Here is a 126,169-nt window from a genome sequence, read left to right as displayed (position 1 = left end):
TCGCGGCGGTGATGTCACAGCTGCGTTAGCGATGCTACTGGTGACACTTTGGAGCAGATATCCTAGTGAAAAATACGTTCTTGGACGTAATTTCGGTATGCCTGTTACACAGATGCATCGGATATATGACTTAATTATAATAAGCAACCAAAGCCAGTGTCGATGCAGTATATTATCTATATGACCTTGCAAATAAAGTATCAAGTGATGCCCGTGCAAGTCAACGTGCTGATATAGATCACATCCATGACTCGCTAGAAGAATCGTAATAGGAGGTACGAGGGCTAAGATTCTTAGTGGTGGACAATGTCAACTCATTGGAGGTAAACTATAATAACATCACAAAATGGATAAAATCTACTACCGTCCCAACTTTTAGTGGAAAGATAACACTGCTGTTGATGCATTAGAGAGCCCAGCAAAGGTCATATGCGCTCGAGTATGGTTGGCTAAACAGACGCTGTGGCACATATATCTACTCGTACCAAGGAAAGTTTCCCGTAGATGGTTTGATTTGAGGAGTCCAAATGAAGTTTTTCAGGATGATAGTTTGTTTCTTCGACACGATAAGGGTCGTTAGTGCACATACACGTACGCCTTAATCATTGCAAATGTTGTCAGAAGATAAAAGGAAACAGGGCTGTTGCCATCTGATGATGCAGTGAATGTCCCATATGCGTTTAAATGCATTTTACACACGCAGACCGCTAATATAGCCAAGCCTGCTTAAAGTGGACTTTGACAATGGGCATCTCAGAACCGTTACTATAATGTTAACAGAACATTATGTTGGACACGCTATTGTACGTAACAGTTGAGCTATTGTGGAGCGATTGGACCGTACACATGCGGAACGGTTATTCAGACATCAGTGCGCGCAAAAATTATTGGTAAAGCTTTTTACCGAATATCACGAGTACGACTTCTTTCTGTCATACAAGCGCTGATTAATAAAACCATACGTGAATTTGGATTAAAAGCTGCCGAGGTGATTCGACATAAGGTTGTCACCAATACCTACACAATAATTTCACAACCACCACTAGCAGAACTTCTTGGAAAGAACTCTTTCTATGCATCGGTTGCGTTTGAAGGCGAGCAACGGCATGCTCTTCACTCGGCATGATTCTTTGATGTACACATAATCTCAGACCGGATTGATACTGCGCGGCAAGTAGCACGTTACATTTTGGCGCCTGTTTGCCAACCACGGCAGATGCGTAAAGCATATATGCGAGGAGAATAGCCAGTCATTAACGCGGACACAGACCTACCGCTGAGTTTTATTATCGATTCACGATTGCGTGTGTCCGTGCGGGTAAGTAGTAATTCCATTAGGAAATATCCACCGTTTCTTGTCAAGCGGGAAAGAACTTACTTTAGTGCAAAGATACACACCCGTCCGATATTTCTTTTACGGATCAGATTTTGGTGTGTGTGCGAATTCACATTTAATGCGAACACATTCCATATGTATCCATGCCGAAATTATTCTTGCACAATCACGTGTAATACATTTTTCGCCATTTTGATGTCTTTTGGAGGCAAGACCGCTCTGCGGTTCGACCAAAATCTCAATCAAAAGAACATTTTAGTAGCACTCATCTTTAAACTTGCTAAATTCCATTTCTTGGTTTATAATAAACAGTGGATGATTTGTCGAATAATCACTGTTATCAAATTCATTTACCAGCTATACCTCACTAAAAACCCGTATACCTATCGGGATGGTAATATGAATCAAGAACGAATCTTATCCGTTTACAGCTTTTTAATATTGACGCCGTACCGCGGATTGATCTTCTTGTAATTAAACTCGTACACGAGTATGGATAAGTCAGGACTGACGCAACAATATAGGTAGACTTTGTTAGGTTCAGTTTGGATTGTGTTTACTGTGAATAGTAATGAATCAGCTATCAAAGATCTTTCTCGACACGAAAGTCTTGTCAGCAAAAAGCCTCCGAAGCTTATACTGTTCACTGTAACGGACAAGGTCGACGCGAATACGCGTCCGAAGATTCTTCATAGTCTTGCTGAACAATGCTTTGTTCGTAGGTTGGAAGAAATCTTTGAGACTCGTTTGAAGACTATATGCTCTGACAAAACATATGGAACCAGTGAAATATGCATACAAATATGACCATGTTTGCAAACTACGAATGTGTACTACATACATGTTGTTTCTTCTCCTGTTTGGATCTGGCTTAATGCATTCTGTATAGCTGCAGCCAGTATCATTTTTAATATCAAAATGATACCGGTACAACCAATCCCATGGCACCGACAGCATTTCCGGTGCTAGCGGAAAACCTTTGTAAATGTTGTAAAGCTCGTCTCCAGGTCGTCTACAAAAAGTAACCGATATCACTAGTATTTTCGTACATATAAATATTTACACTCTCGCGAATGACCCACTGAAACCAGACAACAGGTATGGACTACATCATCGCCTTTCCCAAATACTTCTTGTCATAAGTATACATGATGTAACTGTCTGGAACAGAGGCATCGTATCCGTCCACATCTGACTTAATGGTGTGAGAGTAGTGGTTACTCGATACTGAGATGCAAACACGATTACTGCCTTCAATAAACGGATACCCATCAATGTGAGAAACTCTGGTGTTTACTTTCGTCTTTGACACAAGTGCGTTCGAAGCCATTCCCGTTGAAGAAACGTAAAGTACGTGGTCGAGCTTGAACAGAGGCAAGGCTGTATTATGAAACATCTCAACACGTAAACATACTATGAAACTAAACGTACAAGCAAGGGTAGGAGGGTTGGAGTCTTTATATATACAATATACCCACTATTAGTTTATAGTGAACAGACATAGTCATACTCAGACTTTCAAAAATTAAATACAAAAGTGGCAATTATCTTTCGAAGAGATTGGAGTTGTTTACAAACAATGGTTAACAAATATCCCACGGCTGCACAGTTCTTCTCAGAGAACTTCTCCTCACAGACGATGCCTCGACATAAACCTGAAAGACTGGATTAAACAGCTCGATAGAACCGATGGTCAATGGATCCAGTTTTACATACATTATGTCTAGTATTCTTAAGAACAGGTGACAATGGGTCAATGCATCTCGATACATAGATTAGGACCAGATCGCAACGGAAGGAGAAGCTCCACCAAGATGCATGAAGGCGTGTATTATAATTTAGTCATGGCGTTCAACCTCTTTTCCAAGTTCTTACCATGCCCATTCACAGAAGGCGATAAGGACTATACATGTGGCTGATAAAATGAAGTCCATATATTGGTGCTTGCCTAACTCAGATACAATTTGAATGATAGTTCGACTGCTGCTGTCTGAAGCATGTATTCTTACAGAAAAGAATGACATTTTGGATTCAGCATTGTGCGATTTTCTATTGTCTTTGCTTGCCAGTACCGCATTTCCCCTCCTTCCCCATCAGTGGCTTTTTATGATGTGTTTAAAATAAAGCATCAGACAGAGTTGGAATTTAAAATAAAGCAGCAGAAAGAAAACATTTTTATTCAACAACAACAGCAACACGAGGAAACAAGAGGCAAGACCAAGTGAAAGACAACCTTTAAACAACGAAATATAGCAAGAACGTAATGACAAAACAATTTGTGGGCTTAAAAATATCTGGCGGAGTTAAAATGTACGACAGAAATGTATTCGACTTATTTAGCCTAACCGACGAGAACGAAACCTATATGTGTGTGTTTGTGTGTCCGTGTGTTTCTTCGTGTGTTATCTTATCCATACAAATACCGACTAAAAGATTGTTTTATTTGGTATGTTCTCGTGCAAACAGAATCAAGAGGAAATATCAAAACACATCACCAAGTTTTTCACTGACATGGGTTTTTCGTATTCACTTTCTTATGATCTTCTCTCCTTAATTTTACTTTCTCATGTTTTCCTCTCCTTTTTTAATTTCTTTACTGATATGAGTTCTGTTTATCAGCCTCTGACAAACGCTTTTTATCCGCATTATATTTTGCCTCTGAGCACCAATGTCCATTTTCTTGACATTTGTTCAGCTTTGTCTCTCTTTCCTCCTGTGTTGGTGGCTCCTTGTCTTTGTCGTCGTGGACATTGTGGAAACCAGTGTCCTTGTTCCTAACAGATATAACAAATATCTCGACTTTAATCTGTAGTGGAGGAGACGAAGTCGTGGCGAACGTGTAGTTTCGAATAACTGTCTGTAAATCGATCAAGATAAGCATAATCTGGAGGAAGTATTCAATAAGATCAGAACAATCCGAATGCACGATACTATTCGGAATACGACTGACAATATATTGTAAAATATTACTTAGTACAATCCAAATATCATCATTAACAGAACCAAAATCATTCACATTAACGTGTGACACATGCATTGTAAAATGAGACATATTCACATTAAGGTGAGTGTTACGTTTTAGGCTCTTCATAACAGCAAGAAGAAAAGAGTGAAGACAACAAGCTTTGTACAATTTAGCAAATAATTTACTTCCCTAGAAAAAACAAGGTAAAAATGAGAAAAAGAACTTACGGTTCTGCGAATCAAATCCAAAAACAATCAGAAAGTTCAAAAATGGAAGTCCTAGTAATAAAAAGTCCTAAATGAAACTAAGTTCGAATCCCAATTAAATCCAAAATGGAAGCGATGACGTATGCTGTGATTAGGGTCGTACTGATGTGTCAATAGTTCTTTGTATATATTCCAGTGTTTGAATTCTGTGTAAATTTCTATACGTGTCCTTGTCCAGGGAAAAATAGTCTCTAGGAATCCAAATAATTTGAAGAAAAAATAATTAGCCAAAAAACTGGTCACAATATAAAACACTTTAACTTCTTAAGTGTTATGGCAAGAATGACTATTCTTTCTCAAAACGCCAATAATAAATCTGGCTACGGTGCAAAACAGATGCCTGGATGTTGTTCAGTCCACTGGAGAAAAAAAAAACACAGAGTTTGAAACAATTGCGACATGTTATTTGTAACGGACCTCAAGTATGCCCTCGATTTCACTTATTGAATTTTACTGTCAGAAAGAATTTAATTTGTTTACTTCAACTCTCACTGACCATGACTCAAAGTCAGGAACTAAGGCAGCGTTACATAAAAGGTTTCTATTGGTAGTGTTTACTAAAAATCAGTCAGATCAAACTGAATTTTTTTTGGAAAATGTCAAAATCCAATGATTAAAGGTACGCTACAATAGCATGTAATGGAATTAAAAAAATTAAAACTAACAAGCAAACAATTAAATTAAATCAAATATAAATTAAATCAAATATGTATAACAGTGAGACACATACATTTTGTAAAGGTTCCATGGGTTATTCAGCTATGCATTTGAGTAGAATGAATAACAGAAATGGCTTCAGATTATTATTCTCCCCTTTTCGATACCGAATTTAAGGTTCGCTACTACAGTCCCGACGGCATCCAAACAACAGGAAGCTTTCTACCAATGGTACAAAACTCTATTCTTCAGACCCTTTCGATTTTCATGAAGAAATGCGTTTCGATCTATCTACTGAACTGCAATAATGCATTTACAGGGCTAGTCAAGATTCAAATGAAACGTAAAGAAGAATGCCATCCTATATTATATAGACCTTTCAATCATTGAACTCTATCAAAATAATTGATTATTATTAACACGCTCTCAAGCTTGCCAAGCCACGACGTGTATCATTGTTATACCGAAATTCGTGGGACGAAATCAATGACAGTAATGAAGACTTTGTGGATCACCAACTTCTGTTAAAACAAAAATTACTCTGTAAAATGAGACGATTTCAATTAATTTTGGACAAAGGTGTGTGTGTGTGTGTGTGTGTGTGCGCGCGTACGTACGTGCGTGCGTGCGTGTGTGTGTGTGTGTGTGAGAGAGAGAGAGAGACTGCTCTGATTTTGTTTACCACTAGATTCATTGTGCTTAATACATTTACAGCACGTGCAAGGAAATGACCACCAAAACTGTATCTATACACGAAAATGTTACATTTTTAAATGTGTTGATGATTGTGGTGAATACGTTTTGCCTACCTTTGTGTGAAAAAGACATGCTCTTTATATTTACCAATTCGCATGTATAGCCGCTTGAATGTATCAACAGATTAACGACTGGAATGATGTACGTATGTATGGCCGGGTGGATACATCAACAGATTAACGACTAGAATGATGTACGTATGTATGGCCGGATGGATACATCAACAGGTTAACGACTGGAATGATGTACGTAAGTACAACCGGTTGGATACATCAACAGATTAACGACTGGAATGTTGTACGTAAGTATAGCCGATTGGATACGTCAACAGATTAACGACTAGAATGATGTACGTATGTATAGCCGGGTGGATACATCAACAGATTAACGACTGGAATGAGTTTCGTATGTATAGCCTGTTGGATACATCAACATATTACCGACTGGAATGATGTACTTTGTATATCCGGTTGGATACATCAACATATTAATGATATAAGTAACTGGAAACGTATTTGCTTACATGCTTGGATTCATCAGGTGGCTGATTTTGACCACAAAATATCACTAATCAAAGATTTAAATTTAATTTCGAACCAGTTTTAGAAAGTCAGAACCTTAAGTGGAATTCTAGTCTATTTTAGAAACAGTGCTAAAAGAACCCGAATTAGAGTATAAAACACTTTGAGCCCACGAGAGTAGCAGTAATATAAATATAGAAAAATGAGTTCCGAAATTGCAAATCCTTCCCTTAGATTACGACCGTGACACAGATAGAGAAATGTTGTCAACCTTTTTTAAAACAATAAATGTGCATAAATGTATTATGTTGTTGATGAAATCTTAAAATTCCAAACACATTCGTTACATCTACTTTCTACGTTCTCAGAGTGATCGACGAAAAGTTAGATCGTCAATGTTCGGAGGTACTCTATCTTCTCACTTTCGTTAACACGCTGTTTGCTAACCTTGATAGTCCAAGAAAAATCGAATTTGTCCAACGCTTGATCGAGCACAAGTCATAATTGTTCGATCGTCATCCGGGTCGCATCGTGTGGTGTTACAAAAAGTGTTACAAAAAGTGGCAATCGGTTTATAAGTTTCTGAAAGAATAAAAAATGCATATTAGTCCCAATTAACATTTTGTACTGTTGTTTAAATGTCCAAGAGACAAACCAAACTTTCAGGCACGCAGTTTGAAACTCACTGGTTAATTACGAGTACGATGATACCGCTCATTTGCAACATACCGATTATTTACTCTTCCATTGACAATCTGTCACTCCTGATTATTTGAGATTTAGTCCGAAGCAGTGTCAGCAAGGAGGTCCCGTACTTTACACATCACGTTCATTGTCTTCTTCCGTCTAGAATACAATAATTAATCATTCGCTTCTTTTTTTCTAAGTGAATTCAAGATGACTTCCTTAAAGTCCCATAATCTGGCTGAATTGATTTATGCGCTGTATACCTTCAGTTGCGAAATACATTAACAAGATGGTCCACATTTGTGAGATGCTAGTCTTAAAAGGAATGTTATAATGGTTTACGTTTACAGAACGTCAATTACTACAAGACATTATTCGCATACTGCATCAAACAATTTTTGAAAGACAAATGTAGCATATCTTATCCAAAGAAATATGCTCAAACCAAAACCAAACCATTCTGATACCAAGTCGAAGTGAATTTTTAAGAGGTGCGTTTTTTCGTCCTGAAAGAATGAGGCGCATAGCCGATAGAACGCGAACGTGTTAAAGAAAAACCCAGCTCAATGATGTTTCTCTTACCACATCTTTTCCTCCGTTCATGACGATTCCTGCCAAACCTTATTTAAGACAATTGCTTCCCATTTCTAAAGAAAGTTTGCCTTCTTCAACGTCTTTTTCTACCGTTCTAGCTGCTGCAGATGAGGCCATAGAACTGACATCTTCTAAGAAAAAAGTACTAGATGGAACAGGCATGTTTCACAGTTGACTGGTTTTGTTCAAACAAAAATTAAGAAAAGTTTAGCTGTTTAGACCACTAAAAGTACCTAACGCCAAGTTGAAACAACATCCCTACAATAGACAGATGGATTTCATTATACAAAAAGTGTCGGTTGAGATTCAATGTAGCCATTTCTTCCTGAGACAAAGATTTCTTCATATCACACCATCATCATCAAAATCCAAAGAAATCTTCTTCCAAAACATGGCAATCTATTCATTAAGCTAGACATCGGGATATTTTGTCAGTACTGACCTAAATCCAATGCTCCGATGCGAAAACAAATCGTTCTAAAAGGACATAATAAATCACTGATGCAGTGCGTGAATGTCGTATTGTTTTGTAAGTAACGGTGCCTTGGACAAAGATACAGAAAGAGTAATTATGACTAGATCATCGGGTTCGGTATCAAAGGGCGAAACAGGAAATCCCAATCAGTCTAACGAAAAATATGATTGTTCGGCGGGGAGAACTTCTACCTATGCTAAAAGGACCTTTGTTAAAGGTGACTAATTCATTGTTAGTGTCGATTGCTGGAGCTCTTTTCAGGAGGGCGATGAAATGATGAAAAAATAAATTAAAATTATGCTTTTCTGACAAAAAATTGCTCTTTTGTCTTTGGATATGATGGAAGGATGAATATGAGCCTTAGTTCCTTACAAACGATGTATGGAATTCCATAACTTGTACTAACAAAGGACACCACATTACCCTGCTAATCCTAATCTAACTGAGATGTCCCACTAATTAAAAGAATGACAGTTATTGACAGATCAAACATATTTCAAAGAAACAGAAAAATTGCAACGACTGCTACATTTTAGCCAGGAAATTTTAAACGAGACGGCTAAACCTACTCTGAGAGATTTGAACAAAAGCCAAAAACAAAAAGCAATAAAGACACTGACAAAAACAGATTCAATGACAACAAGACAATTGTTTCAAATTTTAGTCTGCTCCATTTCTCTCCTCCTCCTCCTCATCTTGCTGTGACAACATTGTTGGCACATTCCCTTACTCCCTTACGCGAAGAAATGAAAGGATCGGATCAAAAAATGATGTAACGACTTAATTCAGCAGACGCAAAAACATCTGACGACAGAAGTGAAAAAATAAATCAAGAACAAAATGACCATGGAAACAATGACTACTCCTCCATCTATTGCTCATCAGACACGTCAAGCATTCCGATCCAGACCAAAAGAAGTATTGAACTGTGGGTGTCAAGCTGAGGAGCAGTAACAACAGCAAGCACTTGGAGATGCATTTAACAAGTATTGACTACAGTCCTGCAGATGCCGCTGGCTACAGAGGAATTCGAAAATTGTATCTTGCCACTAAGCCCAAACCCAGAAGCTTACGTCAGCATGATGTTGTTGTTGTTGTAGGGTTTAACGCCATTTTTAAGCACACGATAGGCTATACATGGCGGCCAGTATTAATGGTGGAGGAAGAACCCGGGAAATCCCCTGGAAAGAACCACCGACCCTCGAGAAGCTACTGGCAAGCTTTCTCACATATCCACATTGGCCGAATCCGAGACTCGAACCCATGCAGACAGAGGTGAGATGGCAGTGATCTGTAACGGAGAGCGCTTTAGACCACTCGGCCACTCGGGGCCCCTCAGCATGATATACGACAAGAGTAACACTAATAACTGACACACACGTTGCTCATTCTGCGACCGTTTTCCAGGACTCAACCGAATTTAGCTGGAATCGATTATCAATGGCAAGCAGATTTAGCGGACAATTCTCATTTAGCGTCGTATAATCAAGGCTGTAAATACTTGTTTTGTGTGTTCTACGTGTTTACAATATGGGATATTGGTATGCATCCCACATGCACTGTATTATGGGATATCGGTACGCATCCCACACGTAATGCATTCAGGTATTCCGCCTACAATCCTTCACAAGATTGTGTATTGTATGAGCTATTGTGGAATGTTCGACAAACTTAAAATAAGACATAAGCAAAGGAAACAAAGACTGTGTACATATGACAAAATCGTTGAGTGCTCGCTACAAGGTCAAGTCAATACCAAAACCTATCATTTAAACAGAATAGGTTTGAAATCTGGGTGTTGAAAATTTAAGTCGCACGAATTACACGCAGCACCTCTTAATTCCCCACGAAAAATGTCAAAGGTCACGAACAATGGGGTTCCAGAGGTAACATTTTATTTCACAAAATGACAGTGAGCTGCATGTTTTAATCTCAGTTCTTTATCCAAACTTGTCATCACCGATTGCACTTCGTCCTGTTCTTTAAACATTTGCACACACACCAAAACCAACCCACACCAACAAATAAAACTGACATTTTTACCGCAGTAGATGACTGGTTCCTTGGTATATATGGAACGGGAACCAATCACTTGATAGTCATATATGCACAGAGTTAATTGAAAAATCTTCGTGGTGCTTGAAAGTTTCAAATATGGCAGACATGTAGCTATTCTCTAATTGAATGCTTTAAAATCGACACATAGCACAAAATGTCGTAGCATTTAGTTTTGAAACTCCGTAAATTCTACAATACCACATATACGGTCAAATTAATATTCAACGTTATATTGTTTCATGTTCGAATCAAACCTCAAAGTTATTTTTTAATTAAATTTCGTTGCAAATCATTGTACTGACAGAAATTATATATGTCCTTGATGCCGATCAGATTCAAGGATAATGATAAAGCTGTTCCGAAAAGGGTCTATTCAGATTGTGTACAGGAAAAGGAATACCGTTTTGAACCCGATCTGACTGGTATTTGACTTAATGCTAACCCCAGCATACATTTTCTTTCAATAGGTGCCGGGTGTACCAAAACAGAGTATAGAACATTTTTTCATCATTTTATTTACGTCGACTAAGACAAGTGTTGTTTAAAAGTTCCTGTAACTGATGACTTTAGATATACTAATGTTGCCCTGGTAGTTACCAAGTACGTCATTTCCTTTAGGTCCTATTCGGAACCTTTTCGCATGTATTCTTCAGATGAAATAATAAATGCCCTATTTAAGTCATGCTTTACAAATTCCTGATACGTGACATGACAGAGGTCTTAATGTTGAAGTGTGGTACAGCAGTTTTTATCATACCTTTGGCCTTTCCCAGAAACAATTAAGCTATCGTATTTAAGTAATTTTTGATGACTGTTGTTGCTGGCTACTGCCAGTTTCGTGCGATCTGACTTATTGTTTTTCGTTACTGTATAAAGACAAGATTCAGCTGTCATTATCTCTTTGGGTGGAGATTTTACAACTACTCTTTTCATAGGGATTTCTTTTCCACATTTTTACATGCTATGATAGTATACGTTTCTTCAGCTGTTTCCCCTGACTCGTTCAATGACCTTGGAAATATTGCATGAGCGTCCCATCTGGACTAATCATCGGATATCGTTGATACCTACTATACAGAAACTAGGGCACGTACTTCAGACATAATGTCTGTTCTTACACATTATGTCAGGAAATGCGAGCTGATGTGAGATCTCCTCACTCCCTATGGCGGTTTGGTTATCGTTATCTAGATGATCGACCGCAGTGTTATTGCCAGGATCAAGTAAACAATAAAATAAAAAATAAAATTAATGGATTTAATAACATAGTTCTGAGCAGTTATTTAGCATAGAAAAACACCAGCCCGTGTATGTAATATATAACAATTTAATAAATTACATAAACAAAAATGAAATTGATCATTACATACGAATGATTCACTTCCTCTGAGAAGTAGAGTTATAAAGTAAATTATGCTTAATTCAATTAGCCGTTCTATTACACCGATACAAATAATTTCATCATATATTCAAGTGACTGAACGAACTCAAATTGCTGGCATGTCAGCATCACCTGGTTGCTTCTGGTCTTTCCAAATCACTGTTAGTGATAGGTGGCGTTGCCGTATTCATTTTCCTTCCATCTCTCTTCCTCGAATCTCCGGTTCTTCGACCGTCTTGTATGTATATTGTATTCTTTTCTTCTGGCAAAACAGGTATGGAGCTATATTTTCTTTCAAATAAAAATAGTACATGCAACCTAAATACGTGTCAGGCTTCTCCTTCTCCTGGGATCAAACAATATCCCCACTCTTCTTACGTCATATAATGTTTTTTTCGCAATTCGACAGAATTGAGCTAATATGCCCAGTTCGCCACACTCATACTTTTATCAGAAAATTAATGTATTTTATAGCGGCTGCTCGCTTCCCACTGGAACATGACATAATTAGACATCCTAGTTAATCAGTACACCCCACTTTGATTATTAATTACTAACTGAACTGTCAGTCGACATACCTTTCTCAGTTGAAAAGAATTCACAAATTAATTGCACAAAGTAATTAATAGACCTCACTCTTGGTCCTAACTACGTAACTTTGCTAACTAGCAATTCATTGACAGAGATTTCCAGACATAAAAAAATCAATTATCACCATACATGATATAAATCATTTATGACAGGTAATTTACTTGTCACAGTTCGTAATAGAAGAAAGGCAGGAGATCTTTAGGACGGATGATTCCAATAAACTTCGAGATAAATAAATTAAATCTCACTATGCGTATCAGAGTAATGCATGAAATTCATACACTACATCAGTTTATATTAGATATAAAAGCACTAAATCTGAACTCATTCACATCATACACGAGGAGCATAACATTTAAGACATGTATTTAAGCAATTAACTTCTGAACTGAAAGAAAATTGAAACATGAATTTAAAACAATAACATCAATCAATAATTAAAGATGGACATCAGTGAACATACTGTGTGCAATTGAGACAGTACCTTTGTACCTTCTCGAACCTCGCTCACTTATCATCAGAGAATTATCTTTGTCTCTTCTTTGGTTTCGGGTCTCTAAAATTTCCAGACACCCTGTCCCTTGGACGATTTCTTTAACGCAAGACCTAATTTCCACTGATCTTTTATCCATCTTTCACTTTTAGCAGAAAACTCGAACTGACTAATATCGAAGCGGTTTGGGATAACTTTAAAACTTTGACTTTCGTCTTTGGAAACACACCCCAACCCCGTTGGGCTTAGCCAATCAGGATTACTTTCTCTTAAGGCCAACATTTTTTATACTCCCATCGAAGTCAGAATAATCCTCTCTAGTCCGCCAAGATTTCCGAATATATTTGCTCTGGCTTGTCTCAACTCTGCCATTCTCCACTATATGACATTACACTGATATATTTGTCGGATCGTTATTGAACGTACTCTAATTAAAATTAAATTGATGCCGAATACAGATCATATCACATCCTTCACAATCAGAGATTTATTGTAAGCATAGCCCATACGTCAATCAGTATAGTTACGTGTCATGCTCACTACGCAACAATGTACGGCGGAAATATTTCTACAAAATGTTGTACCATTACATATCAGTTTTTGACATATAAACATTTTAAATGTAATTGTTCATTATGAAGACATAGTATGGGTTTGTTTTACATTTTTTTTTTGGTTTTTGGGTGGGTTAACACCATTCTTTCAACGCATGTCAAGCTAAATATGGCGGCTGTTTTTACTGGTGGAGGAATATCCCGCAGAATCACCGGAAAAAACTATCGACCCAAGCAAAGCTACTGGCAAGCTTTATCAGATACCCACATTGCCCGAGTAGGAGGTTTGAACCCACAGAGACAGAGCAGAGATGGCAGTGATCGGTAAAGGCGAGCCCTTTGGATCACTCGCCCGCACGGGGCCCCTTATAGATAGTAATGTTTGTACTAATGGCTATTAATGGTGATAATGAAGATATGAATAACAAAATAGTTCAACGCATTCGCGACTTCGCGGTCTATCATTGTTTTGTAAATAACTGAGGTAGTCCGCATGGCAGCTAATAGCAACAACGAGCATACATTCGGGGCTTGATCCGTAGGATTGACGAAGAAATTACGAATAACACCTAGCTTAATAAAGACAAAAACATCACAACAATGGTCGATTTTAACAAAAATCAAAAGAAATATATTAAATCCCATTTTATAAGGTTCAAGGAAATGAGAAAAATGTGTCATTTCAAAAAAATTCAATTAAATTTTCTACAGCAATATGTGGCGTTCTTTTTTGTTGTTGTTTTGATTTGTTTTGTTTAAATTAAGTTATTCCTCTTTTATGAAAAGAGTGCCTGACGGTAGTATTGTTGATAGTCTCGTTCCGTCTTAGAATACGAGATATGTATATTCTTAATTTTTCGAGAGTAAATTATGACACAATGTAAAGGAAAAGCTTAACGTCAGAGGCATCCAAATACATTATACTGCAGTTTTACTGACAAAAAATCGTATGTTCCATCGGGTGATAAATAAAACCGTACCTATAGACTCATTTGAAATGAAATTTATGAAACTACGAATTATTTAATATTTTGCTCGCCAGAGCTATTAAAAATTATTCAACTCATCCGATACTTTTTATTTAAAAAGAGCACTCGTGTAGGATCCAATACATTCTATAATTTGTCTGCTATGTTAAATGGGTGTTTCCTATCTTGCTTTCATTTTGTTTTTTAATTTCTAAGGTGATTCATGCTTCTACCCTATTGCACGAAAGAATGCAGAATGCAAAAAGCCTATGAAGAAAGATCCTGATCAATACAACTTGATTGCAAAAGGCCTATTCAGAAACATCCAGGTCAATACGACTAGATGGCAGAAGACCTATGCAGAAAGATTCAGGTAGATCAATACAACTAGATGGTAGAAGGCCTATGCGGAAAGATTCAGGTCAATACAACTAGATGGTAGAAGGCCTATGCGGAAAGATTCAGATCAATACAACTAGATGGTAGAAGGCCTATGCAGAAACATCCAGGTAGGTCAATACAACTAGATGGCAGAAGGCCTGTGCAGAAAGATTCAGGTCGATACAACTAGATGGTAGAAGGCCTATGCAAAAAGATCCTGATCAAATACTACTAGACGAGGAAATACAATCATCCAAATGGAAAACGCCCATTTTTAAACAAAACTTTTACTACTAAATATTTGTTTTGTTTCAATACTGACGTTACTGCTCAATATAACTGCAGAACTGAATAACTTTACGACTTGTGTAATATTTATTGCAACGAGTATCGTACCGTAGCGAAAAATGCCGCATGTGGACTTTTAATAGGATAGAAGATGTTATACTCGGTGTGTGCGTGTTTCTCTTTTAATAATAAATCTCTCGCATACTGGGGAAGAATAACAATATGTCAATATAACTTATCTACCTAATTTGCTTGTATGAGAGGGTGAGGAAAATGTTTTCCTTAATACGGACAAAAAATTATTTTGGTCGGACGGTAAACTTGGCGCCGCAAAGTGTCAAAAGATTAAATAAATCAGAATGTGAATTTTGTTTGAAAATTCACAATAAAGAACTTAAATATACAGTACATACATATACAGTATGTACATTTCAAGCAACACATAAAAAGAAAGTGGCCTTAGCAATGTGTTTTTTAATATTTTCCCTCAACACGTACGCAGAGAGCACACACACACACACGCACACACACACACACAAAACCGACACACATTAATGCAATTTTGAATTTCAAGTCACGGCATAAATTCTACAAGAAATATTAAATTAATTCAGTTTAGAAATTTTATTTTCTTGTTTTCGTTGCTTACTGAAATAATAAAGGTCACAACAAAAAAAATCACTATATAAAAAAGAAATCATTTATTAATTCAAATTTTTAAAAAAATGTAATTTATATTTTTATAGCGTCAGAATTAGTAGAAATTCCATACTACCGTACTTCAGTACTTCACACTGCAGAAAAATAGTAGCGATTCCTCATATATTTTACACTAAGTAAGCAGCTTTAGAGTTGAGAAAAATTGCGTTATATTTGCACATTAATCTATACCATAATGGTACGCAGGTTATGACCTCTAAAATCAGCTTGCGTGACCTTCATATAACAAACAAATCATATCTAGAAATGGTCTTTATTTTTTTTAAATCGTACCTTTCTGTAACTCCTGAGCACAAAGGGGAGACTATGGTTAAAAGCTACTACACCATAGAACTTCCAAATTCTGACTTCCTCTAGCAGTTCGAACCTGGTACCTCCTCGCATCCCAGTGATGTAACTGTCGTAATCGTTAAGAGTGGAACCTTTGTAAGGGATGCCAGAAACTATTTCTCCTTATTCTTTCTTTCAATCTGAGAACAGTTTCGATCTATGAACAGTTCCACAAATAAACATTTGCATTATAAGAACTTACATAATTAAGACGTGATGAGATATTTGTACGTAATAATTGGTGAACATTAGGACAAATTCTTCCATACTTATAAATGAAGTGTACCCAGTGTGTAGTAAAGCTCATTCCGAATAGAAAATTGAAAAAGTGCTACTTGACGATGTTAAGTTAGTTTACGATCTACTAAAATATGCAAGTACAGAGAGATACCTTTTTTAAAAATAGGTTAGCCTGTTCTTGGGGAGGCGAAAATGCCGTAAAGATCTTTTAAGTTTCATAAAATTGCCTCTAATGTCCAGATTAGATTACAGACGTGCTTTCTTCTTAGGTAAAAGACACTGCCCAGCAATCTAGTAACAACATTGTTTATAAATTTCGCTCCACCACCCATTGTGAAAACAGAGAACTACTTACCGCAAACGACAGGAAACTGTCCTACCATACAGCTTTATAAACAGTATCTCTTATGATTTGTTAAAGGCAGACTAAATATCCTATCCTTACTGGTATTGTTTCAGTCGTATTTTATATTTTATTGTCATTTTGTTAAACAACATGGAATATGACATGATTGGTCTAACTCATCAAGACCCTTTCCAAAAATGTACAAAACGATCCAAATATGACATTAAGTTTACAAAAGTGCGAGTGAATCCGAACGGCAATAGTAAGGATTTTGAATATTGAATGACATAAAAAAATTTCAAAGAAATATACAGTAAACATATTTAAGCAAATAAGCGGTAATGAGAGAAACAGGGAGAGAGTGCAGGAGAGCAAGAGTCATACACAGACAGACGACATTGCACTCAATAAGTCATTTGTCTCCATTTCATTTATTTTATAAATTAAATTGTAAGTATTAAAAACATTTTGTTTATTGGTTATATTTCTGAATATGTAGGGGTATGACATAAAATATTTGTTTTATTAGAGTGATTTTACCTTTCAATAATGAATCCCAGGTTACACAAGGAGTGTATTGATAGATAGAGCGAATAATGCTGCGATCTTCGAGTATTGGATAAGGGGCAATAGAGCTGAGATATCTGGCTATTAAACAAGGGACAGTATAGATGGGGTCTTTGCGTATTAGGAAATGTGCAAAAAATATCAGGAAATTTTATGAAGTCTGGAGGAAGATAGTTCCAAAACCCAATGGTAGATGGGGGAAAAGACATATGAAAATATAAGGTCTGGTACGGATTTATTGGTGTGATATTTTGAGAACTATGAAGACAGGAATTCGATTAGTCAAATATATCATGCGTCATCTCTTCTCGTCGGCATCCAACAGAGAATGTCTGCCATTTCGGGTTGATGTACATGCTAATCAAAGAAATATGTTGTTTCAGAAACTCGCCAGTGTATTATTAATACTGATATAACTACTCTATGACTGGAAATAACTCGCATGCAAATGACTTAAAAAATGTCTCTATTTAAACAGATTCTCAGAAATTCACTTACCAAAACTAGACTATTCCCTAATATAATTACTAAATTCGTATTTTCTGGTCATCGCATGTACACGTAGCTCTCTCTCTCTCTCTCTCTCTCTCAAGTAAAGAACTTTTCTAGACTAATGATTCACATCTATGTCGATAAGATTAAAGTGTAAACATTCACACCTCCATCAATAAGAGTCAAAAGGTGGATATTCACACCTCCATCGATAAGATTAAAGTGTAAACAGCCACACCTCCATCGATAAGAATCAAAGGGTGGACATTCACACCTCCATAAGAGTAAAAGGGTGAACATTCACACCTCCATCGATAAGAGTCGAAGGGTGGACATTCACACCTCCATCGATAAGAGTCGAAGGGTGGACATTCACACCTCCATCGATAAGAGTCAAAGGGTGGACATAAGCTTTTCATTATATTTGAACTAATGAACTCTTCATCGAGATGATGTACATCAGTTAAAGTCATTAACATATTTATTGTTTTTTGTAGAGCATCAAGAACAACACTTTTATTGCGATTCAAGCCTTCTAGTCTGTAATCTTAGCACAGGGTTTACTTTAAAGCAGACTTGAAGGTTCTGATCATCTTCTTCAAGTCCATGTACAACTGGGGAAGGTCTAGAACGATTACTAGACCCAGTGGCACAACAATAATTGCCACCCCAACTGCCCCGATACTGACAGATGATGGTCTGTTATCATTAGCACATTCCTTTCTCATCCGGCTTTTTGATGTATTCTTCCTATCGATCGTCAGTTCCTTCAATATTCTCTGCAGATGCGGCAATGATCCGTTGAAGTTTGATAAGAACTGTAAGTCTTCACACGGACATGTACACAATTCCCCTGTTGTGGTTATCGGTTGTAGTTCTGAAAGTTAATATAGTGTCGATGATTGCTACACTCGTCCTATTCACACTTTGGTAGCGATGTACATAAATTGCTTCCTGCGCCCATACATAAAAGGCAAACAACAAAGCAAGTCTTCAGTTTCCGTTATTTCAGTGATTAATTAATTGAGGTTTAAAGGCACAGAAAGTTTATATCTTTCAATCAAAGTAAACTGCCTTTCCAAAGACACATTATGTAGGCAGGCCTACTACTATTTTGCCATTGTTATATTTCCTTATTAATTACTAGTATCCCTACCTTTCTGATATAGAAACTCTACTTCATTTATATAATTATAAAGCATGTTTGAAATTGAAGATCTTTAATACAACATATTGTCTGGCTAATATCTACATACTGAGATTTCGCGCATGTCCCTAAGTATTTAGACAAACCGAATGCACTCCATCACGCATGTCCCTAAGTAGTTAGACAAAACAAAATGCACTGCGTCGCGCATGTCCCTAAGTATTTAGACAAACCGAATGCACTAAATTACGCATGTCCCTAAGTATTTAGACAAACCGAATGCACTCCGTCGCGCATGTCTCTAAGTATTTGTACAAACTGAATGCACTCCGTCATGCATGTCCCTACGTATTTAGACAAACCGAATGCACTCCGTCGCGCATGTCCCTAAGTATTTAGACGAACCGAATACACTCCGTCGCGCATATCCCTAAGTATTTAGACAAACCAATTGCACTCCGTCGCGCATGTCCCTAAGTATTTAGACAAACCGAATGCATTCCGACAAGAAACTCGGGTACAAGTTTAGTGTCTTTGCTGCTGTGCATCCTTTTTCTCGCAAAATATTGCCAATAGTAAACTTAGAAGTGAATTGAAGTGTTTTCAAGATTATATCATCCGATTTGAAGCAAGGTTTACTTTATGTAGTTATATTTGTTCTCAAAAACGGCATAAGGCACCAAAGACACTGAAGTATTAGACATTTATTACGGTTGATTTTTCTTATATTCAATATCTTTTTCAAACAATTACAGCAATTGTTGTAATTTGCTTGAAACATAAAAAAATTGCCATAAAGTTCCAAGTGTTCTACATGTACATAACGTATAGATAGTGAGACTGAATACCTGATAAACCTGCTGTTGTTTTTTCCACCGTTAGACAAGCTGACAATCTGTAATCTTCCAATATCATGACATTGTAGTTGATGGCTAGAAAAAAAACAAAATGTAGTCTGGAGTCAATAGTATTCTTTTAGCAATGAACCAGAACGATTAATAAATGCTTAGTGACAACGTTACTTTGACCATGAATTTAAAGAATGGTTTTCTAATTCCATCACTGTTTTCAAACCAAGAAAATTTATAAAACTTTTAATTCAACGGTCTTAAATATATAGTTTGAAGAAAGAAAAAAAGTAAGAAAAAAAAACATGATGTCATGCCATCTTCTGAATACTACGCCTAAATAATCTATAAATAACTTCGCCTGGATTAAGTCAACTTCGAAATCATGCGACAGTTGATGGTCCCCCAAACAGACTCTGTCCTCAAGAATGTTGTCAAGGGGGATAAGATAAACTCCAAAATAAAGGTCAGAATTAAATAGGATGAGTAAAGTACAGTGAGATCTAAACCACTCAGCAAAACCTAACAAAAATGTACATGTTTGCGCTTTAATGAAAGAAAATACATAGCTTTCTCCAACGTTTCGGTAACATTTGTATGGCAGTTTATTGGATATTTGTAAGACTATTTAGGAAGAACAACGATGTAACACGAGAAAACCCACCTGCCTGTTCGAGGAAATGTAGCAGTGTGTTTCATACAACGTTTCGTTAAAAAAGATATAACATTGGGTATACTGTTTCCGTAGACAATTTTGCACAGGGTAGGCAAGAATAAAGCAAGGATAATGTGCTGCATTAGATGAAAATATCGAAAAGTTTAATTTGCATTAATACGTTTTCTTTTTCTTCTTCTTCTTTCTGTTTAAAGTTCACACACACACACACACACACACACACACACACACACACATATATATATATATATATATATATATATATATATATATATATATATATATATATATATATATATATATATATATATATATATATACAAATTATTATGACTCTAAGGTCTTAGAATAAGTATTAGAAACGAGTGAGAAGTAAAAAGCTTTGTAAAATTAAAAAAATAATTTATTTCCTCTGAATACAGAGCGAAAATGTAAAAGCAAAAAAAAAAAAACTTATGGTATTGCAAATTAGAGCCCAAATAATCCTAGAATAACTAACACAAGTCCTAATGAATAAATTTCTGATTAATCCTCAGTGGTATTCAAAAAAAAATTTCCAACGCTGAAAGTGTTGATGTGCCTTTTGCGGCTCATAGTCTCTAATGTTCTAACGTAATGGCCTGAATTGTATTCATGTTCCAACAGTCTTTTGTTGAATCATGGTAATAGAATCCAAGGTTGGTTTGTTTTAATTCGCTATAATTCCCAGTTAATGTCTCTTTCCAAGAATATTTTTGAGCACTTTGTATTTTCCGAGAATAATATATAATTTCACCCAAATTAAAATCTGAATACAACAATATAAATGATTTCTGACCAGATGTTATCCCAGGAATAAATATTCTTTCCAGTAAAAAAGAGTATAAAAATCTAAGACCAAGAGAATAGTCCAGATGAGGTCCAAATGTTCATTTCTTGAAAAATCATTGCTATAATTATAAGGTATGTTACTAAAATTATAATAAAGAACATGGTGAACACGATGTCCTAGGCTCAGGCTAACTTTATTTATTTCTACTGATAATGATCCTAATATTGAACTCAAACTCATAGAGGAAATATTAGCTATGTATTAGATGTTTACAGAATATTAAAAGAATCAGTTATTCTGGTCGGGTGCACAATGAACTTGATTTTGGTCAAGGTAGGCTATAAAATACAATGTTACATGACACATAGCATATAATAAAAAAACTAACAAACAATGCAAATTAAACATACATACGAAAATTTAGTCTCTTTTGTAATTTGTCATATTTGTGCATCGGACATTATGAATACGATCGTGTTCCCTTATACTGTGTATATAGACTGAAACCGAATGCAAGATGTGCCATCTTCGAACATCTTGACACCAGTTTAGCAGAAGAACGATAGTCGTGTAAACATTTTTGTTGTACAGAGGCCTGACTCCCATCATTCGTCATGAGTGAGTACGCCTTACCTCTTACCGCTGATCTTTTTCTTTTTGAGTTTGACCTTAGGTGTTAGCACTAGTGTCAATGACATCGTAAGGTCTTGTAGGATTAAAAGATCGCTCAAATCTGGAGCTTTTTCGATAGGACCGAGTCGTTAATATAACACTGAGTGTCGTTAATATAACACTGAGTGTCGTTAGAGATTGTTACCTTGTGAAATCTGCAGATCTGCTCGTGATATAGAATTAGAAACCTTGAAACGTGCAAACTAAATAAAACTGAAGTCGCCGGGTTTTTAGCAGCTAAACTTGAAAAATATGACAGCTTCATAGAATAGATGTGCCAAGGAAATTATTAAAGAAAATAACAAAGAAGGATTTTTTTTTCTTGGTGTGATAAATCGTGTTTTATAAATTAAATAGTATTGGAATCTTCCAGATTTGAGCCAATTGGAATTCCTGTAAGATTTTAAGACGTGGAGCTGAGCGCTACCACCGAACGTCCTAATACTGTGAGATTTTTAAAGGTATGAAACTTAGTATAACCACCGACTGTCCTAATGATGTAAGATTTTTAAGGCATTGGCATGACGCTACCGCCAAAAGTTCTATTCTTGTATAAAATTTTAAATGGCATGCACATTAGGGATACCAACCTGCAAGATTTTTAAAAAGGCATTGGCCTTAGAATTACCGCTAAGAGTTCTAATCATGTAAGATTTTTAAAGGCATTGAGATAAGCGTTACTGCCAAAGGTTATGTACCTTCAACCTTTTTAAAAAGCATTGACCTTAACGCTACCGCAAAGTAAGATATTTTTTTACAAAAAGCATTGTGTTTAACAATCGTCAAAAATTCTTATCATGTAACATCTTAAAAAGGCATTGACCTTTGCTCTACCGCCAAAGTTATAATCCTGTCAGTTTTTTAAAAGGCCCTGAGTTAGTGCCACCGCCAAAAAGATTTTAAAAGGGCGTGGACCTTAGCGCTAACAGCGAAAGTCCCAATCAATATCTCAAATGTCAGCGTTAAGTGTACACTTATATTCACCTATATTCGACGTCTATGCGACATTGTTATTATTATAATAGGTATGCTCTCTGTCTCTGTCTCTGTCTCTCTCTCTCTAAAGACAAATTAATTACTTACTCAGATCTACAGGGCACCTTGTAGCTGTTTGATTTGGATTCGAGATGTAGCACACAGAGAAAAAATCTGTGCCTTGATGCGAAGACGTAAAGACATGACAAAGCTGTAAAGAAATGATAAAGCTTTAAAGACAAGACAAGGCTGTAAAGACAGGTCAAAAGTGTAAAGACATGACAACGCTGTAAAGATATGATAAAGCTTTGAGAATATGACAAAGCTGTAAAGACATAACAAAGCTGTAAAGACATGACGATGCCGTAAAGACATGATAAAGCTGTCAACACATGACAGAGCTGTAAATAAATAAATAAATAAATAAATAAATAAATAAATTACATCACCATTTCTACAGATTGTGTTCATTTAATTTTCCTTAAGGCATTATATATGTACGTGGATAATCTTTCTTTGATGTAAGTCATTCAAATTAATGTTGATCCTAGGGAATACGTACAGAATAGTGACCATGCAAATTGATAATTGAACAGTATATTAAACGCAGCAATATATAACAGAAAATAATTTAGACTTTGAATTTTACAATCAGGAAATTCAAAGTTCTGGTCAGTAAATTAATCAGTAAATTATTATCATATCTTGCCAAAATAAATAAACATAAATTTGAAAATGAAAGTTCTTTCCTTGATAAAATTCATCCTTTCTTCTGATCATATCTCATATTTTTCATATATGTATATATATATATATATATATATATATATATATATATATATATATATATATATATATATATATATATATATATATACATATATCCTTAAGAAAAGAAGATATGAAATAATCAGGTTCCAATGTAATTATTAAATCCCCTACCCAAACTCACACACGATTATGGTAGATAATCTAGACATTTACAACAACCCGATTCCGGACTCGCTCGTGATAAAATGGTTGAGCTATAAGAAAAACTTACCGTCGCATTGTCATCAATCGGATGGACCTGACACGTATTCGTATCATTAGTTACAAACTTGCACAGCTCCATATTGCAGACAACATCGGATGTGTTAAGGACGGCCTCGTCACATTTCATCGGCAAACAATCTGGACATGTAACACAACAAAGTGTGCATAAGCAAACAAAATTACGTTTGTACATGAAAGTACTACAGAGCAATATGCTTTAGTATTAGACTACACGTATACAAAATGAAGTTTTAAGTCCCAGTCAGTTTTACTTATCCCTGAAAAAAATGTGTGCGCCATCTTTGTTGACACTAAAATCGGAGTAGAATCCCCAGTGTAACAGCACTGCTGCAAGGTTTCCGGAAATTATAATTTCTCTAGAGAAATCATATTGTTATTGTGGATCTTAAGTTAATAGCAAATCAACTTCAAATGACCATACATTTGTTGTTTTTAAATCACGACTGAAACCATGGTTATACAGGAACAAATCGCTATGAAATTTTATGTTGCAACATATCCGTTGGTTAACAATATATAACATAGTATATTTTAGTCAGAAAAGAAAAATAGGAGTGCCATATTCATCCCTGTAAATAACAATGTCTAGAAAAGGTACATTTCTTACAACACTGATTTCTCCAAATACTGAAAATATATGGATCACAGAAACACGGAATATCCTGCGCATATTTACCCAATGAAGATCCCTTTGCAATAATTGACCGACCATTTAATTTTCTAGGAGGAGTTGCACTTTTCTTCAACAAATGTGCCGCTCTCAAAAAGTTGATTTATAGCACAAAAGACAAGTATGTCCAGAATATTAGCTTTAAGATTAAATTATCTTTAGGTGAAAGACAAAACAAATACACACCAACCAACGCCCTAAAAGTAACCCCTCTCCAAAAAATTGAATATTCGTTCCCTTCCACACAAAAATTACTGCTCTCAATAATTTTGGTAGTTTCCATAGTTTAAAAGCCTAAAGAGTTGTATTTGTAGGTATTGTTGGGTTTAACGTCATTTTTCAGCACACGATAGGCTATACATGGCGGCCAGTATTAATGGTGGAGGAAGAACCCGAGAAAACCCCTGAAAGAACCACCGACCCACGAGAAGCTACTGGCAAGCTTTCTCACATTCCTACTTTGACTGAATCCGAGACTCGAACCCACGCAGACAGAGGTGAGATGGCAGTGATCCGTAAAGGAGAGCGAAAAGCCTAAGAGAGGTAAGTATATTACGTCCATAGTGCCAAGCCAGTTGTTATACTGCTCTGAAGCCAATTCATCGACTACTCAGAACATTTACATTTCAGAAATCATCTATGCTTTTAACCTCAGACGTAAAATGAAATTTAGTGGTGCTAATTATTGCATAATATTGCTGCACATGTGCATAAAATTATACAGGAGAGGAAAGACATTCAATCGTGCACGAGCACTCTAATCATCTTGTCTAATAATTTCATTCTGATGCGATGTAACCCAAAACCACAGGATTGACTTCAGCTGATAAATATGCACAAAGAAAGTCAATTTTACCTATCTATATAAATCATTGCCGTTTTCTACCAAACCTATTTAACTGCATGCTGCTATTTTGAAGTCGTCCTAACACACAAGGGTTATCACTAAAATACTCGTACTAGCTGTTAACTTTATATATATATATATATATATATATATATATATATATATATATATATATATATATATATATATATATATATATATATATATATATATATAGAGAGAGAGAGAGAGAGAGAGAGAGAGAGAGAGAGAGAGAGTATTGACGTACAAGAATTGTAAAATTTTTCATTCAAAGGAAACGTAGTTTGCCTAGATTGCTTTCAATGAAAAACCTGTAATAAGTAGTTCATCATAGATACAGCGTATCTGTTATGTATATATTTTATTTATACCATAGACAAATGCACATAATTATAATTCCATCTTTGTTAAGATTCCTACAAGAAGTTCTGTATTAGCCGGAAGGAGTTAAATCTTCACATCCCTGCCAAGCGTGTCCGCTAAAAAATGTAATTCTTCAGCTATTGCAATATAATCTTGTTGCAAATTGTTATCTTGCAGTTTTAAATGAATTTCTATTTCGATTCTTATTGCTTAATTAAAATAAAAAAACAACACTTTAGGATTTAACCCTGTACGTTGCTCTAATTAAAGAATGTAGAGCTCTACAAAAATTGCATAGCTGTATGCGGGACTATTTGATCAAAGTCAGGTCTAAAATATGTGGTACTGGGACAAAGGAAATGACAGTGAAAGTGGAAATATTTTGTCAACATCAAGTCTACAATGGGTGGCAATAGGATAAGCGAAATAATGGTGAAAACGGAACTATTTGATCAACGTCATGTACAATGAGTCGAATAGTGCAAACGAAACGACAAAAATAAAAAGCAAAAGACAATTCAAACATGTTTATGTTGTGTATAGTTGTTCCAACTCATTATTTTATTTGACTTACAATTGCTACTGATAATATGATTAGTTACTTGCTCTCTCTCTCTCTCTCTCTCTCTCTCTCTCTCTCTCTCTCTCTCTCTCTTAAACCATCATACATACAAGATCTAAAGATAAATAGTTAAATGAAAAATTCTTTCCTGGTCCCAACCAAAGAAAATAAATACAGATATGATCGATCTTTCAGATATATCGCCCTTCAAAATGTTTGTGTAAGTCTAAAAATTGGTGTGAACAGAGGTAAGATGGGCACCAACATGACGTTTTAGCAGACAATAATTGGAAAGACAAGAATTGTTAGAAGATAAGCTATGAAAGTCATTTGGAGTTTCTACTGGAGTGTTTGAACAAAGGATATATAACTAGAGGATCTTTTATTAAATGGAGACTGAGTTTGGAATAAGAAAACACTGTGAAAGTCAGGAGGTGAAAGGATGTTATCCAACATATCTATCAGATTAATATCGGAGACTGTTAATACACAAACGTCAGACAGAAGAATCTGCATATTAAGACACTAGTATCTGTACTTCACAAATAACTGTACTTCACAAATAACTGTACTTCACAAATAACTGTACTTCAATGTACTTCACAAATAACTGTACTTCACAAATAACTGTTGTAATTCACAAATAACTGTACTTCACTGTACTTCTCAAATAACTGTAGTTCACACATTACTAGGCGATTCATGCTGTAACGTAAGTGCATCAAATATACTAGAAATATGGAATCTCTTCATGTGAACTTTTCAGCAAAGAACATTTAGAAAACTTAATGCACTGAAGTGTAAGGTAAGTAAATAAAAGAATGTACTCATCACGTGACGAGACCCCAAATAAAGGTTTAACATTGTTGTGAATTTACCGAACATTCTAAGGTAAAGTGTTCATCATGTCATTATAATAACAATATTGTACAGATGGTATACTATTCATTACACAGGGTATAAAAGTTGAAAAGATGGTAACTGCTATTTCACGCGTATTTATCAGTTATATATGGTACACAGGTTCCCCTTGAGTGCGTAAGGGCTGAAGCATTGGACGTTATTAAAAAAACATTACAAGGACTTTTATCTCACGTGCATTGTCTCATACAGCAAACATTTCGAAATCTAATTGTCATATTGCAACATGTGCTTCTAATGCGGGAATTATAGCCGCGAGTGATTGCGTCAGGTTAGAGTTATTTGCTATAAAAATTACAATGGCTACATGTAGATCAAATATAGAATAACTACTGACTGCAATAATAATTTTAAATACGTCACTATTCATCATGAGAATTACCATTTTACACTATTAATTAGTTTGAAGACACCGTGTTTACGGCATTCAAATAAAATTTAGCATTGAACTGTTATGAAAATTGTACAACGTTTTACATATTTATAACTCTTCTGCAATCAAAATTTAAAAACCAAATTGTATTGACTAAACACCAACTAAGTTAACTATAAAAAGTTTCAGGATTATGTAACCATGTGAAAACTATTAGCATGGGAAAGTTACATTCGGACATTTAGGAGGTTAAGTAAATACTATTATCATGAAATTATATACAAAAGAGGACATTACTTGTAACAGATATAGACATCACAGTGAATTGAACCCGAAAAAAGGCAAAGATCGGTGACTACCTTTATATACAGGACATCCGCGAATGCATAGTTCGTGAACTGCAAAGAAATTTCCAAATGAACGTATGTTAATGAGAAGAGGAATCACAGCATCAGCAGTGCAATGACAATTCTATCGTGCACGTCCTGCAGATTAGCGATCGTGAAAAGAGATTTTCAATCGGGACGACTACATAACAGAAACTGAAAAAGACCTCAAAGACCATACCAATTTTCAATCGGGACAACTACATAATAGAAACTGAAAAAGATCTCAAAGATAATGTCACATATAAAAAATCTGGTAAGAATGGTTTGACCATGAAGAAGAGAAACATAATTCAGCGTCTAATAAAGGGGTTATTAAAAAAAAAGAAGAATATACAAAGAACTCATAAAATATTTATTACCAAAAGACACAAAACTGAACAAAGTCCAATCAGACAAATAGGATTCATAAAAGGAAATGATCGTGAGAACTTTTGTCAACAGGCGAAGCCATCCATGAAGGAAGATAGCAAAATATTTTAAAATTCAGTTAGAAGAGCACGCGCGGAGTTTAAGATTATACAATAGAGACACCTGTGATTTCATTAAATAAAAGATCAGAATTAGTGCACAGTTACTAACAGAGAACACGATATTGTTCTTCTTTGACGTGCTCCAAGACATGAGGTGCATGAAGCCTGTAAAACGATGCTGGGGACCAGAAGTCATAAATAAGTCACAATGGATTCAAATTATAGGTGCTAGACACGGTTTTGGAAAATAATACTTCAACTTAAACGGGACGCAGTACTGGCAAGCTGAGGACACAACCATAGGATCACACCTAGGAAAAAATATGCGAGGTCTGTTACGCATATGTGATATAACTTATAGTTGATTTAATTATTTGTTTGTTAGCTTTAATTTATTTTATTCCAATACATGCTATTGTAATGTAACTTTATTTACTGGAATAGAGTTAAGTTCTGTCTGATTTTTTTTAAATTTTTCGAAGTAAGCAAGCAGTAATAGAAACTTTGTATCTAAAGCTGACCTAGTTACTGACTTTGATTCAGAACCAGTAAGAGTTGTAATAAACATTTTTTTAATATAATTCTTTTACAGACTAGGATTCATAATGAGGTTTCGATGCCATACCTGGAGTACGTGACAAATAACATATGTTTATTGTTACAAAGTTTTGGTTTTCCAAGAAGGATGAACTCTTAACCTGCATCAATGAACCGGTTTTGCGTCATAGTTAGATTTATTACTAATGTTTTGAGAGGAAAAATTGCCATTCTTGCCTTAACACTTGAGAAGTTAGTGTTATATTTCGTGACCAGTTTTGGGCTAACTATAACTTTTATATAATTTATTTGGATTTCAAGTTTGTTTTCCCTTGAAATACTAGTGGTCTAAATTAATTTTTGGACAAAGACATTTATCTCAATTTGTATAGAATTAAAACAACTGGAATATTATTTTCTGTTATGCAACAAAGAACTGTTGACACATCGTGACGACACTGACCACAGCATACGTCATCGCCTTCCATTTTGGATTTCAGTTGGATTCGAACTCAGTTTAATTAAGACTTAAAATTACTAGGACTTCTATTTTTGAATTCTTGGATATTTCTGGATTTTATTCGTAAAAACGTAAGTTTATTTTCTTATTTTTGCATTGTTTTTCTAGGGAAATAAATTATCTGCTAAATTTTACAAAGCTTGTTTTCTTCACTTTTTCTTGTTACATTCTGTAAGAGCCTAAACACATACCAGTACACACACACACACACACACACACAGACACACACACACACACACGGGAGAATGGAAAAATAAACTGTTTCAACAATCAAATTACCAAATGAACATTGGCCATTTGTTGACGATATTTGGAGTGTTTTGAACCATGGACTTGATAAACTCATGGCATCTGACGGGCTAGCAAATTCAATACATCCAATAATTCAAGCAGAGATGAGCTATTACAGAAACAAAATAAAATTACTGGACACTATGACACTCCTAGATAGGTCTACTTCAAAACAAACATATCCATCAAACCCACCGATAAGTATATTTATCATCATATTAAATCATGTCATCCAGAATGTAAAGATGCATATTTATGTCGATCTATGAAGTGCACATTAACTTGGGGCCAGAGAACGATTAATTTGATTTATTGGAACAGGTGCTTGTGAAATTGCTATGCTGAATTCATTTATGTTGTCTGTGTCGGGAGACAACGTGATTCTTAATTAAACCTTCGTTTATTTAGCCTTCAGACAGACTAGAAAAGGGAAGATTAACTTCGATTTTATACCGGAACTGTCAGATGTGAAATTGACTAGAATCAGCTATTTGGAAATCTAGAAGTCAGACTGATCACAATTTTGGCGTTTATTTTTAAAAGGCGGAAGATATATTTAATCCTGATTGGTTACGCTAAATAATGGGCATGTTTACCACACGAAATTTCTTAGCTTTAAAATTGCCCTCATCGAAAAATCTAGACAGTCTGCATTTTTCCTGCAAGAGTGAAACTATAATGGACTTCGAGATTGAATTTAAAATAAATTCTCTCATAAAACATTTGTCAAAGGGACCTGATGTCGGTAAAGTTGACGGACACAATTCCGGCGGAGAAGAGAACGAAGCTTGACAGCACAAGGTATTTGCGTTATTCTCATGTAATTCGTTGATACCAATATAATGATTTGCTTATCTTTGCACGAATTTATTTGTTTAAATCCGTAGATCAGTTCTCTTGATAACAGTGTAACTGTGCGTGAGTTCATTTATCTGAATTGAGACACTGATCTTCTTTATATAAGTTCGTCGAATTGTCTGAATTTGTCATCTTGTTTGTTATAGGAACGTAAGAATTTCATGCACTATGTTAATGGTTGTCAGGATGGAATAGCCATTAGGAATTATATTAATCTTGTGAAACTAGGTTTTTTATGGTCTGTCATGTTAAGCTTGACCAGATAGCCTTTGTTATCTGTTTGAATTCCGATAGAACAACATTAGACATAACGAAAGGGGAGTAATGATTTATTCCCAGTTGAGTCTTTGACAAAAGATTTAGATTACTCTCTGTTTATTTTGAAAGGGGAATTAGCTCTACTGACGTATCCACTGAAGTATCTACTGACATATCCACGTACCTACTGATCCAAGTATCTATCTATCTACGTACTTACGTATCCACCTACCCACACAAAGTTTGAGGGCCGAAAAGAGGCGAGACAGTAGAGAGGTTGGCGAAGGGAAAAAGCGAAAGGACCTAGAGGAACAACCACAGTGAAGGTGGAGTGAACCGGAAATAAGCAGGTTATGAAATTGTACAAGGCAATGACTTTGATTGTTCACTCGATTCTATGATGAACCAATTCTATCATTTAAAACAAAACGGCTATTTATATAAATATATTTGTTTGAAATTCGGTGAGAGATTTATTTAAAAAAGAGTTATATGTTCCTTATGTAATGTTTTATCAGAGTTGTTTATGTAATTGGTTAAATTGTTTAGTTTGTTCATGTACTCGTGTCATTCTGTTCTATAAATCTACTCAGATATATATTTATTCCACCTATACGTCTCACACTTTATATTAATATTTACTCGAACCGGGTAATAACACCGACGGCGATCATCTCCTAGATGACGAGAACCGAATAAAGCGGACACCTTGTAAGAAGGTACAATTCGCCAATCAAAAACACCCACACACCGCTACACAGAAGTATATATATCTTCTTATTCAATCAAGTCAAACGGCCAATATCTACAGAGTCGGAATACGCGCGCGCGCGCGCGCGTGTGTGTGTGTGTGTATGTGTGTGATTCAGATTATTTATGTATCTTTAGCAATTTTTCAGCCATATCGTTACGATGTATGCAGTACGATAGCTTATCAGAAGATTCTTTCTACAAATATATATATATATATATATATATATATATATATATATATATATATATATATATATATATATATATATAGGCCAAACTTTATGCTAAACGGTCTATGTAGGCCTATCAGAAGACAGATTATGCCGAACATGCTAGGCCCTAGGATGTGCGGGGCCCAAGGCAACATGTGGGGCCTAATGCAGCATGCGGGCCCCAAGGCAGCAAAAGCGATGAGCGGGGCCCCAAGCAAACAAATTGCATTGCGGAGTTGATTTCTTGAAAGTGCGGGGCTCAAGGCGGTTGCCTCGTTTCCCTTGCCCTAGGCCCGGCCTGATGCCAAACGGTATATGTATGGTCATCCGAAGATTCTCTATGGCAAACGGTCTATGTAGGGTCATCCGAAGACTTTTTATGCCATAGTGTCTATGTAGGCCCATCAGAAGACTGTTTATGCAAAATGGTCTAGATAGGCCCATCAGAAGACTTGTTATGCCAAAATGTCTATATATGCCCATCAGAAGACTTGTTATGCCAAATGGTCTAGATAAGCCCATCAGAAGAATATTTATGCCAAATGGTCTATATACGCCCATCAGAAGACCTTTTATGCCAAATGGTCTAGATAGGCCCATCAGAAGACATTTTATGCCAAATGGTCGAGATAGGCCCATCAGAAGACCTTTTATGCCAAATAGTCTATGTAGGCCTATGCCAAATGATATATGTAGGTCTATTAAAAACTTTGCATGCCAAGGAACACAGCTAAAGTTTGGATAGGAAAAGACGACGATCTTGTTGCCAAGCATTTAAATACAGATAACCACTCTTTGTGTGATTATTATTGGTAGGTATGGAAAAGGTACATTACAACGAAGCGTATTAAAAAAATTTTATAAAAAAATTCAACTCTCTCTCTCTCTCCAAAAGGACAAAATTGTCTTTGTGAAATTTTATTGAAATTTCCAACAATTGTGACATGTAGCCAAAGTTTACATCTTAACGTTATTTTGTGTACGTGACGTAACCTTCTAGTTGTTTATATTGAACATTCTCTGACGAAGGCAAATTAGCCGAACACTTTGGAATCTCGGAAAGGCTTTGTTACTTAAAACTCAATATGCATGTATGCATGCATGCATGCATGCATGCATGTATGTATGTATGTATGTATGTATGTATGTATGTATGTATGTATGTATGTATGTATGTATGTATGTATGTATGCATGTATGTACGTATGTACAATGAACTCTTTATATGGCAGAATTTTAATTCAGAGATGCTCGAGAACAATGATGTTAAACCTACTCAGATGGGAATCAGGAACCACCACGACTGCTTCAAAGGAACGCAGTCCTTTGATCAAAATCGACTATTGCCGCAAGCATCATTATTGCATCATTGGCGACTCAGTCTCGAGAGACCATGCGAATAGAGCCCTTGGGGTGTTGTCTGTCTCTGGGGTGTTGGCATCGTCTGCTGTGGCTGTGTAGGCCTATACGCGAGTGACAGTCCCTATTGCAGTTGGTGCAGACATACTGGGAAGTTTGAGTTACTGTGGTTGCTGCCGCGTTCTTCTTACTCTCACGTTTCTCTGCCGCCAACTGGCCTCTCCTCGCTTAAGCGACTAATCTGCCCTTGCTTACCGTCAGTCTCCAAGGTGCCTCGGTCCTCGGCCAGTACTTCCCAGCCATCGGGTGAAATGTCGCATGCCTTCATGTCCCTCTTGCACACATCCTTGAAACGGAGTGAGGGGCGGCCGACTCTTCTCATGCCAGTGGCCAGCTGTCCATATAGGATGTCCTTTGGCAGCCTCCCATCCTCCATGCGTCGGACGTGTCCCAGCCGTCGAAGGCGGCACTTGCTCAGCAGGAAGTACATGCTGGGGGTACTTGCACGCTGCAGGATCTCGCTGTGTGGGACACGGTCTTGCAAACTGATTTTCAGGATGCGTTTTAGGCACCGTATATGGAAGAAGTTGAGCCGGCGCTCTTTCATCATGTAGGTACTCAAGGTCTCGCTTCCATATAGAAGGGTGCTGAAAACGCAGGCCTGGTAGACTTGGACCTTGGTGTGCTCTGTCAGCGCGTTGTTTTCCCACACCCTCTTCGTTAGTCTTGCCATGATGGTGTTTGCCTTTCCAATCCTTCTGTCCAGCTCCATATCAAGCGAAAGAGTGTTGCTGATGGTTGACCCCAGGTAGGTAAAGTTTTTGACTGCTTCCAGGGTGACACCGTCGATTTTGATGGAAGAGGAAATGGTGGTATCTCGCACGCTGACATTTGTCTTTTCCAGGCTGATGGTGAGCCCAAACTGCATGCAGGCATCATGGAGGGGGGGGAGGGGTGCGAGGCCTGGGCCTGACGTGCCGCTTGCCAAAGGAAAGTGAAGAGTCTCTCATAGCCTCTCCTTTCCAGGTGTAGTGATCGCCGCAGGACCACTGTCTCGCTCTTCTGGGTAGGATGTTACTTGCATATGGCCTCTCCTACACTAATGTGTCCACATTAGCACCTTTACGCGGGGCCCCCTGTTTTCACAGAGCCTGCTGTGTGGCACGACCGAGTGCCCGGCGGTGTAACTGGGTGGGCAGGCTGGGCTCGTTAGCCTTGGCAGGCAGCCAGTCTAAGAGAAGGGAAACTCTGACTCCAAACACGGGCAGATGAAGCTTGTTAGCCTTGTCAGGCAGTTCGTCTAGGGGAAGGAAACTCTGATTCAAAACCCACCAAGTACCATCCATTGGATAATGGCTCCACTGCCATGTAGATACCTTCGGGAGAAGGAAAGGCTACGGGAGTAAACCCAGACAGAAAATCCGGAGTGGAGCCCCCAAGGCGGCTGGGTGTCGACTACGACTTCCTTCCATCAGCTCCTGCATCCAAAAAGGTACCAAATGTCATGCTCAGCATTCCTTTGGACCCCACCAGCAAGGACGAGAGGGGGATCCTGACGTATGGGCAGCCCAGGATCTCCATACTCCACGCCCAGGTTTGCGCCCTGGAGAGGTCACTCCAGTCTCGCTACTGAGTGAGGAAACAACACGGAAGCTCACAGTTTACGGGTTAAAAGTCCCACGCGATTGGTGTAGGGACTGGGTGCCACGGGTCAGCTTTGACGGTGGGAGGGATCATCGTGTCCCACTGGTCGACTACCGCCCGCCTCAATCCGGGCAGCCCCCAGTCAATAAGGTGTTGACCCGCCATCGTCTCCCTGCTCCAGTGGGTGTCGGGAGCTCAGTGTGTTGCTCAGCATGACAAGCAGACGGAAACTACACACCAGACAAAATAAACAAAAAACCAATAAAGAAGGCATAGCGGCGGTAAATCGCCAAATGTGGGACGGTTGACAGAGTTCAGTGCAAAAGGACCGATCAGATATAGACAGAATAGTGGCGTGGTCAAAAATGTAAGCGGGAATAGGCATCATTTGTATAAGAAAATGTCACTAAAATTTCAATATGCTTAGATTTTGTTTTTGTCCATAACCAAAACATATACAATCAAAAGGGTAACTACTTATTTAAACTAACACAATAATTTCAAATACTCCTCAGACTAATGGAAACAAAGTTTTAAAAAAAATTGAGAGTAGGAGGGATACAAGGGACCTTCATGTGGATGAAGTATGATGCACGGACGTCGTGGGGCTTGTCACAAGGCGGTACGCGAATTGAACAGGCTTGCGGAAGAGCGTCAGTTTAAGCCACATGAAGCAAATGACTCGGAAACACAAGCACGGGGACTAATATAAGGTTACCATTATAACTAAGGGACTAACCACTTTTGAACCATTTCGGATCTTTATTAGTTAATTAAGATAAAAAAATAAAAAGAGAAGGCCTAACCCGAGTCAGGAGAAACATAACAAAATAAAGGAAATGTTGGCCCTCACTCAGATACAGCCTGTCTCATTTAAGATCATACTAGCCCAATGTGAGGAACCACACAATATGACCACCCACATCAAACACTAGGTTTTCTTTTGAATAACGACTTAGTACACCGTTCACTCGCCAAAATTCTAAATTGATAACAAAATTATAAATCAAATCAAACCTCTGAAATAAAGAGGAACACTTAGAACTGATATTTGCTATAGAGGCTGTCCTTGCACATGTATCTATAGCATACACACAATATAGCAAAATACACATAGCAAACACAGGACATAGGGGACCTCTAGCAAAGGTCACTAAAATCTTTACGGGTAGGGTTTTCGAACTAGGTGAATGAAACCTGGCTCGGATGAACAACCCTATAGATAACACCAGGGACAATAAATAAATACCCCATAAAAAATTTAACTTAAATAAATTTTTGATCAAAATTCTTTTTATAATAAAAACAAAAACAAACGACACACCTATGGGTGAAACAATCACACATAAAACAACTTTTCCTGTTCTTTTTCGGGGGGGGGGGGCGTCTGTCTGGTGCCACCCCCACCCCCACCCAAAAAAAAGAATTTGGGAAGAGTACAGACACGTGGGTCTGACTCAGATCATAGTGTCCTAGGAATAGGAAATGTGTGGCTAACCAAATTCTAAATAAACACCAATCAGAGATTTGTGGCGGCTTATCTAATGAAGCGGAAATGGAATTAAATATAAAAGCTTTCTGGATGCACGTACGAAGCAGCAAAATAGTAGAATGACAGGAGGAGAAGAAACCGTCCAGAGCGGAAAGAAGGAGAAAGGAAATTGTGCATTAAAAAGTAAAAGGAAGGAGCAAGTAAAGAGGAAGAGGTGGAAACTGAAGAAAGGAAGACTGAAGCATATGCTTAAAACGGTCAACACAAAGAATAGTGATTTTCTCATATGTGGATCGGAGTATTCCGAATGATGAATAAACTTGTTCAATTCCATTGGACTAACCTGGTCACTTACTATGTCTATTGTATTGGGCAGAAATTAAAGTCCTTATGTTAAATATATTTAATAATTTGATTCTTTATTTTTTATATGTAAGCGTGTGATTTGGACTTTTTACGTAGCTTTAACAATATTTCAGTCATATCGCTACGATGTCTGCAGTGTGACAGTTTATTGTGATGTCTAGCACTGGGGCATCATCCCGCAGACATGTAGCATGATGTCCCACCCAGTCACATTATCCTGACACCAGGCCAACCAGTCCTAACACTAACCTCTTAATGCTGAGTGCCAAGTGAGGCAGCTGTTAGTACCATTTTTGTAAGTCTTTGGTATGACTCGGCCGGGGATCAAACCCACGACCTCCCGCATCCGAGACGGACGTTCTAACCACTAGGCCAACGGAGCGGTCATTACATTTTAATATGACATACATACATACATACATACATACATACATACATACATACATACATACATACATATTGAGTTTGAAAAATTCATAATGATGTTTTAGACAAATCCAGAACAACAATACAGCCCTTTCCTCTCGACGATTTCGTGCAACTTTGTTTGGTGGTTGTTTAAAAGATGGAGGAGTTTTGCATTTTAACTATTTTGTCTGGCAAAAATCCATTTTTAATTAAATAGCATTTGTAATCTCCGACATCGATAATGGCACAGGCAATTTACTTAACACTTCTATAGCCAATTAAAATGTAGCGAAGAACGTTTTCCAAATCAGTATGTCAGTTCCAAATAGCTTACGGTCTAAAGCAGTTTACTGTCTTCATTGTATGTAGCATTTGACCATTAATGTGCCTGGATTTAAAAGTATAAAAATTAAAGTATAACAGGGACAGAGTCGTAGTGTTTCTGTGGATTATGAGAAACAGAAATAAATTGTTCTGCGGCCTGATCGCTGTTTTTTGACTTCTATTGATTTTGCTCATTATGTTTATACAAGATTTGCCATGCCTAACTTTAAAACTACATATTACGAAAACATTGATTTTATGCAATTTGCACCAGACATTTTATCCTAGATTCGGCTGTTTTATCCACTATCTTCTGTATTTGCTCCAACTCTTTTCTATCTCTCGTTCATATAAGAAAGTCTCAGAAACAAAAGGGGAAGATTGGATTGTAAATGATTTAGACACTATCATCCAATTAATAAGTCATACTGAAAATTACAGCTGCAGGGATCATAGATTATTCATATAATGAACGGTATTCACATTTACAGAATGCTTCGAATTACACAACAGCTGATTACACGAATGCCTTTAATTATACGATAGTTGTTTGCACAAGGTCCTTTAATTACATGATACCTGATTCATGAAGTTTCAAAATACAAATGCAACAATTTCGGAAATCAATTGTTTTGTTTAATAAACCATCTGGACGTGTGCCATTCCTCTTTTTCCTTGTCTGGTTCCTGAATGCTGTTTTTCCATGGCTTCATATTCAGGCTAAGGGTGTTTCTTTTACTTTCAAAAATTAATTTCCTATTTTATTTTATATTCAACCATCCTCTGATAAAGATTTCCAAATCCATTTGATAGGTATCTCATTTTACAGAGAGAGAGAGAGAGAGTATTTGATCTGTTTTTTGTGGTGTTTTTTTTTTTTTGTTGCAGTTTGGTATGTGTGTGATAAACAAGGACGCGAATACTGAAGCAAATACTGACGTCAAAGCCTAATTTTATAGCTGGTATTGGAATTGAAGAAAGTTGGTTTTGCAACTACGCTCATTGCTACACTAGACATACCATGTTGATCATTATAGGCGGTACTTAAATTGTATAAATTTGAAAATATGAAATAGCATGGCAGGCATGGTGTGTCGCTTTGGCCGATGGAATTTAACATAATTAATGGCAGAATTAATGAGCCACTGGCGTTTGCAAAAGCTGCCACTCTGCTATCGAATGGCGCCGATATGGCTTACTGATAAATCTGCTTAGGTTATCATTTCAGAGCTGGGTTTATGAATTTATATATTATTTAATAGGAATAGTGTCTTGGAACTAAGAGATATGGTGATGTGAAGCTGAGTCAAAATTCATACTGTATACAATTAAAATAAATATTTATTTTAAGTGTAATATGGGGGACAGGTTAATTTGTGAAACATATTTTGTCTCGGAAAAGTGCTGATATTAAATATTTAAAATAAGGTTGTTTGTTTGTATGCTGTTGTTTATCAGCCAATACAAGCCATATAATTGGGGAATTTCATACCTCCATTCAATCATAAACAATTACATAGTTTTACACATTCTAGCAAATTTGTTTAGGATCCTTTTTATACTTAATTGATACTAATGAGTTTTTTCGTTTGTTTAAAAAATTCATTCCTCTAATTGTCAACGTCTTCGCTTATGTTCTCAAAGTTTTCTTTATCGGGCATTTTAAGTTATGTTTCACTTGCAGTCTTTGTCAAGCAGCATATATTCTTGTCCTATTACATTTTCATGTAAGCCTTCCATCATAAACGGCTTCGATATGCAATAAGTCATTGATTATCTACAACCAGTCTTTTGTTTGAATGCTCATTGTGTACAACTGCTGTAAGCAGTAACGCGTTTTTCCATGTGTTGTATTTTCTTCTGTCTTGTACAAATTTTACATATTGCAGTTTCTATTTATTTTGCGGAACTAATAAACGATATTATAGGAAATACGGCTGATGGTCTTCGTTCGAAAGTATGCTCTTCTGGATAGGTGAGTGGGTGGTGTACATGCTCCTGTGCACAGGTAAGTGGACGGTGGAAATGCTCTTCTGGATAGGTGAGTTGGTGGTGGAAATGCATCTGTGCACAGGTGAGTGGGTGGTGGAAATACTCCTGTGCACAGGTGAGTGTGTGGTGGAAAAGCTCCTCTGGTTAGGCGAGTTGGTGGTGGAAATGATATTATGGATAGGTGAGTGGGTGGTGGCTATACTCTTGTGGTTAGGTGAGTGGGTGGTGGAAACGCTCTAGGTGAGCCTTTAGTGAAAATATTCTTCTGGACAGGTGAGTGGGTTGAAGAAATACTCTTGTGAACAGTTGAGTTGGCGGTGGAAAATTATTTAAAGCTAAAAGAGGAGGCTCGGGTAATCCAGGCACATAATATTGGTGTGTTATGTTTATTCATGCATGTAATGTAGATTAAACTAGGAAAATGAATATTATTTTCTGGTAATTTCCTTTTCTTTCTGTTAATTATGACTAATAGCTGAAACTTAATTGTGGTCTAGAGAGTACAGAAGCGATATCCTACTATTGAATAATGATATGCTTAATTACGACTTGATGTAACAACAACATTGGTATACAAAATGCTTTTATGTCCACACTACACACACAAACATACACACACGCACAGAGAAGAAACCGACCTAAAATTTTTGTTTCGCAAACCATTGGCAGAGAGTCGTTGCAGTTTTTTCCCTTCAACCATAAGTCTATAAATACATCATTGAATACCTCTCGCTGCAGCTCGATATGAACGCAAGGATCATACGAAGGAGGATAGTCAAGAAACAGGTTAGTAAGATAGAGGGGTATACTACAGTCATCCCAAGTAAAGGTATCCAAGTCACTGGCATTCGGAGCGTGTAGACCAGACCAAAACGGACCGGAAAACCGTCCTAAAGAATGAATCGTTGATTTTCTGTCAAAAGAAACAGAATGAATAGGTAAAAGGACAATTATATGCGGACGAAATGTTCAGTTTAATTATCGGTTAGAATTTTGAGTGCAGTCATAGTACTGGATGACAATGCGTGTCATATGATTGTATTGCTACGAGTTTTTATTTGCTTGTCCATTTAGTAGCACAGCAAAATTATAAATGAAGCTTAACTAGATGGGGCCATTTTTATTTTATATAAAACATATCCAGAGGGTACGGTGCCATCTATTAGCAGATTCATTTAGTAATATATTCTCATTTATCATATATAGTGTGTGAAGTTTAATATTTTGTATTATGATAACATGTTGACATATCACTTTATGTAATTTTGATTGGTCCAAATAAGCCAACGAAGTTATTTTGCAGTATTCTCTTTACTGATTGGCTGCGATCGTGGAAATGTTTTACCCGCCTTCTGGAATTTTTTTTGTTTTACTATTACTATCAACATTTAGGCGGCCAGTTTTCGAAATCAAATTCCCAAAAGGCATTAGGAAAAAAGGTCATGTCTGCCGGAATATGGTAAAATTGGGCTTGTCACATATAAATCTCGGGTTATTGGTCAATTGATAGAGTGCGGGGTGGTGGGTTATTTGAACTTGGAATGCATCAGATGACAAGCGTGGTAGAAATGTTAACTTATAGGAGTAAACAAACTCACCTCTGTACACTGAATAATGTGCACATATACCGGTCTCCCAACTGACCGAAAGTTATCCAATCACAGCATTTAAGAGGCCGTAATCAGCTCAAACGAACTAATATTTCTTACTTTGTGATGCAGTTCCGATTCTGTTCTACTACTGTTACAATGTGTGTGTGTGTGTGTGTGTGTCTGTGTGTGTGTGTGTGATTTGGATTTTTAACGTAGCGTGGGAGCGGGGATACCGAAGATTTCAGGCGGAAAAGATAAAATTACATTGCATACTCTTTTAATTCAGATAAAGGTCCATTCCCATGGGGATATCATTCCCGAGGGAGATGGGGTTTTGGGGGGTGAACAGGGACTCGTATCGCTGCTTACAGGTAAATTTTAAACAACGATACGAGTCCCCGTGATGGGATGGGGATTTCAGGGTCTGAGCTATATATTCCCCTCGCGCTGCAATAGGCTGTATGGCAGTTTAACAGTTGAGACAAATTGTTTATTTAAAAGACATCAACCTTGCGCAAAACGTTTTAGCTTTCTAGACGGTTACTTCATTCGGATTGGCTTTCATACAGAATTCAGCTGTAAACATGTTAAAGTTATGGTCCATTCACACTTCTCTCAGTATAGGTAGCATAAAACTTATATCTATACATTTTTAATATATAATATTTAAGTCAATGTCTTTAAATGCCTTATTTATTAACTTTGATTATCTATGTTACCAAATGTATGATATTTTAAATTTGATTATCGATGTTAACACATGTATTATATTTAACATTGATTATTGAAGTTGTTAATGTATGATATTTAACTTTGATTATCGATGTTATCAATGCATAATAATTAACTTTGATTATCGATGTTAGCAAATGTATGGTATTTAACTTTGATTATCAGTGTCACCAAATGTATGGTATTTAACTTTGATTATCCATGTTACCAAATGTATGGTATTTAACTTTGATTATCCATGTTACCAAATGTATGGTATTTAACTTTGATTATCGATGTTACCAAATGTATGATTTTTAAATTTGATTATAGATGTTACCAAATGTATATTTAACTTTGAATATCGATGTTACCAAATGTATGATATTTAACTTTGATTATGGATGTTACCAAATGTATGATATTCAACTTTGATTATCTATGTTACCAAATGTATGGTATTTAACTTTGATTATCGATGTTACCAAATGTATGATATTTAACTTTGATTATGGATGTAACCAAATGTATAATATTTAACTTTGATTATCGATGTTACCAAATGTATGATATTTATCTTTGATTATCGATGTTACCAATTGTATATGTATAATATTTAACTTTGATTATTGACGTTGCTAATGTGTGATATTTAACTTTGGTTATCGACGTTGCAAATGTATGATATTTAACTTTGGTTATCAATGCATTATTATTAACTTTGATTATCGATGTTACCAAATTTATGGTATTTAACTTTGATTATAGATATTACAAAATATCAGATATTTAACTTTAATTATTGAAGTTGCCAATGTATGATATTTAACTTTGATTATCGACATTGCCAATGTATGATATTTAACTTTGATTATCGACGTTGCCAATGTATGATATTTAACTTTGACGTCAATGCATTATAATTAAATTTGATTATTGACATTGACATTGTATGATATTTAACTTTGATTATTATTGACGTTGCCAGTGTATGATGTTTAACTTTGATTAATGACCTTGCCAATGTATGATATTTAACTTTGATTATTATTGACGTTGCCAATGTATGATGTTTAACTTTGATTAATGACCTTGCCAATGTGTGATATTTAACTTTGATTATTGAAGTTGCCAATGTATGATATTTAACTTTGATTATTATTGACGTTGCCAATGTATGATGTTTAACTTTGATTAATGACCTTGCCAATGTGTGATATTTAACTTTGATTATTGAAGTTGCCAATGTATGATATTTAACTTTGATTATTATTGACGTTGCCAATGTATGATGTTTAACTTTGATTAATGACCTTGCCAATGTATGATATTTAACTTTGATTATTATTGACGTTGCCAATGTATGATATTTAACTTTGATTATTATTGACGTTGCCAGTGTATGATGTTTAACTTTGATTAATGACCTTGCCAATGTGTGATATTTAACTTTGATTATTATTGACGTTGCCAATGTATGATGTTTAACTTTGATTAATGACCTTGCCAATGTGTGATATTTAACTTTGATTATTGAAGTTGCCAATGTATGATATTTAACTTTGATTACCGACGTAGCCAACACATTGTTTCTTACACAGCCCTTATCATTACGGTAAAACGTTTAGGATGCAGTATAGCACTGGGTAAATTGGATGCTTTGATGAGATGCGCTATCAGGAAAGGAATCAGCACTATCAAAACATTATTTATTGTACACTGACAGACAATACTTTCTTACTTTCAGATCCATGTACACTCGTGGAATGGACATAGCAAAATCAAGAATAGTTTTTGTATTGTGTTTACAGTTGAAGAGAGGTTACAAGTACAGTAGCGTCACATTCACATGAAAATAATGCAGTCAGAAGAACGAGAGCTTTTGCTTCAGATAGTGATATAAAGATCTCATGAGGTTGGAAAATATGCCAGAAAGAAGAAAAGAACTTGCAGTAAATGTTTCCACATATCCCATTCCTGACTACTCTGTATAGAAAGAAGGTGTCCACCAGCTCCACGGCAAACGGCTCTTGACTCCGTCCATGGTTTATTCATATTGTGTATAGTGAATATACTCGAGGGTCGTGTCGCTGAAATACCCAGGAAAACCGCTCCCATCAACACAATGTATACAGCTGTAATAGGCAAAGGTACAGTGTTACCATGGTTTCCAGTGATTTTGCATATTGATTGCAGTGTTTTAATAATGGAAAACGTCAAACCGAGTGAGATCGAATCGTCCAATCTGACTTGCTCGCCTAAAGCATAATTTAGGCAAAATGATGTCACTAATTTGGTGGGCAAAAACCAGTAGCCCTTGATATTAGAAAATGTATATAGTGCATGACCAAATATACTCAGAGCTTTAACCTGTTTAATGCATTTGGGGTTCACTAGCTGTGAAATAAGTCAAGAGCTTAAAGACTAAAACAAATTATATTAATGGCGGTATTATTTTAGTGTCCAAATCGTGCTACGATGTGATGTCATCGCAGCTAGTCTGCGAATGGTGATTACTAGGACAAAGGTAACTAAGTGTGCCTTATCTGCTGAGTGATAGTTCGAAATAAAATTACAATACTACGACAATAGCAACGTAAGAATTTCAAGGCATCATTAGGTAAAGAGCATAAACAACTTAGTTACAGAAAAACTTATATTTTTCCGTCTCTAGGCGTCCATTTCTTGGATAACTAAAATGGCATGAACAGCTACCAGAGGACGCCCATACTAACTACTCAGAATGTGAGACGACACAGTAATCGCGATTGGACGGGGTGGGGGCATTGTCCAAGCGATCTCTGTACTAGAGTGTTTTTTTTCGCATGAAACATTTATTTAGTCTTTTCGCTAGCTCAGAACAAAAAGACTCAATAAATGCAGATATTTGTTATTTTGTGGTTAGAGCAAACAACTTAGCAAACATATAAAGATAGGTACAATGATGTAAGCAGTTGAAGAGAAATTAAAATGCTATAACATGTAAGTCCTTGTTATTGCTGTTGTGGGTTCACGGCCATTTTCCAGTACACGATAGGCTATCCATGGAGGCCAGTATAACTGCTGAAAGAAGAACTCGAGAAAGTTTAGGTGAGAATTACCAACCCAACGGAAGCTATTGCGTTTCTTTATGACATACTCATATTGGCCGAGCCAGAGACTCAAACCCACAGTGGTGAGATGGAAGTGATATGATTGAGACCACTCGGCAAGCCGGGACCCCAACCGTTAAGTATGCGATCATATGATAGAATTTAATTTTCATTTTTAAGCACATGGTTTTATGCTGTCAATAATGAAGTGATGTAAATTATAATTCTTCGGATACTTTTTACATTTCTTTAAAGTTTGAACCCTTTTTAACAATTATGCCACAACCGTATAGAATAATTTTAAAACAGTTTATGCTTAATACAACGAACCATAGTTTTTCTTATAAACTGTAAGGTGGCAAACTTTGCTTATTTCTGAAAGACAATGTGAAATATTGGCATCACTAAATAAAGGTGGTTTAATTTCTCTATATATTGCAATATGAATATTTTCCTGAAATAGGTAACAATGTGAAATATTGGCTTCACTAGATAAAAAGCGATGAATTCCCCTATATTTTGCAATATGAATATTTTGCTGAAATAAGTAACAAATATTTCAGAATTGTAAAATACGTGCAAGTTTACGTCAGTATTTAATGTCGCAAGTGTTAACGTACGGATTACATAAAGCACATTCATAATACTCATGTTTAAATAGTTCTGTTCCCCTATAAACCTAAAATATTATTTCATTACCTTTTTATTCCATTTTGTCTTGCATATTTAAAATATTGATCAGAATCTTTCTCTAGCATTCTGTTTTGTTTTATATTCAAACTCTTATCTGCTACACAACATCAACTATTCAAATTTTGCTCTGATGCATACTCTCTGGTCTATGATCGTTAGGTATGAGTTAGCATATAATTCTGTGTTTATTTAGATTTTTCTCTCTTTTATTTTGTTGAGTTACCTTCTGGCGCGGTATACGGTCCATTTCCCTTGAAAATCAATAACATCATGATTGAAGTTGATTTAAAAATTGACATTTTCGCTTATGACCGTGTATGTTATGGACCAGTTGAAATGCCTCTTTACTTTCGACCGTGTGTGTTACAGACCAATTCGAATGTCTCTTTGCTTATATAAAACCGTGTATGTTACACACCAATCGGAATGCCACTTTCCTTATGCATCGTATGTTATGGACTAATTGGACTGTAGGAAGATACTAAAATTCCAGAAAATGACATCAGTAAAAAGAGGACAATCGGTGCAAATATGGGGCATGAGTCTCTAAGACTTCCTCCATGCCCAAGGCAAAAGATGGCAAATGACAAATAGTACGTCATACTTATTGGCTGTTACATCTTTAGTAAATAATAAAGTCAAACATTTTCAGCTTCACAATAACAAAGGACTTAAAATGAAATCGTATCATTCAAATAATAGGCTCCAATGCAAATACTGCTCGGAGCTTTTATGACGTAAATTATCTTGCTGCCTAGAGTATTTTGAAAACCATGAATGATTCATTTAAAGCCTCGTTTTGCAATTTTTACTGTTGAGTGCTTACTTGTACATGAATTATGACGCGGAATGATAAATTCTAAGTAGTACCATTCGTCTTGGAAGACTTATTCACAGGATAGGTTCATTCATTTGATTAAATAATCATTCGTTGGAATTAAAATGCTCTAACATTCATTTAAATACTGTTTGGATTAATAGCTGTACCGAATTACTGTGAATTCATTTCAAGACATTTGGATATATAACTGCATTAGAATTACCGTGAATTCATTTCAAGACATTTGGATGTATAACTGCATTAGAATTACCGTGAATTCATTTCAAGACATTTGGATGTATAACTGCATTAGAATTACCGTGAATTCATTTCAAGACATTTGGATTAATAGCTGTACCGAATTACTGTGAATTCATTTCAAGACATTTGGATGTATAACTGCATTAGAATTACCGTGAATTCATTTCAAGACATTTGGATATATAACTGCATTAGAATTACCGTGAATTCATTTCAAGACATTTGGATTAATAGCTGTACTGAATTACTGTGAATTCATTTCAAGACATTTGGATGTATAACTGTATTAGAATTACCGTGAATTCATTTAAAGACATTTGGATATATAACTGCATTAGAATTACCGTGAATTCATTTCAAGACATTTGGATATATAACTGCATTGGAATTACCGTGAATTCATTTAAAGACTTTCTGAGATTACATCAGTTATTCCTTCTCTACTGTCGACACATCAGTAGTGTAATTACATCATTTGGATTACTATGAACTATTGGAATTGATATAAAATTTAGGATCTTGGGATTCCATGCACTACACTGTAAGTTATTTTTGTTTATTTAACTGTGCATTCTATGGAAATGAATTAATAGTTACAAGTATACAAAACTTCGAAAATGGTGAACATTAAAACCAGTGCATATATTTATGCTGTTTCGTTTGTCCCTCGAGTTGGGATATGAACGTACTATCACTAACTGCCATGTTTTCTGTTAATATGTGAGTGTCTAGTCAGTCGCATTTGTTCTCCTAAATGTCTGTGGCACACTTGCCAGAAGAAGCTGCTTGTGATTGTTTTATCAATGGACGACGTGTTGAAGTTCTGAGATTTACATTACTCGCGCTTTTGCATCACCTCTACAATTGTCACGACTCTATGGTCACAAACTAATTGTGAGTGTATGATTTTGATTCGTATTGTAGCTTATGCAATTTTCCAGTCATATCGCTACGATGTTTGCAGTGTGGCAGTTTATAGTGATATCTAGTACTAGGACATCATGCCGCAGACATGTGGCATGATGTCTCACCCAGTCGCATTATCCTGAAACCAGGCAGACCAGTCATAAGACTAACTCTTAATACTGAGCGCCTAGTGAGGCAGCTCCTAGTACCGATTTTATAAGTCTTTGGTATGACTCGGCCGGGGTTCGGACCCACGACCTCCCTTTTCCAAGGCGGGCGCTCTAGCCACTTAGGTCACCGAAGCGGTTACAAACTAAGTAATAGAAGTAATAGAAGAGTTTAGCAAAACCAGCAAGTTTTCAAAATTTAACAAACAATTTAATTATCAAAGACATGAATGAAAATGTGAGAGGAATTTACAATATTATGAAGTGAATCCAAACTAGTCCTTATAAAGGTCTACGCATGTCCTAAATGAATGAAACGTTAAAAATTTCAAAACAGGAAATGTACTGGTCCTCCAAGAACAGTGACGTTATCAAGATGGCGTTGTCAATAATTTCTTTGAATACTTTATAACAGATACAAGTTCCAGAATTATATTATAGTCTACATAATGAGCATTTTCTACTTCTACTGAACATTTCAAAGAAATAAATGTTTTTCCTCAAGAAAAATATATAAGTACAACAAAATAAAACACGTTTGCAGACACGCAACATGAACACAATAAATGTGAATGATTCAAAATTCGGAATCGAATTGATTGCTTAATTCTCGTCTTATATACACCATTCATTGCGACTTTATTTCGCTATAGACCCCACGTGACAGAATACACTACTCATTTTGTGTCCATATGGCCTATTCATGTGACCTAGCCCAAGCAATGGGAAGTTTCGGAATTATTCTAGAAACATCGAAACCCCATCAACCACGACAAAAATTAAGTCATTAGTGCCATTTAAGTCTTATTATTAAGATTATTATCAATAATTGTCAACACATACCTAAACATATATTTATAGATCCTACGCAATATTTAGATCTTAACATATTCAAGTCATGTAGGCAAAGCGAAAATAAAAATATTCTGTAGATCTTAAAGCCATGAATAAATTTATTTTAAAAAATTAGATAACATCATACACCAGGATTACAAAAAAAAAACAACAACATATAATTCAATTATCGTCTATAAAAAATATGTACCTACAGTATGAATGAGACTGCACATGTTTGAGGGATTTTGTGCCGGATCTTTCCAAGACCCATGTTCAATATTGAAGACTATTGGGAAGTTTTGAAGCATTACTACTAATCACCATGATATCGCATTCCCTCCTTCAGCTTGCCGTAGAAGATCTTCTTTGGTAGTCGATCCTCTTGACATCCAGATGACGCGGCATATCTGTCTCAACTGTGATTTCATCAGCAGAGTGTGGATGCTTGAAATGCCTGCCACTATGAAAACCTCAGTGTCTGGGACATGTTCTGCCATCTTTTCCTCATCAGTTTCCTTAGACATCCTAATTTGAAATGGTTCAGCTTCTTGACATTGGCGTCTGTACAGAGTCAAGGTTTCACAAGCATACTGCAGGATTGGCAACACCATGGCTTTGAAGACTTTTTCATTTATTTGTAGATTGGTGTCTCACCGCTACCACACATTTTTGTGTGTAGTCTACCAATGGTTGCATTTGTTTCACCAGTTCTGGCCCTGGATTCATCGTCGATACACCACCGAGATAAGCAAATTTATCCACTGCCAGTAGTGTGTGTCTCTTCAAGGTCATGGTAAACCCGATGCACGACTTTTCTGGTGCATCACCAATGTTGTGTTGGTATTGACTGTTAAATTGAAAATGGCACAAGCTGAGGAGGAATAGTCTATACTCTGCTGCATGTCAGACTCAGATTTTACATTCAAGCAACAATTACCTGCAAATACTAATTCAAGAACAGTCATTTCCTACACATTCGTCTTTGCTTGTAGTCTAGTCAGATTGAAGTACTTCACACCAATCCGGTACCTGGTGTCAATTCAAGTGTCACAGTCGCGGAAGGCATCAGTAATCATTATATAGATTATCATATCGAAGAGGGTTGGAGCCAACACACAGCCTTATCTGACTCAATTGGTGATTGGGAATGGTTCAGATGATTCGCCCTTTTCCATGTGTGAGCCTCCGGCTTTGCAGATTTCTACTGGTTTTGCATGTCCTCCAGGTAATTTGCCATTCAGCGGCAGGTATTTTCTTTCACAGTTTCAGTCTGCGTTGGAGGATTAGTACGTGATATGTTGATTCATCTTTGGCCCATCGTACAATAGCCTCCTCTGGCATAGGTGACTTTTGATTGAGGATGTTGTTCAAGTGTTTTATCCATCTTTGAAGTATCTTTTCGTTGTCAATGAGCAGTCTGTCAGTACTCAGTATTGGATTTATTCTTAATGACTTTGAACCGTATATCGTCCTCGGAGCGTCATATACGTTCTTCATGGCATTCCTCTCTGTGTTGGACCGAATTATACCTGCTGTATTACTCAGCCAGGAGTATTGAATTTGTTGAACGCTGACTTCTTAGATGATCTAGTACTGTCGTCTAAACAGATATTATGTACCCGTTGTTTCTCATTCGGAAGTAACTGTATTGCAGCATTTAGCAATCTTGATGTTTAAGTCTGGCGGGACCAAGCGTTTTGAGTACAGCTGAGTACACGGTCCTTCTATTATGCGGAGTTGTCCTATACATTTTCGTAGTATTTAGCGATTGTATCGATTTGTCTGAAGAGTTATGCGACAAATGTCTGCTTCACATTCTCCTATTTAAGGAGACATTCAATATTTTGGCACTGTTCTGCCTTGTGGTACGCTGCTAGACTGAATATGGATATTGAGGTCGAATATTATGAGCCTGTGATCAGTCCAGCATTTTGCACTTCTCACTTGGACATCCTGCTGTCACTTATCATGACGATGACTTGGTCAATAAGATGTCAAAGCTTGGATCGTGGGTGCATCCATGACGACTTGTTACGGTTAATCGGGCAGAAGACTAAGTTGGTGATTTTCAGGCCATGCACAGCTCAGTAGGAGAAGTCTGTAGCTGTTGCATTTTCGAAAACTAATTTTGACAAAAATACATTGCTCTATCTGGTGATCTGTGCCAACTCTAGCATCTGTGAACACACTGGCAGCTGTAGCGGAAGACCTGCACAGTTTTGGCTCAGGTGGCATAGGGTCGCTTCTCACTGGACCGAAGCTGTGGAGTGACTAAGCAGCCCGTTTTAGAATCACACTCCTCACCATAATAGCAAGAGGAAAATGTGTCTTAGATATTGCCTGTTTCCACTTAGCCCTGATAAGCATACTTCTGCTAAAGGGGATCACGCCTTAGCGGTTGAACAAACAAGATAGACAACGCAACTCACCATCTGTGCTTGGGACGTACGGGTATTAATAAATCAGCTGACACACCAGGGAGAAGAACCGCTCTAGATGGTACAGAACTGGCCAAATTAAATAGCCAAATAGAAACCCTGAGTGAACTCGCTTGCCTGACGAAGGACAACTCACCGAAGTAGGCGATGACTAAACCGTCTTCTGGGGTGGTCGTAGTAAAGACAAGTGTTCTGAAGCTGGTGTTAGGTCTGCATTCAAATTATAGCTAGTTATCAAAAGTCTCACAAAATGACAGACAAGGCGAAAGAGGCTTTCACTTTCTGGAAAAAGTCATGCAGTGTCATCAACGCCTATGCATCCACTCGTAACCAACCCAGAGGAGACCAACGACAAATTTTACGAAGACATGGAAAGTCTTGCTATAAAAGTACCGAAGGCACACTAGCTTGATAAATTTAGATACAACCATTTTTATTAATCTGCCACATTGGAGGACAATCACTAAAACAGCCAAAGAACTAGCACAAGTATATATATATATATATATATATATATATATATATATATATATATATATATATATATATATATATATATATATATATATATATATATATATATATATATATATATATATATATATATATTTATTTATTTATTTATATATAAAACTTACAAACACATGCACAACACAAACACTTAACATAAAACAATGGGACACTTCAAAAAGTCTACGTACTCGAATCACTTAGGGAAATTTACAACAAAATGTATAGCTATACAAAGTTGTACAAAAATAATTGACAAGCAGGTTCTCGTGTCTATCACATCGTGAACCTGTATATATTGAGGTATTCTAAGCTGTGAACAAGGGACGGAAACACAGCGTCACAAGAGGTTAACGCCGGCTTCAAGAATTGGTAAAGGTTTCATATTCCGGTAGAGCTTTTATGAAAATACTTTTATGAGAAGTCTCCACCAGCGTTTACGATAATGTTTTCCATAAAGTGTTAGTAATGCTCTTCCCCATGACCAGAGAGAGAGAGAGAGAGAAGAAGAAGAAGAAGAAGAAGAAGGAGACGAAGAAGAAGAAGTTCAAGTTCTCTTGAAAGAGGTGTCACTTGACGGCGTAGCTATGGCTACCTCTGGGGAATATGGCAAGCGAAGGTACGGGATTCTGTAACGATACAAGCCTCTTTGAGATTCCGACGAACGGACTAACTTTATTGATATACTCAACGTATAAAGTTACATTCCAATATCAATATACATAAACTTAAATTACGGATATCAGAGATACATATAAAACTACGACATTGCTTCACTTACCAACACTTACATTTGTATTATTTCTACCTTTTAGAAGATTACACAGATAATTAAATATCGAATAAATTTAGCAGAAAATTTCTTTCAATAGAATTTAATCAAAAATTAATTTTAATACAATTTAGAGAAAATTTCAAACTTATTACTTTTACTAAAATAATTTGTCCTAATAGAGCTTTGCAAGACGGTTTTCAAGGAAATATGTTAAGATAATTGTATGGCGGAATAATGGTCAAGAACTATAATAATAATAATAATAATAATAATAATAATAATAATAATAATATAATCATAAAAAATGTAATTGCTTCAGTACATATTAGCGCAAAATTTGCGTGGGGAGCAAAATGACGTTTGGCGGTAACTTTGATACGACTGCAAAAGGAAAGTTCAATTTTTTATTATTTAGGCCAAAGACCCCATGGGTTTTAAATTGTAGTATCCAGCATCGTTTCTTACGTATGAGTTATGTGTCTGTCCACTCCAGGTAAGATTCAGTTGATTTCGAGGGACTCGGCTGAATTTCCATTCGTATTATAGTGGTTTGCGACTTTCGTGTTGATTTTGTTGCGAATGTGGCATTTGTGATTATTTATTAGCTTTCTGAAATTTATGGTTTCGCAAACATACTAAATAGCACAGATCTGGCATAACAGAGAACAGGTTTTATTTATTGGCTTGAATTCTAACTTCTGATTGATCTTATAGTTAACTACTGTTAGAAAGATTTGGTCTCCGGCTTATGTTTGCAAATATTAGAAAACGCTTATCTTTGTACCGGTCTTTGGTCTTGTTCGAGGCTACCCTGGCACGTACAAGGTACCAGATGGTCCATGAAACTGTAGTTCTACGGTACGCAGCCATAGAAACGTCTTCAAATATACCATTGAGACTTTCGAACAATTCAGTATGGTGCCACTTAACACACTGGAAGAACAGTTATAACACTGTCTATTATTCTGAGCACTGACATAGGACGGAACAAAACAAATCAATGCGAAAAACAATATAAAAAATTATCTTTAGCGTTTGAAAGGAAAATTTACGTTTTTTTTTTTCACTGTGTCATCCTACTAGAAACAAAAGCACAGAAACACCCTTAAAACCTTTAGTATTTTGAGAATTTATGTTTTAATGTCACATGAAACATTGGCAGAACAATCAGTAAAGCAAAGTCTAATATACAGAGGTCCAAGAAGCTTGATGGGAGTTCCATCCTACTAGAAAACAAAAACAAAAATGATCTGTAGTATTCTGAAAATGTATGCTTTTATTTCACGTGTCACTTGGAAGAAGAATCGTAAAATCACTGATGCTACAATGATACTCAGAGCACTAACAAACTTCGAACATTTAAGCATAGTGTTGTCTCCTCTTGGAACATTTAGGAGTCTTCGTATCTCAACTTGGAAAGTTCTGATGTATTGGTGTCACCTCTTGGAACATTTTGATGTCATGATACTTAGCTGTCTTGGTGTGTCCTCGTGGAATATTAAGGTGTGTTGGTGTCTCTTGTTGCAACATTTAGATGCATTGGTGAATCCTCTTGGAATATTTAGGTGTATTCGTATCTCAACTTGGAACGTTTTCATGTATTGGTGTCACCTCTTGGAATATTTAGGTGTGTGAGTGTCTCCGCTTGGAACATTTTGATGTCATGATACTTAGCTGTCTTGGTGTTTCCTCATGGAATATTAATGTGTGCTAGAGTCTCTTGTTGCAACATTTAGATGCATTGGTGAATCCTGTTAGAATATTTAGATGTATATGTTTGTCCTATTGGAACATTTAAATATGCTGGTGTGGCATCTTAATTCTGAGAATACATGTTCCATTTCAATACCAGAAATATGTTGTTACAAAGAGTAAAATAGATTTTGATGAAACAGGCAATATATAAATTCACATATCTCTCGAAAAAAACGGGTTTGTAAGTTTTGATATTACGATTATAGCAGGATGTTCCATGGCCTCCGGTCTCGTTAGTCTTCTGTGAAAATATAAATTTTCATTTGCTCGTACATCAGCCTCTCTCTCTCTGTCTGTCTGTCTGTCTGTCTCTCTCTCTCTCTCTTTTAGACGATTTGACTAAACTTTACCATCATTCATAGGTCCAGAGACATCGTCGTATGACAAGCGAAAATCCCCAACGATCATATTTGCATTGATTTAAATACGCTACAGTATGTGTGCCTCGTAAAACACCAACATATTTAACATAGCCTAGTGCCGACTGGCTATTGGAACTACGTATCATTGATATTGAGAACACTGTAGATAGTTCAGATTTAATATTTTCGTCTAGGGCAATATATTTTCCTCTCTCAGTCCAGATTTTCGCTTATTTTGTCCTCTACACACGAGAGGGGAGTGGGGAATGGAAAAAAAGAAAGGATTCCGATGAAATTGTGTACCATCTTAATTTCATTTTGGAAACAGGGACTATTAATACTTTTTATAGTTACTTTCATATGTCATGAATGCTCCTCTTTTGACAATCGTATAGTCATTATTCCCACTATGTAAACAAAGTCATATGGACAATGTTTTTTTGCATACCAGGGCCCAGCAACGTGAAATGAATCGCCCACTGAACTTAGACACAAAGACACAGTGATCCCATTCAAGAGTGCTCTTAAAATTCACTTATTTCGACTGCAAGAAAAAACTTAAAGCCGTGATAATGTTTCCCACATTAAATATTTTCAGCATGTTTTTTTAATGTTTTCTAATTTCATGGTGTTTGCTTTTTGTAATCATATCATTATATGTTTTTTTATGTTATAGGTGTTGTCTAATGTTGTAAAGCGCTTAGAGCTTCTAAAGATTAGGCGCTATACAAAGTCCTCATTATTAATATTATTATATTGTTATTATTATTATTATTATTATTATTATTATTAATGAATGAGTAGAAATCCATCATTTTTCTATAGGCCTGCAGTTGAAAGAATCTGTATATATTTGTATTATGGGCGGATCGCAATTTAATATACCAGTGGTGCTGGTATGTCAATTTGCTTCACACCAACTTTAAATGCCATGCAATTTTTAATGTATGTGGTATATATATATATATATATATATATATATATATATATATATATATATATATATATATATATAGAGAGAGAGAGAGAGAGAGAGAGAGAGAGAGAGAGAGAGAGAGACAGAGACAGAGAGACAGAGACAGAGAGAGACACAGAGAGAGAGACAGACAGAGACAGACAGACAGAGAGACAGAGACAGACAGACGGAGACAGAGAGACAGAGACAGAGAGAGAGAAAATTTAGAAATGTTAATTAAAGCAGAATAATAACTTAGATGAACTATCAATATATTAAAGTATTTTAATTACCTCTTGATGGTTCGACATTTCGCTTAGTTTATATTCCAAGCTAATTTACATACGTCAATGCGTGAATGCCTGACAGTTCAGGTTCAGTGTACAAGAAGCCAACCGTGTTTGTAGTGCACTACTTTTTCTATAAAAACCATATTTATTGATTAAATCGTGAGTTTTTTTATATTGATTTAATAAATGTAAATAAAAGTAGAAACACAAAATGAAAACAAATAACTTATCAATTTGCATATGTAATTTTGAACAGCAACAAAATTCGTAAAGCTACATGTTGTAGCTGACATACTCGCAAGGACGTGAGGAGTTCATTCATTCGGCCAGTACACAGTTGCCTGGAGCATATCGTAAATGCATTTAAGTATGTGAGAAAATTTGCCAGTAGCTTCTCGTGGGTCGGTGGTTCTTTCTAGGGTTTTCCCGAGTTCTTCCTCCACCATTAATACTGGCCGCCATGCATAGCCTATCGTGTGCTGAAAAATGGCGTTAAATCCTACAACAACAACAACACAATTCAAAGTGCAAATATGTATATTTGTATGTGATATAAATAAAATATATGTATAGTGTGTACGCTGTCTGAACGATGAACCACTCGTTGTATACATTTTTCATATATGTGTGTGTGGGTGTGTCTGTGTGTGTATGTCTGTGTGTGTGTGTGTGTGTATGTGTGTGTGTGTGTAAGTCATGGAGATCTTGTTTGTTATCTGCAAGAATAACAGTGTCCTCAAAATAACGGATAACTATAACCTTTTCATGCACCCGACTTCCTGATATTCAAACTTCACACTACTACAACCCTTTTCAAGCCTAAGTTCATCTAAAGCATTCTATATAACGAAACGAAGATGGATGAAAGATTTCCTTATTCTAGACTAGCTTGCAAATAAATCCAAACATTCTTAAACATTTCAACCAGTACGTACAGAGAAAAACATTGTCAAGAATAGCCTGAAAGCAACACTTTAAAGTATAATAATATATAAATACCTATGCCAAACAAGAACGCGCTTATCAGTGCATCTGTCACCATTTTTTGAACGTGAGATTATATGAAAGACATTTACTTACAATGACGTCAATGTAATCAAACAGGTCATTTACTTACAATGACGTCAATGTAATCAAACAGGTTAGAAATTCGCTTTAAAAGAGAGCTAAATAATTCTCCAAATCATTGGCCGATGGATCGAGGGAAGATTTTTGTCAACTTTATTTTCTGCAGTAATCATATAATCCAAAATTCTGGGATAATGACACTGTCAAAACCTAGAGTTAAAAAGTAAATATATAAATGACGAAAATCTGTAGGTTCTATGAACTCAGTAATGGTGTATATTCCTGACGGAGACACACGTATCACTTTCACTTGAGAACTCAGGAAAAAAATCCACAAATGCTTTAAATGGCCTGAATGTTTAGAAAGAGAAAGGCCTTACGCCTTTATTGGCCGACTGTATTGCTGAAGGCATCTCATTTGTATCTTTCCAATTTTACTACCCATGTTAAACTTATTTTCCAGTGTTTCTAATGATGCGAGGTCATTCTTGAAGTATTCAAGGTCTGACGTACTTATAAACAAAAACTTACAAAATTAAAATGACCGAAGTGGAAGTGGAATGTTCTTACTTCATACGCAATAGACATTCCTATTATCATATCTTCAAACTGCCCATTCATTTCAGTTAGAAATCGAAACAACTTGAGAACATGCAAACCGGATCGATATCTTTGTCTAGACTCCATGTGAATAAGAGGTACTGAAGCATCACAGTCTGCAAGAGGTCAAAGTTTTTGATGCGCTAAAGAGGCTGGCTGCAAAAAGCATCTGGGTAAGGGTGTTTAATTTTCACAACAGACCTATGAAATACACTATGCATTTTCCCAATTGCCCCATGCAATAAAATTGTTTGGGTTTTTCATGGTAAAACAGCTATTATTTCGAAAAGCTTTTACCATAGGTTGTAATTCCAGTTGCCCGATATTTGAAACCTTGAGCAGTTCTGTTCAATGGACAGCGAACAAAAAGTTATCAATAATAAATATGACACATATTTTGGACGATTTATTTTTATGCTAGATGCAACTCGTGTCCAACGCCAGAAAAGCTAATTTGCTTAATTAAAGTATGTACTGACATCGTCATTCATAGGATGGCCTATAAATCATGAAAAACCATGATTTACCTCAGATTCGTCATTGACTGAGACTTTGCCAATCACAGACATCGTTTCGCAAAACGTTTATGGTAATTAAAAACAATTACATAGGGCTACAATAAATACACCGTGTCCAAATGAGTGATGGATATGGCGAAGTAACAGATCTTCACGGTATTATTCTTTGTAAAGGAAATCGAGGCACATAATGTTTTCAAAGAAAATATCAAATCGACTTGACGGTAAAATTTTGACCATTGTGTCAATTGAAAGAGATACATCACTAACAGCAACTTATATGTAAATGATTAGTCTATCGTCAATGTACACGACACCAATAAATTAACTGATGTAGCAAATGCAATATTTGTATTGAAAAGAGTTAATTGCCAGATGTCGAATATAGTTAGTAAGAAGATTTTGAAGGACATCGTGTTGATTTATTTCTTCCAATATATATATATATATATATATATATATATATATATATATATATATATATATATATATATATATATATATATATATATATATTACGTGTTCGCCCTTTGACCAGAATGATATATTAAATATTCAAGATAATAATGAAAAAGTTAAAAATGTAATTAAAAAAGACAATTGGGATGAACGTATTTAAAAGAAAGTATGAAAATTAAAGTACAAAAATGTATTTTTTTTAAATGGGATGCTGCAGCGAGTTCAGTACATGAGAGCTCTTGTTTGTCATCCGAGACACACAGACATGGATGTTTGTGTATATGTGTTTAAGTAGCTACCCTTTTCATTCAGTTTTGTGTGAGCATCTTTGTACACGCTCCCATCTTTATATGTGATGATTTGCATTTGTGTTTGTTGGAATAGCATGTGTATATTACTTCCCTTTTCATTGCCTTGTAAGGTGTAGGTGCTTATCAGTAGGTGACTGGGTATAGTTTAGAAAGAGTAGTTTATATATATATATATATATATATATATATATATATATATATATATATATATATATATATATATATATATATATATATAAAATAAAGCAAAATTTGAAAACTTTGCAGAATTATATTGCTGGGATATTAAAGCTTAGCTTTCGGTGATATGACTCTTTTTTGCCCTGGATGAATGCAGATGAGTTCTTTCCAATATGTTTTATGCATAAAACAATTCTTGTTGCTATGACATGTTTATGACCCCGTGTTCTGTTGGTTGTAACTCGGTATTTAATGCTTAGTGATGGACTGACAATTTACGGACAATCGAATTGTATTAATCTTAGCAATTGCCTAAATATACGCACTTAAAGGCCGAGTCTTACTGTAAACGAGAATAAATTGTACCCGAAAATGTATATTTTCAAACACCTGACAGAAATAAAAACATTTTTTAAAGAGTTGAACAAAACCTTAACAACGTTAAAAAGCTGCCGACCCTGCTTGGGTGACCGTTCACCACGCCAAATGCCAGCTCTGCTAATCCAACTTTGGACCGCATAGTTGCACACGCAACAAAAACGCCATCTCCCGCTTCGTGACGTAACGAAAACAGATAAACCTGACAGCGTAAATGTCATTTTATTTGAGATGTTTAATCCTTGTAAAAAAAAATCTTATTTATTGATTATTGCTTCAAATCAATGTTTAAAGAAGAATCGATGACATTCTACCATCGTTCTGAAAGTTGATGTAAATAGATATTAAAATACCCCGGATGAGCGATGTTGGAAGCTAATGTTCCAAAACTAGGGATATTTTATGAGTTTCCTAGACGTGAATTATATTTATTTTTCAGAAAGAATCATGGCCCACAGTTTATATTATCTCTTTATATTATCTCTTTATATTATCTCTTTATATTATCTCTTTATATTATCTCTATTTGATAAGGTCAATATATTTCTCCAAGATAAGGTGAGTGGGTGGAGATTAATGATTTAAAAGTTACAAGAGTCTCATCTTCCCCCCCCCCCCCATCAAAACCCTTTCTGTCATTACTCTTGATTGATGTAATAAATGTAATAATTACTGATGTTGTAATAATAACAAATATTTCAATACAGATTTCACCGACAATGTAATACTGACCGATAATCTAAAACATTCTGACAAATAATGTAATAATTTCTTAATGGCTAACGTAGTAAAGTCTAAACTGATAAAGGACTAACGTCCATCCACTTATGCAGTGCGACATCATCTGAATTTTGTTAGAGCTGGTCGTGGCTATTGGTTTGAATATCCTGTATTAGCACCGGGTAATAAAATGATTTGGCAACATTTTCATCTACTGTTTTTTAATTAACCTTTTTCTGCACATATTGGGACTAAAATGTAGCGCACGAGGACGTAATGCGGTCATTGGCACATATTGGGACTATAATGCAAGGGACGAGGGCGTAATGCGGTCATTGGCACATATTGGGACTAAAATGTAGCGCACGAGGACGTAATGCGGTCATTGGCACATATTGGGACTATAATGCAAGGGACGAGGGCGTAATGCGATCATTGGCACATATTGGGACTATAATGCAGGGGACGAGGGCGTAATGCGGCCATTGGCACACCATTGGGACTATAATGCATGGCACGAGGGCGTGATGCGGTCATTGGCATGCGAGCACTATGATCAGATATTCGTAAAAAAATGTTGGCTTGTTCTCAAAAATAAAGTTGTTACTGGAGAGACTGAACATTCAGATGGTGAGCTAAATCCTTACAGCATTATTGACTCAATCAAGAAGTGACTCCAAACATTATAGCTTTATTGACTCAATCAAGAAGTGACTGAAGACATTACAGTCTTAGCGACTCAATTAAGAGCCAACACATTACAGCCATATTGACTCAATCAGTAATCCCAGCGTATACCCAGCTTAGAACGTCGCAAGCCTGCTTAAAATTTTTTGATATACACGACGGTATTTTTAGCTATTACATTATCGGTTAAAATATTATTGCATTAATGGGAGGGTATTTTTGGTTAAAGTTTTATTTCGTTATCGGTTAAGGATGTTATTACAAAATCTTTTAAACGTTTAGCATATCATCAGTTATTATGACATCCTCGGAAACATATTTTCATTATTTAGTAATACGCAATCGGTTAGGTATTACACTATTGGTTGTAGGAAGCACTCCTACCCCACCTCCCTTCACTACTTTGGGTTTTCAGTCGATTATTAGTGGTACTTAAGTCTACCGTGGCATGCTAAAATATAAAAATACAGATACTGTCAGGCAGGTATTCCCAATGGAGAGATCAAACATAAATCAATTCGTACATCAATTAACAATGTTTCCCAGATGGTAGAAATGCTTCAAGTATTAATGTCGTCCCTATAATTCATTAGTATAAAAACGGAATAATCTGCATATCCAATGCTGGGGCATCTTCTATTTTTGACCAGTTTTGTTTTGGGAAAAATGAAATCGTTAAGGACTAAAGCGAAAATAACCATGTGGGGTCTAGTTCTAACTTAATGCTGTAGAAATAATACATTAATTACCAGTAATGTAGGTCAGAGATATAATGGAGACAATTAAGGTAGAATTATTTACTTTAAAAAATGTATATTTCGAATATTGGAGCTTACTCAGTATAGTTTCATTTATAATACTTACTACTCCTTATCGTAATAGAGAGAAACGACAATCGTATGATAAAGGAAAAAGAGAACGTAACTTCCATAGATTTTCTTTACAGTTTCGTTTAATATTTTCATGGAAAGGTGATGATTGATTTTTATTACGTGAAAGTTTTTAATACCTTTTTGGACTTTAATATTTGCATTTATGACTTTTAATATTAAGTGAAAGTAGGTGACTGTTCAGTATTGAAACCTGTTTTGGCTTTCTCTTCAATTCATACATATGTTTCTTATATTTTGCCAAATGTTTCCAGTTCTTGTCATAAAATTCATAAACAAAAAAGACGTGGACAGTTGCTATACGTGCTGAGCCTTCGTGAAAAGGGCTTTCTGGTGGTTTGCATTGTCGTCTGAATATCTCTATTTACGATAACGTTATGATGATTATCATTATTATTATTATTATTATTATTATTATTATTATTATTATCTTCAAAACACAGTTTGTACAACAGATGAAATAAACTTCCTTAACTTGGTCTTTCAATGTAAGATAGGTTCTGGTGACGACTGAGCGACTTGAAATGAACCTGTTCGTTGTTCTACTAACAACTGGAAATTATCCTGTTCTGCTTGCTTCTAACGAGTTTAAATCATCATAATTGCAATGGCAGTAGCTGGTACAGGAAAGTAACATTTCCATTGGTCAGAATGTTACCATGTGATCAAAATGAATTGCGTTCATCTCTGTATGAACTGTAAGGAGAACTACTTTTCCACTTCTATAAATAGTCACGAATACAGCATAAGATAAACACTGCCAGTGAAGGCAAACACGAAGTAAGCATGAAAGGAAAACAACATTCTTACATTTTTTTGTAAAAATAATTGAATAAATTTGGATTCCATTTGTTACGATCAAGCAGGACAATCCCAAATGCTATATATATAGCTACGTAACAGAAAAACCCCAAACATGTATTACTACGCTCAATTAAGATTTCTATTTTTTAATTATGCAAACAAAATAACATAACGAATAATTGAAATTTCAATTATAAGAGTTTAACGTTGTTTCTTCTGAGTTTATCGTGGTATAAACTGTCAGTTGCCGACTCACACAGCTTACATAACGCCCTTTGTTTTGCTAATAACGCGTTTAAATCATCCTGTTTGTTTTGCTAATAACGAGTTGACATGTTACTATTCATTTTTTATACTAACGAGTTGAAATGATTCTGTTCGTTTCCTACTAGCGGTTTCAGTGGTTAGCGTGTCGGACTCTTGACAAGGAGGTGGCAGGTTCGAATAGAATCTTTGAAAGAGCCCGACTCGATTATCATGAGTTGTTCTGAGCACTATACTACCATTGCCTCGATACCAGATACCCTTTATGTTTTGTTGTGCCTTAAAACGCCAAATAAGTAATTCCTAAATAACGAATCGGACAATACTGATAAGCTTCTATACTAGTTTTCGCTGGCAATTTACTCACAGACCATTTTCGTTAAAAATACGTTTTTGTTCTTCAAACAAAGAATCTTGTTTGCATTTGTAAAGCCTATCTGAATAGCATAAATGTCATATAGTCTCTTTCATATTTGCAAAGCTGATGTGCATAACATAAATGTTATGTAGGGAATACAAATACTAAAAGCACTGGATTATTCATTCTGTAATATATGTAACTGCGGGAACTTGCGGAAATATTCAGGTGTTCTTATTTTACTTGCTGCATACTTGTCCTCTCACACAACGATGTATTTTGTATTATCGGGTAAGAAGACTAAAATTTTACACGTTTTCACAAAGAATCATTCATACGTCAAATGCTATTTTCAGGTCAAATTGAAAAAAAAAGGTTCAATGATTTCAATTAAGTATGGATACTTATCTGGGCTAATTTCAATTAAGTATATTATCTTGGCTGATTTGGATGGATACGTGTCTGGACCGATTTCAATAAAGTATTGATACGTATCTTGGCTGATTTCAATTAAGTATGGATACGTACATAGGATAAAATTTCTTCAAAAACAGTTCTAGAAGTGTTTGTAGCATATAAGAGTAATTTATTTTAATACATATTGTATTTTCTTTCATTTCTTAAATCATTTTCTTTATCTAATATATATATATATATATATATATATATATATATATATATATATATATATATATATATAATACTATTTCAGTATAAACAAATAGTGTGTGTGTCAACTGGATTTTTAACGTAGCTTTAACAATTTTTCAGTCATATCGCTACGATGTTTGCATTGTTGCAGTTTATTGTGATGCCAATTCTGGGGCATCATGTCGCAGACATGTAGCATGGCGTCCCACCGAGTCACATTATCCTGCGACACTAGGCTGACCAGTTCTAACACTAACCTCTTCATGTTGACCGCCAAGCGAGGCAGCTGTTTGTACCATTGTTATAAATTTTTGGTATGACTCGGCCGGGGATCGAACCCACGACCTCCCGCATCCGAGGCGGAAGGTCTCTCTCTCTCTCTCTCTCTCTCGTATAAACAAATAGTAAAGAAAAGGTTAAATGACAACAGTAAAAAAAAGACTCGGAAAAAATTAACAATGATACTTGTTCTAGCACACTCACAATCTTTGATAAAGTCATGTAATTGTTATTAATTTTATTAAAATGTCTTGATTTTATGGGAGCCACTGTAGCCCAGTGGCAGACTAGTAATGCAGTGGTCCTCATGTGAAGCACCCATCTTCCAACTACTTTGGCATGTATTAGATTATTCAATGCTAAAAGTGACGTTAAAAGAAAAACATAATATAAATCACAAAAGGTTTTTAAGTCTTTACTCTTTAGCCTGTATATCAATTAAGAAATCTCATCACTCACACACACACACACACACACACACACACACACACACACGCATGCACGCATATATATATATATATATATATATATATATATATATATATATATATATATATATATATATATATATATATATATATATATATATATATATATATATATATATATATATGGATGGATAGATAGATAGATAGCAAGATAGATAGATAGATATATGATGTTCGGAATTTAGTGATCTTAAATATGATAAAGGAAGACATTTACCTTCCATTGGTATCGGCACCTTAAATGGCTAGAAACAATCAAACGACCCCTGCTTCCATCGATGTATGCTTTTAAATGCAAAAGTGTTAGAAGCATCGCTCTACACGAGTTTTACGTTGCTACGAGACTCCTTGATGGGTGGAGTTAGATTTAAGATAAATGACAATTCCTCGTCAATAAATGATATCCAGCCGAGTTTGTTATTGAACCAGTTGTTGGTACCTTTGTCTATACAAAACCATTAGGAAGAATATTTAACCGAATGCAGTGGACCCAGACGATTCCTGCTAATTTGAATGAGAAATATTATACACGTGTTATTAGTGTGCTTCAAAGTCGCTATAAGTTCTTTTTAATGCAAACCGCGAAACGAGCCATTTTGAAAGATTTTGTATATTTCACAAATCTTGAACTTGTAGTTAGAAATATGGAAATTTTTTTTTTATAATGAACAGAAAAATAGTATGTTATATTTTTGAAAACGTTTTCTCTTGTACTCTAGTTACACAAAACAACGCGTTAAGGCAATGAGACCCGAACCGCATGGACCTGGGATCGAATTTCACAATGGAACGAATAAAAATATTTTCTGATTTGTATGAAAATATTCTTTGTCCATATAATTTCATCTCATATTTTCACACAGTTTCCTGTTGGATCCAGCTATAGTACCTTCCGTTTTGACTGGTTTATATATGCAACAATCTATATAACTTCGATATACCTTGATTTCTGTCCGTCTGGTGTATATATGTAACTTTCTATACAACTTCAGTATACTTTGATTTCTGTTCGTCTGGTGTGTGTATGTAACATTTTATATAACTTCAGTACACCTTGATTTCTGACGGTCTGGTGTATGTATGTAACATTCTATATAACTTCAGTACACTTTGATTTCTGTCCGTCTGTTGAAGGTATGTAACATTCTATATAACTTCGATGTACCTTGATTTCTGTCTGAGGAATCTCAAATGACTGTGTATTTGAAGAAGAATTAATTACTGGGTCACCATGCAAAAGTGTTTGCTACTATATAGGGCGGGGACAGTTTTATGTACTAATTTAATGCCGCAATCAGCGACAGGTATAAAAAAAATCATAAAAAATTAAATACACAAGTGAAGTCAAAAAGGTCCATATTTTTAGATACCTATTTTAAAACAAAGCATAAGAATATTATTTACTTGACCAGAGAAGTCAATGGCAGTTCATAGCAGAAGAAGTTTATGCACCCCAACCCCTATTTTATACATGCATTTTTCACATCCAAATGCCATTTTTGACAGCATCTGGTGCTCACAGTGCAAACGCAAGCCCTTTCAGTGGATGAAAATTTTGAAAAACATTGTCTACTAAATAGTTTGATGCAATTCAGAATAGTTGTCATCCAAGCCGATTTTGAGATACTCTAGTTGCCTTGAACCCACGTGTCTGCTGCTATAGGAGGCTAGTTCTTCTTCCTAACCGACTATTGATATTTCACTATCAACATACTGCAGAGCAACTATGGAATGAGTACATGCCTGATATCATTTTCAAGAACAACACAAGCCCCAAACACCTAGTTCACAAATATATCCATAGCTATAAATAGTAAACAATAATAGCTGAAAAAGTCACACCATAGCCTTAAGTTAAGAAATTTGCCAGGGGCCAATTTACGAAACTGGACCCTGCCACCTATATCCACTACTTGGGGGTGGGGGTGTAGACGCGCGCTTAATCCAGAGGGTTTGTGGGTGCAGGCTACACAATGCGTGCTTCAAACCGTCAAAAAATGTGTTCTAATACGTAACAATTCTTGTTGCCTGACTGACATGTGAAAATGATCAATCAAATTTATTACTAAATTTACTAATAAAATATTTTAATTATGGCCAAGTAAATATTCCCAAACACAATTATGACCAACTAAAGTATGGTGTTCTGAGATAATCATCTGACATATTAGAAAAAGAAACTGTCAATAAAAATTTCGGATATTATTGAAATTATTGAAATTATTATATCAGATGAGGAGTGTATATGAATGATGCTAATAACATCACTCTTTTTTACCAACATCTCGTCGGGAAGAAGAAGAACAAGAAAGAGGAAGAACAAGAACAAGAAGAAGTAAACAGCATGCTTTAAATGAAGGTTGATGACTCCATTTGTACCAACATCTTGCCGGGTTGTCTTAAGAAATTATTACATAGTCTTGGACCCGAATAAATCTGGCTGGAAAGTTCCACCAATGTAAACGCGTGGAACATTGTTCAGTCAGAGCGTGGGTCTATCTCCCAGAAAGAAGAGAACGGACGCGTGATGTCACTTTCAATATATACACACTCACCAGCGTTCCCAAGATGCACCATTTCTGATGAGTTCAAGTAAAATAGCTATGGATGAAATGAAGTCAATGCATGGGGTTGCATCTGCAGTGGAAGCTTTGTATACCTGGAATGATAGTACGACGACTTCATATATTGTTGTCGTAATTATTCTACCCGAAGAAAATATATTAAATTTGGTTTTGTTCGATTTCTTTTTTCTCTTCTTCGCAAAAATATTCGCCGTCAATACCACTTTCATCTATATCATCATTACTACTTTGATATACGTCTTCATCATTACCAGTCTATAATGAGTTCAGAGGAAAACAGAAAGAGGAGTTGGAGTGGTTTTTCTACAACGTCGGAAAGAATACGAAGAAGGAATTGTTGAACAACAACAGTAAGGGGAATACAGAACTTAACAAGTAGAGAAGAGGAAGACTCTCAGCAGCGAGGAGAAGGAAGTGATGAAAACAAAACAATGAGTCTATTACGAGACATTGTGGCGGAGTTAAAACATCGGAGAGGAATGTTTGAAACTTTCCTAGCTAAACAGAAGAGAAAGTAACCTTCACGATCAGTAACTTCTAAACCTTTTATAACTGCATCGACGTTCACCATCAGGTAAGACACCAGTATTACCAGCAGTCACTACTGCTACTAATAATTATGCTACTACTGCAGAACCAGCAGCAACAACAACAATAACAATAATAATAACAAGAAGAGGTTGAAGATATATATATAATCTATGCTGAGATTTGGACCTAGACAAGGAAATCCCAGCCAAGGGGTTACATTATCTGTCTCTCCACGCGGCTTGCCTCGAGGGGAGACATATAATGTGACCCCGCGACTGGGATTTCCTTGTCTCGATCCAAAACCCAACGTAGATTATTTTTCTCACCCAGTATGTTCATTTAAAGTTAAAAAAACTCTTCACTAGCGTAAACTAGTTCGAGTCCAAATGTTTACATGCGGCTCATTAATACAAATGTGTTAATGAGGGCTGTGGTTTGACCGTTGCATCCGAAGTACACAGTTTATACGCGTAAGCAAAGAAAAATAACAACATAAAATGTCTCATAGTAATGAGGTTTTATCGCATTTAATATATGATTGTTTTATGAAATTAACAATAAATAACTAATATTTCTTGTAAGAAAATGTTTCATTTTCATCAGTTCCAATTTCGAAAAGTTATATTGTAAATAATGAAACGATAATGGGTACACATATCTACTGTAGTTATACTTTATACAAGCTGTAACGACGAGTAACATGTTTCATTAGATTATTTATGGGTAATTAGAGATCTGTGTCACTATCGTATATAACTCGCCTTTTCTTTGGAGGATGTGAAACTGTTTGTGACATACTTGTCTCGTAATTAATATTGCTTGTAAAATCACCACCCATATGAAAGACCCACCATATACGGACCCTAACGGAAAACCATGTGCTGAGCTATCTCGGAGATCATTGAAAATTTATTTTTCTGTCTTGGAAATATGGCAAGTGCTACGATGAAATTTGCGTATTGATTAATGTGTGGACGGATAAATTATTTCTTCTGGCTGGTAAGTGCATTATTTGTCATTAATGATTATAGATATATTTTGGATTCAGCTGGGACTAAATGGAGATGATTAACAAAATTAAAAGAAAGCATGCATGACATAACACATTTGTATGGCTGTTACTAAGTTTTCTGTAGTTGTTGAGAGAGTTGGGATTTTTATAGCCTGTAGTATCTATGGTCAGAGTGTCCCTTGATTAATAGAATCTTTGTTGGGATTTTGGACCAAGACAAGGAAATTCCAGGGAAAGGGTTATATTTTTTTGTCTCTCCACGAGGCTATGAAGCCTATGCGCTTTGATTAGTATTGTCTGTCATGGTTCATTCAACACAGCATTGAGAAGTTTATCCTATCTGCAGCACAGTCAATTTTTAGTTCAGTTCATTAAATGTAGCTAGCAGTATATAATTTGTTTCACTTGAAGTATTTAAACAAGTTAGGTTGCTTTAGCTACATTTAATAACGCTGACCTAAAAGTGTACTTAGTTACGCCTGCATATAGGATAAAACTGACCATGCTGTGCGAAGCTAACTAGCACAATACCAAATAGTTCGACATCGTGTGCGTGTGTGTGTCTCTCGAGAAATGTTTTGCATAGTGTGTTCTCAAAGATGGATTGACCTTAGGTTACAATGTTTTTTTGTTTGTTATATATTCGTTGTTGTTATTGTTGTTTGTTTTTTTAAACCAACTACGTCAGGCCAGAGGAGTCTGACGTTTTATCAATTAAATACAACGAAATCTCTAACAACATGAAATTAAATAGTACCGATAAGGTGATTACATGTACTTTATTGATAAAACGTCTGACTCCTGTGGTCAGGCATAGCAGAAAACAACAAGGTTTTCTTTTTCAAAAAGTAGTTCTGAGCGCGTGAACACCTTAAATAAGACGACTGGTCTGAGATGACTGGATTGAGATAAGAAAATTAAGGCTAGCAAAACAGCTAGATTTCTCTGTCGAATGGGAAAGAAAGTTGCAATTGATATTGCAAAAAAAAGTTTTATTTTATTATAAATAAAAGCGGCCCTTTACAGGGCCATCCACACAGCTTGGAAGAAAGATAATATTTAATGATTGCCAAATAATAATTTTAAAAAAATTCCCATATTGCTCCATTAAAATCTTTGTGTACGTGTGCATGTGTGTGTGTGTGTGTGTTATTTAATCAGTTACTAAAAAGAACGAAATCAAGACAAAGATACATTTATTTTTCTTGAGATATTCTCTTGAATAAAATTGCAAGGAATTTAAAACACATCACAACGTCCACTCTCTTTTTCAATTTATTTCCGGTTGTGTTTTTCTCTTCTGTCTTTCTTCCAGCTGTCTTACTTTTATAATTCATTTACTATAATGGGTTATTCTCCTATATCTTCTGCTACTTCTACCCCTCCTACTCCTTCTTCTTCTTCCTCCCCCTCCTCTTCTTCACCCTCTTCTTCTTCTTCTTCTTCATTAACCCTAATTCAGGTTTTCATTTATCTTGGACACTTTGAAGAGGGACAACCCGTGTCCATTACCTTTACAATGTTATCAGGTATATCAGTAGTTATAGGGATGCCTTAAAGTTCTATGGAAATACCAGTCAAAAAGGTCATGGAACTGTTTAGGGTCTATGGAAAATTTGACATGGAGCAAAACCTTGGGGTTGTATAGGATCAATGGAAGTCCCCGTCAGAAAGGTGTCCCGGCACTATGGGTTCTTTGGGAATTTCACATGGGTGGGCATATATAGGGACAATGGGAATTTAACATGGGAATGGCACATGGGGAATTGAACATGTTTATAGGGTCAAAACTATTTATAGGGTGAAATCCATTTATAGGGAGGAAGGTTAAAAGGGACAAACATAGATATAAAGAAACAAACAAATACACATTCAAGCAAAGAAGATGGAAACACAGAAACGATGACAGAAATGTCGTAAAGAAAGACTCACATATAGAATAGATACTCGAAAACGAAAAGTCTATTGTATGGTTACAAACATTTATTCAAGTATATACATGGGTTCTCTGGCCAGTACTTTGGTCTAGGCACTATCCATTTAAAACATAAATATTTGGACATGAAACAAACATATTTACGAGTTATTTAGTTCTTGGTTCTAGTAAACTACTTTTTAAAAGTAAAATTCACTGCTTTCTAAAAATCACTTCATATAAAACGTATTTACATTAAATGTTCATTTATAAGAAAAAGCTAAAACCGAACATGTAACAACAATCAAATAGGACAAAGTTCATATTTCTCTCTGTATCCGTCAGACACGTTATTTAAAATCTGGTCAGCTATCATTTGTGTCCCAGCGTAGATGTTTTCCATCACGTACTCCCTTTCATTTGTAAATCTGCTGTTAGTAGTGAAAGGGGTCACCCTACGGACAATGGGAATTAGCATTACAGGGACCCCTGGGTCACTCTACGGACAATGGAAATTTAACATGGCGAAAAATCGTGGGTCACTCTACGGACAAGGGGAATTTAACATGAGATTTTTTCTTTAAATTTTAAAAAAAAATTTTTAAAAAAAGGGGTAGGCAATGGAAAGGCTATCTCTTTTCGAGAAATATGGCTGGCCCTGAAAAGGGCCTTTGGTTTATGTTAATATGCCCTTAGCATAAAGGGCATTTGCGACATCTTCTTTTCCTCAAACTTCGTCTTACAGCAGGGCCATACATCAGAGTCCTCTTGAGGCAACCTTGTCTCTCTATATAGACTCTTCTTATCCACAGGCTGCTGTTGGTCCTGTGGACAACGGTCCACTTGGATCGGACATACATGAGCATGTCCGTCCTGAACATCATTGTTGACACAAGGGTTGAAGATTCAACGTCGGTCCACATGTTGAGGCTCCGAGAATAGGTGAATTAATGCAGTGAACTGCGCTTATTTATAGGGACAGAAAGGATTGAAACGGATTGAGTTCATTCACCAATCCGAACACGCGTTACAGAATTCAGTCAGCCCACATCCAATCCGAAGAGAGCAGTCTGTGACGTCACGTAGTCAATATAGATTCGCTAGCGCTTGTGTGCAGTCAATCTATGCGACAGTGATTCAACATGACGGAAACTCAGAAAACGATCCAGTGGGGTGCACCAGCAGGGGAGACCGCCCAAGGGAACCCGGACTTACTTTCAGAAGAGGTGAATTGGGATTTTGTGGATTTTCTCTCCTCGCAAGAATTTGTTCCGGAACCTTCGTTACCTTCTTCATTACCGCAAGTGGAGAATTTTAGACAGAGACAGAAAGAAGAATTGGAGAAATTTATACAACGACAAAAGGAAGCGGAACAGGCTTTTCTCCTACAGCAACAGCAACAAGAAGAAGAGGTAAGAAAAAAACAACAGCAAGAAGAAGTAGCAGCAAAGAAACAAGAGGGTGAAAATCAAACGGCTACGGTACTGTTGGACATTTTAGCGGAGTTAAGAAGTCTGAAACAAATGTATCAGACTTCTTTATCACGACCGAAGAGAATACGACCTTCCCGAGCCAAACATGTCAACCCTGTGACTAAGCCTACCGTACCACCCTTAGTGATTTCAACCCAATCATTATCATCATTACGCAGTCCAGAAGTAGGCCTTGGCCGTGGCAAAGGCTTAAGGCAGTTAAAATTGATTGCTTAAACTCACCCCTGCACCATAAAGAAAAAAGGCCCTTTTCAGGGCCACCCACATTTCTCGAAAAGAAATACAATTTCAATTTGCCAATAACTCAAAAAAAAAAATAACTCACCCATTTTACCCTTATAGTACGTGTCTGTGTATGAGTGCGTGAGTGTAGCTTCTTATTTTAAAATCAAAACTCAAAGACTCTTACCTTATATCATTCATTTATTCTTTTCTCCATTTTTTACAATCCAATTCACAATTCACATCACAACACTTTAATCAAAAGTTCATTTATTTCTTCTTTTCTCCTTGTTTAGTCTCTCGGTTTTTTTAATTTCTTCACCGTCACACTCTTTTCCTCTTCTTCTTACTCCTCGCTTTCTTCCCTTCTTCTTTTTTTCTCCTGTTTCTTTTTCTTCACCTGTCTTCTTTCTTCCTCAGAAGAATCCCTCTCTTCCTCTGAAGAATCCCTCTCTTCTTCTGAAGAATTCCTCTTTTCTTCTGACTCCTCTTGTTTCTTTTTTGGGCAATCTGGAGACCAATGTCCTTTTTCTTTACAATAATAACAGGTATCTTGACTTTTGTCTTTTTTATCCCCTGTTTTTTTTTCTTTTTTGACGGTCTGGACACTCTGAAGACCAATGCCCTTTCTTCTGACAGATATAGCAAGTATCTTGACTTTTATCTCTAAAGGAAGGAGAGTAGTCCGTAGGCTGGTCTGAAGAGAATTTTCTAATGACCCCTCGCAAAGCTCTGACGAAACGTTCCATCTGGTTAGTCTCTTCCATCGTTGTGCTCGGCTTGAGAGTGAAATGAATAGTGAAAGGACAAGACACACACCCTTTTATATACGCTGGTCTGTTATGACTATAAAGTAGTTTATGGTGTTTACACTTGAGTCATTTGACGTTTTTCACTCAAGATGAAACGATCCCATTCATTCGAAAAGAAAGAAGAAGAAAGTAAGAGGCAGAAACGTGATCTATCGCCTCGTACCAGGGCTGAAATCTTGGCACAAATTCATGCCAGTGATTTTGAAGAGGACATGAGTGAACCAGAATTTGAAACCTCTAAACCAAGTTCACCACCCTTAGTCAACCCTGAAAAGTACTATTCCATTCGAGAGACGGAAAAGCGCTCCTCTAGAAAATTTAGAACCACGGCTTACAAATACACGGTGAAGTTTAAAGATTTCAAGGCTGAAGTGCCGTTAGAGAAAGCAGAAGTGTTCATCACTGAGGTGTGGGATTCTTTGCTCACTGCACTCAAGCGACAATGTCAACCCAAAGAAGACGATCGCTTGAAACTTTCCATACAACACGACGGTTTGAAATCCCCTGTTTGGATCGAGTTTAGCACCCCTGCAGAATTAACTGCTTCCAAAGTCATGGACAAGATTCAACACGTACAACAATCTAATGATCAGTTTGACATCACCGATGGTAAAGCCACACTGGACATGACCCACGTCTCTCCTCCTCAAGGGACAGGACGCAAAAAGATGTTATTGGTGGACGACCTTCGCAACACCAAAACGAGTCTCGTCCGAATTAACAACCCTCATGACCAGATGTGTTTAGCCCGTGCCATCGTGGTGGGACGAACCTATGCCAACAAGAACGACACGGTAGAATGGAAAAGAACCTGGGACACTATTCAACGTTCCGACCGAGCCAAACAACGAAACGAAGCAGAACTCCTGTTACAACAAGCCGGACTGTCCAAAGACACACCCTGTGGCATTCCTGAGATGCAAAAATTGCAAGATGCCCTAGCTCCACGATACACCTTGAAAGTGCACCCTCAAGAAGTGCGCGGGCCTCTATTGTTTCGAGGCCAAGATTTTAAGGACGGAAAATACATTCACCTTTATCATCACGATGAACATTTCGATACCATTACCAGTATCACTGGATTCCTGGGATATGTTTATTATTGTGAGAAATGTGACTATGGTTATAATAATCGAGAGCAACACAAACATTGTGGATGGAAATGCTCAGGATGTTTGGCCTCTCCACCCTGTCTGAGCGAAGAACCAGTGCCTTGTTCCACTTGTCTGCGCACGTTTGTCAGCCCTACCTGTTACCAACAACATTTGAAGACGCAAGGTTCACAGAAGAAATGCGCTTGTCAACTCCTGAGATTGTGCCCTACGTGTGGACAAGGTATACGTACCAATAATACCAAGGCACACGTATGTTCAGGAAAGAAAAAATGTCACATTTGTCACCACATCGTGGACTTGGAACACGAATGTTACGTGCAGAAATACCAACCCCCACCAGAGAAAGAGGACGGTCACAAGAAGAAAAGCAATTTCATCTTTTTCGATTTCGAATGCATGCAAGAGACTGGCATTCACATTCCTAATTTCTGCGTGGCTCATCGAGCGTGCGAGAAGTGCATTCAAGAACCTATCTTCAGTCATTGCCCTCACTGCAGCAAGATTCCTGGAGGACGTGAAAAAATCTTTCGGGGACCGAACACGTTAGCCGATTTTGCCCAATGGGTCTTAGACCCCGTCGACAAGACGTGGAGCCAAGAGGACATCGAACGTTACGGAGATTGTCATCGTCATGCCACGGTGATGGCTCACAATTTCTCCGGATACGATGGACAGTTTCTTCTCAGATACTATACGGAACAAGGCACCGAGCGTCCTAAAGTGACTTTGAACGGAGCCAAAATCATTTTCATGCAAGTGGGACAAGTACAGTTTAAAGATTCGATGAGCTATTTGGCCATGCCTTTGAGTCGAATGCCTAAAACGTTTGGAATGACAGAAATGGCTAAAGGGTACTTTCCACACTTTTTCAATACGGAAGCCAATCAACACGCCGTTCTACCCCATTTACCTGAGGCTCACTATTACGACCCCGACAACATGCGTACCGAACAACGAGAAGCTTTCTACGCTTGGTACCAGATTCACGCCTCGGACCCCTTCGACTTTCAGGAAGAAATGCTAAAGTATTGTCGTTCCGACGTGGACATTTTACGGCGTTGCTGTGGAAAATTTCGAGAACTGTTCATGGAACACGGAGGGGTCGATCCTTTGAAAGAAGCTTGCACCATTGCCAAAGCGTGTTCCTTAGTGTATCGGCAACGATTCATGCCTGAAAAGACCGTGGCTGTCATCAGTCCTCAAACGACCCACTTTGTCAAACGTCAATACTCGGTCAAAGCCCTACGTTGGTTACATTACTTGTGCGACAAGGAAGACAAGTGGATTCAACATGCCCGCAACGGAGGGGGCGAAAAGACCATCGGAACGTATTCGGTCGATGGTTGGGACTTAGAAAACCCCAAGATCGTGTACGAGTTTAACGGTTGCTTATTTCACGGATGTCCCGTCTGTTACCCTGACCGTGGCACTAAAAATCAGTTTTTGCAACGAACCATGGAAGACTTGTACCAGGACACTTGTCAGCGGCGCCTAAAGTTAGAACAGCAAGGATACCAAGTGGTGGAAATGTGGGAACACGAGTACGATCACCGTATGAAAACCGATCCCGAGTTTAAACGCCTCGTGGAAAGTTACCAGTTCATGGACCCGCTGAACCCGAGGGATAGTTTGTACGGAGGAAGGACCAATGCCACCTGTTTGCTGTACCAAGCCGACGAAGAGAAAGGAGAAGAAATCAAATACTTGGACGTGTGTTCGTTGTATCCCTACGTGTGCAAATATTGTCGCTTTCCTGTAGGGCACCCGCAATTGTTAACGGAACACATCGACCTGAAAAACATTCGACAATACGAAGGCTTGATCAAGTGTAAAGTTTTGCCTCCCACGAACCTCTACCATCCCGTCTTACCTCACCATTGTCAAGGCAAACTGATGTTTCCCTTGTGCCGTACTTGTGCCGAAACGTGCAACCAAGACCAGCCTTGTCATCACAGCCAGGAAGAACGGGCCTTGACGGGAACCTGGGTCAGCGTAGAATTGTTCAAAGCTCTGGACATGGGATACGAACTGTTAGAAGTATACGAGATTTGCCACTTTCCCAAGACACAACAGTACCGCAAGGGTGATCCCAGTCAGAAAGGCATTTTCGCAGACTACGTGGATGCCTTTTTGAAACTGAAGCAAGAAGCCAGCGGCTATCCTTCCTGGTGTCACACTCCCGAAGACCAAATAAAATTCAAAGAGAAATACTACGAACAAGAAGGCATCACTTTAGACCACATCGAGAAAAACGAAGGCAGGCGATCGTTTGCCAAAGTGATGTTAAATTGCTTGTGGGGTAAAATGGCACAACGACCGTGTTTACCCAAGACGGAATATTTGACAGAACCTTCCCGCTACTTCCAGATGATTCACGACAAAACCAAATACATGAAACACGTGGACGTCGTTCGAGAGAATTTGATCTTGGTCAATTACGAAGAAGATCTGGACTTTGTACAAGACGACCCTTTTGGAAATGTCATCATTGCGGCTTACGTGACAGCCCATGCTCGCTTAAAATTGTACGAAGCTTTAGAACTGTTAGAAGAACGCGTCCTGTACTTTGACACGGACAGTTGCATTTACATCCATCACCCGATTCAACATCACCCTAACATCGAAGGAGACCGTTTAGGAGCCTGGACAGACGAGCATCCCGACGACAAGATTCTAAGTTTCGTCAGTGGCGGTCCCAAAAATTACGGCTACGAATACCGTGACAAACAAGGAGAAGTGCACACGACGTGCAAAGTGAAAGGACTGACTCTGAATTATCGTACCAGTCGTGTGGTCAACTTTGGGGTATTGAAAGAAGCCTTGCAATCGGGAGAGGATGGAAACTTTAAAGTGACCACTTACCAACCGAACAAGATTGTACGTTTACCCACTCACCACATCGTCAGTCGACCTTTGGAAAAAGTCTATCAAATCGTGTACCAGAAGCGAGTGAGACTTCCCAATCATTTCACCTTACCGTACGGTCACGTCGGTATTGGTCTGTATATAAAAAAGGAACCCTAGGCAAGATCGATAGTTCATTGTGACTACCAAGACCGAGCGAACAAGATGAATACTTTGAAAGAGGCATCGTTCCAGTTTGGGGATTGTAAAAAAGTTGTATCTTCCTCTAGTGTGACTAATATTGGATGGATAAGACCCAGGCATTGCGACGGAAAATGTCCGGAAGGAAACTGCGATTGTCCATGTGGTTACCATTGTAATTGCATAACGGAGTTTGCAGACGAGTGCGATTGTGAGCCTTGCGATGGGACCGATGCTGTACGTTGTGACCTGAGCAATGCCGTAAAGCATCATGGGAACTTTGTTCTCACTGCCCCTGTCATGGAAAGTGATGCTGTGCGTGTCAAACCTGAGGGATGCGAAAGCGATGCCGCTCGTCCTCTTAGACATTTTACCGGGTTTAAAGGGGAATGTCGACCTTCACGTCTACCCCCCTACGGATGTCATCCAGCCCTGAGCAAACTCCTGTTCCTGTCACCCAACCCTCATCGAAACGAACCTGTGAAAAACGAATATTCGTTTCCTGTGCGTTTGTCGGAATACTGCGACTTTGAAAATCGTCTTCAATCGTTCAAAGGAAAATGGCCAAAGTATCTGGGAGGACCGACCCCCGAAGAATTAGCCAGAGCCGGATTTTTCTACTTGGGCGAAGGAGATAAAGTCAAGTGCTTCAGTTGCGGTGTGTCACTTCACCACTGGGAACCGCAAGATTCGGCCTACGTAGAACATGCTCGATGGTCACCGAATTGTCATTACTTACCTTTAGTGGGACCGAGACATTGGAGTAACTTCTTACCATAATAATCTGTTCATGGATACTTTACAAGAGAACATTCGTGCTTTGCCTGTGGAGTTGAGAGAACGCATTTATCGAGAACTGGTCAAAATACAAGTGAAACGTAAAGAACAATTGCATCCGATACGTCACCGGTGTTTGAACCACTGGTACCTGAAGGCTATACAAGGACTGATTCAATTGAAAGTGTTCCATTGGACAGACATTGATCAACGATCCTCTAGTTTTAAAAAGGATTGGTTTGGTATGGACGATTGTAGTTACATCATTGTAAACGTACTGCATCGAATTCCAGAGGAAGAGTTAACGAATTACCAACATCTTTCACACAATGTCAACTTGGTGAAAGAGGAAACTTCTGAACGAATTGTAATGTGTAGATTAGTGACTCAACGATTTAAATTCGACACTGAAGTGAAACCATGTTTGTGCAAAGAGTACATTTCTTGTGTCAGACCAAAGAGGATTTAGTATGACCTATTCATGGATACTTTACAAGAGAACATTCGTGCTTTGCCTGTGGAGTTGAGAGAACGCATTTACCGAGAGCTGGTCAAAATACAAGTGAAACGTAAACTCAAAGTGATTCATCCGTTTTTAAATTATGCTCTGTTCCAAAGTACAAGAAGACTGATTATGAGTGGATATTACATTAGGCACAAAGTTAAACGAGGCTATTGGCTACCACCCAACGATTCCAAAAACAGTGTATATACTTATGGATACTTTACAAGAGTACATTTTGGGCTTGCCTGTGGAGTTGAGAGAACGCATTTACCGAGAGCTGGTGAAAATACAAGTGAAACGTAAAGAACAATTGCATCCGTTACGTCACCAGATTTTTAACCACTGGTACCTGAATGGTATAAGAGAACTGATTCGTCAGAAATTGTTTCAGTGGTCAGACCTTGTTCAATACTTCCAGGCCCCCGATGATTCACGTGTTGATCATTTTGGTTACTTCGAGATTCACCTAGAGCAACCCATTGAGGAAGACGAGGTAAAGGATTACCAACATATTTTACGTGGAATCTACTTAGCGGAAGAGGAAACTTCTAATCGAACTCTGACGTTTCGGTTACAGTATGCAAGATTTACATTCCCAACTGGAGAACGAAGATCACTGGCTAGAAAGTACGTGTATTCTTTTCGAAACAAAGAGACTATAAAAACAGGCTGCTATGCCACGACTTATGTCGTATGTCATCCAACAGATTCCGTGGAAGGAACTCAATAACCATATTCAAACCGTGGATCATTACCATCGATTATTACAAGAACTGTATCCATTCAATTTGGGACGACAAGTGGTGTGTGTCTTAGTGACTTGTTTTCTGGGATTTCGTTTACCAGCCGATTTTTTGTGGACTCTTTACGATCAGTATTTACCACCTCCATGGCCTTAAATGGTCACGAAAAACTCCTTTTGCTCAAAGCATTGCGATTTCATCTGGATACTTCTCGACCTCAACAGGAAAAAAAGATTCGTCAACTTTTAGCTACCCAAGACGTGTATGACGATGTGTGTGTAGCTTGTGACTTACATCCCCATTGGACAGATGTCCGTGCCTGGAAAGAATGGGATTTTGAGGCTTGGACCCAAGAAGTGGCCCAGTATGCACGAGAGTTGTTCAAGAAAAAAAGTTACTTTTCATCCCGTGTTAGTGACGGTGCCAGAAGAAGAACCCGTCACCCAAGACAGGACTGTCGTGGACAGGCCTGAAAGACCCTTTCGGGAGGACACTTGTGTGACCTTACCCCCTGTTGAACTGGTTAGAACATTACCCAAAACATGTGGTTGTTGTACAGACACTTGTGTTTATTCCACATTCATCGTTATCATGTGCCTCTTATTCTTGTACTTAAGCCTTTGGCTTTTATGCATTTTTGTCTTTCGTATTCATGTTTGAAAAAAAAACATTCAATAAACGTGTTCTGAAAAAGTATATAAACTCTTGTCTTGTTTGTTTTTCGTGTCACAAGTGACATTTCTCACACCATGGCTACCTCTGCTGTCTCTGCTCCCTCTTCCTCTACCGTCAAAGTCATCGACGAACACTTAGATCGTGCCAGTTGGGAGGCTTTGTATCTTCGCCATCCCTTTAACATGCTCATTGCTGGACCTAGCGGTTCAGGCAAAACCGAATTCGTCAAACGTTTGATCGAACATAAACATCATTTGATCGATCGACCCCCTCAACGGATCGTGTGGTGTTACAAAGAGTGGCAATCGGCGTACAGCCTCTTGCGAGAAAGTCAAGGCGATTCCATCGTGTTTGTGGAAGGCATTCCTAAAGAAGACGATGGCATCGTCTCTGACTCCCGTCTAACCCATTTGGTCATTTTCGACGACATGTTAGGAGAAGACGAAGAAGAAATTAAATTGTGGTTTGCGCGCAAAGGGCATCACCGTAATGCCAGTGTCGTTTACATCACCCAAAATTTGTTTCAACAAAGTAAAGCCCATCGCACCATCAGTCTCAATGCGCATTACGTGGTCTTGTTTAAAAGCCCTCGAGATAAATCGCAAGTGCAAGTCTTAGCCAAACAGTTAGGAACGCCTTGGCTGACTCAGGCGTACGACGATGCCACTCAAACGCCACACGCCTATTTACTCGTCGATTTGAAACCTACGACTCCCGAGGATTTGCGATTTCGTACCCACTTGTTTCACCACTGGTGCCAAGACGGAGGGCCTGTCCTGTACACGTCTCCGTCCTCGACTTCATTTCACTCCCCATAAAAAAATCTATAAAAACCTCAGACCCTTTTTCGTCTGTCTCACTCTCAGTGCGAACATGACGTCCCTTCAGTCGCATCTTCCCGTCAAATTGATTCGTGCCTTGTATGGCATCAGTCGAGAAAAAGATCCACAAACACGAGCCCGTGTCTTAGAAGCTAGTCTCAAAGAAGTCTTACGATGGTTCACGGTGACGGCACGTCAATTACTCCAAGGAATCATTCAGATTCCTCATCAAACCCAACGCTTTTTCGATCGAAACAAAGTCGCTTTGGTCCAACTGGCCGATCCCCGCATCGACACTCAAACCAAAAAACAAATCATTTTGAAACCTGGAGGGAGCGGTACTCTAGGAGGGGTCATCATTCGCTCACTCTTAAGATGGGATCCTAATGCCCCCAAAGTTATCCCCAAGACAAAAGTTCAACAAAGCCCCAAGAAGAAAAAGAAAAAGACCAAGTCCCCAAGAAGAATAACTTCTCCAGTGGCAGGACCCTCCTCTTACCAGACACCACCCCGGAAAAAGAAAAGAAGTCCCCAGAAAAAGAAACAGAGAAAAAGTCCCCAGAAAAAGAAAAGTTCACAGAAGAAGAAAACTAGTCGCAAGAGAGGCACTTCGGCCAGGACGCAACCTTACACTCGCAAACCACGACCTGCCACAGCGTCTCCGGCATCCTCACGTTTGTCCACTTCTCCGTTGATGTCACCAGGAACTGAAGAGTACTTGGAGACGATGATTACACCAAGAACTTCTCCGTTGATGACCCCCAAAAGAACTTCCCCAGTGGCAGGACCTTCCAATTTAGCGGCAGTGGCTGCTGCTCACAAAGTACCTTCTCCCAAAATCAAAGTCCATGAAAGATCGGGCATGTTACAAAGTTTACTGGATTTGTCCAAGCAAGAACTGGCTCGATTTAGTCCGTTACGTACCCCTGCACGACGTGTCATGCCTGTCCTCAAACTGATAAAACGTAAAGACAATCAGTGGCGACGCGTTCCAGTATAAAAAAGGCCTGTGACCGAGTAGGGTATCAGTGTTTTTAGGTGCTCCTAAAGACTCAAAGATGTCACCCTCCAGAAAACCCCAAGGAAAGAAAAGGAAAGGACTACCACCACGTTTAGCCAAACATGGGGACCTGTTATCTGTCCTGTCCAAAGCTTCTCCACCCCTACGAAAAAAACTCATTCAAACGGCCTCCAAAGAGGTCATCGATACCGTGTGCGAATGTTGTTTGAACGTTTTGAAAGGCACGATCCCTTTGTCCAAACACCAGAAACAATGCTTAGGCAAACATCGTCACGTTCTTCGGAAAATGGTTCAAAAGAAAATTCCCATTCGTCAAAAAAAGAAGATGTTGGTCCAACGTGGAGGCATTTTACCTCTCTTGTTAGGCCCCATACTGAAAGGAGTCTTGGGAACCATGTTGGGAGGACTGGTGGGAGCAAGATAAAAAGGCCTTCGGAAGTCCCAAGATCTCAGAATTCACCCCTGACAACCCCATGGAAGGACGAAAACTAGCTTTAGTGCCTTACAAACGATGGATGGAATACCATCGGTGGCAAGAACAACGCACCCCGCATTTACCTCCCAATCCCAATTTGAGCGAGATGTCCCAGTTACAACACGAATTGCAATCTTTGATGGATCGCCAAGATTTGTCCGAAACAGAAAAATCGCAAAAGTACGGTCAATTCTTGCAACGACTACAACTCTTTCACCAGAAAGCTTTAGACGAAATAGCTCTACCCACTTTGAAAGATTTTAAGACCTTGATGAAAAGTCCAGCACCATCACCAGTACCAGTACCAGTACCAGTACCACCAGTACCCGTGACCAAGACAGAAAAAGGAAAAGAAGAAGAAGAAGAAGGGTTTCAAACTCCACCAGAAAAAGTACGCAAGTTAACAACACCACCTACCTCCAGAATTGGATGGATTAAAAAGATGATGGCCACCCCTTCTTCCTCACAAGAGAAAAAGAAGGTGAAGACAGAAGTGAAACAAGAACCGATATCCCCCGCTCAGACATCCTCCTCCTCTTCGACACCTATTGCTGGCCGCACACGCAAAGCCTTGCAATCCAAGAAAATACCCCAAGAGAAAAAGAGTAGCCTCTTCCAAGAGTGGGTACCTTATTAACACACAAACACAAAAAATGGAAAAAGTCTTAGCTAGCATTTACTACGATCCCTCGCATCCTGCAGGTTACGCAGGAGTTCAAAAATTGTATCGTGCTGCCAAAACGCGACTGAAAAGTCTCCGTTTACCTCAAGTGCAACGATGGTTACAAGAACAAGCTACCTACACTTTGCACAAACCCATTCGACGCAAGTTTGCCAGAAGTTGCACCCGAGTGGAAGGCATCGATCATCAATGGCAAGCCGATTTAGCCGATGTCTCTCATTTGGCCAGCTACAATCGTGGTTACAAATATTTGTTTTGTGTCATCAACGTCTTTTCCAAATTTGCCTGGGTCGTGCCCTTGACTTCCAAATCGAGCAGCGAGTTAGTGCGAGCCCTGCAACGGGTGTTGAAACAAAGCGGTCGTCGCCCTCTTCGATGGCAAACGGACAAAGGCACCGAATTTCTGAACCAAGCTTTCCAAAAAGAATTAAAGAAACGTGACATTCATTTTTTTACCACCGAGAATCCCGAAACCAAAGCCAGCATCGTGGAACGTTTTCAACGCACTTTGAAAGAACGCATGTGGAAATATTTTACGCATCACCACACTCTGAAGTACATCGACATCTTACCGCACCTGGTGCAAGCGTACAACCAATCTTACCATCGAAGCATCGGACGTGCCCCGCAAGACGTGACTCCCGACAACGAAGTGCTGGTGTTCGAGCGTCTGTTCGGTACGTCCCCGACGAGGGCTGTCCCCAAGAAAAGTGGAGAGTTGACCGTAGGAGATTGGGTGCGCATTGGCAAAACCAAACGCACTTTCGACAAAGGTTACTTACCTAACTGGACGACCGAATTGTTTCGCGTCACTGGACGAGTACATGGCCGTCATCCTACCGTCTATAAATTGGAAGACATGAACGGAGAAGTACTCAAAGGAACGTTTTATTTGCCCGAGTTACAACGTGTCACCAAAAAAGAAGACGACGTGTACGACATCGAAAGCATTCTCGAACGCAGAACCCGTAAAGTGGGCAAACAACGTGTCAAAGAAGTCAAAGTACGTTGGAAAGGATATCCACCCAGTTTTGATTCTTGGATCGACGCTTCGCAAGTCATCGACTATAAAAAGAAGAAGTGACCATCATGCCCTTTCACACATCAGACGCAGTTACGTCGACCAGTCCTTCTTCCCCTAGTTCTTCTGTGCAAGATTTACAAAAACAACCCTTGTGGGTGTGGTGTGGAGAACGTGTGCCTAAAACGCAAATCGTCTTTTTCTGCCAAATCTTCGTGGTGTATTGTGTCATCGGGGCAGCCATTGCCAATTTGAGTTTGCAACAAGGAGACAAACAATTGTGGACCATTTTATTGAGCAGTTGCATCGGTTACCTGCTTCCCAATCCCTCCCTGAAATTCTCCTCGAACGGGAACGTTGTGTCCAGTGCCAGTGCCAGTCACCACTCCAACAACCACAACCAGAACCCCATTTTGGGCGGAGACACGCCTCTGACGTCCAGTAATATCCCCTCGGACAGCCACAGAACTCTGGAATTATGAGTCACCAAAACCAATTTTACTTAACCTTACCCAGTGACAGTTCCATGGAAGTGTTTCCCAACCACACGTTGTGCTGTTACACGGCCAAATTACCTCAAGCCATCCCCTTAGATCACGAAGCCCATTGGGAAGTGGCTTTAGTGGAAATGATTCACCCGACCCAAGTCCACAATGTCATTGCCCAGCAAAATAAATTTGATGTGGAAGTTCATGACGAGCAATTGCAAGAGTACTTGGATAAGAATGTCAAATATGACAATAAAACCTATGATGAGAAAACTAAAACGTGGACCTACTACTTCTTCATTTTCCCAGGCTATTATTTCAGTGGTCATCATTTGGTCAGCGCCATAGCCTCCAGGTTTAATGGCGTGTTTGGGAAAGCTTTTGACATTGTCAAGAACAAAAGTGTCACCCTGGAGTACCACAAAGTAGCTCGTCGCTTCTTGATGAAATTTGAGCGAAGTAAAATCGTGTCCATTACATTTTGTCCTGAATTGTTTGACATGTTGGGCGGTAACACGGAGATGAGGAAGAGCTTAGAACAAAAACAAAAACCCGAATTACCCATCATTTACGACAACGTGACTTTTGGCCAGTATTTTAATAGCCCGGTAGAACTGAACCAAGGACTGAATTTGCTCTTTGTGTATTCCGATGTGGTGGAATACAACGTGGTGGGACACACCTCCGTACCGTTACTGCGTGTCATTCCTTTCAAAGTGGATTCTGCCACAATCGCTGATGAGGAAGGTGGAAACACTTACCACGTCCACCGCGAATTTGTCCATCCTCACTATTTGCCGGTCAGCAAGTCGTATTTGGACACGGTCAACATTACTATAAAAGGAGATTTGGGACAAAATATTCCATTCACCAAAGGAAAAGTCACGGTGAAACTCCATTTTCGAAAACGGTTCTCTCACGACTCGTAAGTCATGTATCCAGTGTACCGAGGGGTGGCTCGACAGCGAGGACACGGTTTAGGAGACATGTTAAAATCGGCCTTTCGTTCGGTGGCCCCGGTGTTGAAACCGATGGTGACACGCGGATTGCACGCCTTGAAAGATGCGGCACTGACGCAAGGCAAAGAATTTCTCCAAAATGTCATCATCGACAAACAAAACCCTAAAGAAGCCTTCATGAGGGCTGGCAAAAATGTCTTGCTGCAAACGGGCAAAGACATTTTAGGCCGACGAGACACACCTATAAATGCCCTGCACGCTACCGAGTCAAGCATTCAGCAAGGACAAGGCAGAAAGAGACGACGAAGAAGAAAACACCCTTTCACCAGACTTCAAGCGAGAAAGGCCAAGAAAAGAAGAACCGTTCGAGACTTAGACGTTTTCGATTATTGAAACACAAAACAAAATGATGCACCGAGAGTCTTGCGCCTGTTCCAAGACGGAACTGGATCTGTTTGCCATGCCCCCACCATGATGACGATGCAAGAATCCCAATGGGTGGAATTTCATCCCGTCTCCACATTGACCGATTCTGCTCCCATCGAGTTTGAAATCAAAGGACAGCCCGAAGATTACATCGATCTGAATAGCAGTTACTTGTACTTGAAAGTCCAAGTTCTAAAAGAAGATGATAAAGGAGTAGAAGACGATGACAATATAGCTCCCGTCAACAATTTCATGCATTCCTTGTTCAGCTCAGTGGATTTGTACTTGAATAACAAACTGGTCAGCAGCAGCATGGATACTTACCCTTACCGTGCCTACCTGGAAAATCTCTTGACGTACGGAACAGATGCCAAGACAACTCATCTCAATGCCTGTGTGCTGTGGGTAGATGACACACCGGACAAGTTCGACGCAATAGATCCAAGCAATGAAGGCTTTGAGGCAAGAGAAGACAGAATCTTAAATAAGAACAGTTTAGAACTGATGGATCGTTTGCATTTGGACATGTGGTTGCAAGAGAAATATTTGCTGAACGGAGTCAATGTCCGCTTGAGACTGAATCGCAGCAGTACCACTTTCCATTTGCAGGCTGCTAATCTTGATAAGGCTCCTAAAAGCATAATCCTAGAAGCCAAACTCTACGTACGACGCGTGGAAGTGTTACCCAAAGTAGGTAACGACATCAGTCAAACGTTGAGCAGAACAACCGCCAAGTATCCCATCCGACGTGTGGAAGTGAAAACGTTCACCATTCCCGCTGGACAGCAATCCATGACCGAAGATCATCTGTTTCAAGGACAGCTACCCAAGCGTTTAATCCTTGGTATGGTCGAGAATTCAGCCTTCAACGGAGCTATCGCTAAAAAACCTTTTAACTTTCAACACTTCAACGTGAAGAAAATCGAAGTCAGTCGCGATGGCAAGACCTTGTGTACCCGACCTTTCGAACCTGACTTTACCAACAAAAATTACTTGAGGTCGTACTTGTCCCTGTACGAAGCCACCGGCCAGTTAGGAACCAACACCAGTCACGGCATTGATTACAACGAATATGCAGGAGGCTATACTTTGTGGGCGTTTGATTTTACTCCAGACCAAGGCAGCTACGAGGGACATTTCCACCCTATAAAATCTGGCCAGATTCGTGTGGAACTTCAGTTTGCAGCAGAACTGAAACAGACAGTGAACGTCATCCTGTATGCAGAATTCGATAATACCATAGAAATCAACAGTTTGAGAGAAGTCATTCTAGATTATTAGAAAGCCATGGAAGACTGTTATCCCTCTTTACCTAGTGGAGAAACTTTAGAGATGGAATGTAAGGAGACCGAGAAAGGAGAAAAATCTGAAGACAAAGACGAAGAAGTTGTCATGATGAAATCGAGATGGCCAGAACAAGAAGCCCATTTAGTCTGCTGTTTTGCCAAACACTTGGTCGACAAAATGACGGAATTGATCAAGAAAAATTGTTATGGATGTCAAAACGATCATCCCAGTCAAATTCAACACGATAAATGCCTGATGTTGAGTCAAGAAGAAAAATTGGACGAGTATCTGGACGAAGCTTGGAGTCTCATCTCGAACAAAGACGTGTTGCACCAGTAATATAAAGACTTGCGTGAACATTCTTGTCCACCATTAACCACTCAAGAGATCCATCGTATCGAAGCTCTCCTGAATCAGAGTGAGGAAACAGAACGAATAACCGTTTATTCGTCAGACATTTTCAAGCAAAAAGTCAGGATCGAATTGACGACTTATTATTACCTGTGAAGAAGAAAAAAAACACAAAACAATGGATACCTGGGAACTTTATTACCTTTTGAACCACAGTTCGTATACGGCTTCTTGGAATCCTGTCGTCTGTGCTAAAGATGAACTCCCTCATCGCAAACCTAAAGACCATCAAGCTTACGTGATCAACACGGACGACAGTCATCTCCCAGGAACCCACTGGGTAACCGTCTACTTTCCTCAAGAAGGATGTGTGGAATATTTCGATTCGTACGGATTGCCTCCTTTGGAAGACGATATCATCGACTTTATGAGAAGAAATGCTCAAACCACCCGATTCAATAATGTGAAATTACAAGGTACAGATTCCTTGGTGTGTGGACAGTACTGTGTGTATTTTCTGCATCATCGCAGCCTGGGCTATTCCTTAGAACATTTAGTGACTCATTTCGATCCTCGTTCTTCTGCTAGAAACGATGTGAAAGTAGATCGATGGTTTTGTGACCATTATGCTTATCTTTTGTCTCAAGCTAGGAAACGTAGTGTCCATCAATGGCCTAATGATTTCCAACAGTGGAAATCACAATTTCATTCACAACGTTGTCAGCCTTGTTTAAAGTAGATTGTATTTGAAGAAAAAAATGTTTGTGATTTGAAAAAAATTGTTTGATGTTATCATGTTGGATTATTGTTAGAGTTGTTGTTAGTTAGTGTTAAGTGATTTTTGAATAAAAAATGTTGTGTTTTGAAAAAAATGCCTTTGTCTTTTGTTTAGCTATAAGAATGTTGGATTGATGCTCTTTCATTTCTTACTATCCCTCTCATGAACGTTGCGGCTCGAAAACCGTGTGGGGGATGTTTTCCTTCACGTCCGCGCTTTCACTTTAAGAACCGGGTTGTTCCCAGTCTAGCCATCCATTGTCGACTCATCCTCCTAAGAAGATGTGCTCCAAACTAGCTAAGCTCAACGAAGCCTACGTGAATCTGCATAGGGTCAGACACAGTCTGATACCGAAACCAGAAGAAATAGAGAATGTGAGAATGTTAAAAATCACTGAAGACCTGATAGAAGAGCTCTTCAGAGAAGAAATGAACAGGGAGAAAGAAGAATGGACAGAGAAGTACAGACTTCAGAGACAGCAGCAACAGCAGCAGCAGCAACCTGAAGCTGACAGAGGCTTTGTCGATTGTCGTATCGACACCAAAGAGTTCTTCTTCTCTTTCCGAAGAAGCAGACCTATCGCCAGAAAGTCTATCCTCAGAGGACATCGCATTCTTAGAAACTAAAAAAAGAATGCCATAGCAAAAACAAAAAAACAGCCCTTTTCAGGGCTACCCAATACTCTAGAAAAGAAATAACTATTAATTTGCCAATGTGTGTAGGTAGAGTAGTGTGAAAATAAACACTAACTCTTTCTTAAAAAATGTGAGGGTATGAGTTTGTGTGTTTGTGTTTGTAAGTGATAAAATAGGTTGGTGTGGATAGTAGATTAAAATGATGTTTGTTTTTTTGGCTGTTAGAGGTATATATTTTAGGTTAGATTGGATTGCTTTGCGTATGTGGATAGTCAATTGAAGTGATTAATAAAAATTTTACAATAGTGATGGGTAGCATAAAAAAGTGAGCGAGTGTTTCTTTTAGGTCCGCGCGTTGTTGTTGTTTTTTGGTCATGATCTAGGTAAGATCAATTTTATATTAGGGGGATGTTTTCCTTCACGTCCGCGCTTTCACTATAAATTGAAACTCCCTGGGCAGTCTAGCTACCCTTGTTGATTGATCAACACAGCCAGAAGAATGACTAGCAGAATAGTGAAACTGTTAGAACTCCAGATGCACCTGGAATATGCCAGGCGGATAGTAAACGAACTATTAGCAGAGGCTATAGTAGAAGAAGCAAGAGTAAAGAAGGAAGAGGAGGAGGAGAGAAGAGAGAGGGAAGAAGAGGAAAAGAAAAGAAAAGAGAGGATGTCGTTCAATATTCCCGAGACAGAGGATTGGAGTGTTGAAGCGAATCATCCTCCCTCTGCGTTCCCCAAAAGAAAGGTGAAAGAAGACTGGGGAAGAAGATGCGTGTGCGGCGCTAGGCCAGGAAGGTGCAACCATTAGATAAGTGCATCAGGAGTTCAAAAAACAGCCCTTTTCAGGGCTACCCAATACTCTAGAAAAGAAATAACGATCAATTTGCCAATGTGTGTAGGTAGAGTAGTGTGTATATAAACACTAACTCTTTTTTAAGATAGTGTGAGGGTATGCGTTTGTGTGTTTGTGTGTTTGTAAGAGCTCAGGTATGTTTGTGTGAATAGTAGATTATGGGTTTCTTAGCGTATGTGAAGAGTATAGTTAGGGTTTTATTATATGAAATGAGAAAGTAGGGGGATGTTTTCCTTCATGTCCGCGCGTTGTTGGGTCATGATCTAGGTAAGATCAATTTTATGTTTTTAGGGGATGTTTTCCTTCACGTTCGCGCTTTGAGTATAAAACTAACAGTGTTGGCCATTGGAACCCATTCTACGGAATAAGCAAACAAGAAGATGCCAGCAGCTTCAGCTTTATACAACGATCTTATGGGAAGTTGGTATTGGATGGTAGATGGATTGAGTGTAGTAGAAAGGGTTGAACAGGAATGGAGGTATGCAGTGACAAAAGACTTCGTCTCAAGACAAGTAACCAGCCTCCACTTATCCGTAAATATTGTAAAAGAAATGATAGAGGATGAGGAGAAGAGAATCAGAGGTTTAATTAACCCACCGTATGTCAAAGTGGGTAAGTTAAAAGAAGTGATAGATCATGTGACGAGTGCAAGGTGCTTTCTAGAAGACATTGTAGAATGGACAGATTGGTGTTTCGCGAAGTGGGGGTTAGAAAAACTTAAGAAAGCTGAAGAACTAATGAGGAATGTGCTGACCGAAGAGGTCAAGAAGATCAAAGAAAAGTGGTCAAAGGAAAGAAAAGAAGAAGAAAATAGAAAAAAAAGGGATGAATTCGAAAAACTGAACACAAACTGGATGAAAATCCAAGAGAAGTTCCGGGCCATGGGCCACCCGGACTGGTTGCCGGAAACAGAAAAGAAAAAGAAGAAAGGAATGATGGACAAAATAAGAGGATGGTGGAAGAAGTTAAGAAGTTAAAAGAAGAAGAAAAAACCCAAAGGCCCTTTTCAGGGCCCCCATATTTCTCGAAAAGAGATAGCCTTTCCATTGCCTACCCCTTTTTTTAAAAAATTTTTTTTTAAAAAAAATCCCATGTTCCATTCCCTTTGTCCCTAAACAAGCCCAAACTCTATTCCCCATGTTAAATTCCCCTTGTCCGTAGAGTGACCCACGATTTTTCGCCATGTTAAATTCCCCTTGTCCGTAGAGTGACCCACGATTTTTCGCCATGTTAAATTTCCATTGTCCGTAGAGTGACCCAGGGGTCCCTGTAATGCTAATTCCCATTGTCCGTAGGGTGACCCCTTTCACTACTGCTGTTATGTCCATCGTGCCTATCTATGTATCACGACAAGTTGAACTCGCCTCTATGTCTCGGGTTTCGCACACTTGCAGAATTAACTGCTTCCAAACGTTTGTTGGCTATTGAAGACGTGCAGACGATGAGAGAAAAATTTGACATCACCGATGGAAAAGTGACCATTCATATGGCATACACTGTACCTCCATGGGAAGCAGACGATGACTGCACTTGATCTGCTTACCGATAAGTGTACCTAGCACGACGGACATAAGAGCAGATTTATATGAACTTGTAACATTTGATTGTTTGTTACTTGTTCTGTTTTTCTTTTTTCTTTTAAATGAACATTTAGTGTAAATACATATTATTTGAAGTGATTATTGGAATGGCGTGAACATTAATTTCAAAAAGTAGTAAACTAGAGCCAAGAAATAAAAAAACTCGTAAATGTTTTAAATGGACATTGCTTAGACTAAAGCACAGGCCAGAGACACCATATATATATATATATATATATATATATATATATATATATATATATATATATATATATATATATATATATATATACTCTTGAACAAATGTTTTGTACCCATACATACACGTTTATTTTTGGAGTCTGTATTCTATCTGTGATTCATTCTTTAAAACATTTCTGTCCTCTTTTCTGTGTGTCTCCATCTTCTTTGTTTGAATGTGTATTTGTTTGTTTCTTTATGTCTATGTTTGTCCCTATCAACGTTTGTCTCTTTAAATGGACATCATCCTATAAATCCTTTTAACCCTATAAACAGCGTGACAATTACCCAGGTGCCATTCCCATGTTAAATTCCCATTGTCCCTACATATGCCCACCCATGTAAAATTTCCATAGATCCCATAGTGCCGACACACCTTTTTGACTGGGACTTCCATTGACCGTATTCAACCCTAAGGTTTTGCCCCATGTTAAATTTCTCATAGACCCTTTTTGACTGGGATCTCCACAGATCCTTAAGTATCCCCTGTACGTAATAAATCTACTTTTGTCTCTCTTTCCTCCTGTCATAGAAATTTCTTTTCATTGAGAATGTGAATATTCTGGAGGACAACCTTTATCTCTAGAAGAATATTCAGACGTCTTGTTGGATGTTTACTTCCGAATGTTTCTCTTTAAATCTCTGATCAGAAGTGTGATCTGTGGAAACTGAACGAATGCATTGTCTAAAGTGGGAGGGGTCACTCTGTATAAAGGGAGTGTACGTGTGTTGCGTGGTTTCTGTGTGTATGTACCCTAGTCAAATAAAATTTTGAATCGTCATGAAAAGAAAAAATCTTTACAAGGAGAAACCAGTAGCCAAATGACTGCGATCTTCTGTGACGCTGAGAGAGGTATTAGTACTAGCACGCTGAGTTAAGTATTAGTACCAGTACGCTGAGAGGTATTATTACCTGTACGCTGAGAAAGGTATAAGTACCAGAACGTTGATAGGTATTATTACATGTACGCTGAAAGAGGTATTATTACCAGTAAGCGATCTAGAAGAAATGAGCGATTTTGATTCTACAACATTTACCTCCACTACAAGACCTAGAGAGTCAAACTCAACCAAGAGACAAGTCGTTCGGTAGCTCCTGAAGACTTATTTTCACATCTGACACAAGAAGATTTTGAATCGAGACTTAAACTTACTTGGTCTAAATTCAAAGAATTCAAGTCTCAAGTTGTAGCAGAGAAAGCAGCTGCCTTTATTACGACTTTATATGAGTGATTGTTAAGTTTGAAGCCCCCTATCTGGATCGAGTTTAGTTACACCTGAAGAATTAATGTCTTCCAAACTGTGGACAAAATGCAATTTATCCAACAATGACGAAATTCGCATGACCGATGGGAAAGCTACTCTTCACTTGACTTTCGTTTCACCTCCATGAGGTAAAGGAAAACGCAAAGTTTTATGCATGGATGAAAATCGCAGTACTAAAATAAGTGTCGTCCAAAATCACAATCATGAAGACCAGATGCGTTTAGCCCGTGTCATAGAGGTAGCTGAGATTTATGCCGAGATGAACGATACAGCAAAATGGAAGGGATTGAAGATGAACATGAAGACAAATGGACAAACCCCATTTCTCGAGAGACTGTATTTTGACTTCTTGAATTGAAAAATATGAAGATGTATTTACACCTCGTTATGCGTTGAATGTGGTAACCATGAAATCGTGCGATAAACTCTTGTACTTCATGGACTAGATTTATCAGGCTGAGAAAGCATTCACATTTATTATCACCAAGATCATTTTATGCTACTGCAAGTATCACAGGATATGGTTACTATTACGAAAAATGTGACAACAAAAATTACGATCGGGAGAACCATATTTCGTCGTAGAAATATTTTTTTATCTTCCAGACATTGGATTTCTGAAGGAAAGTAAAGAATTATTTACGGACATAAGCTCAGCTATAATGATCTTACTGAAATCCAACCAATTTTAAAATGTGGCCAGCGTGTAGTTCATCTCATTTCGAAAAAGAAGAAAAAACCCAATTGAAATAGTGTTACTTGACGAAATTAGATTAGTTTGTGATCTAACAAAATACGCAGTTATAGAAGTACTTTATTTTTAAGCAGGGTGGACTTTTCTTGGGATAAAAAGGCCAAAATTATTTTTAAACAATTGTCAAAAATGTCCTGATTACAATGCATACGTCAAGGAGGCAGTGTCCTGCAATCCAAGAAACTCTAACAATCTTTTTCATTTTTGATGTTGTACGTCATTCTTCAAAAATTCCTATCCTTCTCCCGGATGCCAACGGAAAACGACTTACCGCCAACCACATGAAATGGCCCTGCTATACAACCTTACAATAGTATATCAGAATGTATTGTTTCAGCAACCAGCTACGCAGCCTGCTGAGATCGTAGAGCTACGCATCCTACTGAGATCCTACATCTATTGCTTTATATTAAATTTGCCCGAAACAAATCCTCATTCCGAGTACTGCATTTACGACTGAGACGTAAATGCAGTACTCGGAATGAGGATTTGTTTCGGGCAAATTTAATACACGATCCTCCTCGGGCTGTTCCTGATATCATCCTATAAAAAGCGTCTACCATTGCAGAGATAGTTCAATGCTGTTTTCACAACACCTCGTATCACATTTTATCCATGTCACTGGCCACCAACAATAATGGTTTGACCCTACCTTGCATCACATTATACTAAGTCGATGAGCACAACATTTCTGTTTGACCACAACGGTTGTTGGATGGTGGGTTTATGGCAAGCATCTGGCAGCCATGGTAGCATAGCAAAAGATAGAGGATTAACAATAACACACACGCCTAACCTTTTGACAAGATAGGCGCAACCCCAGGATTTATGTTGGGCCAATAGTACTTTTTTTCTCGACCTCGCTGATGCGGGTCGTTCTAACAGGTGCCTGTCGGTCATTCTCAAGGTGTTGTAATAATTCAGCAGGTCCTAATGAGCATACATTAATCATTGGATAGAAAAGCATCGAGGAAATTAGCGAGACTATATTAGAGAGGAGCTTACATTCAGCAAGAGCCCGGATGTTATAAATAGTTCTGAACCTTGACTAGGGGGCATCGGAGCGTAACTGTCGCGCAAGCGAAAGAACCCGTATATAAGTGACACACCTAGCAAGGGGATATTGAGAGGTGTAGCCGCTTGTGTGACAAGCATATGGCTACAGTGTTTGATGCTGTTGCCTTACCGTCAATTTTGAAAACTCTTCCATAGTTTTTGCAGAGAGAACGTCTCTTTTCAATCTCTACCTTGAGCTGAGCCTCAATATCGCCAAACTTTCATAAATTTTTGTTTTGATGGTCGCTTTGGTATTCACACTAAAGAGCGAGGGATACATGATGATAAGAGAACAAACAACTTTAAATTGTATAGGTGATCTCTTCAATAAGCAACAAAATACTAACTAGAAAGCTATCTCTTACTACGGTATGTACCATTCTAATAACACCGACGTAACCAGAACGTTGAGAATACATATAATAACAACAGACTTTACCTTAGAAGAAGGCGAAATCCTAATAAATGCGTCTTAGGAAAGGGTCCTCTTTGTGAGCTGAAAAGTAAACGTTAAACGGACTACCATTAAATATCCTGAAACCGTAAAATGGTATATTGACGTATTTGTCCCTCAGGTCACTCTCTGTGCTCATGGAAATGTAATAACCATTTATAGGGGAAATTATGGGATTGTCTTTGGAATAAGCAATATGAATTATAATGCCTTGTGACGTAGAATAGAAACTAGCAAACCCGAATAAAGTATGGCAAAGTTAAAAGTATGGACCGCAACATCTACTTATTCTTTGGTGGACGCGTCATGGGGATCGGTTATCTACCCCCCAATCGACTAGTTGATCTGGCAGGAGACAACGCTTTCTTGGGTGTCCGTGGTTATAGCCTGTAAGGAGTATGTACTATGTCATCTTCAAAATAATTTACGCTTGTTTATTTCCATCTTAAGCGCCGACGTTACGGACAGCATCCACAGAGCCAACTGCTTTGGCGTGGAAGATGATGTCTTCGTCCTTTTCTGGTCGGCGACTCGATGGGCTTGGCACCGAGGATGACCTTGCAAACATGTCAGCAAAACGCAATGGTGTGGGTCTGAGGATGATGCAAGAAACGTTCCCATTCACATCTAGCTGATCTTTGCTCCTTGCGTAATCGCTTTCTTCCATCGCTTTTGAGATCCGGCCCACGACCATGAGGTAGGTCGGAGAAGGGAAGAAGTATCATCAGGTGTCATGATCCAGCCGATCCACATGGCCCTTCGGCTACGATAGCAGGCCTCATAGGGGTAATACTGTAGGATGCGTATGATGTGGTTAAGCAGCACATGTACCCATATTTATAGGACGGGGTCCGGAAAGTATTTCCATGAGAACGGTTATCTGACGCTTTCAAATGCGTGCAAATCCATTCTGGCTGGCGACGCTCCACCTTTGGACTACACTGACAATGCATTTTGTATGCCAGTCGTCGGAAGCCCACCACCTCTACCGGATCTGCCACTTTGTGCATCATGACTATTGTACTTAAACTATCACGTTTAATATATTGACCAATCATTGGGAGATCTGCATCTGACGTTCAGTAAGTGGTCATCCTAGTTTGTTTTGTGAGAACTGTTTTTCACCCTAATTATGAAATTGCCTGCTGTACTTCTTTGACCTCTCTATGTGTCTTTTCTGCGGTCTTACAAGGCTTGGTGGCATATTTCGTTTCAACCAGGAAGACAATCTTCTTCATCTCCACCTACTTGACAGCGTGTTTGTCGCGTCACACACTGAGTGTGGCCATGTGCTTCTCCAGCAGACCTATCTTGTCCACATTCGTCAGTTTCGCAAACGGTAATGCGGGCAGGTTGTGTCACAGTTTATAGTGATGTCTAGCACGGGGGCTTCATGCCCGAGACGCGTAGCGATGTCCCACCCAGTCACATTATCCTGACACCAGGCCAACCAATCCTAACACTAACCTCTTAACGCTGAGCGCCAAGCGAGGTAGCTGTTAGTAGCATTTTTGTAAATCTTTGATATGACTTGGCTGGGGTTCGAACCCACGACCTGCTTCCGAGGCGGACGCTCTAACCACTAGGCACCAGAGCGGTCCCTTTTAGATGAGGCTAGAATATCTTCTAGTATTCCTCTCAATCATTAACTTTAGACGAAAATTCATTATCATTTTATAGCCAATCTCGGATTTCTCTGTTTGACCTTTAATTATTTTATGAATCTTATCAAATAAGGGTTCCGTTTGGACACATTGTATTGGAGCTGCGATGGCAAAAGTTTGTTCGTAGGTAACATACACGGACTTGGTCTCATCTTACAGGAAGTAGCTACCACCTTTATGGTATAACGGTACCAATTGCGCAAGTCCAGGTGGGCGGAGCTTAAGGTGTATGGAACATTGTATTCAGAATTAAAGAACAAAACTAGCTGTGATTGGTGCATTATGTAAGACTTGTACTTTCTGTTTGGCTTAAAAAAAAGTTGAGCCTCTTGGCAACATGTGAGTTTGTGTTAATTTCTATCTAGATCATATTTTGTATTTTTTATGATTTTTTTAAAATATGGTACACATGACTGAAAATGTGCTTGTTGTGACTAGATAACTCTTACCCCTGTCTAGTTCCAGTAGAGTTATCTCTCTTAAATGCAATGGAGTACCTGGTTATGTCATTGTCAAATTGACAATCTAGCATTGTTCTATATGACAGCGTGTGACATGCATGCCCAAGTAGGACAGAAAGTATATTTATTTCACAAAACATTAGCATTGAGGTATATGGAAAAACAATTGGTACCGTGATACCTAAAGGAAAGAATAGCCTCACAGTGTTTCCATAGAAACGCATACATGTGGGCGGCATTTATGAACTATACTAGTTTGATGTAGGAAAACAAATGTGTGCTGAACACTTTTGGTCAAATATTGAAAGTTCTTTAAGAATAAAATGTATAAAATCTTTAGAAAATAGCACAAGATGGCTTTGGATGGGGACTTTTGATAACTATAGCTATGATAGATATAGACTTGTGTTACCTGATGCCTTTATGTATGTGCTGTTACCTCCTAGATTGGAATGCATGCAACAAAATAAGTTATGTAAACATAATATAGTTGATTTTGGCCAAATATTGGCTATTGTACCTGCAAAAGATGAAAAATCATGTGTACAAAAACAACTATCTTATTCTTGTAAGGCATGCCATAAACCAGGATAGAGAACACTCTAAGTACACTTGTAGATAGATCACTTGTACCATGTGGGATGTTCTGGCATGAGTAATTTTTAGGTAATTTATTAAGGATTTGGTATTCCTTCCCATTTTGATTTGAATTGTCCTGCTCTAATTGTCCCTTTTTTTTTTACACTCTCCTGCTTTGAAATTGTTCATGTAGTTAGTTCAGTTCTCTTGCATTCCCTTTTGTTGAAGTAGCAGTGAATACCAACAAACAAGAACAGTTTCCTTAAGTCAGCATTTCCCATTGGCACTTGTATAAGCCCAATTATAATCTACTATTGACTTTCAATTAATCCTATTTCTTTCTGTCAAGCTGCTCCTGTGGAATTTCCATGTTTGGTCCAACATTACAAGAATGATAACCATTTTAGTCACACAGTGCGTATTCATTCCATTCAAATCCACACTGTTCTTGAAACTTTGCATCCCATCGCAAGAATCCAAATTGGCATGAGATGATATCTGCATGGTTATGGAAGGCTGCACTCTACATGCCGGCATTGTAGAAAATATGAACTATGTGATATGAAAGAGCTGCGTCATCTTAGAAATTAAAATTACATGACTCTTGAGGTCTCCACTAAACATAGGAGTCTAAATGTTAGGTTCTCACTTTGTCAGTAATGTATTTTGAGATAATTTAATTGCAATGAAGTTAATACAGGTTGTTGATGAACTCATCTATATTACATGGATAATGTATTCAAGGTTACCACACCTTATGTATATCATTCAGTTATCTCCCTTACACCAGTCATAACATTTCAAGGAAATAAAATCTCACATTTTCAGTGACTGATTATGAAAATAAAGAGAAGATTTGTGAAGTATTATATTAGCCCTCAATCTTGACGCAAATGTAAGTAGAAGCAATTTGATAATTTCTCACAGTAAAGTTTACAAGTTTAAAAACTGATAAGGTATGTTCTGCTTGGCTCTGAGATAAGTTTCTCTCTATCTTATGCCAATTATTATTAAATTCTTATGTAGAAGAAATATACTTTATATGTATCTATATTATCTAAATTATTCACCCTTTTATATTAGATGGAAATGAACACAACTTCACTTGAAATTTGGGTCCTGTAAGGGATGCTATAGCACAGTTGCCTTTGGGCTGTCCTTGGACCTGTTGGGCCCTGCCCCATATATTTGTCCAAGGTAAGGTCATCAAACTTTCACTTCTCATTTTTCGCATTGCTGATTTTGCCACCTTTAATTCCTTTATCATAAGCTACCTCTCCCTTTTAGATAAACACTTTCCTCCTGTTTTTAACTCCATTTGATGTGCTATACTTAGTGTTTATATTTGGCATTTTTCTGTATTTTATTCCCCTAATTTCACCTCCCAATCCAAACATAACCACTTAGAAGCTGCGATTTACTATATTTGGTGACTGACTGGCTTATTGAAACAATTTTATTCACATTACAAAGGAGGAAAGCTTACTATTTGTGTTACAAAGAGGATGGGTAGGTGGACCTTTGTGTGAGGACTGGTGGTTAGTGACCTCTTGTATCTGTAGATAGTGTAAAGTGGTCAAAGCTTATACTTTATAATAAGATTGGGTCATGTCCACCTGTCTCTGATGTTAAGTTCTGCACCTACCAAACAAATATAAATTCCTTTCTTTTAGGTGAATTGTACATTTTGAAGTAGGACAGGTGCATACTATTTGGTACATTGACCTTTGACCTAGTTATTACATAATATGATATAATGTGATTTATCCCATATCACCTATGTGAAGTTCAATAATTGCTGATATGAATAAGATACAACTCATAGTTGAAAGAATTCATTTTATTTCAAAAGATGATTTTGATAGTGAAGCAAAAGTATGAAAACAATAGTTCAAACAGCTCAATGACATTTCTTTACACATTCATATAAGACATAGGTTAGTACCTCATCAAATTGTTTTTCACAAGTGAGACTAAGTATATTTGTTACTTATACAGTCCCGAACTATTTCACAGATTATTGGAAAAATTAAGGTTTGCTATAGGTATAACGGTACCAATTGCGCAAGTCCAGGTGGGCGGAGCTTAAGGTGTATGGAACATTGTATTCAGAATTAAAGAACAAAACTAGCTGTGATTGGTGCATTATGTAAGACTTGTACTTTCTGTTTGGCTTAAAAAAAAGTTGAGCCTCTTGGCAACATGTGAGTTTGTGTTAATTTCTATCTAGATCATATTTTGTATTTTTTATGATTTTTTTAAAATATGGTACACATGACTGAAAATGTGCTTGTTGTGACTAGATAACTCTTACCCCTGTCTAGTTCCAGTAGAGTTATCTCTCTTAAATGCAATGGAGTACCTGGTTATGTCATTGTCAAATTGACAATCTAGCATTGTTCTATATGACAGCGTGTGACATGCATGCCCAAGTAGGACAGAAAGTATATTTATTTCACAAAACATTAGCATTGAGGTATATGGAAAAACAATTGGTACCGTGATACCTTATGGCACGTCAAGTTCTGAGCTTATACTACGCTCGCCCGACCACAAACATGTCATCATCATCTGAGTCATAGTTTCATCTTCCCACTAGATACACCACGTCTCTAAAGGGCATATTGGTGTTAGTCGTCAGCGTGCTACTACGATATGATAACCACCACAAGCTTGCCTTACACCCACCCTGCAACATCCCAACAGGGTCTAGAAGAAAACGATACTGCTCTTTAAATTAGCATAATGTAATACAAGGGGAGATATTTCCCAACTTTGGTACTCCGTGACTTAGCAAATATATGCTTTGACTTATATTTCTACTCATACTCAGTGTGAACAATCTGTTAATCTAAGAAATATATCGTTGCAGGAAATCGCCATTCTAATTTTTAATAATGACAGAGCTACTCCTTTGTTGGGGAAAAAACTCGCATGCTACTGAACAAACAAATCTCTTTGTAAACAGAATCAAAAATAATTCATTCTCAAGACTATTCATCAATACATAAATGAGACCAGTGACTAACAGAATTACGTTTCTCCAGCAATAACAAGCACACATACTCAGTAACTAAGGAACTGTCATCCATACTAATTATTAATGCCCACATTGATAGATATCTCTCTCTCAATGTATATATATATATATATATATATATATATATATATATATATATATATATATATATATACAGAAAGAATACGTCAATAACAACAAGACCTTAACAAGCAAAGCATTTTTATAGTATAAATGAATTACAACTACATCGATAAGAGTCGAAACGTCTACGTTCACATTTCCATCGACAAGTGTCAAACTGTGGAAGTCAGCTTTTCGTTAATTATAAGGAATTCTCATCAAGTTAGAATTATGTCAAAGTCAACAGGTTCTAGAAAGTCAAACATAAAACATTTATTCATTTTCTGCAGGTCACCCAAATCTATATATTTTGTTGCGATTCTGAACCTTCTTGTCAGGAACCTTAGCGCAAGAATTTCCTTCGTTTAAAAGCAGACATGACATTTTTTCTCATTTTCCTCGACTCCACGTACAATTTTGGAAGGTCTAAGATGACTACTAGACCCAACGGTACAGTCATTAAAGCCACGCCCATTACTCCGATAGTGACTGAGGACGGCCTATTATCCTTAGCACATTCCTTTCTCATCCGGATTATTGACGTATTCTTTCTGTCGATCTCCCAATCTGCATTGAACTTCAGCACCGCCCCCATAATCGACTTGAACATGTCTTCCAATGAGGGCGATTTTGTCGCAGAATTTTCACAAGGACATGTGCAAAGTGCATCTTGGTTGGTTCTGGGTTGTAGATCTGAAAGTTAATTTCATATCAGTGGTATCTGTAATCGTCCTGTCAATGATTTGGTAACGCTAAGCAAAGAGATAAGGTCTTCAGTTTCCGTTTGTTTCAATGAATGGTTTACTGTAGTCTAACGTCACACCATGTTTACGTCATAAGTGAAATGCCTTGCTAAAGAGACACATTGTGTTGATCCGTCTGACCTGGTCTGAGAGGGATCGAACCTCCATCTTACTGGTCGTGAATCTGGCACTGTAACTCATACTTTTCAATTTCTTGTCATACGTATCTAAATTTCTAATAAATGGACTCTACTTCATTGTAATAACTAATTAAACATATATAAAATTAAAGACATTTCATATAAAAGTTTTTTTTTTCTGGGCTGTCGCACAGTGTGACGTGTTTCAAAACAAAATCTGAGTCGCTCACTAAAGAAACTCAGGTACTACTTTAGTGTCTTCCTGCATCTTTTTACTATTAGCAAACGTGGCAAAATCTTTCATTGAATCAAAGTAATTTTCAAAATGTTGGACTCAGGTTTGAATAAAGGTTTTGTCAATAATTGTATTCCATCATTGTTTCAATTATAGCGAAGAACACCAAAGACACTGAAGTAGTATCTATTTATAATGGGTGATGTTTCTTGTCTGATCGGCGCTCATTTCAAACAATTCGACTAATTTTGTTATTGGTTTGAAACATAAAACATTGCCAGTCCGAAGTACTTCTCATGTACGTGACGTAGAAGAATTCTACTACCTACCTGATGAATTTGTAGTTCTATCTTCCACCGTTAAGCAAACCGACAAACTGTAAGCCTCCGAAATCGTGACATTGTAGTTGATGGCTAAAGAAAATGCAAAAACAGTCAGCAGTCAGTAGTATTCGTGTATATACGAATAAAGTTCAAACAAACCAAAAATAAATTACTAGTAAAATCGTTATTACAGACATCTATTTAACAAACGCGTTTCCCATTATATCAATGTTTATAAACCATGCATATCTCTACAATTTTAAATTCAAAATATGGTTTGAAAAGAAAAGAATAGAAATTTTAATTTGTAATCTTATCTTTTATCATCCAGTCTTCTAGATATTACGTCAAAATAATCAATAAATATTTTTCACCTGGAAGTCATCAATTTCGAAAGCATACAACATTTGCTAGTAGTGAATGGGCGCACCTTTGAGACGATGGGATTTGTATGTTAAATTTCGTCGTTTTCACTTTGGGGACAACGGAAATTAGTATGGGGGAAATTTAATATGGAGTGAATAGGGAACTGAACATAGCGACAAAGGACAACCTAGGGACAATGGGACTTCTGTTAAATGTGGTCGTTTGCACTCTGGGCTCAATGAGAATTTAACAAAGGGAAATTTAACATGGGTGGGACTATAGTGGGACAAGGGAAAGTTTAACATAGGTTGGGCCTGTATATGGGCAAGGGAAATTGAATGGATTGGATCTGTATAGGGACAAGGGGAATTGAACATAGGGATGTAGATTGACATTGGATTGGGACTGTCTAGCGACAAGGGGAATTTAACATGAGAAATTAAACATGGATGTTTCCATTGTCCCTAGATAAGCGCATTCATCCATAGAATCTATGATTGTCTATAGATATTCCAAATCATCCATAGAATTGAACATGGGTGGGCCTATCTAGGGACAAGGGGAAATTGAACATAAGTTTGTAGAATGACAATGGATTGGGCATGTATACGGACAAGAGAAAGTTTGACGTAGGTTGAGCCTATTGAGGGACAAGGGAAATTTAACATAGGGAATGTAGAGCGACAATTGATTGGGCCTGTCAAGGGCCAGTAGGAATTGAACATGGATGGGCATGTCGAGGAAAAGACCAATGGCAAAATGGATGTAACTAAAAGCAACGCAAAAATTACTAAATTTTACCAGAATTTAACTGACACTAAAAATATCCTTTAACTTTATGTTACATTGGTTTTTTCTAAAATGGATAAACCTAGTAAACATTTATAGTCTCAACTTGTGTGACGATTGTGGATAAACATCCATATGTCTATTTATAGCTACAACCTGTGTAAATTCCTATGAAAAGACCGAGGATCAATTTATAGTCATAACTTGTGGCATTTCCTTTTGTAAAAGGCATGTATCTATTTATAGCTACAACTTGTGGAAATTTCTACGGAAAACCCAAGTCTATATGTATGGTCTCAAAATTTCTAGCTTCAAGGACGTTACTACACTGGACACTAGGGGAATAATGGCAAAGTGTTTCAAGTGGCTGACCTGAATTTTCGCTACTATAGTCAGGTAGTTAGGTGAAGTGAATTTGATATGGACAAAGGGAGTTTTATAGGGACAAAGACACACACACACGTATGCGCACGCATACGAACAAAAACACACACACGTACGCATACGCACACAAAAATACTGACATACACACACAAACACATAAACGCACACACAAACATACACGAGTACACACATACACATACACAAACACTATTTTTTGTATAGGGACAAGTGATTTTTTTAAGGGAAAAACAAATACACATGCATACACAAAACTACCCACTCACGCGTACACACAAAAACAACTACACATACACACGCACACACAAACGTACACGCGCACACTTAAACATACACATACACACACTATTATTTGTGTATAGGGACAAGTTTTTGTTAAGGAAAAAGAAACACATACACATACAAACGTATGTGCGCACATACTCAAACAAAAAACAAACACACACACACACACAAACACACAAATACTCTGAGCTTCAGCTGATCCAAGCAGGAGATCTCGTAGCAAATTATACATGTTATTTATAGATTTGAGTAGTCAGCTGAGCTAGTCTATGTTATCCGTTATGCTTTAAAAAATTTTTGTATTTAGGGACATATGATTCGGTACGCTATAGCTATGCGGATTAAAATTGTTGCGTAGCTTTAATGTTCCTACAATGTCCCTAAATGTTTCTCTATAGTATCCCTAAATTGTCGCTAAGTCTGCTAATATTATGTCCCCATTTCTATGTCGGGTACTGGACACTGGCATCATTTTCCTATAATACCTTTAAAAAATAACAGAACCAAACAACAGTGTCCTACATTTCCGTCTTTTCCCATTCTTTCTTTCTCTTTGCAATGGAACGTTAAGTCTGCCTGTCCATCTGTCAAATCACTAGTCTTTGTTCTTCTGTCACCCAATGCAGTAACACCTGTGTAGAAGTGCGTGCGTGCTTGTGTGCATGTGTGTGTGTGTGCGTGTGTGCTATCTTTCGTCTGTACCAAAATTTCATATGAACATTACATACAAAGAAATAGTAACCATTGACTTAAACCGTTTAATTTCTCCGTGAATGTTATGTCATCGTTCTCAATTTGTTCTGCAAATCACCTTTTGGCTACTAGGTTATAAAACATAATCTTCATGAGGCACCAAGCGAATTTCTTTCTTCACTGATCTTGTTGGTTCCGTCATTCTATCAGATTTACCACAGGGTTTTTTTTTTCTCGACCTCTCCGTATCTCGCTGCAGTGGATGTAGATGGTGTTGAATTTGAGATAATCGTATCATCTTCAAGACTGCTAACACAAACTTCTACCAACACATTTGAAAAGAACTGTATGACATTAATCGCTATTGATGGTGTGATGAATATTATTTTGTGTAATGTATGGGATAGTATAAGCTGTGAGATTGAAACTCATTCTCTTACATTGAAAGCTAAAAGAGGGCGTTTGGATAGTGCGTATGATATAATGGATGGCATAGTGGATGTAATGGATATTATTTTTGTGGTGTAAACGATAGCCTATTTAGTGAAAATTCATTTCATTCGTTTGCTTTCTAAACTAAAACCGAACTTTTGGGGGGTGTGTGCATATGTGTGTGTGTATTTTTTGTATGCATATCCGTACTTGCGTGAATGTACGCGTGTGTATTTCTGTTTGTGTGCGTGCGCGTATGCATGTGTGTGTGTGGCTTTGTTGTCTTTGTTTGTCCCTATAATACTGTCTTTGTCCCTATCAAATTCTTTTCACCTACCTACCTGCCTAAAGTAGCGCATATTCAGGTCAGCCACTTGCAACACTGTTGCCATTATTCTGCTAGTGTCCAAAATAGTGACATCACTGAAGCTAGAAATTTTAAGGCCATAAATACAGACTTGGTTTTTCCATAGAAATTTCCACAAGTTGTAACTATAAATAGATATTAGAATATTTCAAAAAGAATTTCCACACGCTGTGATTATAAATAGCGGGTTTTTCAGAGGAATTTCCACAGGTTGTATCTATAAATAGATACAAGGGAGTTTATTCACTATCTTTACACAAGTTAGGACTATAAATAGTTACTAAGTTTATCCATTTTAGTCTAAAACAATGTAACATAATGTTCAATGATATGTTTAGTCTCAGTTAAATGCTGGGACAATTAAGTAATTTTAGCGTTGCTTTAAGTCACATCAATTTTAGCACTGGTCTTTTTCTTGATTATAGCTATTTATAGAATTATTACAATTATGCAAATTTATAAAAACCGCTAATATAATTTCAGGACTAGGTAATGCTTTATATATCAATCTTGGGCTTTCATTAGTATGTATCTGTCTCTGTCTCGATTGTGTTTGACCCTCTACCATCCTTGTCCCTAGACAGGCAATATTCAATTTCACCATTGTCCCTAGACAGGCTCATACATGTTCAATATATATTGGCCCTTGACATGCCCAATCTCGCTCTACATTCCCTATGTTCAATTCCCCTTGTCCCTCAACATGCCCAACCTGTACTAAACTTTCCCTTGTCTGAATGCAGCCCCAAGCCATTGTCACTCTACATACATATGTTCAATTTCCCCTTGTTCCTAGACAGACCCACCCATGTTCAATTATATGGATGATTTGGACTACCTTTGGACAATGATAGATTCCCTGGATGATTGGGCCCTTCTTGGGTCAATGGAAACATCCATGTTAAATTCCCCTTGTCACTTGACAATCCCTATCCATTGTCACTCAACATCCCTATGTTCTTCTATTCCCCTGGTCCATATACAATCCCCGTCCATTGTCACTATACATCCCTGTGTTCAATTCCCCTTGTCCCTATACAGGCCAAATCCATTCAATTTTCCTTGTCCGTATACAGGCCCAACCTATGTTAAACTTTCCCTTGTCCCACTAAAGTCCCACCCATGTTAAATTTCCTCGTGTTAAATTCCCATTGTTCCCAGAGTGCAAACGACCAAATTAAACACAAAAGTCCTATTCTACATAGGGTGCCCCCATTCACTAAAGTTGCGTGACCTGAAAAAGTACTATTTCCACAGGATCGTGGGTAGGGGGAAAGGTAAACTCCAAAAGAAATGTCACCATTGAATAAGATGAGTAAAATACACCGAGACTTATATCAGAGTCAACAAAATAAGTACATGTCTGAACTTTAGGGAAAAAAAGATACGCATTACATAAAAATCGTCCCTTCCAACTACATTTAGGTATATCTCTGAATACTTTAATCGTGATGTCATAATACAAACTCAAGTTTAACCACTGAAATACCAGTACTTTCCCTCTCACACACACTTTATATATATATATATATATATATATATATATATATATATATATATATATATATATATATATATAGAGAGAGAGAGAGAGAGAGAGAGAGAGAGAGGGAAAGAGAGGGGGAAAGAGAGGGGGAGAGACAGCAGAGTACTCTGTATCCTGAAAGTAACACAAGTTGTATACATTTTTCAATCAATGAAGACGATGTGTATTTTTTATATAAAATTACATAATTACAATTCCAGCGGTATTTGCATGATGGATTTGACTATTCCTCGCTATCTCAAGTGAGTTATAAATCGCAGTTTAACAGCTATTTCAGTACCAACTTTGTGGAAAATGTTAGATTGCATTTTCCATCTAATTTTATACATTATTAGAATGGGGGGTGGGGGGTATAAAAACAACGTTGTAGCATTGAAATGCCCGCCCATCAAAGATCTCCAAAGTCCTGAAATAATTTGTTTCAAACATTTTTTTTTTCATATTTTGTGCAGAATGGGCACAAATAATATAATCATAATTACTGTAGTTCATGCAGTTACATTATCGCAATTAATTAACTTTTTCGTCGTTATTTCAGGTTTCTAAAAGCTTTCATACTGAGTGTCATTTGTGGTATTTGCATTAACTCGAATAGAATGACCGAAAAGTTATAAATCCCCAATAAAGTAACTAATCAGACGTAAAGGAGATATTATTATCATTATCTTATAATTATTCTCTCTCTCTCTCTCTCTCTCTCTCTCTCTCTCTCTCCAAATTACTTACTGAGATCTACAGGGCACCTTGTAGCTGTATGGTTTGGATTCGAGATGTAGCACACAGAGAAATAATCTGTGCCTTGATGCAAAGCCGTAAAGACATGACAAAGCTGTAGAATATATGATAAAGCTGTAAATACACGATAAAGCTGTAAAGAGACGATAAAGCCGTAAAGACGTGACAGTGACAAAGCTGTAAAGAAACGATACAGATATGACAAAGCTGTAAAGACATGACAAAACTATGACAAAGCTGTAAGACACGACACAGCTGTAAAGACATGGCAAAGTCGTAAAGACGTGACAAAGCTGTAAAGACACGATACAGATATGACAAAGCTGTAAAGACATGATAAAGCTATGACAAAGCTGTAAAGACATGACAAAGCTATGACAAAGCTGTAAAGACACGACAAAGCTGTAAAGACATGTCAAAGCCGTTAAGACATGACAATATCTCCCTTTTCTAAAGATTTTCGTCTAGTTAAGCATTCCTAACGGCATTATGTACTTGAAGCTAATCTTTCGCTGATGCATGTCATTCAAATTAATGTTCGTCGTAGGGAACAGGAAAAGCTTTCGACCACGCCATATGATAACTGAACAGTGCATTAAATGGATCGATGTTTTATCTTTCAACAAAAATTAATTGGAACGCGAATGTGCTTGTCAGGAATTATTATTTCTGATGAGAAAATATTATTATTATTATTATTATTAGTCATATATTTTAGATAACGAACTTACGTTCCTGTATATTTTTCTCGGTTACTTTCTTATGTAGCTGTGTTTAATCTACTTTTACAAACCACACGCACACACGTACGCAGACAAGCACGTGCACACATTTCGGATTCAAAGTCATAAAGTCTCCGTTTATGACTTAACAATTATCAGATCCATATCTAGTTGACAAACTCACTCGGATAAAGACCAGCTAGTTTAACCTTTTTGAATTAGGTTGGCATTAAAAAGGAAAAACAGGTCATTGTCAGCTGACTATTTCCTCCCTGCAAGGTCTGAGATGCGTTTCTTTCCAATGTAAATGAATAACGTTTTGTTTTGTTTTTAAATACAAAACAAAATAAACTTTCCTTGGACAAAAAAATAGCTCTCACTGGCAAACGATGAAATGGTCGATGCTGTAAGGAAAACTTACCGTCGCATTGTCATCAATTGGATGGACCTCACATGTATTCGTGTTATTGGACACAAACTTGCACAGTTCCGTACTGCAGACAACATCGGATGTGTTAATGACGGCTTCATCGCATTCCATCGGCAAACAATCTGGGTATATAACAACGCAGTTTCTATAAATATATTACAATCGCAGGTCAGTAATAAAAAAGAAGATGCTTCAGTGCCGGACTAAATGTATACTGTAAATAACCTTCAGTTCCAGTCAGTTTTACATATCCCCCACCCACCAAACAAAAAATGTGTTATTACCGGACTAGTATTTCCAAAGTGTAAAGCTACCATACGTTTTCTGGATAATGATTTCACAAGTGTTTTATGGTCACAGTATTGAATTCCATGTCTATCGCAAATCCAATGCAGTACCACTCAAAATGTCATTATAGTGGCTGTATTTGCATCATCATCGAAACAGTGGTTATATAGAAATAACACATGATTTGCTAAAAGACCAACCATTTAATAAAGGCGGGGGGGGGGGGGCACTGGAATTTTGCGTTTCTCAAACAGCTGATTTTATATAAAAATATATATTATATCCGTTATATTAGCTTAATAAAGATATTTAGGTAAAAAAAAAAATATATAAAAATCTGGCCCTCTCTTAACCCCCACGTTCCGAAAGTTAAACGGTCAGTCTTTCAAAGCTCCATTCCTTCCAAATAGCATTATATTTCTTTCATCTTCGCCAGCCAAGATTCCGTTATGATAACGATATCGACACTTTGGAGGACCGAACAGATATATTGGTGCTTTGCCCTAGCGACATCTATTGGATTTCATAAGTTGCCTCCCTTGGTAAGTAAGGCAACTAACCAATAGCGTGGTGCATTGTACATCGGTAGAAAATGGTGGAGGCACTTGACCTAAAAAGAATACAGCGTAAGTTTAACATCGAAACTATGATTATGTTCAAGATCGAAACCATTGCAGGTGTATTTGAGTGAAAAGTGTGTGTGCAAACACGCAGCGGCAGTGGAAAACTGCTTATTTATCAGTCCATTCAAGTTGTGTGCTCCCCTTGTCTCGATCATGTAGGAAGAGTGTCCAAATTTGAACAACTTAATTTCCAATGAAATTCACAGGCCGAAGTACAGAAATATCTGCTCGATAAGCCAAGATTTAGATACGGTTATGACATCGGAACCAAGGCTAGCGAAGATTAATTTCTTTAAGTAGAGTTTCCATACCAAGGCGGATAGTAACAATCCTAAGGGTATTAAATATTTACTCCCATGGTGTCAATCCACTTGTTATATGGCTCCTAACCAACTGATCGACTGATCGGAAATCCTATATAGAAATTATTTATATTTTTAATCTCAATCGTAAAATGAAATTTAGTCGTACTTATTTTTCTAATCATAGCAAACAATCGTTGCACCAGTGCATACAAATATACATTCGAACATGTACCTGCACTCTAATCTTCTTGTTTAATAAGATTATTCTGATGTGGTATAAACCAAACCCATTAGAATGACTTCACCTGATAAACGTGCATATAGAAAGCTAAATTTACCTATTACATAAATAATTGTCTTTTCCAAACCTAATTATGTATATCTCTGATTGCTGTTATTTTGACGTCATAATAAAAACTCAGGCTCGACCACTAAAATAAGAGTTCTCTCTCTCTCGATCGATCGATTGATTGATTGAGAGAGAGAGAGAGAGAGAACTCTGTATCCTTGACATACTACAGGTTGTATACGTTTTGTATTCAAAAGAGACGATGTGTGTGCCGAGATCCCTTTTAATCAAATAATTATATAATACGTGGTACTTCAGACAATACAGCGTATGCACTTTATATATACTTTATTTATTACAACATCTATGAACGAACATACAATTCCAACAGTATTAACATACCTACAAGAAATTGTCTATTTGCAGGATAGAGTTCACTCTTCCCCTCTATTCCAAGTGAATTATTAAAAGGATGTATGCAGATACTTCAGAGGACATTGTTCATTTGCATCTTTAATGAACTTCTGTTTTAATTTTGATTTATACTATTTACATAAAGGAAACAAAAATACAATTATGATTTAAATTCGAAAGTTTTTTGAAAATAAAGAAATGAGTTCTACAAACATTGAATGGCATAATAGCGAAAGCTGAACTATTTGATCAACGTCAAGTCTGAAATGGGCGGGAAAATGACAAACGAAATGACAATGAAAGCGGGACTCTTTGATTAACGTCAAGTCTGTAAATGGTGGGAAAATGACAAGACAAAATACAATGAATGCGGAACTCTTTGATTTACGTCAGTCTGTAATCAGTGGGAAAATGACAAGCGCAGTGATAATGAAAGCGGGATTATTTGATCAACGTCAAGTCTGCAAGCTTGAGGTCATTCAAATAACTGACGGTGGATTACAGTTGCTCCAGATTCTTATTATTCTTGACGTGCCATTGCTACTGCCCATATGATTCGCTGCTCTATCTCACACTTTAGTTTTACTGACAGTTATAATGTCATAGGACAAGATTTAGAGGCTGACTTACAAAATGCTACAAGCAAACACACAGAGTAAAACCGACCTAAAATTTCTGTTTCACAAACCATTGGAAGCGAGTCGTTGCAATTTTGTCCCTTCAACCATAAGTCCACGAATACACCGTTGAATACTTCTCGTTGCAGCTCGATATGAACGCATGGATCATACAATGGCGGATAGTCAGAAGACAGGTTATTAAAATAGACGGGTTCACTACAGTCATCCCAAGAAAATGTATCTAAATCACTGGCATTTGGAGCATGTAGACCAGACCAAAACGGACCGGAAAACCGTCCCGAAGAACGAATCGTTGATTTTCTGTCAGTAGAAACAGAAAAGGAGAAAATATCAATTATATGATGAGCGGATCAAGTTATCAGTTTGATGTATTTTTCCGTATTTTACTGCAATCATAGCATTACATAACAATATGTGTTAATGACAAATTTTATTGCGAAGATGTTCTGTTTAATTTTTTTTTGTTAAGTAGTATAGCAAAAATTACAAGCAAGCTAGATGGAGAGCATATTTAAAAATCTAAACGGTACTGTGCCCTCGATTTGAAAATTCAGCGAATATTACATTTTCATATCATTGAGCAAAAGTAGTGATCTCAAAACTGCACCGTAAGTGGTTGATATTACACGGTTGTCAATAAGAACAATTCCCGGTTGTCCTAAAGATACGAATGAAATTTCAGAATACCAACGGACATAGCGCATGGGATATCATATCGCGCCTGACATTGACAGGATTACCTCGACAATTCAGATTAATTTAACCTGTTATGCCATCAATGGTAGTTATGAAGCTTCAGCCGCAGAAACACAGGCGTCGCAGGGATGCCTACTGTTTGGGATTTCGCTAACCATCAAAAGCTATTGAATCAAAAACAGTTATAATTTCAACTGACAGCGACAATCACCGCGCTGGTCAGTAAAATCATTACTGAAGCCGCTCAACACCGTCTAGCTGATACAATGCTTCTAAATGCAGTGATGGGAAGCGGATTACAGTTGTGGTCTAAGCCTGAAAGCGATTGATAAAGCGTGGACATGAGTGGCAAGTCCACACTCAAAAAAACCGTCTCACAAAAGGTGTTAGTCCTAGCTGATAATAAACAAGTGAAAATAATGACAAAATTTGAATAATTATCCGATTCCACTTTTGGCATGTTCGTGCATTTAAAGATAGATCGAAGTGAAAAAAGATTTTTAGCATCATTCGTACTCACTAAAACCCTTAATCAACTTGATCGAATATAATTAAATGAAGACATGTCACGGTATTTTCTTCCGTTTGAAACTTTCTTAGAAATCGATGGAGAACTTATACGAAACCACGAAGCTAGTAATAATAAAGACACCCGCGAAAGGGTTGGATATTCCAACAATGATATGGGTTTCTTTTTTCTTCATTATTTTTTTTTAAACAAACGTATATTATTTCATCAACGGAAAAGAAATCAAGACATGTTTGAGTAAAAATGACATTGCTACGACAATTTCCCGACTCGATGAATACAGTTATGATTATGCTATAACAACTGCCCTTTCCTAGGGTGTTTCACAAGAATGCAAACGAGCATGCGGATCATGTTGAGTAATGGTGTTGATAATGGTAAAGATGTGTTTTCAAAATTGGCATGGTGGACGCCTGTGATAATCCCTTTAATGTCTGCAGAAACACGTTTGTTGCCGGTCATGAGTTCTTGAGGCACGAAACCACTTTCATTTCACACTCACCAAAGGATCGATACAAAGTAGTTTTCAAATGGCAAATACCTACCCAACCAGGTACCATTGCAACAATACATACGTTCGTGACATTCAAACAATGGTGCGTGTAAATGCTAGGCAGCTCCATAATTAAACGGTATTTGAAAATTTATGTCTGTCTGAAGTTTTTCTGCGGTTGAACGGTCATTAGGAACTTTCCTCAGAACTTGTTCTTGACCTTGACAACAATTATTTGCACGTACATATCAGAGATTGTTGTTTTTTTATGGGACAGTATCAAAACGTGGACTCTGGTTTGCAGATTTCTCTAAAAGACTTCACTGGGTTGTACCAGATATATTACTCTTCCTTGGAACACCTTGACCTGGTTAAGGTGTTCGTGGTAGATATGTATTGTTATTCTTCCTTGGAACACCTTGACCTGGTTAAGGTGTTCATGGTAGATATGTATTTTCAATTTTCATGCAAGCATTCATATTTCTATTTTCTCCAATCTACTGAATTATAGATGTATGTGACGCCCGTGTTTCTGCGGCTGAAGCCTCATAACTACCACTGATGGCATCACAGGTTAAATTAATTTGAATTGTCGAGGTAATCCTTATGTTGTCCCCGATCCTTTGAATTATAGATGCATTCACTCTGCTAAGCTGCTATTGGGGTTGTGGGATGTAGGTGCCAAATGAGGGTTATTGACGCTGAAGTGGAAAACTAGAAAACATTTCCTCAAACTAGTAACTGAATATGTAACGTTTTAAATGTTAGTGTCCTATTATGAAGTCAAAGCTCTCCTCATCCAAAAGCAGCTTTCGAAAATCAAAAGCGCAATAAGAAATGATTGTGTCTCATAGTGAAACTTTCTCCGCAAAAGATAATTGGTGTTGTTCCCGTGTGGTTGACCCAAACACATCTTAATGAGCTTAATGAAAAAACGCCTCGTTGTCAATACAATTATCGAAGTCGGAGGTGATACAACTGCAAAAGACAGGTGGAGAATTTCAAAATCTATTGCGATAGGGCCCCTTGCGTCTCATACGTCTACCAGCTGTTCAGGACTCGGCCGATTGTGGCGATGAAATTGGTAACGGAGTAGTATTAAATAATACAATATGGAATGTTCATTTTAATTTAAAGATTTTTTTAAAAATTTTTTCTTTCTTTTCCCTTGTCAGTTAAACACATAACTGTACAGTTAATATCTCTTGTGACCCGCTGATGGGTTGACAATATTAATAACATTATAAATTAATCTAGGAAATATATACATATATATATATATATACATACATATATATATATATATATATATATATATATATATATATATATATATATATATATATATATATATATCCAAAGGAATATTCATTACGATATCACATTACTATGCATTTCGACCTTATAGAATCAGCAATTATATATATATATATCCAAAGGAATATTCATTACGATATCACATTACTATGCATTTCGACCTTATAGAATCAGCAATTATAAATAATTGGTACTTAAGACTGGTGTATTATGCATAGTTAAGCAAGAAAATTAAATAGGAAAATTAAGAAGAGACCCAAATGAACGAATTGTGAGATGGTTAAGCCCAAGGTGTCAAGCCCACCGCACAAGGCGAACTAAATTAGAATGGACTATAAATGATCTATACAGGACTATATTGGTATACCCTTAAGGAACTTGTTCCATAAATTAGTTACTATAAAGTGGTTAAAACCCAAACAAAAAGGCCCGGTCTTACAAGAAGACACTATCGGAATTAAGCAGTTTAAAACTTAAAAGCCATGTCAATTATAATAAGAATAATTCAAAACCTCGGAAGGTCACACTTTATTCACCAAAATCACACAGAGCACAGAGATTCAACAAGCATATTTTTCCTTCAAATTCCTGCAAGTCAGCCAAGTTTTAGATTTGGAATAGGGCAAATTCTTAACATTGGATGTAGATAGACACCTGTAACGCCGCTTCCTCCCCTGCCACGACCGGACTTTAAACTGACGAATGAGCGGTGCTTACATTAAAGCGCATGGGGGTGAGGCTCTAATTACTCCTGGGACGAATAACTAATGATCCCACGGTGTGGGAATTAACGGGTCGTATATGCTCGAATTGGCAAACGCGACCATGATCAAAGGTCAGTCAGCCAGTCAACCATTCATCGTCGACGCATGCTTACAAGAAGAATGAAAACCAGTAATGTAAAGTGGGCAAGCTGATGGAAGCTCTCAACTTGATGGAAGGAGTGCAGCACCTGCCAACAGACACCTGAACAACGAAATCACCTCTTTGAGAATTCCTAAACAGTTCGTCAGAGAGGTGATGGTGAATGAAGGGGGAGAAAATCGAAAGGGCGTAGACGCAAAAGAGGAAGCTGAAGAAACAGTAGAAGGTGAGCCAATTTCAGCCCCTGAACAATAACTGGTTCAAAATCCAGAATAAATCCCGCCAGATGCATCATCCAGATTGGAAGCCAGAGGAAAAAGAAGACTCGGAAACGTATGACAACGATCCTTGTGTTAGGCGTGGTCTCCCCTAAGACAAGTTGGAGAAAGAATTTCGGCGAATGTGTGTGGCCTGCGTCGCCCGACTTGGGAGTAACACTCACTTCTGTAAGAAGTGACAGAAGCAACCCAACGGCCATTTTCAGGGCCACCAAGACCATAAGAAAAGACAGATACTTGTCAAATTTAACAAACTTTGTGTTTGGGACTGATTTCACCGGCAGTGGAGACATTATGCTAGAAAACACAAGATGAATGAGATAATTGACATGAAAATTTACTTATGCACTCAGCAATGACAAGAGCAATGAATGCAAAAATGTGTATGACAAAATTGAAAAAGATATGTGGCTATGGCATTCTAAAACTAATTTGGCTCGAATTTGTTTGCATTGAAACAAAAGACATACCTGGAAAAATGGCGTGTGCAAACTCTAGTAAATAGCTGGATTGTTACATACGTGACTGAATGGTTACAAATGTTGTTTTTTTTAAATCACATGTTATCATTGAACAAAAGAGTCACGATAGTTGTCACTGGTTTTTCGTCGCGTCTCGGGGGACATCAGACCCTCGCTGAGTGGCTGGCTGGGGCTGAATGGTGACTTTACCTAAATTCCACTTCAGACTTCTCATAGGCGTTCACTGCTCTGTCGACACGGATGAAAAAATGATTTCCACGTAAGAAAGTAGATGTTGCACACAGACGTCTGTTCTCTGTATTTTACTGGCAAAGCCATCAAAGTGGCTGCCCGCTATTGGTGTCCATAATGAACTTAACGGTCAATAAATTACATACACAAAAATGAATACGGTTGTTTGAGCTTCTCGTACATTGATGAATACGACAGCTCCAGCGTATCGCATGCACAGATGAATAAGGCAGTTTCTGAGTAATGTATACACAGATGAATACGGCAGTTTCTGCGTAACGTATACATAGATAAATAAGGCAATTTCAGGGTAACATATTGCCCATCATGCTGATGACATATAGACAAACAAGGGTAAATGACAACCTTGCCGAATCTAAAAAGGCTATGCTTGTAGGATCTACCGTCCTGGAGTTAATGCTGTCCTATCAGTGCATACATCCACACTAAGAATATACCCGGTTTGGTGAACAATTTATTTTAGCAACACACTCCACACTCTGTTACGTTGACATATAGCTAGAGATAGAACCTGCATCTCCGGCTGCTCCAGAAAATGATGTAATGCAGAGCAAACATTGAATCTCCTTCCAAAATTTGTTCTCCCACACAATTATTGGAGTCCCGTTGACATTCAGACATATGCCATCCTGTGAAGAAAGGCAATTTTTTCCTTTGCGACAGACTACACCGTCTACAGTTTAATAAAGACCCATTTAGATCGGCTTTCCCGCCACAAGGTAAACTCGTCAGCTTTTTCGTGGCTCACGTGCTTTTCGTACTATCCATGTTTGTTACTCTTTCTTGCAAATTTATACCTCTACTTAACACTAAGGCAGGAAAAGGGGGAAAAAATAGTCCTGTACTAAATATTCGATTCGGCCTTGAATAGTTTATTAAATGAAATATTCGTATTCTAATAGTATGCTACAGCCGAATACGAATAGTACAATCAGGTCAACCTTCGTGAACATCGTACTTACTGTAATCATCTTTGTTTACTTACTCTAACTGGCAAGGCAGGAGGCAAGCAGCAAGTTCATTCATGAACTAGCCAGGCGTGTGGATCTTTCCATCTGCATGCGTCACTGAGTGGCGGTCACATCGTGACTGTTGTATTAGATGTAAAATGTGAATTATCTTGTTGCACTTTTAATTCATTCAACTAGGGTGTATTTGCGCAATAAGAAGTAAAAAAATTAATATGCCTACGATCATCGTTATGTGTAAGCGTAGTCCAACCTCGACTATATGTTAGAACGTCTTGCAGAACAAAAACGTGCAATCTCATTGTTCCATGTAGAAGTGTGGATCAGGACCGCAAAGAACTGAATTTTACGATAAAATCAATGGAATCTTACCTCTCGCGTTGTGGCATTACTGAAACCTTTTGAACAACTGACTCGTGAGATCAGCACTATAAATGTTTGTCGATAGTACTGCCACCAATAGAAGTAATCTTGCCGTATCTGCAGAGACGTATGTGAGAACGGAATCAAGAAGACGGTTGCAGGAGTCATATCAGCGTTGAAGCACGGGCTGTTTCGGCTTATTTGATGAACATTTTGTATTTTCTACAAGGTTAGATCCACTTTTTCAAACTGACCTTCTTAGTTGCAGTACAAAAAATTTAAAGTCTAGGCGGAAATTGTGACAGCTGTGTCATTATCTCAATCTCATGATTCTGACACTGTCAGCAGAATGGAGTGGAATCTGAAAATTCCACCCAGTAAGAAAGCTACGAGCAAATCTGATGACTCCTAGACCTCATGGGACTCGATGCAAACGTGCAACAACCAGCCAGCAAATAGCACCCCAATTCTTATCGACAACCAATTGAACACATTTCTGAAAGAGCCTTGTCCAGTGTAATTGTGGGGGGGGGGGTCAATGCTGACAGGTTTTTCTTTATTCCGTTCTTTCGTCCAACGTTATCTAGCAGCACCCCCCCCCCCACACACACACACACATGCACACACATAATAGGGGTCCATATCCCCTCTGACAGGTGTGTTTCGATTGTATCTAACAAATTTCACATTACCATTTCCGCTGTGCTCCCAGGAGGCTCCCACGTGTTAACCTATGAACTAATGTTTATTCCCTGTAAGACTTGAAACATTTATAGGCCACAACGGGAATTCACCATTGGAAAGGATTTCACTTTGTGCCTCCAAGTGACTCTCACATGTTACCTTATGGAAAATTTTAACAGGATTTCCCTTTGTGCCCCATACAGGGTCCCCCATGATAATCTACGGCATAATGTTAATTCCCTTTGTGCCCCCAATACGCTAAACAACTACTGTCACACTGAACATATTTTTGGGAGGAGGTGGGGTATACCTTCTTTCTAGGGCCATCCTACTTAGTTCCTAAGCGGACTATGTTCAGTTAAATTTACGCATGCTTACAAACTTTAATGATAGCCACTGTCAGATATCTAGTTTGATCCATTTTGAAGAAAAAAAAATTCAGATTGAATTATTTCAATTGCAATATACATACACACCTATAATTTGTTTGTCGATGGTATAATGCGGAAAGGTAATATTCCACTGTACGCGTTTGTAAGTTAGAAAATGTTTTATTCCTAATATAATGACACTATCAAGCACGCGGGAGGGGAGCGGGTTAGAGACAGAAATACACGTGTCCTGTTGACACAATAAATAGCATGACAGTACTGACAGTACGTGAAACAAACAACGCATACAGTGTTTATTTAAGCGCTATCAATCTTGCACAGATCTTCTCAACTTGTTAAAATGTTATTTCATTCCGATAGGCGTTCATAAATTATTAAAGTATTCAAATTTGAAACATTCTTTCAGTACATTTCGCATCAAACTTAAATCTAGGACTATGTAAGTGCTACCCACGGTCCACCTTGTAGAAACCGTACACAAAGTCCCCTCTTCTTGCAAGAGGTGTGGGTTGGCGGATTGTACCTTCTTTCAAGGTGTCCGCTTAATTTGGTTTTCGTTATCTAGAGATTGACCGCCCTCGATATTATTACCTGGTTCGAGTAAATATAAATATAAGTGGTGAAACTTTTAGGTGGAATAGATAGAGATCTGAACAGATATATTGAAACAAACCAACACGAGCTCCCGTACACGTAAACAAACAGTTTAATCAATTACATTAAAAATCTGTGAGAATTCATTACATCAGGAATATACTCTGCTTTTAGATATAAAACTTTCACCGAATTACAAACAAAACACAAATATATTTAAATAAAGTAGCCGATCTGTTTTACTGATAGATTTAGTTCATCATAGGATCGAGTGAACAATCGAGGTCAATGCCTTGTACAATTGCATAACCTGTTTCTTCGTTCACTCCACTTCCACTGTAACTGTTCCTTCGACCTCCCTCTGTTTTGCCTCTTTCGGTTCTCAACTTTGTGCATAGCACGTAGATTCACATATACCTGGATCTCAGGATAAGTACGTTTCACTATACGTCTCAGAGATAGTCTCAGAATACGTCTCAGAATTAATACGTCGCAGGAGCTATTTTCTCCCTTTCAAAAAATATAAATAGAGACAACCTAAATTTCCTGTTGTTTATGAATACAGGGACTTGAATTATCCCCCTCTCGTTATCAGATCTTACTATCGGTGCTAAACAGATCCTAAGGCTATCAGTCGGCTCCACGTGTCCTATAATGACCATAGGAAGTTAATGGCTAATTCATCACGCATTAACATCACACATTAACACCACAAGAGGCATAACGGTTCCGACCCAGCCTCAATTTACACAAGTGAATAAACGAGATACATTACATACCTTACTACGTCATTTCAGTCAGTACACACTCTCCCTTAATCATATGTGAAATCTTTTAAATTCGGTGAATTCACACGGATTCTCGTAACTCATATTAACTAATTTAATGCATGAAATTCTTAGAACTTAATTCTTATGCAAACAAGACGACAAATTTAAACAATTCGTCAAACTTATCTAAAGAAGATTAATGTACGACTACTTATGCATAAACTCAACAGTTATACTTCATAAAGCAAATTGATATACGAATGTAGAAATTAAATTCATGCAAATATAAGTAAATACATTCAGCAAAGCATTATATATGGCATCAACAAATTACATGGAATTGTCACAACTACCTTGGCTTTCAACGTTCCTTGCTTCTACCGCCAAATTTTTTCGTGGGTTTTTCCTTCGACAACAGTCCTCTTGGACAATATTTTTACGAGAGAATTTCTCTCGGCGTCTTCTTTACACTTGTTTTTCCCTTGCAGAAAAGCTTCGACTGATTAAAAATAAAGTATGTGGGCAATACTAAAAGTAGGAAATTTAGTGTGGGAAACACTTCCCTTATTTAACGTAACCAATCAGGATTAAGTATACTTGCGCCTTTTTCCAGAGGCGTCAAATCTGGGGTCAATTTGACCTTCTACATTGCGACTAATGGTCACTGGAAATTCTAAACTTGTGACACTTTGACCAGGAAATCAAAGTTTACCGTGTCCCTTATAGTCCCTCTGGCTACTGTATAAAGAAATGCTTAATTAAGAATAAAATTCTCCTCTCGAAAAGACATTACCGATCATGGCAGTATGGCGATTTGATACGCGCCTGTCCCCATAAATCGAATTAATTGTTCTATGGTCTCAAACTAATGTGTTCTTCATAGATCGCCAGAAATTTGCCCCTTCACAGACTCTATAGTATGTATTATTATTTTCTAATAATTTATTTCGAATATTGACGTTACAAAAACATCCTTTCATTAAGGGTGAAACATTTTTGGTGCATTATAGCAGTGAGGGAATTTGACACGTTTGGTGCCATGTGATACAAAAAAAAAAGATTACTATAGACTTATGGATCGTAATTTGTTAGTTTTAGACCCAGATACACTACCTATAGTGAAATGTTCTTCGCAATGTAAAGAAAACATTATTTATAATCGTTACAGGCGAAAACTTTATGTATTGTCGTTACAGGCGAAAACATTATGTATTGTCGTTACAGGCGAAAACATTATGTATTGTCGTTACAGGTGAAAACATGTCACAAGAATGATTACTTCATTACAGTATGAATAAATTATCTTTGCATTCAGAAGAACGAGAGCTTTTGTTTCAGATAGTGATATAAAGATCTCATAAGGTTGGAAAATATGCCAGAAACAAGGAAAGAACTTGCAGTAAATGTTTCCACATATCCCATTCCTGACTGCTCTGTATGGAAAGAAGGTGTCCACCAGCTCCACGGCAAACGGCTCTTGACTCGGTCCATGATTTATTCACATTGTGTGCAGTGAATATACTCGAGGGTCGATTCGCTGAAATACCCAGGAAAGCCGCTCCCATAAACACGATGTGTACAGCTGTAATAGGCAAAGGTACAGTGTTACCATGGTTTCCTGTGATTCTGCATATTGATGCAGTGGTTGGATAATATAACACGTAAAGATGAGTGAGGTTAGTGCATCCAAACTGACTATTTGCCTAAAACTAAAACTATATTCAAATAGATGGTACTATCTTGGTAGACTCCAACAGCAATTAGTAACAAAAAATGCATATGGTGCATGACAAAATTGTTTCAGAACTCTAACCATTCTGATTTATTTTGTTTTACTAGCGACGATATTTATTCAAGGGCAAAAACATATTTTTCTATTAATGGCTGTATTTTTATTGCCCTAACTATGCCACGAGAGGACGACATCTCAGTCTCCAAATGGTGATTGTTAGGTCAAAGGTCAACTATGTGCACTTAACTGTTGAATGCGAGTGCCAATAAAAATTAATCTTTCAAAAAACAAAAACATGAACAACAGCAAAAGAACTTTAACTCATCATCAAGTATTAAGTATTGCAAATGAAACTGTTTACAGAAAATCATCTAGTTTTTTTTTTTAGTCCATTAACAACGTATATGGTAATTTAATATTGAATATTCTGATTGCTTTAAGACGGGGTAATCGTAATTGGGGGACTGGGGGAAAGGCATTGTTCCAGTGATACCCATTCTTAGTTCTTTTTTCCTTTGCATAACATATTTGTTCATTCATGTCAATGGTTCAGAGTGAAATGAATGGATCAAAATTTCTCTCACGGGATTTTGTTTAGTAAATAATCTTGCAAGCATTAAATATAGGTACAGTAACACAAGCTGCCTAAGAATAATTGGTTTTCTTAACATCTAAGTATGTGATCAAAACGATATATTTTTTGATGATTTAAAAACATATATAGATTTGTATGCTTTTGATATAGAACTGAGGTAAATGATTATTCATCGAATTGTTTCATTTTGCTTTAATACCCTATTTAACAAGTATGCTACCAAATATATAACAGTTTTAACAAACTTTCTTGGAATGAATCGCATGTGTCCCACTGAAACTGTAGGGTGGCAAAATTAGTTATATCTGAAAGAAAATGTGTACTATTTGCCTCGAACAATCTTGGGGGCGAATTTCCATGTCATACGCAGTGTCGATATTCTTGTACTTGGTAAGAAAACAATATTTAAGTATTAAGTATACCACAAGTAAAAATCCATACAAATTTACTTAGGTGCTAAGTAACGCAACTCTTAACGTAAGGATTAGATTAGGTATTTATAAAACTGATATTTAAATCGTTCTCTTCCCCTGTAAACTCAACACCTTTCTGGCTACTACCTTTTCATCTCATTTTGTCATGTATATCCAAAATATTTATCAGAATACCTGTCTTTTTACCGCTCTTTCTTCTCCTTTCTTTATCATCTTCACCACCATCATTATTAATCCGTATTGGTACATAACTTCCTGTATATATCGTAAGACTCGAGTTAGTGATACGCGTCTGTTCTCGTCACTTCCGTTCTGTCAAATTTCGTCAGAGCACTGTACTTGGTCTAGTTTTATTTATCTCCTTGTACATCAATAACATCATGTTTGGGTTGATTTAGAAATTGACATTTTTGCATATGGCCGTGTATGTTACAGACCAATTAAAATGTCTCTTTGCTTACGATCGTTTATGTTACAGACCAATGGAATGCCATTTGCTTATGACCGTGTATGTTACAGACCAGTTGAAATGCCTCTTTGATTATGACCGAGTATGTTACAGACCAATTGAAATGCGTGTTTGATTAAGACCGTGCATGTTACAGACATATTAGAGTGCCACTTTGCTTATGGTTACAGACCAATGGGAGTGAAGGATGATGCTAAAATTTGATAAAACAACATCAATAAAAGAGTATAGTGGGGTATGTGTTTTCAATACTTTCCCCATCCCATCCGCCGACACGTAGTACGTCATATTTCTTGGTGGGAATATCTTTAGAAAATGTTATTAAATATTTTAATATTTTCACAATTTTCTGAACTAATGCATACCATACTTAGGTCTATTAAGACGAAATTGATCACATTATTATTACCATTATTATTATTATTATTATTATTATTATCCACATAATGCGAAAAGGTTTACTTTCATTTGTTCAGTGAAATCTGATATAGCATATGCTTGTACAGACTGGGCATCCCATGTTCCGAGTATCAACCTGCAAACGTAAAACAGCGAGCAGCCAGACGTGCTACATACAGTTTTGATCGCAGTCATATTTAGAACCTTTCAAATACCCCTCAGATTGAGGTTTAATTATCAATAAGAAGTATATCAGTACACCCCATCAAAAGTATTTCCCTTGCATCTCGAAAAAAATTGTCAGTCTCATTATCCAGTTATGAAATGCTATTTTGTATTGAATTATCGGTATGTTTTCATTCACTGGAATACTTGCCCTTTCAGCTTGTGACCCTGCAGGAAGTATATAACTTCGTCATGGCGTAGGTCGATACCTCTGGTACCGGAGCTAGGATAGGCAGTTCGGTAGTGTTCCCCAACTATTGGCAACACTTTGGTGGTATTAAAATGTCCTGTCCAATGGAGCCAGGCACAAGTATCTTAACAACCAGGCTTTTTGATTCGAAAAATAATAAGCATAGCACTCTCATGACAGTTTGACTTCGTCCAGTAATTTGTGGTCTATTTTCTCCGATCCAGATTTGACTATTTCCTCTGGGCTCCACTTGGCCTAGTGGTCTAAATATCTCATCTTTACCGGTCACCGGCATCTCATCTTCCTCTGCGTGGGTTTGAGTCTCACGCTCGGCCATTGTAGTATGTGAGAAAGTTTGCCAGTACCTTTCAGTGGATCAATGATTCTTACCGAGGTTTTTGCACGGGTTTTCCTCCATTAGTTATACATGCCGTCGTGCTTAGTCTATCGTCCTCTTAGAAATGGCATTAAACCCTAACAAAAAAAACCCCAACAAAAAACAAAAACAACAATAACCATTTTTTCTTGAGTCGGGTTCAGAATAGTAAATTCGTTTCATCACCTGTGAATCTCATTCAAATGTGTGTTGTCACTCTTTCCGATTTGGTTAGAAGCTTTTTCGGATACCATCAGAGAATGCAGGATCCATCTTGCACAAGCTTTTGTGAGCTTCAAATAATTCGTCTGTATATTAAAATACCTGACAATATGAACAGCTTTCACTATATATCGATCATCTTCATCAATTGTTCCTTTTATAGCATCACTATATATCGAGCGTCTTCAGCAATTGTTACCTTCACAGCATCCACTTCCATTTTGTCCAAAAGTATACATCGGTCTTCCAGAACGTGGATTATCTTCCATTGATTTTCGACCATTTTTACAGATATCAAACCATTTCAGAATTATAGGATATGACAGAGAAAGAAATTGTTACATTTCTGTCATTTACCTGTGTTACGTCAGTTGCATATATATTCAGGTGTCCGATGTGATGCACGTGCAACTGCGACAGTTTATTTTATTAAGTGGCAGTACATTTATTTAGCAGGTTCAAAGAAACAAAAATGATATAACATAATGGTCTGAATGTTTCAGATACATCGCAGACGGCTATACACCGGTTAAGTGGTCTTGAAGGCCCCTTAAATCAATACCAATTGAAAAAGATGTCTAATTTTACAATGCGTAACAATAGACCAGAAAGATCCTGCTGCAATTTGATCAAATCGAACAGAACTAATCAAAATCAGCACAAAATATGTCTGGAAGATAACCAATGCTCGAACGGATAGTACAAATTTAGTAGATATTTTTGGCTTTGTTTTGTTTACTTCATTTTTACCCCAAGAACCAACCATCTGGAATTTACTGCAACTGTTGAATGTTCGGAAAATGCAATGGATACTTTGGATACCGTCTGCAAAGTAGTTGAATGAATTTTGAAATGCAAAGTTGCTGCTACATCAATGTCATTATGCTATTGTACCAGATGATTCCATTAGCCAATTAGGATCAGGTACATTTGCTTTTCTCAATATAGTTTGCCCAGGTAAAACATGATCTTATAGCAAATATTTATTGTGCACAACTGTTTATATTTATGTAAGTAAAACATATAGCGGTCCTAAAGCAGGGTAGTCAGTTGACTTCATTTGCACATCATGCATTAAGTAGGGTAGTTAACTGACTTCATTTGCACATCATGCATTAAGTTGGGTAGTCAACTGACTTCATTTGCACATCATGCATTAAGCTGGGTAGTCAACTGACTTCATTTGCACATCATGCATTAAGTAGGGTAGTCAACTGACTTCATTTGCACATCATGCATTAAGCTGGGTAGTCAACTGACTTCATTTGCACATCATGCGTTAAGTAGGGTAGTCAACTGACTTCATTTGCACATATGCATAAAGTAGGGTAGTCAGCTGACTTCATTTGCA

The 126,169-nt window shown here is 37.5% G+C and overlaps 2 protein-coding genes across 6 annotated transcripts; both read right to left on the bottom strand.

Moving 5' to 3' along the window:
- Nucleotides 1–15,930: 15,930 nt before the first annotated feature.
- On the bottom strand, nucleotides 15,931–64,581 carry LOC149794847 (uncharacterized). Of its 5 annotated transcripts, none has more exons than XR_016422202.1 (8): nucleotides 64,518–64,581; nucleotides 43,736–43,919; nucleotides 40,120–40,394; nucleotides 23,838–23,968; nucleotides 22,904–23,006; nucleotides 19,662–19,745; nucleotides 17,973–18,543; nucleotides 15,931–17,904 (listed from the first exon to the last, which is right to left on the bottom strand). XR_016422202.1 is itself a non-coding variant. In XM_089964502.1 (7 exons), the coding sequence occupies exons 1-7, from the start codon at nucleotides 64,522–64,524 to the stop codon at nucleotides 18,227–18,229; spliced, it is 1,101 nt and encodes a 366-aa protein (XP_089820628.1). In that variant the 5' UTR covers nucleotides 64,525–64,581; the 3' UTR covers nucleotides 15,931–18,226. The 5 variants fall into 5 exon arrangements, 3 of the variants coding, with proteins under 3 accessions (XP_089820628.1, XP_089820629.1, XP_089820630.1); XR_016422203.1 differs by having other exon boundaries at nucleotides 18,009–18,543; XM_089964502.1 differs by having other exon boundaries at nucleotides 15,931–18,543.
- Nucleotides 64,582–100,885: 36,304 nt separating this feature from the next.
- LOC149794846 (uncharacterized) lies at nucleotides 100,886–109,052 on the bottom strand. The gene is made up of 4 exons (XM_089963982.1): nucleotides 108,926–109,052; nucleotides 107,774–107,876; nucleotides 102,174–102,257; nucleotides 100,886–101,419 (listed from the first exon to the last, which is right to left on the bottom strand). The coding sequence occupies exons 1-4, from the start codon at nucleotides 109,043–109,045 to the stop codon at nucleotides 101,070–101,072; spliced, it is 657 nt and encodes a 218-aa protein (XP_089820108.1). The 5' UTR covers nucleotides 109,046–109,052; the 3' UTR covers nucleotides 100,886–101,069.
- Nucleotides 109,053–126,169: the final 17,117 nt, after the last annotated feature.

The sequence above is a fragment of the Sinohyriopsis cumingii genome, chromosome 7 (assembly GCF_028554795.1).
Source record: "Sinohyriopsis cumingii isolate HCF-2022 chromosome 7, ASM2855479v2, whole genome shotgun sequence".
Lineage (NCBI taxonomy): Eukaryota > Metazoa > Mollusca > Bivalvia > Unionida > Unionidae > Sinohyriopsis > Sinohyriopsis cumingii.
Note: the sequence above shows the minus strand (reverse complement) of the source record. Positions and strands in the feature narration are given on the sequence as shown.

What these genes read in the sequence shown, in the direction of transcription:
- LOC149794847 (XM_089964502.1), bottom strand. An exon ending in TTGCGAAACAAAAATTTTAG is followed by an intron (nt 23,969 to 40,119) that starts GTCGGTTTCTTC and finishes TTACATGTCCAG; the next exon opens with ATTGTTTGCCGATGAAATGT. An exon ending in AACAACAGCAGGTTTATCAG is followed by an intron (nt 18,544 to 19,661) that starts GTATTCAGTCTC and finishes ATTAACTTTCAG; the next exon opens with AACTACAACCGATAACCACA.
- LOC149794846 (XM_089963982.1), bottom strand. Translation starts at nt 109,045, where the DNA reads ATGGAATGCGATGAAGCCGTCATTAACACATCCGATGTTGTCTGCAGT. An exon ending in CAATTGATGACAATGCGACG is followed by an intron (nt 107,877 to 108,925) that starts GTAAGTTTTCCT and finishes TATATTCTACAG; the next exon opens with CTTTGTCATGTCTTTACGGC. An exon ending in AAGGTGCCCTGTAGATCTCA is followed by an intron (nt 102,258 to 107,773) that starts GTAAGTAATTTG and finishes CATTTTCTTTAG; the next exon opens with CCATCAACTACAATGTCACG.